The sequence below is a fragment of the Chiloscyllium punctatum genome, chromosome 7, assembly GCF_047496795.1.
Source record: "Chiloscyllium punctatum isolate Juve2018m chromosome 7, sChiPun1.3, whole genome shotgun sequence".
NCBI lineage: Eukaryota > Metazoa > Chordata > Chondrichthyes > Orectolobiformes > Hemiscylliidae > Chiloscyllium > Chiloscyllium punctatum.
In genome coordinates, this window is record NC_092745.1 from 117,499,621 (window position 1) to 117,643,799 (window position 144,179).

Below are 144,179 nucleotides of genomic sequence, written 5' to 3' on the forward strand. Positions count from 1 at the left end.
GTTTCACTAACTTGATTATGTTTTTTGAAGACAAAGAAAATTGGTGAATACAGAGCAGTAGACATTGTTTATATGGACTTCAGCAAAGTGTTCGACAGTGTTCCGCATGGTAGACGCGTTAGTAAGGTTAGATCACAGGGGATCCAGGGGCAGCTAGCCAATTGGATATAAAATTGTCTTGAAGGCAGGAGACAGAGGCCAGTGGTAGAAGGTTGCTCTTTAGATTGGAGGCCTCTGACCAGGAGTGTGCCACAAGGATCAGTGCTGGGTCCACTGCTTTTTATCATTTATATAAGTGAATTCGGTGTGAATATAGGAAGCATGGCTAGTCAGTTTGCAGACAACACCAAACTAGGTAGTGAAATGAATAGTGAAGAAAGTTATCTTAGTGAACAATGGGACCTTGATCAGGTGGGCCAATTGGCCGAGGATGGACAGATGGAATTTAATTTAGATAAAGTTGCATTTTGATCAGACAAACCAGGGCAAACATCGATTCTCCTGCTTCTTAGATGCTGCCTGACCTGCTGTGCTTTCTCAGCAACACATTCTCGACTCTGATCTCCAGCATCTGCAGTCATCACTTTCTCCTAAGTAGTTAATGAGACAAGTTTGTAAGCTCCAATGACAGACCTTGCCAAGCCTTGTAGCAAAAACACCCTCCAAATAAATCAGCAGAACTCAGACATTGCCAAAAAACAAGTTAGATTTTGCCCTTGGAGACTGTATATACATTGAAAAATGACAAACTTTATTCGAAAGTCACAAAGAGGTACCTGGATGGCTATGTGAAGTTATTTTAAAAGAGATGTACCAGTTGCTAAAAGTCTCAAGGAGCTTCTTTTAAGGTGAGCTGTCAGCTTGCATAGACAAAGAACCTTCATGCAATCACACAAAATGTGATTTTTCTTGGTGTAACTGTGGTGACATCACTTTAAGAGAATATATAAATGATCAAAGATGTGAAGCAGCATGTGACTAGTAGTCAGTTAGTCATGTGGGAGTTACGACTATTGGTGAATCTGAGGGTAGATGTGTCTGCTTGAGCCTGTGACTGTAATGCATATATCCCGATTGCTTATAGATTAGATTAGATTAGATTCCCTACAATATGTTACAGGCCATTTGACCCAACAAATCCTAGATGTATGCATATTAATTGGAGCCTTCAAATAGCTCAGGCTTCAGAGTTTCCTGGTACTGTGTGTGAGATTGGTGAGTTTGTGTAAGGGACCAGAAAAGTAACAGCAGTTGATATAGTTAAGATAATGTTCAGGACTGTTATCCTCTCAGACCAAAGCAAAGCAAAGCAGTTTTATCTGCATATATTCAAGTGTTAAAATTGGGTCATATTGGAAAATCCTTGCTATAAATTGTGTGGTTCACATCATGGGTATAACCCTTTGCTGGATCAAAGTAATAGTGTTGCTGGCGGTAAGAGTTGATGTTGTAGATCCTGTGTTTTGTAGCAGTGCAATCTCTCTGCCTTTCAGAGTTATCACCATCTTCACCAAATATTCACTTCTTTTCAACATTGCCAATGGATTTTGGAATCTCAGCTATAGGGAATGTGATTAACTGCTGCAAATGTGTCAAGCAAAATCTAAAATAGTGGCAACATATTTTAATAAATCTTCAAGACTTCAATTGTTATTCAGATTTGTGGCAGATGGTCCTGCAGAAACCAAGAACAGGGATGTATTGCTGAGGCCAGTATAAGGTTCTGGTCAGACCACGTTTGGAATATTAAGAGCAATGTTGAACCCCGTATCTAAGGAAGAATGTGCTGACCTTGTAAAGGGTCCAGTGGAGGTTTACAATAATGATCCTGAGGATAAAGAGCTTGTCATAAGAGCAGTGGTTGTGGACTCTGGGTCTCTAATCAATGGAGTTTAGAAGGATGGGATGGGATGGGATATCTGATTGAAACTTAAAGGATATGGAAAAGCCTAGATGGAGTGGATGTGGAGAAGATGCTTTCATGCGTAATAGAGACTAGGACCTGAGGGTACAGTCTCAGAGTGAAGAGATGACCCTTTAGAATGTAGATGAGGAAGAATTTCATCAGCCAGTGGGTAACAAATCTGTGGAACTCATTGCTGCAGAAGGTTGTGGAGGTCAAGTCATTGAGTGTATTTAAGACAGAGATAGATTGGGTTTTGATTAATAAGGGCACCAAGGGTTATGGGGGGGATGCAGGAGAATGGGGTTGAGAAACATATTAGCCGTGATCGATGGCAGAGTAGACTCGATGGGCTGAATGGTCTAATTCTGCTCCTGTATGTTACGGCCTTGTACTCACCTCAGTTGGAAATAAAGAACTTAGTTTTAGACCATAGCAACCTTTTGGAAAATGTCATTTATCTTTTGTGCAGTAAGGAAGATGAGCAATGTGAAACAATTTCCCTTTTCCTTGCTCTTTCTGGGCAATGTCTTAAAATGGATGCTTCCATCAATGACCCTTTGCATGTTCCTCGATGAATAGCAGCTTAATGTTGGCATCTTGTCCCGTAGTTTACCCAGGATCATAATTACGTCCATGTATAAAACCAGGGCTTCTTTACAATGTCAGCACCGGCAATTTGTGGCAGGCAAGCCAATTCTTATCAGTGTCAGTCCCCAGCCAAGATAAATGGAGAGGGTTAGTGACAGGAAAAACATAGGGCTGTAAGATTCTTTGCCAAATCTGAAAGAAAATAATTATCCAGAATTGTGTGACACCATGTAAGTGTGTGAGAAGTGAAGGGAAGCAGGTATCCATGACAATGGGACACATCTGAGACTGGCCAGACTATTCATGAAAGCAATAAAAACTTAAAACGCTGGAGAAGCTCAGCAGGTCTGGCAGCATCTCGTGGAGAGAGAAACAGACTTAATACTCAGGTCTGATATATTGGGAGAGATAGAATAGGCTGAGGCTTTTTCCCCTGAAGCATTGGAGGCTGAGGGGTGACCTTACAGAGGTTTATAAAATCATGAGGGGCGTGGATAGGGTGAATAGCCAAAGTCTTTTTCCCAGGGTAGGGGAGTCCAAAACTATAAGGCATATATGTAATGTGAAGGGAGAGGTACAAAAGGGACCAATTTTGCAAACAGAGGGTGGTGCATGGATGGAATGAGCTGCCAGTGGAGGCTGGCAACATTTAAAAAATATCTGAATGGGTAAATGAATAAGAAAGTTTTAGAGGGATATGGGCCAAATGTTGGCAAATGGGACTAGATTAATTTAGAATACCTGGTCAGCGCGAATGAGTTGTTTCCATGCTGTATAACTCTATGACTCTGGAACTGCTCTTCAAAACGGATTCAAGAGTGTAGTCAGAAAACATTACTTTGCGCAAAGTGTAGGAGAAACGTGGAATTCTCCTTCTCACAATGGATGCTGACTCAATTAATATTTTTAAATTGGAGATTAGTAGATTTTCACAAGATGGGATATTAAGATATGTAAAGCCAAGGCTGGTGGGGGAAATAGGATAAAGACTATCTGTGATTTGATTGGTGGAGCAAACTTGGGAATGAATGGTCTTCTCTGGTTCCAATGTTTTTTTGCTTTAGAGAAGATGGGTTAAAATCACAATTAGGTTCAGTTAGATTCAACATACAGTAGTTAGAAAGATAACTAATGCCTCAGGCAAGCAAGAAGTTATGCAGTGCCTGTTAACATAGTGAAACGGGCATACACAAGAATCTCAGGACAATCCGACAAGTAATTATTTAAAGGAAGCTGCTATCAAAACGGGCTCCTCCTTGCTCCACAGTGTTGCTGAACAAAGAGACCTTGGAGTGCAGGTCCATAGCTCCTTGAAAGTGGAGTCTCAGGTAGATAGGATCGTGAAGAAGGTGTTTAGTGTGTTTTCCTTTATTGGTCAGTGCATTGGGTATAGGACCTGGGAGGTCATCTTATGGATAGATAGGACATTAGTTAGGCCACTTTTGGAATAGCGTGTGTAATTATGGTCGCCCTACTACAGGAAGGATGTTATGAAACTTGAAAGGGTTCAGATGTTTACAAGGATGTTGTCAGGGTTGGAGGGTTTGAGCTACAGGGAGAGGCTGATCAGGCTGGGGCTGTTTTCCCTGGAGCTTCAGAGGCTGAGGGGTGACCATATAGAGATTTATATAATCATGGGGTCATGGATAGGGTAAATAGACAAGGAGTTTTCCATGGGTTGGGTGAGTCCAGACTAGAGAACTTTTTGGGTGAGAGGGGAAAGATTTAAAAGGGACCTAAGGAGCAACCTTTTCACACAGAGGGTGGTACCTGTGTGGAATGAGCTGCCAGCGGAAGTGGTGGAGGCTGATACAATTACCGCATTTAAAAGGCACCTGGATGGGTATATGAATTGGAAGAGTTTAGAGGGATATGGTCCTAGTGCTGGCAAATGGGGCTGGATTAGTTTAGAATATCTGGTCAGCATGGACGAGTTGGACTGAAAGGTCTGTTTCCGTGCAGAATATCTCTATGAGTCTATGATTCAAAACTTTTAGTGTCCTCCCATTTTCCCTATATCTCCCGAATCATCCCCTTCCTCTGCCACCACGCTTCTCCCTCCCACCATACATCAAAAGCATGGAGCCGGAGAGGCGATAATCCCCACTCTGTCCTTGTAGCATTGCATATGAGGCCTAAGGCCAATTGTGGGCTAACCTCAGATCTACAGGGTTTGCCTATTCAATGCCTAAAAATGGTCCAAAGCTAATTTTCACCTTGAATTATTTTTGATGTATGTGTCTTGCATTTTCACTATAATCTCACATGTCTCCATTGTATAATATAATATTTTGATTTATAATTTCAATAGCATGTATACAATTGCGATACATATACTCAAAGATCACAGATGATATGTAATGCAAATATTTAGATGTTACCTAGGGATGTTGCCTAAGGATGTGTCAATGAACTCAGTTTTAAGCACAACATTAGTTTACCAAGCAAACTCCTAATGAAAAATGTACATGGAACTGAATCGGACTAAGGAGAAATTAGGAATTTTGATGAATCAGTTGCATGGATACTGTTGTATGCTGTCAATATTTAATCCTGTTGAATTTACCAATATATTTTTAAAATGATAAACAATGAGATATATTATTAATCACTCACAAGTCATCTGCAATCAAAGATGCTCCCGAGACAATTGAAAATTTAATTTCTGTGAAGCATACATAGCAAATAATTGGCCAGAGCATATTTTAATCACATATACTTTGAAGGTTAACCATCGCTTTTGCCATTTCATCACTTCATTTTCACATTTTATGTGCACAGTTTGCAACACAAATGATTTACCGTCTATTCAGTTTATGGATATATTCTATGGAACAGTGAAAGAAATACAAGTTAATAAATCAGTCAATGGATGCCAAGCAAAGATTTTTGGAAACTCAATTCGATATCAGTTGGTACTGGCATGATGTTTAAGATATTGACAATGATCTTAAAATTAACTTTGCCATGTTGGAGGGGGATTTTTAACTTGTCTGTTTCGGACTCCCATCTCAGCTTTTGGATGGCCATTCATTGCAGCTCTCTGTGTTTTATCTACCATACCATTGTGTGGCATAAAGCGTGACCAGCTGACCAACTACAGGAAGGATCTGATCTGGGAATAAGATGGCAGAGTGAGAGAAGCTGGAAAAGCTATGGCCTCATAACTCTTGTGGAGCAAACTGCTCCAAATACATTTTCAGGTCTTCTTATCTGAGGAGGGCTCTCCTGGCTATGGAGGGAGTGCAACAAAAGTTTACCAGACTGATCACTATGATGACATGATTGACGTATGAAGAGAGATTTGGCTTAGGAGTTTATTTACTGGATTTGACAAGAATGAGGGAAGATCTCCTCGAAACCTATAAAATTCTAATAGGATAAGACAAGGCAAACAATAATTTCAAGAAAGAATTATATTCATTTGGTTCAAGGGATCAAAGGGTATGGGGTGAAAATGGGAATAGGGTAGTGAGTTGGATGATTAGCCATGGTCATATTGAATGGCAGAACAAACTTCTGCTTCTATTTTCTATGTTTTCATGTATCGTCCTCTCTCCTGTCATCTTATATTGAGAAAGCACATGTTCCCTCTCCTAAAGTTGCAGTTCTACCTGTGATCTGCATAGCCTTGGTTCTGAGTTTCTACCAGGCCTGTCTATGCAGACTCTGGAGGCAATACAGCAGATGGGAAGTGAGTGGGAACAAAATGCTAAGTAAGGAAATAAATAACTTGCAATTCTATAGAGTTGTTGACATTGTCAGGACACCCAAAACATTTCACAGCCACTGACATACTTTCTAAGTCTAGTCACTGTTGTGATATGGGGAAAGCAGCAATCAATATGCAAATGGTGTGCTCCCACAAATATGTGATAATAAACAGATAATCTGTTTTGGCGCTATTGGCTTAATGACAAATGTTGGCTGCACATCAAAGGAGACCTTCAAGATTGTACTCTCAGCTCGTAAATGCCCACTTGAGACCTAAGATACTTGACCTATAAGACAGCTCCCCTGACAGTGCAGTAGTCCCTCAACATTGTACTGGTTTGATTTTTCAAGTGTCTGGAGTGGGATTTGAACTAACCAACAACTTTTGTTACAAAGTCAAAAGCATATATGTTCACTTTAAAATCGAAAATGTTTTCTGAATATTGAAGTAAACTTAAAGTGCAGGCTCAACTGTCCGAATGGAAAGACTGGGAAATGGGCTGTTTCAAAATAGTTACATGTAACATTTGGCTGTTAAATGGATACCTGAGCTTTGGTTGCTGTTTTGGCAACAATTTACATTTAACCAATTAGTTTTAATTATGGCCAGGATACAAAAATCCAATCAACTTTAAATTTATTGTTTTGGTAACATTGAACAAATGACAGGGAACAATGTTGGGCAAAACCAGGGCATTTTGAAAATTTGGAAAGAGAGCAACTGCTGTTGAGCTAAATGCCATCTAACGTCTTGTTTTCAAAGAGTTTATCAAGATGTACCTTTTCATGCAAAATATACTTGCAGTAAAAAGAAAGAAGATGCCACAGGGAGATAAAGATGGAAGATTGAAGACAGTGGAGAAGACAGGGAGTGTGTGGACTTGATATTAAGTTAATGTAATGTTTAATATGTGTTTTATTGGAACTGTATTTTTATAGATTTGGGGTCAGATATTAAGTAATTAAGAAAAGGGGGCTTGGATTTGTGAATAGTTTTTGTTTCGTGCTCATGATTAGAGTAGCGAAAATAAAATGTTGTTTTTCTTTCAATCGTGGAAATTAAGAGTTCTGTCACTCACATTTTAACAGATTACGAGTTGAGCTTTGCTGGGAATTTGGTTTTAATTAATGGAAGGGTTTGACCTCAGCATCATAACATGGACCCTGAAGTGAGCACGTTACAACTGGAGCAGGTTTAACTCTGGTACCTTCCTGTTTCCTCCAAGCAGAGAGAATTCCACACATCCAAACGAATTATTCTCTGAACATATTATTTTTGCTTAGTGTACCCAGACTATAATCAGCTTTTCTTAATAAACAATAGTAAAAACAGACAGTGCTGACAAAACTCAACAGGTCTGGCAGCATCTGCAGAGAGAAACAGAGCTAATGTTTTGAGTCTGATATGACTTCAGAAAACATCCTCTCTTTGCATAATGTAGGAATTAATTACATATCTATCTTTTGTGTTTCGGCAAACAGCATTTTAAATTAGACAATGATATAATGGAAATTGCTCATCCAATTACAAGAAACTAAAACGTCGTTCTTTGAGTTATAGAGGAGCTCTATTTTGTAATTAACCAGTTTTGAATTAAGTATATTTAGCAACTTATTAATGTATTACAGCTTTTAACATAATGAATGTACTTTTCAGTTTCATAAACATAGGAGTTACAGCTCAAGTAATTAAGGGGCATTTATTTTGTAGTTGATCTAATTTAAATATGGTAATTGGTTCTAATTTATTAACATCTCTTATAGAAACATGTGAATTGTCTCTGTAAACCTAGGACTTAAGGGTTTTGAGCTATCTGCAAAAGTCTTTTTCTACAGTTGGGTATTTATAGTTTAGTGTTGTTTGTACTGTTAACAAGGATTTGAGTTTTGTGAAGTTAGAAATTATTCTCTATATTCTGGATACATCTGTGTTTGTTTAGAGCAAATGTTGAAGAGAAAGAAAAACAATGTTGACCTCACAGTAAGAATTCAAATTGCTTTGAACTGTGAGGCCCTCTATACTTACTTAATTCAAGATAGTTGCCAAGCCCAATGAAAATGTATTTAAAAAAAAGATTAACTTAAAAATACTCATCTGATGCAAGGAACTACATTATAATAGATTTTTAAAAGTCAATTGGCTTATAAAATTAGGGAATATGTATTAACTACATTCTTCATTATCTAGATACATACTGATTACTTTCCCCAAATGTCACATAGTTCAAAACAATTTAGTATCGATCTGGTACATTTAGACTGGAACTCAATTTGTCCAATGTAAGTGCATCCAAATTGAATTTTTTAAAACAAGTCTTAGTCACCTTTACTTATCCTGCTAATTGTATAGCCCCGAATAAAACTACTTAGTAATTTGCCGAACAATATACAGCTTTCGACAGAGAATTAATTACAATGAAGATAACTAATTATAACTAAACCTCTATCCAATTCAAGGTTAGTTAATTTAAATTATCTGATTGTTTAATTTGTTAGCACTAAGTTCAGACTTAAGTTGCTTAATTCAAAAAACTGGATAGTCCCCTTTTTGAGTAATAATGACTGATTGATTGATTTATTAAGTTATTGATTTTGCATAATGATTGCCCCATTCACACTTTATTACATGTTACTCAAAGTTACAGACTGTATGCTAACACAATAGCCACCTTACCACTGCTTTTGTGTCTGTGACATGTAAATTTCTCAAGTTGTGAATTTGCTTTAGCCGTAGGCTGTAGTTGTTTTATTACCATAATTCAAAACAGAAAAATACTTGCAAACCTCTATGGCCTTTCAAGTCCATCTTATTTTCATAGACAGACTGACTAATTTGTCTTCATTTCACAAAGTTCTTGGGAACAAACAGTCAGATTCAGTAAGTGACTTTCCGAATTAGGACTGCATGGGCTGTCAATGTGAGTTCCTTTATTCTCCTGCTGGGTTCAATCTGCTTGTATGCATTTATGGTAGTCTTAAGTGGACAGAATACACAATACAATTCTCAGTATATTACATTCCTCCTTTTCCTATTTAAATGAGAGACACGGTATGTTTCAGTGGTTTGTTTTCAGAAACAGTAAATGTAAACATAACGTGAACATTCAACTTACCCAGTAATAGAACATAGAACAAAGAACATCAAACAATACAGCGCAGACCAGGCCCTTCGGCCCTCGATGTTGTGCCGACCTCTGAACTATTCTCAGATCGTTCCCCTACACTATCCCAACCTCATCATATGCTTATCTAAGGATTGTTTAAATCTCCCTAGTGTGGCTGAGTTGACTACATTAGCAGGTAGGGCATTCCATGCCCTTACCACTCTCTGCATAAAGAACCCGTCTCTGACATTGATCTTAACTCTATCACCCCTCAATTTATAATTATTCCCCCTCGTACACGCTGACGTCATCATCCTAGGAAAAAGACTTTCACTGTCTACCCTATCTAGTCCTCTGATCATCTTGTATGTCTCTATCAAATCCCCTCTTAGCCTTCTTCTTGCCAATGAGAACAGGTTCAAGTCTCTCAGCCTTTCCTCATAAGGCATTCCCTCCAGATCAGGCAATATCCTGGTAAATATCCACTGCACCTTTTCCAATGCTTCCACATCCTTCCCGAAATATGGGGACCAGAACTGTACACAATGTTCCAAGTGTGGCCGCACCAACGTTTTGTATAGTTGCAGCATGACATTGCAGCTCTGGAACTCAATCCCTCTACCAATGAAACCTAACACACTGTATGCCTTCTTAACAGCACTATCCACCTGGGTGGCAACTTTCACGGATCTATGTACGTGGACTCCAAAATCCCTCTGCACAGCCACACTGCCAAGAATCTTTCCAATAACCCAGTACTCTGCCTTCCTGTTATTCTTCTCAAAGTACATCACCTCACATTTAGCTGCATTGAACTCTGTTTGCCACCTCTCAGCCCAATTCTGCAGTTTATCCAAGTCCCTCTGTAACCTGTAACATTCTTCTACACTGTCCACTACTGCACCGACTTTAGTATCATCTGCATATTTATTAATCCATCCACCTAAGCCTGCGTCTAAATCATTTATAAAAATGACAAACAGCAGTGGTCCCAAAACAGATCCTTGTGGCACACCACTAGTAACCGGACTCCAGGCTGAATATTTTCCATCAACCACCACTCACTGCCTTCTTTCAGAAAGCAGTTTCTAATCCAAACTGCTAAATCACCCTCAATTCCATGCCTCTGCATTTTCTCCAACAGCCTACCATGTGGAACCTTATCAAAGGCTTTACTGAAGTCCATGTATACCACATCAACTGCCCTACCCTCATCTACATGCTTGGTCACCCTCTCAAAAAACTCAATGAGGTTTGTGAGACACGACCTGCCCTTGACAAAACCAAGTTGACTATCTGAAATCAAATTGTTGCTTACTGGATGATTAGAAATCTTATTTATCTCTTATAATCCTTTCCAAAACTTTTCCTACAACAGAAGTAAGGCTCACTGGTCTATAATTACCTAGATCATCCCTACTGCCCTTCTTGAACAAGGGAACAACATTTGCAATCCTCCAGTCCTCTTGTACTAAACCTGTAGACAATGACGACTCAAATATCAAAGCCAAAGGCTTTGCTATCTCCTCCCTAGCTTCCCAGAGAATCCTCGATTAAATCCCATCCAGCCCAGGGGATTTGTCTACTTTCACTCCTTCTAGAATTGATAACACCTGTTTGTAACTAACCTCGATCCTTTCTAGTCTAATATCTTGCACCTCATTCTTCTCCTCAACAATATTCTCCTTTTCCTGAGTGAAAACCGATGAGAAATGTTCGTTTAGCACCTCTCCAATCTCCACAAGATCTTCACTCAACTTCCCACTTCTGTCTTTGATTGGCCCTATTCCTACCCTAATCATCCTTTTATTCCTCACAATCACATACAATCCATACAATCACATATTCAAATTTTTGTATTAATTTGACATTTTACTCAGTCCTATACAATGTGATGTTAAAAATTGTTCACCAACTAGAAGTAATATGTAACAAAAAATAAATTGCTAAGTAGCATGTGCAAGTGACCATCCAATCAATGCCTTCCAGCTGGGTGCACTTAGCTTAAATTTGTAATAAAAATGAGGTTCATAAGATTGTGGTTGAGAGGCCATGCATTGATTGAAAATATTGAAGTAATAAAAAGTTAAAATGAGACTGAAAGATTTGCCTAGCCTGTGGCAGAGGGAGAATCTTTAGGAGAAAATAAACCTCACTGTAAAAGACAGTTCTGCGATTATGAAGCTCCCTGGATGATTAAGGTAAAGAACTGAAGTTAACCCTTGGGAGTGAAGAACCATGGTCCCTGGAGAATTAGTTGTCTATTTAATAATCAGTGCAATGTGTGTTTTTGCTTGTATTAAAAGAGAATGTTTATTTGTGATTGCAAGTATATGTTGCTGACAAAGATAATGTTTACTCAATTATTACAGTAAAAATCTTAACTTAAAATATTGTTGTCCTCTTTTCCACTATTAACTAGTAATTGCAATTTTTTTAAAGTTAAGGAGATTATAATACATTGATTCAATAAACAACAATCCCCAGCAATCAGCAGTTGGAAAGATTCGTGATCAGAAGGGCTGTGGCAAGAGAGACCTGATTGGAAAAAGAGAGGGAGAGTTTCTGATTGGTAGGAGATAGAGCCCAAGATTTCCTTGATGGGCTGGGGAAAGAGTGCCCTGATGTGGTCGGTGGTTTTCTATCTGTTACGCAGAATAACGAATACCACAGAGAACTGAATTCTTATTGAGACAGGTGCCTTGAAGTTTATTAACAATACTAATTATGTATACTGCTACAATATTGCAAGTTTAAACACAATCTGGGTTTTGTGTTTAATGATATGCCACCATACATTACAAACACATAGCTGACTGATTTCATTGCATAGAGGCAGGGTCTGGCAGTGAGGCGGATACTTTAACACCAAAGCATGATGTGATATGTAATTGTCTGATCAGGAGTCAATGCAATGATACAACACACTTCTGCTCTTCCTGACTGGCAAGAAATGCTGTAAAAGACAACTTATGGATCTGGGTAATCCCTTTCAGGATTTCTGATCCTGAGAAACCTGAGCAGTAGTACTGCATTTTAAATTGGGTTCCTGATTATACAGTTGGTAGCCAATTTAGTTAAGTGGTGACAATAGACAAAAGCAGTGGAATGTCAAAAAGTGTACTGAGAGCATACTTAACATTCCCTTTTGATGTGTCTCATGGGAAGAGGGGTGGTAGATTCTGTGGTTGATATTGGGATAAAAGAATAGAAAAGCAAGGAAGTTAAGCTAAGACTTTATGCATCACTGCTGAGACCTCTGATGGGGGATTGAGAACAATTCTGAGTGTTACATTAAGGCAGGATGTTAAAGCCTTGGAGATGGATTACGGCAGATTGAACAGAATGGTGTCATGTATGATAGAGTTCAGCTATATGGGCAGAATAGAGAACCTGGGACATTAGTCAAGATTAAAGTGGTGCTGGAAAAGCACAGAAGGTCAGGCAGCATCCGAGGAGCAGGAAAATTTATGTTTCGGGCAGGACCCCTGCATCAGGACATTAGTCTAGGTCTAAAGGAAGGTTTAAAATGTGTTTAAAAAAATAATGGGTGTTCCTCAAGGTAGATGAGACAGCTTTAACCCAGGTGGCAACCTCAGACCAGACAGGCATGGTCTGGGTCTTGTCTCCTCTGTTGGCTCTGGGAGATGAGAATGTCCTGCCTCTGCAACACTCCACCCTGCAGGACTTGGTTAGAGTAAGATGAGCTGCTTCTGAAACTCCAGTTCTACATCTGTGGAACCAAGGTTTGCTGAGGTTTGCTGTGTTAACATGTTGCTGAGGAACAGTGGTGATAGTCCATCTGATCCTTTGGGGAATTATGTTGCTCAATGAGCTCCTCATGCTCCCAGTGAAGGCTCAAACCTATGCTTACTAGTTGTCCTCCTGTGGTTTGGGGAAAGGTTATCTGTGTCCTTTTGAGATGGCTCCAAATGAACACTTCATAGTGCCAGCTGCTTATCAGTGTCTAAGCATTTAGACGGAGTCAGGTGGCTCATTCTCTACAGTTGTGGTGGGCATTTTTATCAAACAAGTAATCATTTTGCAAGAAATTTGTTGGTGTCATAAATTGGGAAATGTTAAACAGAGTATAGTAATGGGTTTCTGCATTACAAATGCCTGGCTAATAAAAATGAAGCCTTCAGAAGCAATTTAAGGAACCAAATTGGTTGATTCTGAGTGAGCTCCTGAATTTTGTTTGATTTTCATGTCTGCATTTATTGAAGTGAAGTAACATCTTTCATTTTACAAACCATTGTTATTTGAGCCAATTAGTAAAGTTTAGTGCTCAAATTTTCATTCCAACAATTGCTATAATCGATAGGATGCAAAGCACAGACTTCTATAAAAGATTGTTCCGATGTATGCTGGCTCCTGTATATAACAGGTTATCAGTTGCTCTTTTTTTTTTTGCTGGCATCCATTCCATTTGGATGGAATGGAATGGAATATGTGTGTAATTGTGGGCCTAACTATAATCTGAAGTGAAAGGGCATTAGAGAGCTCGAGATTGAAACAGTCAATGTTGGCTGACGCTGTTTTCCCTGGTGCATCAGAGGCTGAGGGGTGACCTTATAAAGGTTTATAAACATGAAGAGCATCGATAGGGTAAATGCCCAAGATACTTTCCTTGGGATGGAGGAGTCCAGAACTATAGGGCATACGTTTAAGGTGAGAGGGGAAAGGTATAAAAGAGACCTAAGGGGCAACTTTTTCATGCAGAAGGTGGTGTGTGTATGGAATGAACTGCCAGAGGAAGTGGTGGAGTCATGTACAATTGCAACATTTAAAAGGCATCGGGATGGGTATATGAATAAGAAGGGTTTGGAGGGATATGGGCCAGGTGCTGGCAGGTGGGACTAGATTGGGTTGGGATATCTGGTTGGCATGGATGAGTTGGGCCGAAGGGTCTGTTTCCATGCTGTACATCTCTATGACTCTATGACTCTATAGTTTGTGGTTTGGAAGGTATGTTAAAATCTGAATTCACCAACAATGTACATGATGCTATACAATATGCATTGTAAAGAGCTCAACCTAATGACCAGATTTATATCATTTACCTGCAAGCTATGCTTGTGTAAATATACTGAGAACATATTTTGCGTTTTAACATTAGATCGTCACTTTCTGCTTCTCCACTCCACCCCACCCCAATATGTCTAAAGCACAATAGATGAACCTCAAATTAATGCTGACGTTTTGTCCCCTGAATAATTAAGCACTCAGTATTTTTATGTCCAGAATCACCACTAAAACCCACACACACACAATGATTCCATAACCTTTACATTGCACCAGCCTGTTTGCTAATGTAGATAGTTCTAACCTTGTGCTATTAATTTCTTAAATCAAATTTTCTCTATGATTAGCTAGTGATCTTTTCTGTTCCCTTTAGAGAGTCTCAATTATACTACTTCTTTTAACGAGCCTGGTGCAGTTTTCTGTAATCTGTAATTTTTTTGGACGTACAATTGTGCAGAAGGACCATTACTGGTGGCATAGGCAATTAATGCCTCCACCAGAGAGCTCACCATTATTGAGCTTACTAAACACTGTTGGGAATGCTAATTGGGCCTGACACTTGTTTAACTTTGACATCTATTCAACTCCTACTACAAATACTATTAAAAGCTGTAATGTTATTTTTTAAACCACCTGAATGACTCCAAAGGCAGAAATTGTGTTGAAAAGTATATTTTTTGTATACCTTTTTTATTCTGTGTGAAAATAGTTATTCTGATATCACCAGGCTGCAGGCACAGCCACAGGAGCAAGATTAATTCTGAAGGTTAAGACTTCCAGATTGCAAATGATGATATTGTGACCTTTGATCTCATGTACATTACCTTTTTTAACTTGATTGTCCAGCAATAGCAATGCGTAGGATCTGAGGTGAGACTGTAACTTTATGGGTTTATAGAGAGCTGGCCATGCTGACCTTAAACTTACGCCAATGATCTGACTAAAAATGTTTTCATATTAAAGCCATTTTATTGAAATAATTTATGCTTGTTATCAAACTGAAATCAATTTACATCTCAAGGTTGCAATACATTATTTATTTAATTCTTTCTTTAAGTTTTTTTGTCCAGTTCTTCATATTTTTGCTTAGCATTTTTCTCTCTTTCTAATTTTTACTTCTATAAATACAAGGCAAAGTTCTTCTCTTAAGGATGTTAATGTTTGGAACTAGGTACTTCAAAGCAATGAGGTGTAATAAAAAAGTTGTGACTTAATATATATTATGATTTTTAGCATTTTGGTTTTCAAACTAGTGGCATATGGGTGTTGGTTACTTCTGTGAAGTTCAAAAAAAATTTTGAGCATCCTTCCTAGAACAATAGCCTAAACCAGTATGTGCCAAACAGCAGATCTCTTGGAGTGTTAATGGAAGATTGTTAGTTCATTCTGTGAAGTTTACGTCCTAGAATAAAAATGGAAATACATTAGTTTACTTTTGGTTTTGAATAATTGAAAATTCATTTTTAGTTTAGCAAGCCCAGAGACTGAAAATGTTTTGAACAGTTTTAGAGTTCTGAAGGAGGGTCATTGGACCTGAAAAGTTACATCTGATTTTTCTCCACAGATGATGCTAGAGCTGCTGAGTTTTTCCAGCATTTTCTGTTTCAGAGCAAACCTGACTGCTATAGATTTTCCCCTAGAAAGGAGTATAAAACAGTGAATGGAAAACTCAGTTACCTATTAGTAAAAGGCTAGTGCTTGAAATGTTCAGAGCAGTGGTGTTTGATTAGAAATCAAAAGATTATTAAATTACTGAAGTCTGTTTCCTTTAATCTAGCCAAACCTTGATATGATTGTATTTCCTTGGGTAAGTCTACCTTGTTTTAAAAGAATTGAACAAACTTTTCCATCGCCATTTTTACAGTGATATTGCCTAATTGCATTGCTTTAGGAAATCTTGATGAAACACCCAAAATTGTTAAAAGATAACGATACTCATTTCTGGTTTTAGGTATAGGCCCTATACAATCTATTCAGGTGCTGCTAAATGTTACTTCAAAAGCAGGTATTGAGATTAAAGACACCCGTTTATGTGATGGCTTGGATTTTCCCACTACCTGATCTGTATGGCACATCTGGTTAAAATTTGATCACAGCTTTGTGTGTTTACTTTATTCCTCGGTGACCTGCTATTGGAATTTCATGAGCTACTCATCGAATCTATTTGTGGTACTTGAATGGAACTACCACCTCATGACCAACTGCTCAATCCTCATTGGATGGTATTTGAAATAGTCTCTATTTCCTCATTTGTCTTTCCAGTGATGGCAACGTCTATGTCAAGTAGGGTGTCTCTGACGGGTCCTCCGATTTCCTCAATCAAGGATACCTCCCATCATAGACAGGGAGGTGATAGCTGTGTCCATCCCATTTCCTGTATTTCTGCCCTCACCCCTTTCCTGCCCTCCCAGAACAAGGATAGGGGTTTCCTTGCCCTCACTTTAACTTGTGAAACTTCCAGATCAGGAAAGTTTGATTAGAAATCAGCAGATTATTAGAAGACTGAGTAAAGTCTAAGTTTTTTCATTTATTGGGTGCACTATTATAAGAAGATTTCACAGTTCACAGGACAGAACTAGAAAGAAGCAGTTAAATGAAACCTAAATATAGAAGGATAATTTCCCTGCATTGAGATGCTGTAAAGCGATGGTGTTGAGAAATATGTAAGACTTCATTCTGTTGTGTGTTTTTTAAGGTCTTTTAGAATGTATTCTATATTTAAAACCAAAGTACGGCAGATGTTGGAAATCTGAAATAAACATAAAAAGGGCTGCAGAAACCCAGCAGGTGTGGCAGCAGCTCTGGAGAGAGAAACGCAGTTAATATTTTGATTCTCCTCTTCCTGTGTTTTTTCTATATGTAAATAGCTTGTTTTGTTTATTTTTATTCCTTTTACAAAATTTCTGTATTGTTTCAAAAAAAAAGACTGCAGCCTTCTATCTGGGATCATAACAGAAAGTTGTTTATTGAATGTATGCAAAGTTCTGATTTGCAAGAGAGTTGAGGGTAGCGGGAGTGTAGTGCTGAAAGCATGAAAGTGGCTGTGAAGTCATGATCTGATCAACCACTATCTTAAATGGTCGAACAAAATCAAGGGGCCACTCCTGCTCCAATTGTATTTGTGTTTGCATCAATATTGCTATGAATCCAAGAAAATGATTTGCATACCACATACCTGAGCTTCAATGGGCAGAAAATAAACAAGCTAATTCCTGCAAATAAATTAGCATATTAAGCATTTCAATGTGAACTTTGTCACTTTGAGGTTTTATCAAAAATAGAGTAAGCAAAATGAAAACAGATCAGTGCTCATATGTTTTTAGAAATGTTCTTTTATGTTTTGAAAGGATAATGCCAAAAAAAAACAATATCTGGAAATAACTGGCTTTTAAAATTAGACATGTTTGAGACAGAGAGAGGTTCCATGATTTGGGTAGGTATGATTAAATTCTGTGGCTCTACCTGGTAAATTGTGCATACTGCATATGTTCAGTTGGCTTAACCATCCTTGAGATTGCAGGGTCATGATCTGTGTTTTCTCAAGTGTCAGTTGGTCAGAAGTGGGGCTAGGAGCAAACATAGAGAAGTGTGCGAGGTAAAAACAATGACTGCAGATGCTGGAAACCAGATTCTGGATTAGTGGTGCTGGAAGAGCACAGCAGTTCACTGCCTGAACTGCTGTGCTCTTCCAGCACTACTAATCCAGAATAGAGAAGTGTGTATTGAGTCACTTGCTTATCATGTTCCTACCTCGGTAACCTTGTAGGAGGTTTACAAAGTAATGCCATTGTAAGTGTTTAAATAAGAAATTTCTAATATGAATGTTGATGGAAGAAGTGTCCCTGTTTGTGACCGGTTTGTAAAATATTGTCACTAGACTGATAAACCAGAGACACGGGTAATGTTCTGGCATCCAGGTTTAAACCCTGCCATGGCTGATGGTGAAAATTGAATTCAATAAAAATCATAGAATCTGTGCAGTGTGTAAACAGGCCTTTTGGCCCAACAAGTCCACACCAAGCCTCAGAATCCCACCCAGACCCACACCCCTACCTTATTACCCTACATTTCCGATGACTAATGACTAATCTGGATATAAGATTCTAATGAGTATCGTGATTCCCTTGCTGATTGTTGAGAGTTCCACATCTGGTTCACTAATGTCCTTTAGGCAAGGAAACTGCCATCCTTATCCATGGTGTGGCCTACATGTGACCACAGACCCACAGCAGTATGGTTGATTCTTAACTGCCCTCTGGATAATTAGGGATGGGCAATAATCATAGAATCCCAACAATGTGGAAATCGGCCATTTGGCCCAACAAGTCCACCTGACCCTTCGAAGAGCATCTCACCCAGGTCCATCCCCCTACCCTATCCTGCTAACCTTGTATTTTTACATGACTAATCCACCTAACTTGCACATCTTTGGACAGTGGGAATAAACCAGAGCATTCATGTAGCCACTGGGAGAATGTGTAAAATCCACACAGACAGTCAGCCAAGGTTGAAATCGAACCTTGGTCCCTGGTGCAATAAGACAGCAGTGCTACCCATTGAGACCATGCCACCCCTAACAAAAATACTGTCCTAGCCAGTCACACCCTCAACCTGCGAATGAATTAAAAAAAAACAGTGCATGGTTTTTAATGAGATAAGAAGTGCATTTGTATAGCATCTTTCATAATCTCCGGCTATTTCATTGTGCTTAATAGTCAATTAAGTATGCCTGACTAATAGTCACTCCTGTAATATAGAAAACTGTTGCTAGACGATGAAGAAAATTCAATATGCACTTAATGTTTGATTAAGGTTCCCCAAGAAAGTTTGTATTGGCTGGCAACACTCTGTAAATAATTAACAGTTACATTTGAACGGTCACTCATTGTCTATTAATCCTTACTGTTCTCTGATCAAAAATCTGCATTGTTTTACAGTAATAAATAATAATATGCTTTGGTCATTCCGTTTAATTGACAAGATATTTTTGACTAGGAGAAAGTGAGGTCTACGAATGCTGGAGATCAGAGTCGAGAGTGTCTTGCTGGAAAAGCACAGCAGGTCAGGCAGCATCCGAGGAGCAGGAGAATCGACGTTTCGGGCAGGAGCCCTTCATCAGGAATTTTTGACTGCTGTTTATCTACCTAATGTTTGTCATTTGAACTCAGACCTTGGAAAAACCTGGTGAAAATTTGCAAAAGGTACTCTCCCCAAGTGTTGTCAAAACAGTTTTGAGAAGGAATTGTGTTTTCAGTGCATTATGTTTATTCTTACAGTCAGGCTGGTTTTCAATTCAGCAAATTCACGTCTGTTTGCTACCTCATGGATTTTATGAAATGCCTTTTATGAAAACCAAAATGTGTCATGTTTGCTAACGTCTTCATTTCAAGAATTTGCAGATGAATGCATCTTTTAACCATTTGTGATGAGAATTGACAGCACTTTGGATATACCATTGAACATTTTCTCCACTACTGCTGCTATTAGACCTGGGTTTCAAACAAATTAGATGGTTAGGCTAAGATGGTGGTGGATCCTGTGCCTCTGATAAAAGTTTGATGGATTAAAAGCTGCTACTGTGAGTTATTTCTGTTCAGAGTGAAGAAGATGACAAAGGGGCTTAACAACTTGAATGACAAATTTGCTTCCACATGTCACAGAGCTGTAGAATTTGAGCTGTGAATTTGACATCAGAATGCCATTAACATTGATTGAAAGGAGGTTTTTTATTTGGAAAAAGTAGAAGCCGCTGTCTGTGAAAAATACTCCAGTAGGTACATTAACTGCAACACAACGTCTTGGATATTCATGTCGTCTTCTTTGTCAATTGATCCAGACTGATGGAATAAAATGGCAGAGATATGTGATTTGGGTCGGCTATGTCCGGGGATGGCACGGTGGCTCAGTGGTTAGCTCTGCTGCCTCACAGCGCCAGGGACCCGGTTTGATTCCAGCCTTGCATGATGGTCTATGTGGAGTTTGCATATTGTCCCCCTGCCTGCGTGGGTTTCCTCTAGGTGTTCCAGCTTCCTCCCACTGCCCCAAAATGTGCAGTTTAGTTGAATTGGCCAAGCTAAATTGTCCTGGAGTGTGCAGGCTACGTGGGTTAGCCATGGTAAATATGGGCTATAGGGACCTGGTGGAGGGCTGGGTCAGGGTGGGATGCTCTTAGGAGGTTTGGTGCTGACTCGATGGGTTGAGTGGCCTCTTTCCACACTGCAGGGCCTCAATGATTCTCTGCATCAGTTTCAACTCACAGAAATGGTGTCAGAGGTGACTCATACATCTGCCTGCTTCTCAGCTTGTTTCAGGTTCCACAGAGTCTTTAGGATTTGGCAGGTCCATCTTTACCACAAGCCCAAGGCATGGAACCAGGTTAGGCCAGTATCTCCTCCACAATAGGTTTGGGATCAGGAATCGGATGGCACAGTATAATGTTGCCGGGCTAATAGTCTAAAGTCCCTGGCTAATACTGTGGGGAATACAGGTTCAAATCCCACTATAGCCTCTGGTGGCATTCGAATAAATCTGAAATTAAAAGATGCTTTTAGTAATGGCGACCAGGCAACTATCATAGATTATTGTAAAAGCCCATTTTATTCACTCAAGCCCTTTTGAGGAAGGAAAGCTTCCAGTCTTGACCCCAGTTTGGGTTGCTGCACAGAATGTGACTGACTTTGAAATGCCTGGCAAGCTATTCACCTCAAGAGCAGTTAGGGATGGGTAATACATGCTGGCCTTGCTAATACCCAATGAAATAATTTTTTAAAAAGTTACCCGTCTCTGTAGCGCAAACCCAACCCAATGTCAGCACTTTAAAGGTAATCCGAATAAACACTTTTGCTTTTATAATTCTGCAATTATAAGAAATTTAACCTGATAAATGCTCCAGCTTGTTACTAAACTGCTACAGTATTCAGGGTAGAACCTCAACCAGATGCAGCATGTTTTCTGTGAGACAGTTGTGGAAAGTAGGCAAAAGTGAGGACTGCGGATGCTGGAAACCAGAGTTTAGATCAAGTAGTTACTTAATACTACCTGTAGAAAAGGCAATATTATTTGGAAGAACAGGCTTTTTAAAAAGTGTGGTATTGCTAACATCTAGCAGTAATAGAGGCAGTCAAGAAATAGTATTATGTATGTGCAGCTATTTTGTGCATGTTGGTAATTTTGACACTGACTTATGGCTAATCTGAATATAGCAGTGTTGGCTTAATAGGTGTTTTCTGTACTTTATTTCTGAATCAGCATTAAATGATCACTGCCAGTGGGCTGAAAATTCCAATGGAATGCATTCCTTGGCAGAAAAGCTAATCAATTGAAATAATGAGCTGGTTTCAAGTGTAGCAGGATGCAAATGTATCTCTGCAATGAATCAGGTTTGGGTCAGAGTTTATTGCTGATGAAGTGAATGTACTTGACTGACTTGATAAAATGGATAATGTGGCAATGAGAACGGGCATCGTCCCTTCGAGGAAAGCAGAAAGTGCCCTTTCCAATGCACCGACTGGCACTAAGCAAAGATTAACTCTAAACTGGAAAACAAAGCAAGTGGAAACTCTAACTTAATGCAAAATAAAGACTCTGGAAATAAAAAAAATGAGTCTCAAACTAATCAGAGGAAGTTTATGAAGTTTTTGGCAATTGAGAACGACAAAAATCTCAAATTCAAAGTTAAAGAATTCTGAATGAATAATTGACCCCATGGAGGTTTTTTTTGGATTAGTCCCTGTTTCCTCTTGAGAATGGATGCCATTCACAGTATGTGTAAGGCCTTCATGAACAAATAGTTGGCTTGCCACTATTGTGGTTGAACTCCAATATGAGACATAATGACATAAATGTTTGGATTGCTGTTGGTTGAAACTGGACAAAGGATCGAATTGGATTGGCCTACTTTAGTTTAGAACCAGAGGTCACAGTTCAAGGATACTCACTTGGAATGTATCTTAGGAAGATACATTGTCCTCGGAAAGAGTACGACATGTGCTTCCAAGAATGCACCTGGATTTCAGATGTTAGGTTATGAGGAGAGATTATACAAACTAAACCTGATTTCTCTACAATTTAGAAAGTTAAGGGTTGTTTTAATTTGAAGTCTTCCAGATTTGAAGTGTCCTGCTCCTCGGATGCTGCCTGACTGGCTGTGCTTTTCCTGCACCACACTTTTTGACTCTGATCCCCGGTATCTGCAGTCTTCACTTTCTCCTCGTCTTCAAGATATTAAGACTAGATAAAGAAACTATTTCTACTGGCTTGAGATTCTAGATCCAGGAGAGCGTAGTCTGAGAATTAGAGCTAGGCTGTTCAGGAGAGATGTTAGGAAGCATTTCTACATATAAAGGGTAGTAAATAGGGATGGCTCAGTGGCTAGCACTGCTGCCTCAGGTCCTGGATATGATTCCAGCCTCTGGCAACTGTCTGTCTGTATGGAGTTTGCGTATTGTCCCCATGTCTGTATGGGTTTCCTCTGGGTGCTCCGGCTTCCTCCCACAGTCCAAAGGTGTGATGTTTAGATGATTATACATGCTGAATTGCCTATAGTGGTCCAGGGGTATGCAGGCTAGGTGGATTACCCAAGGGAAATACAGAGATGGGTCTGAGTGGGATTCTCTTTCGAGGGTCAGTGTGGACTCGATGGACCAAATGGCCTGGTTCCCAACCATAGGGATTCCATATTTGGAACTCTCCTCCACCGATGGCAATGGAATGCTGGATCAGTTGTCAATTTTAAATTTGAGATTACTTAACAAAACATTATCTAAGGTAAGGAGTGATATGGGCCAAAGGCAGGTATATAGAATTAGGTACAGATCAGCCATAGTCTCATTGAATGGTAGAACTGGCTTGAGGAGCTGAATGACCTAGACCCGTTCCTATGATGCCGGGTAGACCATTTAGGTTTGAGATGAGGAGAAATTTCTTCACCCAGAGAGTGGTGTGCCAGCTTAGATATAATTCTTAAGGCTAAAGGGATGAAGGAGAAAGTGGGCCCGGGGCACTGAATGGGAAGATTAGCCTTGATCAACGTGAGTGTTGAAGCAGGCTTGATGGGTCGAATGGCCTACTCCTGTTCCTATTTCTATGTTTCTCCCTGATTTCTAGGAGAATGGTTTAATTAACGCTGTGTGTCCTTTTGCTGACTTTGCTAATACGCTGTGTACCTCTCTGTCCCTGAATATATTTGCTCTTCACTGCTGTAGCGCTTTGCTTATGTGATATTTTATGTCAGTCTTTGGAAGCAGTCAAAATTGATCAAGAGCTGTGCCACTCATGCGATATTATTGCATAATTATTCCTTCATGTTTTTTGCCGCCTTTCCAATTACTTCCTTTGGAGCCTCATGTGATTTTTGAACTGAACTTTATTTTCCTCAAATGCAGCTTTGAAGATATTAATTGTGCTGATCATAATGTTATTGTCTATATGTCAGGATCATCTTGAAAAGAAACTTTCTCCCTTTCACAATTTCTTGTGTTGCTAAGTGTCACTTTCTTAATGCATTATGACACAAAAAAGCTGAATCTTGCATCCTTTATTCTATTTGTTTCTGCTTATTGAAAAGGGGAGGAATTTCTGCACCCCTCACTCAGTAACTGGCTGACATCTCTCAGGACTCAAAAAGCAACTTGACCCCCGACATTGTAGTAAAGTTGCAATAGTATTACCAGACCATAGAACTGCTCCCTCATTAGAGAGAGATGACTGGTGGCGGTTTAACACACCTCAGGCAAGGTGAGACATTGAGAAGCAGATTCCCTCATGGTATCCCCAGCTGGTGTAGAAACTGAACCCATGCTGTCGCTCATGTACTGACTTACCAGCTATCCAGCTAACTGAGGTAGACCAACTCCTTACATTTTCAGCACCTATTAAGAGATATAAAATAATTAAATATAACTGCACAGCTCTGATATCATAACCTATACGGCATTCAGTTGTATAAAAATAATAATGAGGTAGAATTTCTGCTTTAGGTGCACATAAAATGCTCCAGTTTTGAGGATAGTGGTTTTTTTTCTCTCAAGCCTATTTGCATCTGAGCAAATATAGGAATTGAATTGATCAACATTGTCAGATTGAATATAATTTGAAAAAATTTTAGTTTTTTAAAAATGTTATTCTTATCACATAAACAATTACCTTGGTGCAGTTTGACCAGTACAGAAAATGAGTCCATCAGAGAAAATATGTAGTTTAGTCCAGCCACAAACTGATTAATCTGATTTTAAATAACTAACAGAATAACTTTAAAACTTACACAGATCCTTTTGTTACTGTGCTTGGTGTACAATAGTTGGTTTGAAAATTAGTAATACTTTCAGCAAATCAAGATAGTAGGTTATATTTAACAGTTTTTAAAAAAATGTACCTATTCTGCCCTTGTGCTTAAAAAATAAATTCAATATTTCAAGTATCCATAAAGACCTGCAGAAAAATGCAATCATGATGCTTGTAGTGATGATTAATTCAAACTAAGGGCCTGACTAGTTTTTTTGGCTAGGAGCAGCTTCCATTGCACTGTTGAGCTTAGTTGCTGGCAGTATTGAATAAGTTAGATCCCAGAGTGAAGCCTGGTGTAAAATATCATAAGCTTAATTTTTGCAGTTATTTGCTGTGGTGGTTAGTTATTGAACATATTCACATAGGATTACTGAAGTTTATTAACAACAGAACACAAGGTTACTGCTCTAAAAAATTCATATGTTTTGTCAGAACGATCTTTACAAAAGCATCCACTGTGGTTCATCTTTATTCCCAGCACTTTTGGATACTCATTCCAGTGAAGGGTGATGCCTGTTTTAACTTTTTTTTTCTTAACTAACTCCTTCCAGGTTTGATGGCAGGTGTTTTTCCAGTTCTGACAGCCTAAATGTCTTTTCATTCCTGATGAACAGCTTATGCTCCTTGGATGCTGCCTCACCTGCTGTGCTTTTCCAGCACCACACTTCAGCTCTAAAAGTGCATGCAGCTGACTTGAAAATTTCTGTACACACTGTCACAGCTTAGAGATTTTCACCATTAGCTGTCCCTCTGTTAGTGGGCAACAATTTTTTTTCTGAACTGGACTTGATTCTTCTGAACAGAACTCAAGCCACTATTGGTTCTTGATCTATTTTTCCTTTCCTGCATGTTCTAAATACTTCACCAATTAACAGCACAGGTATAGCACAGAACTGGTTATATGCTTATTTGAAAATGATGTTTTAGTTCACTGTTCCAAATGACTTTCTGACCTCTTGAAGAAAATCCATTTACCTTCACAGAATTGAAACCACATATCTATTTTATCTCTGCTTTAAACTACAGCTTCCGAAATGATAATATTGTATACCTTGATCAGATTACTAACAAATATTTGAGATTCATCTCTGAAACAACTAAAGCTTAAGGGAGTTTGAATAGCAGTGATTGGCATCAGATATAAAAGAGAATGGTGGCATATGAGATGTTGGCTTCATCCTCTGCTTTGCAGTTTCACTTAGAGTCATAGAGATGCACAGCACGGAAACAACCTGTCCATGCCGACCAGATATCCCAACGCAATCTAGTCCCACCTGCCAGTGCCCGGCCCATATCCCTCTAAACCCTTCCTATTCATATACTCATCCAGATGCCTTTTAAATGTAACAATTGTACCAACCTCCACCACTTCCTCTTGCAGCTCATTCCATACACGTACCACTCTCTGAGTGAAAATGTTGCCCCTTAGGTTTCTTTTATATCTTTCCCCTCTCACCCTAAACCTATGCCTTCTAGTTCTGGACTTCCCCACCCCAGGGAAAACACTTTGTCTATTTAACCTATCCACGCCCCTCATGATTTTATAAACCTCTACAAGGTCGCCCCTCAGCCTCTGAGGCTTCAGGGAAAACAGCCCTAGCCTACTCAACCTCTCCCTATAGCTCAAATCCTCCAACCCTGGCAACATCCTTGTAAATCTTTTCTGAACCCTTTCAAGTTTCACAACATCTTTCCGATAGGAAGGAGACCAGGATTGGATGCAATTTTCCAACAGTGGCCTAACCAATGTCCTGTACAGTCGCAACATGACCACCCAACTCCTGTACTCAATATTCTGACCAATAAGGGAAAGCAAACCAAATGCCTTCGTCACTATCCTACCTACCTGTGACTCCATTTTCAAGGAGCTATGAACCTGCACTCCAAGGTCTCTTTGTTCAGCAACTCTTCTGAGGACCTTAACATTAAGTGTATAAGTCCTGCTAAGATTTGCCTTCCCAAAATGCAGCCCCTCACATTTTCATGAGGTATTTTTTCAAAAATGAAAATTGAAGATAGCCCATCTTGAATTGCCCAAAATCAAAAAATAGCATGACTACGTTTCATAGCTGATCTGATTCAATAGATGAAATTCCAATAATTTTGCTACTGGGCTTGCATTTGTACTCATCACTGTCACATAACTTAGACCCTACATTAGCAAGTAGCAGCTATTTCATGAATCTGCATTGCATATTGCTGTCAAATCAACTTTTAGGAGAAGCTGATTGAAGACAAATCACTGCAAAAATTCTGACATCCACAGGATGTGCTTCTGTCCAAAAGACTTGAAATATTGCAATACTTTGCAGGTTTGATAGTAGTTTGAAGGTTTTCACTGTAATTTGAAAAGAGCAGCAATGACATTTTTGGTGTGAAAGATACTCAATGAAAGCTTTCTAACTGGCCCAGCTCTTCACCTATTCTCCTCTTGCACTGGTTAAAACCTGCAGGTTAAAAATGACATATAAAGTCACAGGTCAGTTGGATGCACCTTCTGTAAACTACAAAAGTGCACACGCCAAGTGTTTTCAAGCCCAGAGGATGATTTGGTGCCTTGATTTCCAAATGATTGCAGCTTTCCGATTACACGGCAGTTGCACTACAATCACAGCTGATCAGACCACATCTTTACCCCAAATAGTCATAAAATAAAAAGCAAATGCATAAACTCTGGGAAAATAAAGACCCCAGTGCCATTTAATTCCAAAACGCAATTAACATCAGCACTTCTGTCTTGACACTGCGTTAATACAGAGTGAACAGATGTTCACATGAATTTTAACAAGTAGCATTTTATTGCTTGCTTATAAATATTGCCTAGTTGTGAGTATGTTTTCATAACTTAATAGATCAGAGTTTAGTGTAGCTGGAGAGTGCACAATGTGCACTATTTGTTAGACCTGCATAGGCCAATTTGATTTGCATGAAACTTTGAACTGAAAGCTGCTTTAAGTGGGAAAACCAAGTAGCATCATGTCCACTGCGGGGTATCTGGGATCTGTGTAAACAGGGCAAGAAATTGCATGTGACCTTCTCTAATTGTTCTTGAGAAATGCAGAGTCTGAAACAGGAAGTGCAAGGAATAGCAATGAATTCAATGCTACATGAGTGACAGAGGGGAAAAGAGAGATGGATAGTTTTAAGAAAGAGCAAAAAAATACAGATCAGGAATATGTTACATAATTACTAGAAGAGGAGTAGACCAAATGCCATTCAACCCTTCTTTACTTTTCAGAACGATCATGGCTTAACTGTAACATCTACTCCAAATTGTTCCCTGCCCATTACGAATTTCCTGAGTGCCTGAATATCTGTCAATCTCAGCCTTGAGCATATTCTATGACTTAGCATTCACAGCTCTCCAGAGCAGAGAATTCCCAAAGATTCACGAGCTTGTAACTGAAGAAATTTCTCCTTGTCTTCATTCCAAACGACAGCCTCCTCTTCTGAGACTCACCCTTAGTTCCAAGCTCCCCAGCCACTGGAAATTTCTACCCAGCATCAATCCTGTCAAATCCCTTAAGAATTTGGAGTTTCCATGCGATCAACATTCTAGGGGATATAGGCTGGCTGTACTCAATCTTTGCTCCCAGACATTGTGTTTATTCCAAGACTCAGCCTCCCATCTAGTAGGGAAGTATTTGTTATGATCTCTATGGGGATCAGAAATATTTTCAGTGTTTCTTGTTTGGAAATCCCAAATCCCAAGTCTTTATGAAAAGAACAAAGCCGTAGACCACTGTTCAAAACAAAATGTTCTTTGATATATTTATAGAAAAATCATGTATGCTATTAACTATAATGTTCCATTTTAAATAGTCATTATCTACAAGATAATAAAAGTGCAAAAAAACCTACTTAAAGTGACTCTGGTTTCCTTCTACACCCATTTGACGTCCCTTAAGTCAGAACTAGGCAAATTAACCACTTGGCTTGATTTGTTTTGATTTATCACTGTCACGTGTACTGAGATACAGTGAAAAGTGTTGTCTTATGTGCTTTAGAGGCAGATCATACAATACAAAGTGCATTAGGGTAACAGAACAGAGTGCAGGATACAGTGTTGAAGGTGCAGAGGGAGAGAGATCAGAATTAACATTTAAGAGTTCTGTTCAAAAGTCTAATTACAGTGGGGAAGAAGCTGTTCTTGAATCTGTTTGTACATGTATATGTCTGATGAAAGAGAGCATTATCATGATGGGAGTGTTCTTTGATTATGTTGGTTTCCTGAGGCAAAGGGAAGTACTGTGTTGATGAAGTCAATAGAAGGAAGATTGGTATGTGTGATGGACTGGATCCTGTGCACATCTCTCTTGTAGTTTCTTTCAGTCTTGGAAAGAGAAGTTGCCATATCGCCAGATAGGATGTCTTCAATAATGCATCTATAAAAAATTGTAACACTGTTCACAGACATGCAAATTTCATTAGCCTCCTGAAGGTGTTACTATGCCTTCTTGACCGTACTGTCAAAATGGATAGACCAGGACAGATCGTGGATGATCGTCAATCCCAGGAATTTGATGCTTTTGACTATCTCTCCCTCAGCAGCATTGATGCTGACAGGAGTGTGCCCTGTACACTGCTTCCTGATGTCAATGACGAGCTCCTTTGTTTTGCTGACATTGGTGGAGAGATTGTTGTCTTTACACCATGCCGTTACGCACTCTATCATCATCTTGTACTACATATTGTCATTGTCTGAGATCTGACCTAAAACTGTGGTGTCATCAGGAACCTTGTAAATGGATTGGTGTGGAATTTGGCCACACAGTCATGTGTATATGAGGAGTGTAGTTGTGGTTCTGGGAATAACTTCAATGATTCACATAAAGGTTGAGATTTCTAGGGCATTACACTTAAATCTGAGACTGTCCCTTCAAATCCTTTCTACCTATCCCATGGTTGTATACTAACACTACAACACCAGTGTCACTCTACAACTTTGCATCATCACCAAACTTTAATACAGTATATGTAACTAAGCCATTGATATAGATTACAAATAGCTGAGGGAAAAGCATTGATCATTATGGCACCCTGCTATTTTCTAGTCTGCTTGCTGTGCATTAATCAAACTTTAATCCTTACTAATATTTTGTGCTAATATGCTGTTGACCTCTGCAGCTTTTTGCTGCAACAAGTCATTATCCTAGAGCTAAAGAAAGTCTTCCTCATCTCAGTGATGAGGTGTCATCTCTTCACTCTGACGCTATGCCCTCAGGCCCTAGTCTCTTCTACTTGTGGAAACGTTTCTTATCCAGGTCTCTCAGTATTCTAAGTTTCAATCAGATCCCCCTCACATCCTTCTAAAATGCATTGAATGCATACCCAGAGTTGTCAACTGCTCCTCATCTGTCAAGACCTTCATCCCCAGGACCCCCTCCAATGCCAGCACATCCTTCCTTAGATACACTGCCCAAATATTCCAAATGCGGTCTGACCAGAACCTTACACCGCCTCAGTAGATCATTTCTGCTCTTGCATTCTAGCCTTCTTGAAATGAATGCCAACATTGTATTTACCTTCCTAACCGCCAACTGAACCTTCCTGAAGAAGGCCTTATGCCTGAAACGTCGATTCTCCTGCTCCTCGGATGCTGCCTGGCCTGCTGTGTTTTTCCAGCATCACATTTTTCAACGTTGGCCAACTGAACCTGCATGGTAACCTTAAGAGAATCCTGAACTAAGACTAGATTTCTGAAGCCTTTCTCCATTTAGGAAATAGGAGGAGAAAGTGAGGACTGCAGATGCTGGAGATCAGAGCTGAAAATGTGTTGCTGGAAAAGCGCAGCAGGTCAGGCAGCATCCAAGGAACAGGAGAATCGACGTTTTGGGCATAAGCCCTTCTTCAGGAATCCATTTAAGAAATAGCCTATACCTGTATTCTTCCAATCAGCTGAATAATCTTTCCCACTTGCAGTCTGCAGGCACCATTGTAGAATTAATAAAACTCTGAAAGATGATCGCTAATGCATCCAATATCTCTATAGCCATCTTGTTCACCATTCTAATGTGAAGGTCACTAGTTCCTGGGATTTGTCACCTTTCTATCCCATTAATTTCGCTAATATTTTTACTAATACTAGTTTGTTTCAGTTCCACACTAGATCCTAATTTATTTGAGGAAGACTTCTTGTGACTTTCTCTGTGAAAGCAGAAATATATTTAATTAGCTTCTCTGCTGTTTCTTTTAGTTCCAATTATAAACTCTTCTGTCTCCCAGCTGTAAAGGATGCCCATTTGTCTTTGCCAATCTTTTCCTTTATACTTATTGATAGATGTTTTTACAATTCATTTTTATGTTTCTTGCTATTGTATGTTCATATTCTATTCTATTTCTTCATCAATTTCCTTATTCTGCACTGCTGAATTCTAAAATTGTTCTAATCTTTCTAAGCTTACAATTGTTTTTTCAGAATTTTATATGTCTCCTCCTTGATCTAATGCAATCATTAACATTCCTTGTTACCCATGGCCTTTTTGTTTGTCCTGTTGAGTACTTTTTGTTTTCCAGAACTGTTTAGTTTATTGAAACCCAAATATGATTGTTTTTAATATCAGTTATTGCCTATATACTGCCAAACTCCTACATGTACTGGTTCTAGTTCACCACTGTCAACTTCCTCCTCACACCTTCAACATATTGTCCAGCTCTCACCATTGTTAACAGCTAACCCGAGAACGCAACTTTTAAAAAAAAGGGTTTTGTGATTTACACATGAAAGAAGTGAAACTATCACCGTATTCTAACGGATGAAAGGCTTAACAGACAATCAATTCTTCAATGTATAATTTCAGTTACATCACACTGCAAATTTTTGCTCTAAATTCTGTGTTAGGATTGAGCCCTCCACAATCACCTGATGAAGGAGCGTCGCTCCGAAAGCTAGTGTGCTTCCAATTAAACCTGTTGGTCTATAACCTGGTGTTGTGTGATTTTTAACTTTGTCCACCCAAGTCCAACACCGACATCTCCAAATCATGTCAACTTCCTCCTCATTCTTTCATAATTACACTCGTTTAGATTTAAGAGACTAGATTCAAACTGAACTTTATCTTTTTCAAATTTAACAGACTATTTCTATCATACTATTGTCACTATTTTCTAAAGGTTTTTTTTGAGCTACAATTTAAACCATAGCTGACTCCATGTTTGCAGGATAACACTTCTGTCAGTTGCCATCATGGTCTGTAAGGCTAATTGAGCAAGACGTGCTCTTGCAGCTTTCCCTTGTGTAGAAAGTTGAGGGGTGACCTTACAGAGGTTTATAAAATTCAGAGGGGTAGAGATGTCATGAATAGCAGGCATCTTTTCCCTAAGGTGTGGGGATTTGAAGACCAGGGGGCATATTTTTATGTGAGAGGAGAAAGATTTCAAAAAAGACATGAGGAGCAACTTTTTTTTACAGAGTTGCTCATGTGTGGAATGAATGTCCAGAGGAAGTGGTGGATGTGGGTACAGTCACAACATTTAAAAGACATTTGGATTACTATGTGAATGAGAAATGTTTGGAGGATATGGGCCAAACCCAGGCAGGTGGGACTGGTTTAGTTTAGGATTATGGTCGGCATGGAATAGTTGGGCCAAAGGGTTTCTTTCCATGCTGTGTCACTCTAATTGACCCCTTTTTCAATGGATATTTTGATTTGGTGATCTGATGCTTGATTGGATGAGCAGAAATGGCAGGGTCAGGACAGAGTGAACCACTCAATTTCCATTCCATCTCCCTCACCCACCAAGAAAAATAAATCCCACCTCCAGTGTTTTAGAAGATCAAAAGAATTTACAGTCTGGGTAGAAATAAACTAGTTTCTGTGGAGTAAAAACAAGAACAAGGGACAAACATTATCGTAAAATTAGAACCAGAGCATCCAAGAGTGTCAGGATGCAACTTCTCTCATGAAAGATAGTGGGATAGCGGATATCTGGAACTCCTTCCCCCAAAAGAAATGTTAAAGCCAAAGTTGAATTTCAAATCTTAAAACTGAGATTGCCTCTGTGTGATTTTTGCTACATATTAGTTACAGAACCATGTTGTGCAGATGAAGCTAATGGCATTTAGGGATAGACAGTAAGCATTGGCTTTGACACCAATGTCCATATATCAAGGATAAATAAAACCCTTAGACGATCTACATATCAACCTTGATGTAATTAAATGGTAGAACAGGTTTTAAGGGGCTGAATGGCCTACGTCACTTGCAATGTTCTTCCAAATGCACTCACAGTTAACTTTTAGTTTCCCAATCCAATCACTCAATTCACGCGACATCTTGAAAGCTTATTTGTTCTAATTTCTTCTTCTATTTTATTCCTACACACAGACCCATGTTATATAGATCAGAGATCGATTTAAACTGTGATATGTCGAAACCTGCCTGCAACATTTATGGTCTATCTTCCAGTGGATTTATTATATTTTCCTCCTTGCCCCTTTATTTTCAGCTCTGACCATATTTTGGGCATCAGAAGAGTTATTTTGTAAATCTTAGAAGAAATGCAAGCTTTCTTACCCAATTTTGAATTTATTGTATTTTCTGTAACTGTGAAATATCTTGAAGCACGAATTGCTAGTGGATACACTGTCACTTGAGCAAAGGAAAAGCACAAAATGGTCACATTGTTGCGATTTTTGTGACCCTTTATACAAGACCAGTTTAGATGTTAGAAGAGAAACCACTAAAATAAATTATCTTTATTTGTGGATCATGGCTGAGCTTTAAAGAAGCTTTTAGAAAAGAGTTGTGAGCATTTATTCTGTAACAGCAATGATGCTGCTGCATTTCCTGAACAAAGGCCTAATTAGAAATAATTTGGACTAAAAGCCTACTATTGCCTCAATCATAAAAGAAATGTACATCTTAAAGGCCCCTGTTTGTCTTCTGCTGACCCTTTTGAAAATGGCAATTTTGCAATAACTTGAGAGAAGCAAACCTCCTTCTCTTTAATCTAAGGGCTGGGTAAGTGCTGAAAGTAACTGTCTGTGATACCACTTTAATCAACTTAATGCAGCTCACCAGATTGCAGGCTTTGGGCTAGTACAAAGAGACATGCAGATGTGAACCCGTGAGAGGGTGCTTTCATAGGACATTGGACATTAAAAGCTATCTGAGATGAGAGGACTGCGCCAAAAAGGGACATGGCAAGCAAAAGATTGGGCACACTGCTGAAACGACGCAGTTGCGTTATGTCAGTAAGGGTGTGTTGGCAAAAGCAGCTGGTCCCTCTGTCTGGCACCATCTCTTCTATAAGGTACTTGTGAAATGAAGTACACAGTGATGGACCTTTGTTTAGTTCAAAGGTTTTTACCGCTTTATTCTGAAGCCCCATTGTGAATTCATGGGACTTAAAATATGTATCACTGTCCCTTTCATTTTTGTTCTTCTGAAACAAATCAAAGGGAAAAAGTTTCTGCAACAGTTAAAGCTAGTTTGAAATTTTAAAATGTTTGGCCCCATAGCACCTTGCGCGTCTGTCTGGATAAAGCCATCATAGCATTGCAAAACAAGGTGAGACTCACTTTTATGCTACTTTTCAAAAATAGAACTGCTAAAGCATTCCCCGTTTCACTTCAATGTATTTGTTTTAAGTGCAAACGACCCTTTATAAAGTGTTTGTAGGACTTTGTTCAGTTTGTTGCAACGTTATCCGATCTTAACTTTCTTATGTAGACTTTTGAAAGCGAAGCAGTCATGGAAATGAACCATTTGTTACTACACTAGCTTATATTGTCATTTAGTTAATAGAATATCACAACAATGTACAGTATTAGAAACTCAAACACGTAGCCCATCGACTTATAAGAAACATATGCAGAATAATTATTTCTATTTTGTTTCAGTTACCTCAGTTGACCAATGGTGCAATATTGAAAGTTCCCCCAGGCACTTTATGATGCGGCTTTTGGGTCAGTCAGCAGGAAAGCTAACAACCCTGAAGCTGGTATGAATGATACAAATCTTTTCTTTGTAAGTTGCTAAATTGTGGTTGTCAATTTAACACCATTGTGTTCCCTTTGTCCAGTAGCTTGTTGACAAATTACACACTCAACAGAGATCACTGGAGTGCAGTATCATACTGTCCAGCCTGATCAGACATTTAAACCAGAAGTGTAAAAATTCTTTGGAGTACTTACTTCATTTGATGCTAAGACACAGCACGCCACTGAAAGATTAATATGATCTGCTTACTGAATATTGAAGCAAAGTTCAAATGGTTTTAAATCTTTTAGTGAGTTCTTTGCTCAGACCTCCATCTGATTAACAGATGAATTTTAACAGAGGTAAATGTAAAGGAATAATCGAATAGTGAAAAGCCAACAACTGTGGAGGTAAAGAGATTTAAGATTCCATACACAGATCATTAAAATATCATAAGATGAAGAACGATCCTTGACCTAGAATTTTAACTTTCCATCTCTCCCTACAGATGCGAGCAGACCACACGCTATTTACAACATCCTTTAATAGGAGAAAGTGAGGACTGCAGATGCTGGAGTCCTCATTTCCCCTCCCCCCATCTTGTCTCAGCCCCAACCCTCGAACTCAGCACCACCTTCTTAACCTGCAATCTTCTTCCTGACCTCTCCGCCCCCACCCCCACTCCGGCCTATCACCTTCACCTTATCACCCTCACTTTAACCTTCTTCCACCTATCGCATTTCCAAATCCCCTTCCCTCAACTCCCTCCTCCCTACCTTTTATCTTAGCCTGCATGGCACACTTTCCTCATTCCTGAAGAAGGGCTCATGCCCGGAATGTCGATTCTCCTGCTCCTTGGATGCTGCCTGACCTGCTGTGCTTTTCCAGCAACACATTTTCAGCAACATCCTTTAATAGCCAAGTTAAAAAACTGAAAGGAAATTTGGGCCTTTTTTTTGAGTTTTCTGCCTAAAATGATTTTCAAGATGGTCATGGCAGCGGCAGGGTAGGAAGTGCTCAGACTCTGTGCCTGTATGCTCCTGCTCACCTGGCTGGCCGAATTCTTCTTTGTTCTTTTTTGTTTTGGTTTTGTTTCTTCATTTCTATATTGTATCCAAGTTGACCTTTTCTTCTTCTTTTCTCTGGCTGCGGTGGAGGAAGGTCGTAGTGAGGCCCTGCTGTGGCAGTGGCAGGGTGGTGGATGTCTGATTCTCATGGGCGTGGCTTTACCGAAGCCTTCACCATCAGTGGGTCTGGTCTGCCCCTCCTGACAGTGGTTTCACGGTGGCTGTAGTGCTGGCGGCATGTTGGTTCAGGTTTGTTCCTTGTTGCTATAGTGACAGTGTGGTGGCTTCGAGTGGCGACAGCTTCAAGCGTCGGTGACTTGCTGGGTCTGGTCAGTCCTTCCTTGCTATGGCGGTGATAGCAGCCTGATAGGTCCGGTCTGGAAATCCTTATCCAGGGGCAGCATTGGTGGTGGCATCCAGTAGTCACTCCATTAACCCAGAAGCCACTGTGGGAGCAGAAGATGAACTTGGCCCTAACTGTGTCCCGATTATTTCTTTTCATAATTTCTAATTAAAATGGTGTCAAATGGTAATGACTTATACACATCTCACAGTATTTTCATAAGGAGTTGAAAAGGGTAGTGCTGGAAAAGCACAGCAGGTCAAGCAACATTTGAGAAGCAGAAGGCTTTCATCAGAAATGCATCTACAATCCTCATTTCCTCCTGTATTTTCATAAGTACAAGTGCCAATAAATTTCTATATTCTATTCTAAAAACAGTTCCAACCTACAACACTACAAACTCCACCCTGGGCAGGGCAATAGGGAGAACCCAAATTCCTGCCAACTGAAAGGGATGAAATCCCACAATGTTGGCACAGTCTTGATCCGTGATGATTGGCTCAGTTGGTTGGACAATTGAATTCCCTGAAGGAGTCCAAATTGCTATAGACTTCCACAAAGCCTGGAGCCATAAAGAATGATTGCTAAGATGCCAACATTTTTTCCATTACTTGACTGATTGGGAATCTCTCCTGCCGGAAACAGGTTGATACACTATCTGTTTGGCCACATTATGAATGCATCTTCTGCGATGCACCAAGTCCAGAAGTGGGACTTGAACTGGGAGCTTCTAGCTAAAGGGTAGAGAGGCCATTCACTCTGCCACAAAACTTCCACAGTGTTAGCCTAGAGAACCAGAATATAAAGGACAGGATGTTTGGCGGCAAATAAAACCCCGGATTAAGCTCACAGATGAAGTACTTTAGAAGTGAAATACTGCAGATGCTGGAAATCTGAAACAGAATTGGAAAAAGTTCTGATGGAGAGCAATATTGTACTCAATGTGTTAACTCCTCACACTTGCTGACAGACCTGCTGGATTGTTTTTTAGCATTTTCTGTTTTTTTTAAGCTGATGCACTTTGAACAGTTTAAGGCACTGTATCTTGGGAAGAATATATTCTCAGATATTCCAATGGTTATTGGAGTAACATAGACTGCATTTGGACGTTGGGATTATGTGGAATCCGAGGCACAGCTGACACCAGGGGAATTGCCCAGGAATTGAAACTTTTGACAGACAATTCTTCTGCGTGTAGACCCCTCTTAAGCAAAAAAAAAGCCGCTTCAAAGTTTCTGATTTTAAAGGGTTCCAATTCCATTAAGCTTAATAGTTACCCAGGAAACGTTTGCCTCAATCCAGAACCCCCACCCTTTAATCTGACTGTTGATCCACCCTAAACACTTATTTTGCACTCGACCCACTTAACACCTGACCTCACCCACTTGGTGCCCTACTGACTTTATCTGGCAAATATCTCACCTTGGCACTGTGTTTCCTCAGCCATCCGGTACCTTAACGCCCATCATATATCTGATACTCTAACTCCCTTTATAACTGACATCGTAACTGCACACCTACATACATATCTCTTCATAGAAGCTTTCAAAGTGCTGCAGATTGAAATAACTAACTGCTGCAGAAGGTGCTGTGGTGTCTTTGAGGATCATCTCTGCTATTAGAATTGTGAATTGCTGGTCAGGTTTGTAACAAGACTCCCCTGACCAGGATTCTCCAGCACAGATGTCATCCAGGGATAACTACTCATCTGATCAAATTTGGAAATAGGAATTTTGATCCTGGTGGAAATATCTGAGCTACTATAATCTTAGAAGTGGGATGGATTCTCCAGATGTCATCAGGGCTCATACTACAAGGAGTTTCTATAATGGAATGTAAATGGCACATAGAAGGTTATGTGTTGATTAAAGATATTGAAAGGAAGTAATAGAGTAGATAGAGGAAACTATTTGGCATTAAAACATTTTATCTAACATTCATAGCTTCACTTTGTTCTGAAAACTGCAGCATTGTTGTAAGCTTTCCACTGCCATTACAGACTCTCATACACTTCACCAGCACATTATCCAAACAGGTCGCCCCCTAATCACTGACCCACCCTCTTTTGCAGTACAAGCTGCTCCAAAATGGAGGCTGCAGGGGATCACTGCCAGGGCAGAGGCACTGCTACATACTCTTACCCCAGTAGAAGGACCATGGTCAATATCATTGGTGGGGCCCGTGGCTAGCACCGGGCTTGAAACCAGAGAATATCATGGACATAAAAGACTTAATTCATTAGCATAGGTGATCGTAGAATTCCTACAATGTGGAATGATGTCATTGGCCCGTTGAGTCTGCACTGATCCTCAGAAGAGCATCCCAGCTACCCCCCACCCCCAGCCCTATAATCCTTATAGTCCTGCATTTTCCATGGTTAACCCACCCAGCCTGCACACAATGGGGACTTTAGCATGGCCAATCCACCTAAGCTATATATCTTTGGGCTGTGGGCGGAAATCGGAGGAACCCACACTGACATGGGGAGAAAGTGCCAGGGATTTAGGTTCAATTTCAGCCTATGAGCCACCACCCATCCCCTGCTAGAAAGGCTGCATGTAATTGAAAGTGCCTGAAAGGTTGGCACTAACTAGGCATGTGTATTTGTACAGACCTTGCAGCATATCCTTATCAGCGTGACAGTGGTGAACCACCTCCATCAGGACACTGTGGGCCCAATGATGAGGCAGTGTCTAATAGCCAATGTTGTCCATTGCAGCATAAGGCATCAACCACTAGGGGCACTCTAGTAGAAGCTGAAGTATGTCGTGCTGCCTGCTGTCACTCGTGCTATCATGGCTGCAGATTACAGTGTTCACAAGACCTTTTGAGGTTTTACTATGGTCCAACAATATGTCCATTAGAATCATTGAGGTGTCTCTCCAAGTGAGTGGCTGTGGCTCCAATAATCACAAACCTCCATTAAGCAGATTCTTTCCTTCAATGCTCTCGTCATTCTTTTCACTATGATAAGATTATGCCTTCTAGGCCCTGGATTGCTGAAACTCATCCTTCAGACTTGCTGTCTCCTTCCACCAGAAGCCATGCATTGGCCAGTCGGCAGCCACTAGGTGAAGCACTACAAAAGGAGCTCTCGGAAAAAGCAAAGGTTCCTGGCCAGTGCATGACAATCGCTAGCAATGTAAGAAGGTAGACAGATTGGCAATTAGTAATGTGTTGAATGGTTATAGAGAGTGGGCAAGAATGTAGAATTGAGACTGAGATGCGGTCAGCCATAATCATATCAAATATCAGGGCAGGCCAGAAGGGCTGAATTGTCTACTCCTGCTCCGAATACTCATGTTCTTGTGTTCCCAGAGGATAGGCACTAAGGGATACCATAAGGATGATCAATTGACTTCCGTATACAATATGGAATGATTTCATTTTATGAATTTAGTTCAGGGATGCATATTTGTTATGGCTTTTATTTTTGCATTGTTCATGCAGATGGAGCGATGACCAAAGGCAGAGAGAGGCAGGGTTTGAGAGTGTGGAATTGGGATTGTAGTGGCTGAGTCATAGAGTCATGAAATGGGTACTGCCTACCATGCCAGTGATGGCTCTCTGCAAAATCAATTCAGTTCATCCCATTGCCCTGCCATTTCCACTTTATGATGCATTTCTTTTCTGTTCCTATGATGCGATCCTTTTTGGAAAGAAGGATTGAATCCAACTCCTCTACACTGTCAGAGACAGCACCCTAACCACCGCTGCATTAAAAAACTATCCTGTTCTCCATGTTGCTTTTGGTTCATCTGCCATTCACCTTCGATCAGTACCCTCTTATGTACAACTCTTCCACCAAATGGGAACAACTTCACCACATTCATGCTTTTGAGACCCCTCATGATTTTTAACACCTCCAGTGTATCATCTTTCAACCTTTTCCTCTCAGCTTCCCAGCTTCTCCAAACTATTTATGTAATTAAAACCCCTTCTCCTGTGACCGTTTTTGTGAATCTTCTCCGCCTTCTCTCAAATGCCCTCACAACCTTCCTGAAGTGTGATGCCAAAATTGACACAATACTCTGCTGAGGCCAATAGAGTGATCTGTCAATGTTTACTATAACTTCATCCACTTTTATTCGGTGGCTCTATTTATGTTTCCAGGTTCCCTTTTGCCTGATCAACCATGTTCTCAATCTGTCCTGTTACCTTCAATTTGTGCACATATTTCCCCAAGTCTCTCTGTTCTCACACTCATATGGAATTGTATCCTTGATTATATATTAAGTCTCCTTATTCTTCCTACCAAGATGAATCACTTTATACTCCACTGTACTAAATTCAATCTGCCAGAAGCTTGTCGAGAAACCGTTGGTTTATTTTTACTCTTCACAACATTCACAATACTTCCAAATTTGTATCAATTTGAAATTGTGCCGTGTGCATCCAGTTCATGAATATAGTTCAAGAAAAGTAGGGTCTTCACAGATAAATGATCAGAAAGGACACACCTCTGTTAATTTTTAAAAAATCACTCAAGGGGGTCACTGGCTGGCAATATTTATTCCCCATCCCTCACTGCCCTTAAACCGATTGCTCCAGTAAACCATTTCAGAAGGTAGTTGAGAGTCAATCACATTGCAGTGGGTCTGGCATCACATGTGGGCCAGACCAGGGGAGGATGGCAGATTTCCTTCTCTGAAGGTGGGCCAGATGAGTTTTTCTATCAATCAGCAAGGGTTTCATGGGCATGAGTAGATTGTTTCTAATTCATTTCAAATTTTACCTTCTACTGTAGTGGGATTCAAATCTGGGTCCCCAGAACACTAGCTGAGTTTCTGGATTAATAGTTTAGCAGTAATCCCCTGCTCCTTCCTCCTGCTCCTAATGTGCAGCTCCTCATCATGTGACGAGAGAAAGGCCTGTCTCTCTGAACGATGAAGCTGGGCTGCATCCAGCAGGCTGAGAGTCTGGGTGCACCGACAAGGAAATGGTTCTCCAGAGTGAGTTAGGGCTTGGTGCGTTGTTTAAGCGTACTAATGATTAGCTCAGTTGGAGTTTGCTTGGCAGCATGGCTATCATTGCATGTTTGTCATTTACGTGCGCCAACATTGCGCACTAGTGTCATCAGCACATGGTCAGAGAATTATTTTTATTACGTGATAACTGTTTAGTTTGTCACAGTACCTGTAATGCAGCTGGCACAGAGGCCTGCAATGGAATGATGGTGCCTTGACTGATGCCAGGATACTGGGCATGATTCTCTGCCTGTGGTCACACACCAGCTGGATGTTGAGGTAGTGAATGCTTTTTGTTTCTGGGTGAGAGCGGACATGACGAACTGCCTGCAAAGTGATGTGTGTATCATCATTGGCGCTCGTCACCGTGGGAAGTCTAAAATGCTGGCTCAGCCCACTTGTTTCTGGCAGGAGGAACTTTTACTATATTTAATTTTTTGAGAACAACTAGCCTCAGTGATCTTCCTTTTGCAACAATGCATGGCAAACTGTGATGTTGCAAACATCTCCAGACATAGGCAGGAAGGAACCAAATGTACTTGTGGCTTGGATACCATTTTCATTTCCAAATGATATCCACTGCCGAAAAAAAACAGACACTTTTGAACCTAATTTTGTTCGGTTTTTAAATGATTTTAGATTTGTCGATCACTGTTGACTTACGGGAAGAACAAATGACAATTTAATATGCTCATCTCTTGGGGAAAGAAAGTCTTACCGTTTCCTAATAAATTTTGAAGAGACTGCAACTATTATTCTGAAGTAGCGTTAATGGTTTTCTCTCCACAGATGCTGCCAGACCTGCTGGGTTTTTCCAGCTATTTCTGTTTTTGTTTCTGATTTCTAGCATCTGCAGTCTTTTTGGTTTAACTAATATTTGTTCACAGCAATTAACTATCATTGATGCAAATAGTCTTTTTTTTGTTAAAATCAACCTTTTCAGGCATGGTAGTCATATGTCATACAGAACTTGAACCCAAGCCATCACACTCTGAGTGTGGTGAGGTCACTCTCTCTGTTCCACAAGAGTCACAATATCCTTGAATGAAGTCGAGAGTGTGGTGCTGGAAAAGTACAGCAGGTCAGGCAGCATCCGAGGAGCAGAAAAATCGACATTTCAGACAAAAGCCTTTCATCTGGAATGGTGCCCTTCCCAATGACCTTCCTGATGCCATCAGCCCTTCCTGATGAAGGGCTTTTGTCTGAAACATCAATTTTCCTGCTCCTCAGATGCTGCCTGACCTGCTGTGCTTTTCCAGCACCAAACTCTTGACTCTAATCTCCTCCAGCATCTGCAGTCCTCACCTTCACCTATTCTTGAATGAAGTACAACTGCAGATTGTCCAAGAGGTCTAGTTATATTTGAACTTTGAAAGTTCTATCACGATGTTTACTACAGGACAAGATTTTCCTCTATCTTGAAACTCTACAATTCTCAATGAGCTATATGATGATGTTTGACTAAGTATTACATGATTTTTATTCATCTGTAAAAACTGAAAGAACTGCAGATGTTGTAAATCAGAGACAAAAATAGCAATTGCTGGAAAAGCTCAGCAGGTTTGGCAGCATGTACTGAAGTTCTGCTGAGCTTTTCCAGCGATTGCTATTGTCTTTTGTTGTGTTTGACTGACCATATACTGATAGCAACGTCCCACTCTCATGAATTTCGTGGAACTTTAAGTTCAGCTGAGGTCGTTAGGCTAAATATAAGTATCAACTTATTCCTAAAAAATAAAGCATATGTAAAGCTTGAAAGTAATTTGTTAGATAACGGAACGGTGCAATGATCAAGTGATAATGTAATCAGCTGTATTCGGAAAAAAATAGTTTATCCCTTCCATTGAGCATTCCAGCAGCAATTGAGTGGATTCTTGAAAGTAATAGTCTCCAGGCAGACAAATTTAATCTGACTGCCACCTCTTTTATCCCTCCAGTTGTTACTTGGTTGTGAGATTTAATCTACATCGCACTCAGTTTTACTTTGCTGGGTATCTCCTTCTGGTTTCATTTCAGAATTAAGAATGACATAGACACTATTCCTGCTCAAAAGGAACCCGGCTTTTCAAAATCTGTTTGATATTAGGTGACCAACCAGCAGAATAGAAACAGAAAGATGTAATATGACCATTTGCAAGACACACAAGCACAGCAGCAATCTCATTTTCAAATCGGCAGATCAGCTCTATCTATAGATAGATGTTAGCAAGAGGCAAGTCCTTGCACCATTAAAATATTCATTTCTGTTTCCAGCCTTCGCTTAATGTTAAAGATGCTCAGACATATACAGCCACGAACCCCACTCGCGCTGAGAATGAAGGAAAAACATGTTGAATCTTGAAAGCTGCGGGCTCTAAGATCTAAAGTTCTGTGGGAAAAAATGTTTGCAGCAGTCAATACAGTTGCAAGGATGTGAACTAATTAGAATCAAAGCTGCAGTCACCTCTTCAGCCTAACCTTATTTTATTTGACATTATTGTAATGTAACAGTACTTGCATTTTCATAAAAGACAGGTCTGAATATCAAATGGTGAATTTGAGTCAGCTTAATAATGTCTTTTTTCATTAAAATTATACACTAAAAGTGCCTTTCATTAAATATCATTTTGTCCTTGAAATGAAGACGCCTTGCCCCAGCAACTTTTTTGTTGTCAGCTTCTCCTGGCTCAGAATAGCTTCTGGTGATAAATCAGTCACAGTAATAAACTGGAATTAAAGAGTCTAATGATGACTATGAATCCATGGTTGATTGTTGGAAAAACCTGTCTGCTTCACAAAGTAACTGCCATCCTTACCTGGTCTGGTCTCCTTGTGACTCCAGACTCACAGCAATGTGGCTGATTCCTAACTGCCCTCAGGGTTGGGCAATAAATGCTGGCCTAGTTAGCAATGACCTCATCCCATGAATGAATAAATAAAGAAAAACACCCTCAGTGTTGGAAGAATGTTGATTCTGAGATTTCCACTCTGATGTAAAATTGGCAATAGGCATATACATTTACAGCCTATCAATTACATTGAAGCTATAACTGCACTGAATGATGCATTGACTCAGGTGATTTTGAGTTGTCGAGGACATTTATCTGATGTAGGCCCTTAAATGCACCTCTTGGTGTTCAATGCAACTTGTTGGTCAGTGTCCAGAATCCAGGTTCAACTGGATGGATTTTGAGCTGTGTTTGCTTTACCTATTTGAACCAGGCATTCAGAAGCATTGCCAACCAACTTAAAGGTTTGGAGCTGCTCAGAAGCAAATGTTTCCATCCCAGATGCACATGGAGGGTAGATAAGATAGTGAAGAAGGTGTTTGGTATGTTTTCCTTTATTGGTCAGAGCATTTATTAAAGGAGTTGAGAGGTCATGATGCGGCTGTACGGGACGTTGGTTTGGCCACTTTTGGAATATTTTGTGCAATTCTGGTCTCCCTCCTAAATGAAGGACGTTGTAAAACTGGAAAGGGTTCAGAAAAGATTTACAAGGATGTTGCCAGGGTTTGAGCTATAAGGAGATGCTGAATAGGCTGGGGTTGTTTTTCATGGAGCATTGGAGGCTGAGGTTTATAAACCTTACAGAGGTTTATAAAATCATGAGGGGTATGGATAGGGTAAATTGACAAGGTATTTTCCCTGGATTGGGAGAGCCCAGAACTAAAGGTTTAGGGTGAAAGGGGAAAGATTTAAAAAGGACCTAAGGGGCAACTTTTTCACTCAAAGGGTGGTGTGTATATGGAATGAGCTGCAAGAGGAAGTGGTGGAAGCTGGTACAATTGCAATATTTAAAAGGCATCTGGATGGGTATATGAATAGGAAGGGTTCAGAATGATATGGGCCATTGCTGGCAAATGCGACTAAATTAGTTTAAAATATCTGGTCGGCATGGACGAGTTGGACTGAAGGGTCTGTTTCCATGCTGTACATCTTTATGAGTCAATGAACACTCTAGCCCATTGCTAGTTGTTTGATAGTCTACCTCTGGAATGATGACATTCCCTTCCCAGAGTCAATCTGCCATCCAACACAATGAAGGAGCCAAACAATTGCTTGCCCTCTTTAGCGAGCTGCAGTGGGGCACTGGTCTTGGTATGGCAGCTTATCGATGGTATCTAATTGAAGCCAATGGTCAAATGCTTATGTGAATTTCAGATTCTACGTAACAGCTCTCCAATTGTCTAATTAATTAACACTTTACATGATTAAGTAGTGACTAATGTAGGTAGCTTTGTTTGAGTGCAACTTTGTAAACTTCCCCTTACAAATTGAGTCTTGTGTTAGAGGAACATTAGGATAATGTTTCCCTCCAAAGGTGGAACACAAGAATCTAGATTGGTCCCATGTCGCACACCTGGAGAGGACCAATTCTTTGCAATTTACACAGAGGAATGGAGACTGGTTTGTGTCCATTCCAGGGTGGACAGCAGGCTTTTGAAACTTGGATGCCAGTTAGAGTCATTGAGTTGTGGAGATGTACAACATGGAAACAGACTCTTCAGTCCAACTCATCCATGTTGACCAGATTTCTTATATAAATCATTTGCCAGCATTTGGCTCATATCCCTCTAAACCCTTCCTATTCATATACCCATCCAGATGCCTTTTAAATATTGTAATCATACTAGCTTCTGCCACTTCTTCTGGCAGCTCATTTCATAGGTGCACCACCCTCAGCATGAAAAGTTTGCCCCTTAGGTACCTTTTAAATCTTTCCCCTCTCATCCTAAACATATGCCCTCTAGTTTTGGACTCCCCAATCCTGGAGAAAAGACCCTGCAAATGTCCATACCCCTCATGATTTTATAAACCCCTATAAGGTCACCCCTCAGCTTCTATAGAGCACCCTCTGGCTGCAGAACAACCCATGCTGTAAGGAGGGGTCTCTGGGACTGTCTGAAGCATTGACCTGCATTGCCTGTCGTGGGGTAGCCACATCATTTATTTTTCTTTTAGAAGGTCACCTCATTCAGAAATGTTATTACATGCCTCTGGTGTAAGTGGAACTTGAACCCACACCTCCTAATCCAAAGGTAAGGATACCACCACCGCACCAGAAGAGCTCATTATTAGATCCTTACCTCCAGTCATTTAAGTTCTTACACTTGGAGACTGGATGCTGACTGGAAAAATCACAATTTTCCCTTAACTATCATTGCTGGGAATGTTAACGAGCCTAGCTGACGACTCATAGTATGATGGCCAGGGGCCTCAAACCTGCCACAGCAAAAATGCCCTCCACTGGGAAGCAGTTCGAGAAACCATCTTTTGTGGTGGCATCGAGGCAATTTCCAGTGCAGTTGTAATCCAGAACATCAGGCAAACATTCTGTGGACCTGGGTTCAAATCCCACCATGGTGAAATTTGAATTCAACAATTTAAAAAAAAAATCTGAAATTTCAATTTTAATGACAATCACATGGCAACATTGATTGTTGGAAAAACCCATCTGATTCATTAATGTCCATTAGGGAAAGAAATTTGCTGTCCTTACCTGTGACTCCAGACCTACTGTAATGTGGTTGACATTTAACTGGGCAATTAGGAAATGGGAAATAAATGTTGGCATAGCCACCAATGCCCACATCCCCTACATTTTTAAAAAATCATATTGAGCTGATTTTTTCAGGCTCTGTTCCACTCCACGCGTTATACCTTGGCACGAATGTCATCACAAAATTTGCAGGGTGGTGGAATGATCCTTCCAGTTAGCTTATATCCCAAGGGCTGGGGTCATTACCAAATTAGTTTGATTATGGAGTGATACAAGAGAGATAGATACCTGAGCCAGCTGGATGTCAGAGAAACACTCTCTTGCTTTGATAGTGAATCCAAAAGTCAGGATTGTGTCATAGACAGAAGGGTCAGTAATGTGACATGCTTTCTGCACTAGTAATGGATCCCCCTGGGATTGATTGCTGTCATCTTTTGCTGATTCAGGCTTCATGTCTGACCCGAAATGGAGTGACGTCTGTTTTCTTGAACCTTTCTGACTTTTTATGTGGAAGATGCTGTAGATCTGGAACTCACTTCCTAAGATGGTGCTGGAGTCAGAAAACCTCATCAAACACTTGGATAATCACTTGAGGTGCTACAGTTGACAGGGCAACAGAACAAAAGCTGAGAGGTGGGATTGGAAGGAATAGCTCCTTCACTACTGTTGCAGACATGATGGGCAGAATGGCCTTATTGCCGTGCTGTAACTATTTCTATGTCTTTAATCTTATATGGATTTAAGTTCTATTAGGACTATTAGGGATGCTCCAGAGTGAATTATTGGATAACCTCTGGAGACCTCCACAGATGTGATGGATACTCTTACAGGTTGCCACAAATACACATCTTGAGAGTAACCATCCTTTCAGTGCCAGCCTGTCACGTCAGAATGATGTAAACCATAAGCAGTCAGCAGATAATAGCCACTTGATTGTGTATGTGTATTTCTGCCTGAGCATCAGTGACAGTTGCAATAAACGCACAAGAGAGGATTGACAATGATAAAGCTTTCCTGATGTTAACAGCCACAGAGACAGTGGGGAGTTTAATTCCCTCAGCCGAGTGAAAACTGGTAGAATGGGAGGAGTTAACATTCGAACAGTATTTCACCTGTTTGCTTACATGATGATTTCAGTGCGTTATCTTTCATAGGAAGTTGAATTTTTAAAAATTAATTCACAGGATGTGAGTGCCTCTGGCTAGGCCAGTATTTATTGCCCATCTGTAATTGCTCACCCCTAACTGCGCAGAGAGCAGTTAAGAATCAACTACAGTTCAGTGAGTCCAGTGTCACACATCAGCCAAACCAAGTGAGGATGACAGATTTCCATCCTTACAGGATAGGAGTGAACCAGGTGGGTTCTTACAACTTAAATAGAAGCTTCATTAATGTGCTACTAGGCTCCTATCTAGGGATATTTTAACTGCTTACTGGGCAAGGTATATGCTGCTGAGTAAAACATGTTGACGCCGAACAGAATTTCCTGTAAAGTAAGGGGAAAAAAACATAATTCTATGGGGTTTGGGTGTGCGAGGGTGTTTAGAATATTGCCAATTCAGGTTACCCCCACCCCCCCCCTTTCTCATCATCATCTTTCTGAATCTAACTGGTATGTTGGCTTTTGTTGTGAGAGGCTTTGACTGCAGGAACAGGGATGTGGTGTTGCAGTTGTGACAGGGCCTTAGTGAGGTCACACCTAGAACATTGTGTGCAGCTTTGGCCTCCTTTTTAAGGAAGGATGCTCTAGTTTTTGAGAGAGTGCAGCGAAGGTTTAGCAGGTTGATTCCGGGGATGTCGGGACTGATGTATGGAGATTAGAATGGTTTTCGCTGGAGTTCAGGTGAATGAGGGGGGATCTCATAGAGACTTATAAAATTCTAACAGGACTAGACAGGGTAGATGCAGGGAGGGTGTGTCCAGAGCCAGGGGTCACTGTGTGAGGATTCAAGGTGGACAATTTAGGACCAAGATGAGGAGACTTTGTTCACCCAAGAGTGGTAGGCTTGTAGAGTTCATTACCATAGGAAGCAGTTGATGCCAAACATTGAATATCTTCAAGAGGTAGCGAGATATAGCTCTTGGGGTGAATGGGATCAAAGGTTTGCAGGAATAGGCTATTGAGTTGGACAATCAGCCACCATTGTGATGAATGGCAGAACAGGCTCGAAGGGCCGAATGGCCACCTCCTGCTCCTTTCTTCTATGTTTCTATGAATCTCTTTGTAGGTGCCAAAGGCAGTGAGCTATTCAGGTGGCCAGCTAGCCAGCAGATGCTCAGGCAAGCTGTTAAAATGGACTGTGTCTCCTGGCTGCGCAACCTGTACATCTAACCGACATCCCTTATAGAAGCTAAAATTCTGTCTTGCCTCACATCATGTGAGAGACGAAAGTGGAAAAATTAGCCTGTTCTCAGAGAGTAATGTTGGATAAGGAATCAATCTACATTTCAAGCCTCACTGTGCTCAAAAATCAAGAATTATTAACGAACTAAACTTCAGATGTTGAGAATCAATTGTTGATTTATGTGACATACTGGATTCATAATTTACATTCCATTTGTTGGGATGCAGTCTTTGCTAAGTAATCTGTAAATGTATTTTTGTCTGTGTCCCTCAATGTTATCCGTCTCTACCTTGCTCTCTGCCCTCCCCATTCATCTGCCTTCATTTGCTTGAGAGACCTGCTCATTTACATTTTTTTGAAGATGAAATACAAGGTCTACATTCGAAAAAGAAAGTAATTGCACCATTGTAAGTTCTAATTTGGAGAGAGGTCTTCAAAGGTAGAGTCAGATGCATACCACAAGGCTATATGAACTGAGTGACCTTCTTTTCAGTACAATCACAACTACATCAGGACTTTTAGTAATTCATTGTTTTGCTTTGCTGTTCTGAATACATATCGGATAGCAGCTTTGAGATATGCTTGTCATATAAGTAGACTGTGTAAATAGGCTTCAACAGGACAATTATCTGGACACACTTACTCTCCTTATATCTCATGGAATAATTGAGTTATAATGAACCAATAACAGATCTCACTCGTCGATTGCAGTGATATTTAATTCTGACTGTAACCCTCAATAATGCTCTATTTTATCCTCTATAAATGAAATAAATATTTTAATAACATTTACTGCAATGATTGATGTCTTACAAAGTACGATAAGGAAGAGGTACAAATATTATGCTTTATTTCACAGCCAATGATGTTTTGAGTATGAGACACTACGGTGAGTAAATGTTGGATTGGAAAGCTGGTAAAATTAATGGTGAATTGATGTGTTTAGATTTTGTTTTAGCTCTTGCAATTAATCAGTATCATCAAATCCATACATTGTGGAAGCAGGCCATTCGATCCATCAAGTCACACTGACCCTCCAAAGAGGATCGCACCCAATAGCTGAATGCATATTGATTCAAAAGAAAAACAACTGCCATACACATAATTAAAACTTAGATATTGAAATTCTCTGCTCTTGTGAAAGTTGCACACCCCTAGTTTCTAAGACAGGAGAGCTTAGGATAAGGTGTTGTTGATTTAAAACACAGCTGAGGAGAAATTACTTTTTGCAGAGGGTTGTGAATATGTGGAATTCATTATCTACGAGTGTTCTGGTTTCCTCCCACAGTCCTTTGAGTAAATTCAAGGAGGACATCGACCGATTTTTGAATAGTAATGGATTAAAGGGTTATGGGGAGAGGGCAGGAAAGTGAAGTTAAGGCCATGATGAGATCAGTCATGATTATACTAAATGATGGAGCAGACGAAAGAGGGTGACTTTCCTACTCCTGGTGTTAGGTTCCTTTATTGTTTTAACCAGGAATGAGTGTCTGTAGCATTTGCACATTGTGAGATGGTGAGAGATCAATGATGATACAGATGCATCATTGAGGCAATCCAATTTTCAGACTGTTGGATGCCTGAGCAAACTCAGTTATAAATTCAGTTGTGTCATAATACTGCAGAGAAGCAGATAGGCTGCCTGAAACGTCGATTTCGCTGCTCGTTGGATGCTGCCTGAACTGCTGTGCTCTTCCAGCACCACTAATCTAGTATTTGGTTTTCAGCATCTGCAGTCATTGTTTTTACCTTCTGATGGAAAGTTATATTGTCACTTTTGCATTACTGCAAAATGGAAACCACATTTCAGTCATATAGAATTGCATTGTCATATCACCAAGGTTCCTTTGACAGCACCCCATGCTCTCTACAACTGAAGGGGTAGTAAACCAACACCTATGCAGGAGTTCCTTAGGTTAATGCCCTATGTTTAACCATCTTCAGCTGCTTCAGCAATGACCTTCCAGCCATCAAACGTTCAGAAATGGGAATGTTTGATGATGATGATTGCTCAATTGTCAGCATCATTCATGACTCTTCAGTCACTGAAGCAGCTCATATTCATATGGCCATATAGGAGCAGAATTTTGCCATTGGCCCATGAAGTCTGTTCTGCCATTTGATCATTACTGCTATGTTTGTCAATCACATTCTCCTGCCTTATCCACGTAACCTTTGATCCCTTTACTAGTCAACAATCTTCTATCCGTTTCTTAAATACACTGAATGACTTGGTCTCCACAGCTCTCTGTGGCAATGAGTTCACACATTCACTGCCCTCACACTGAAGAAATATCTCCTCATCTTAGTTCTGAAGGGTCATCTGTTCACTCTGATGCTGTACAGCAAACATAGACTTGGCTGATAAGCAGCAAGTAAGAGTAATGTCAGGAAATGACCAATTCCAACAAAAGAGAATCTAATCATTGCCTCGATGTTCAATGGCATAACCATCACTGAATCCCCTGCTGTCAGCATCTTGAGACTTACCTTGAACAGAAACTAACTGGACCTTCCCACTGTCCATGGGTTGAAATGCTGGCACTGCCTCCTGAACAGCACTGAGGCGCACCTAAACCTCAAGAATCACAACTCACTGCCATTTTCTCAAGGGGCCATTGGGATGGGCAACAAATTCTGACCTCGAGGCTGATGGCCACATCCTGTCCAAGGATAAAATCAAATACATGAGAACACCACCACCTTCAAAGTTCCACACTGAACCACACGATAGCGTGACTTGGAACTATAGCACTGCTTCTTCACCGACGCTAGATGAAACTCTGGAACTCCCTCCCTTCAGAGGGGTGAGAGTTCAGTCATGCAGAAATGGGCAGCATCCAAATGACACACAGTAAACTCTCAATGTTTTGACCACCTTTGCTGGGTTGATGGGAGGGGGACATAAAATTGAACATCGTGGGCACAATGCTTGTCACCCACTTGCTTGCCACTGTCACTGCTGCAATTTTCCTATTGGCGGAGAAGGTGCAAGTGAGACAGTTAATGTCCATTAATGGTCACCTAAAGGACCCCATATTTAGCCCTCCCCCTCTGCTGCCATCCTTATTCCCTCCAAAGCCTGAACCCAGTCTCAAAGCTTCTGAACCCCATCACCATGGTCTGATAGCCTGGACATGTTGGGCGCTGCATCCCTCCACCTCCACCTAACTTTAACTCCCACTCCATGGTTCCACACTGTCATGTGATCCCAGAGACAAAGTCTAGATTAGAGTGGCACTGGAAAAGCACAGCAGGTCAAGCAGCATCCGAGGAGCAGGAAAATTGATGTTTCGGGCAAAAGCCCTTCATCAGGAATGACCTGATGAAAGGCTTTTGCCCGAAACATTGATTTTCCTGCTCCTCAGATGCTGCCTGACCTGCTGTGCTTTTCCAGCGCCACTCTAATCTAGATTCTGATATCCAGCATCTGCAGTCCTCACTTTTACCTAGTTGATCCCAGAGACAGCAAAGACTACTGGTGATGTTGCTGGGGCCAGGGAACTGCCAACAATTTGATTAATTGGCAGTTTCTGACAGTGGCAATTTCTGTCCAGAATGGGATAGAAATATCACCTTAAACTAACAACTAGGATGGCTGTTTAAATGTTACAGGGAAACCTGCCAGAGGGCAGGGGTGGACTCTTTGCTGACTTTTCTACCTGGAGTGGGGTGCACAGGAACCCTGACATGCTCCAGCCTTAGTTTTCCACAAATAGCAGAGGGATGCTGTTCTGTCACATACACGTTGGTCAGGGCACCAGGTAGATTATTTCCACTGTTCTTTCATGGGGATGTCATGGGGACTTTTACATCTATCTGAGTGGACACTCAGGATCACAATTTAACTTGTCGTTGAAAAGAATGTGGATTAAGGGGTTAGTGATACCTTTACTCTGAGAATAGCTGCTGAGCCTATGTGTGAGGAGCGAAATGATTGTGATGTCAGATCACATGGAACTGAAGGTGTAGGGCTCCTTCTCTTACCAAGTACCTCTTACTCTTGTATGATGCTATCTTCAAAAAGCCTGTTAATGTTCATTCACCTGCACATGTTCCTGATCTTAGAATCATAGAATCTATACAGTGCAGATAGAGGCCATTTAGTTCATCAAGACTGCACCAATCCTCCAAAAGCAACCTGCCCCACCCCACCCCACTCCCCAGCATTTATCACTGTTAACCTACACAGCCAACAGGTCCCTTGCTGGAAACAATGGGGCAATTTAGAATTACTCATTCACCAAACCTGCACATCTTCAGACTATGGGAGAAAACTAAACCACTCATAGGGAACCAACGCAGAAATGAGGAGAATGTGCAAACTCCACACAGATCGACATCCAAGGCTGGAATCGAACCTGGGACCCTGGTGCTGTGAGGTAGCAGTGCTAACCACTGAGCCACCGTGCCACTCTAGGCTGGTCTGCCATCTGCTTTCTCTTCTAAAACCTGAAAATTTATCAAACTCTTTCTTGAATATACTCAATGACCTAGACTCCTGCCTTTTGTGGTAGGGAATTCCACAGACTCCCGACTGTTTCAGTGAAGAAATGTTTCCTCTTGTCAATCCTAAAAATGGTCCAGTTCATTTCCTGAGACTGTGAGTCCTGAATCTACACTCTCCAGCCAGCAGAAACATTCTGTCTCACACTGTTAGACTTTTACATGTTTCAATCACATCCATTCTCATTTTACTGAACTTGAGTGAACATAGGTTTCGACAAACCAATGTCAACTCACATTACTGTCCTGCCATCCCTTGTAATAGTCTAGTCAATCTTTTCTTTATTCATTCATGGGATGAGGGCATTGGTGGCTAGGCCAACATTTATGCCCAACACTAATTGCCCAGAGGCCGGTTAATAGTCAATCATACTGTTATGGGTTACATGTAGGCCAGACCAGTAAGGATGACAGTTTCCTTCCTTAAAGGACATTAGTGAACCAGATGGGCTTTTTCGACAATCAACAATTGTGCAGCACAGTGGCTAGCACTGGTGTCTCACAGCGCCAGGGACCTGGGTTTGAATCAAGCCTTTGGTGACTGTCTGTGTGGAGTTTACACATTCTCCCCGTGTCTGCGTTGGTTTCCTCCCACAGTCCAAAGATGTACAGGTTAGGTGAATTGGTCATGCTATTGCCCATGGTGTTCAGGGATGTGTAGATTAGGTGTATTAGTCACGGGAAATATGGAGTAGGGGTGTGGGGATGGGATGCTTTTTGGAGGGTTGATGTGGACTTGTTGGGCCAGTTTCCACGCCATAGGGATTCTATGAATTGAATGATTGATTCATTATACTAAATGTTTACTGAATTAAAATTCCATCTTCTGCCACGGCAGAATTCAAATTTGACTTCCCAAAACAAAACCTGAGTCTCTGGATCAACAGTCCAGCAATAATACCATGAGGCTAATGTCTTGAAATGTGCACACAGTACTCTAGCTGTGGTCTTGCCAATACTCTCTGTCACTGCAGTAAGCAAGTATCGCCCCACTCTCGAGACCTGAGCTCAGCAAGTCAATGCTGATAGTGCAGTGTTGTGAGCGTGCTGCACTGCTGAAGATATTGTGATGTGGATGACATTTTATTGCAAAGTCATAGAACATAGAACAATACAGCGCAGCACAGGCCCTTTGGCCCTCAATGTTGTGCCGATCCAAGCCCACCTAACCTACGCTAGCCCACTATCCTCCTTATGCCTATCCAATGCCCGTTTAAATGCCCATAAAGAGGGAGAGTCCACCACTGCTATTGGCAGCGCATTCCATGAACTCACGACTTGCTGAGTAAAGAATCTACCCCTAACATCTGTCCTATACCTACCACCCCTTAGTTTAAAGCTATGCCCCCTCATAATAGCTGACTCCATAGGTGGAAAAATGTTCTCATGGTCAACCCTATCAAAACCCCTAATCATCTTGTACACCTCTATCAAGTCACCCCTAAACCTTCTTTTCTCCAATGAAAACAGCCCCAAGTGCCTTAGCCTTTCCTCATACAATCTTTCTACCATACCAGGTAACATCCTGGTAAACCTCCTCTGCACCCGTTCCAGTGCCTCCACATCCTTCCTATAGTATGGCGACCAAAACTGCACACAATACTCCAGATGCGGCCACACCAGAGTCTTATACAACTGCAACATGACCTCAGGACTCCGGAACTCAATTCCTCTACCAATAAAAGCCAGTACGCCATATGCCTTCTTCACTGCACTATTTACCTGGGTGGCAACTTTCAGAGATCTGTGTACATGGACACCAAGGTCCCTCTGCTCATCCACACTACCAAGTAACTGACCATTAGCCCAGTACCCCATCTTTTTTGTTATTCATACCAAAGTGAATCACTTTACACTTACTCACATTGAACTCCATTTGCCACCTTTCTGCCCAGCTCTGCAGCTTATCTCTATCCCGCTGTAACCTGACACATCCTTCCTCACTGTCAACAACTCCACCGACTTTCGTATCATCCGTAAACTTGCACACCCAACCTTCTAGCCCTTCCTCCAGGTCATTTATAAAAATGACAAACAGCAATGGTCCCAAAACAGATCCTTGCGGAACACCGCTAGTAACTGCACTCCAAGATGAACCTTTACCATCAGCTACTACCCTCTGTCTTCTTCCAGCCTGCCAATTCCTAATCCAAACCTCCAACTCACCCTCAATGCCATACCTCCGTATTTTTTGCAGTAGCCTACCATATCTGCATTCTCGGGTGAATATAAAAGATTCGATGGCACTATTTTGAGAAAGAAGTGGGGAGTCACCTCCATTGTCCTGTTCAATATTTATTCCTCAATTAACATCACTTTGCTGGTTTTGAGAAATTGTTGTGCACAGATTGGGTGCTGCATTTCCTAAATTTCAACGACGATCAGTCTTTCAAAGATATTTTATTAGCTGCAAGTTGCTTTTTGTGATTGTGATAGATGTCGTGTAAATGCAAGTCTTTCTTTTTATAACTTCACCCTTAGAACCTTCAACTTACATCAGCACCTTCATGATTATGTGACATTTGAAATGCATCACTCTACGCAGATTGCAGCTGCTTTTCATTTCAACTGCAATTTCATCCCACAGGTTGCAGTAAGCTTGGGGTTCCTCAGCATCAGAGATGGGCAACAATTGACCCAATTCCCAAAAAAAGAAATTAAAAACTTTAAACAGCTGGCAATAAATCTACATTTTACACAATCAAAAATATTTACTTTTCTACGGGACAGGAAAACATTGTAGTATTATAATACTGCACGGTACACTGTAAGATTATAGAGTGCTATCATTATATTGTGAAAACATTCACACAGTAAACAGTTGCAGTTAAATTCTACGAGGCAGAGAAATCACCCACACTAGCAGATTTGCACAGAAAATATCCAAAATACATCCAACAAGTCAAACTAATAAGCACCAACAACAGATTTTCAGAATAAATATTTGCAAGCACATCTAAAGGCACATTACTCACTAATATCAACAGATTTGCACAATAAACATATGGGGGGAGAATTTCCATGTGGTGTGTTGCTCTGGTTTTACATCAGTGGAAATGTATTTGGCACCCACTGATGGTCTGGGGAGGTATTAACATGAGTTTCTTGGATTGGTTCATTTGCACATCAATTAATGATTTCCATGAATCCCCTATGAGACACTGTATGTACATTGTGGGAAAACTGAAGTTCAGCTTTTTAAAGAGATGACTTTGCCCCAGTGCTTCCACAGTGGACTAGAAGAACAACCAGGCAACGAAGGGGTGCTGTTTGATTCACTCACCTGACTCTCAAATAACTTTGCTGCACGATCCTTAAACCATTTATTACTTACCAAAACTATTTACAGCAGAACCCTCTGGAGAAAGCATTGCAGCCAGGCAAAACATCCAGACTGAAGGACCTGATGCTGACCTCCAGCTCCACAGAGAAAATTAGAGTGAGGAGGCACAGTCTCCTGGTGGTATTGCCAGCAAGCCAGCCAGGAATGTTCCTCATCCCATTTGGAGGGAGATGGTGCCTGAATGGCACCAAACATCATCTCTCACCTCAAGGCTTGCCTACCAGTCCTATAAGAGGTTCAACAGCCTCACCAGAGCAAGAAAGGTGACATTAACCCTTTTCTTCAGCAACCTAGTCATCAGCACAAGCCTTACCATCTTCAAGCAATAATATTTTGAGGAGATTTGAACTCAGAATCTTGTGTTTTGACTCTCAAACCTCCCCACAGAAACTACCTCTTCCTGTATTTCAACAGGTTAGTACCAGGTCTGATTTATTATTTTCTCGATAAGGTCTGGCAAAGCCAGGTTCTGTTGGTGAATGAATAATGGCACATACATCAATCACTGACATGGTGGATCCATGTCACATATAACCAATCAACTGTGGGAATGGGAGTCTTCCAGTCGGAGAAGCTTCAGGAAGTGTTTTGTAGGTAAGCAGCAACCTGATAAACTCTGGTGGCATTTTCTCTTGATCACCCTTCTCTGATCCCAAATTTCTCCTGCTAATTACTTCAGTGAATGAATGACTGAATGCTTTATTTATTGTCACATGTATCTAGGGAAATACAATGTTTTATTGTAAGAATCGAACACCATTTTGAGGGTACAAGAAGAATAAAAGAAAGTACTTAAACAGAGTCCTTTTTCATCGACTGGGGTCCCAAACATGGTTGCAGGATTTTTGCAAGGGGCCCACCCTGGGCCTACAGCAGCCATGAGTTCCTGCTCCAGGCACTGACATCATCACAGTTGACGGCCCACTGCTGTCAAGTGTCCTGCCACCACCAAGAGTCCATGCTCTGGGCACCAACACTGCCACAGTCTGTGCCCCCGCTGCCACCGTCCATGCTCTGGGCCTAGTGAGCTCAGGAATTCCTGCTCTGCCATTTCTGCAGCCCATGCTCAGCTGCCATTCCAGGAGTCCAAGCATTGGACCTACGAGGCCAGGAGTTCCCTGTGGCCAGCCTGGAGCAGAAAGGCTCAGCCCGAACACTTACACTGCAGCTTGACTTTTATTATGGGGACAGAACCATATAGGTAATGATAATCATCACGTATACAGAGTGAGCTGTGCATGCAGATAATCATTTTGTGATTTCTAACTAACCCCCCAGATAGGATCTGTATTGGATGCATCTTCTGCCGGTAGGGTTATCTCAGATCATGTGTGACCCTCTTAAATGAAATGTAAGAAATCCAGGAAAACTATTCGACATTTTCAGAAAAAACATCTGAATATGTCATTGTTATAAGCTGATTTGATTTATTGTAGTCATGTGTACCTCAATACAGTGAAAAGCTTTGTTTGTGAGCAGTACAGGCAGATTATAGCAAACAAGGGCAGACAGGTCATAGGGTGCTTAGACAGAGTGAGGCATACAGGTTGCACTGCACAGGTGGTGCACAGAGCAAGATCAACATCATTTGAAGTTTGACAGTCTATTCAACAGTCTAATAACGGCAGGAAAGAAGTTATTCTTGAACCTGTTAGTGTGTGTGTTCAAGCTTCTGTATCTTCTACCTGACTGAAGAGGTTTTAGGAGAGCATTACTGGATTGGATGGGATCTTTGATGATGTTGGCAGCCTTTGCTTGGCAACATTGATCTCTCTGCTTTACAGGTGTTTGGCACTTGTCACAACCCTCTTATTTTCCTTTTATCAACTGTCAAATCTTCTACCTCTGCTCCAGACATTAATCTCCATTGGATTATCCCACATTTACGCTCTGGGTCTCTTTTGCACATTCACTGCAGGGTCCAATGTGTCCATTGTCATGTCTTTGTGAGCAGCAGCTCCAAATGTATCACCTTCTCTTGCAATAACATTCCCACTGAATAAGTCTGCTAGTGGTTAATTATTCGATTCTTCTTCTCATGCTCTCCAGCCTGTCCAACTACCATCTTCTTGAGATCTATAATCAGGTTAATCCTCAACAATTTTCTTTGCATTTCCTTCCAAAGTATCCGCTCTGTCTTCAACAAGAGCATTCCTATTTGTGACATGATTACAGATTGAAATTCTGGCTTCAACTGAAGCAAAGTTATAGCAACCATTACAAAGTTGGAAAGATGCCGATGTATCGATATCTTTTATTGATTAAGGCACTGGACACTTGCCAAAATTGGGAGATATCTCACAGAGTACTGAACAACAGCGTGATAAAGTCATACTCATGGAATCATACTTTACAATGTCCTAGACAATACCATCCCTGGGTATGTCGTGTCCTACTGATAGAGCACAGCTAGCAGAGGTGGAGACATAGTGGTATACAATCATGAGGGATTTGTCCTGGGAGTCTTCAACATTGACCCCAGACCTGATGAAGTCTTATGGCTCCAGGCTAAACATGGGCAAAGAAATCTCCTGCTGCTTAACATGTATCACCCCATTGCAATTTGGCTGATAACTCAGTAATCCTTCACATTGAAGAGGCACTTAGAAGAGACACTAAAGTTGACTAGGATGAAGAATATTGAATAATACATGATGCACACTTATTCTTCATGAGTTTCAACTATAGTAACATCTACTTGTGTTATTATTTTGACTTAGGATCATAGAGTCATAGAGATGTACAGCACAGAAACAGACCCTTCGGTCCAAGTCATCCATGCCAATCAGATATCCCAACCCAATCTAGTCCCACCTGCCAACACCTGGCCCATATCCCTCCAAACCCTTCCTATTCATATAACAATCCAAATGAACTTCATTTAGCCATTTCTCTGGTCGCTACACACAATGGAAAAATACCTGGAGCCCATTCTTGCAAATGTTCTGACTATTTAACCCCAATTTGACTTTCTGTGACAATAGGCAAAGGTCTAATTTTCACTCCTGCTAGATCATTCCTCAGGAGTAACTCAACTGCATCCACAGGTAATTTCTACCCCAACTACCATTAGTCCTGACAACAGGTCACCCATCTATTGGAGTTTGCAAATTACAACTATTCCATTGAGCTAACCTTTTAACAACTCTTTGGCTTTCAGTGAACTGTCTGGAAGCAAAACTTAATCCTCTAGAAAGAGAGTTTAAGTAACTCCTGTATCCTTTATTATAGTAATGGGTTTGGATGCTTGATGCTTAGGGGTTCACCAAGGCAAAGCTCTTCATATCTCTCATTTATCACATAATTCTTCTGCACTCACATCTGTGCTTACCTGTGGTCTCTTAGTTGAAGTAAAAATTGCAGTCTGACCTATGGCTTTTTCCTTCTGAGTCTTCATTTCAGACTCATGCTGGCAAACTCCAAGAAGTCCCATGGGTTTTCCCTCACAACTTCCAGCATTCTGAATGAATGTGTCTAACTTTATTACAAAGGAAACAGTTTGGCTTCCCATTCTCTCCTCCACTCTCTGATCTGATGGAGGGAGTAAACCTCCAGTTATTCATTCTTTACCCTGGCTACTTACCTTCATTACACTCTCCCATTCCCTAAACGATACAAATTCATGAAGGTGACAAAGAAAACATTTAATGTTATGAATTAACTGATAATCGGCAGTCATTATTACTACTTGTCTAGCAGTTGCATGCCTTTAATTCTTAACATAGATTATTATCATCCTCAGTAGGGAGTTTTGGAATTTCTCTGAGGGAATAGCTTCTCTGAACTTCATATGAGGTCACAACTTACAGTACTCGGATCCACCTGTTAAAATCACTTCGTTTAACCCTTTCAAATTCAATACGGGTTTCCCTTCATTGTTTCCTTAAATTCTGGAACTTTTGCCCTTATGCCTCAGACACTAAATCTCATGCAGCTAATATAGTTTTATTCTTAACATCGTAATTCTGAGAAAGTTCCCCTGACAGTGAAACATACATTTCTTGTGTTTTACCTGCCAACTTTCTCTGCAATATTCACTCTTCTTTGCCAAATTTACTTGTCTGGCCATTTTCTCAGATGACATGAAGAATGTCTCTGCAATGCTTTCCTCAAATTTTGGAAGGGCCTCTGTCGAATTAAACATTTCCTTACCAGACTTCAATGATGAATAATTTTCTGCCTATCGAGTTATACGTTAGTGTCAGATGTTGCCCATTTCAACTGCATAGTTTCAAGATGCTATTCATATTCTGTCTTCTTCTGCCTCGTCTTTCTTTACTTGCCTTTGCAATTCTAATTTCAGTTTTCTCGTGTCCATTTCCTCACTTCTGATTTCCGCTTCTCCTTCCTTACCTTTCTTTGCTCTTTATTTCTCTTTTACTGCCATCTCCAATTTCTTTATGCTCTTTTCATGTTCAAGTTGCTTTAACTGTAGCTGAGTATCACTCGATTCTGACGTTTCATCAGCCAGAGCACTGTCTCACTTGTATTCCCTCGAAACTAGACCTGGGCATTTTACGGCCTGCCGGCCATATCCGGCCCTTTGGTCGTTCCTGTCCGGCCTGCAGGAGGTCAATCTTCAATTACAACATAAATGAAAAAGTACTTACGCCATGCACACAATACAACTGCATTGCTTTTGTTTTGAAAAGGATGCTTTTTTTATTTACGTATGGACGCACATGCACGTGTATGTGCGTACATGCGTGAATAGCTATAAGTGATGCCTGCTGGCTAGCCCTCAAAATGTCAGCTAATGCCAAAAAAAAGAAGGTTGATATGGAATGCCACGTTTTTAACAAGACATGGACTGCTAGATATTTATTTATAGAAATCAGAGGTAAAGCCATGTGCTTGGTTTGTGGTGCACAGGTCACTGTGTTCAAGGATTATAATTTGAATCACCACTACGTGACCAAACTCGCCGAGAAGTACAACAACTTGTCTGATCAAGAGCGGGCAAGAGAGTTGGATGCTTTGCTCGCTAAGCTGCATAACCAGCAAAGACGTTTTACTAAACTTCACATATCCAGAGATGCAGCTGTCAAGACAAGTTATGTCATAACTCACAAAATCGCCAGAAACAGTAAACCGTTTTCTGATGGAGAGTTTATTAAGGAACGCTTGTTGGACTCTGCAGAACTAATATGCCCGGAGAAAAAGGAGGCATTTGAGAATGTGTCCCTCTCCCGACCCACTGTAACAAGAAGGATTGGGGACATTGCGAGAAATCTGGAGCTTCAGCTGCAGCACAGAGCGGTCAACTTTGACTTTTTTTCCTTGGCTTTGGAAGAGAGCTGCGACGTACGTGACACAGCCCAGTTACTCATCTTCGTACGTGGGATAACTACGGACTTTAAAATCACGGAGGAGCTGGCAGCCATGAAGTCAATTAAAGGAACAACAACTGGTAATGATTTGTTCACGGAGGTAATTGCATGCTTGGACACGTTGGGACTAAAATGGGAAAAAATGTTGGACTCTTAAAGACAATGCAGGATAAAGTGACAGAAATTGACCTTGAACAGAAATTGGTATTTTTGCATTGTATTATACATCAGGAAGTGTTGTGTAAGTCAGTGTTAAAAATTAACCATGTGGTTGATGTTGTAACTAAAATAGTTAACTTCATGAAGGCAAGAGCTTTGAATCACAGGCAGTTTGCTGCACTTTTGGAGGAAAATGATACTGAACATCGTGACATAGGCTACCACACAGCTGTCAGGTGGCTCAGCCTGGGCAAAATGCTGGAAAGTGTATGGGACCTGAGAGAAGAGACTCAAGATTTCTGTGTGAAGAAAGGGAATGGCATTCCACAGCTTTCAGATGCAGACTGGATTGCAGACCTTGGTTTTGCTGTTGATGTGACTGCACTTATGAATGAACTAAACTTGAAACTGCAATGCAAGGGCCTTTTTGGGCATGAACTGTACAACTTGGTGAAGGCTTTTATGAGAAAGTTGCAGCTTCTCTCAAGCCAAATGGAGGTCAACATTCTCACCCACTTGCCAACACTGAAGGAGTACCTTCAGCTGGTACTCACAGGTACTCAGCTATGTTAGAAGCACTGCATAGTGAATTTTCAAGGTGGTTTTAAGACTTTAAAATGGTTGAGAATGAAATGCACATGATTTTTTTCCCCCATTTACATGCAATGTGGAGAATGCACCTAGTGATGTTCACCTTGAACTCATTGAGCTGCAGTCTGACACACTTCTGGTAGAATACTTTAGGTCAGTCTCACTGCTTGATTTTTACTCTTCTCTCAAAAGAGGAGAACTTCCCACACCTGAGGAGGCATGCTCAGAAGATTCTAGTCCTCTTTGGATCTACCTATATATGTGAACAGACATTCTCAGTGGTGAAGTTCAACAAATCCAAATACAGATCCTCTACCACTGATGATCACCTCTCAGGCATATCCACCTCAGACATTCAACCAGATTTCAGTGCACTTGTTCAAGCCCAAAACAGCCTGGATTTTTCTCACTAAACAAGTAAAATGAGCTGAAAAACATCAAAAGCACTTATTGCTTTTTGTATAGAGTTGTTTGTTGTTTGTAATACTGCTCAATAATGAAACAACATTTTGTTATTGGTTTGTGAGATTAACGTGTTAAAAATAAAAGGAAATATTGAAATTGTTGTTTTTACTGTTTATTTCTTCTATATTTGACCTACTCCACAATTTCATACCTTTATTGTAACAGAATATCCTTATTCTTTTGATTATAAGTTTCAGTGCAAAACTATATAATTTAGTACTTTTTACAATGGGAGAAAATTAATATTGAGCAGAATTATGTTCAACTTATTGTTGGTTTGGCCCTCCAACACAACTCAGGTTTCTCATGTGGCCCCCTGGAAGAATTAATTGCCTACCCCTGCTCTAAACCCAAGTGCTGTGTTAGCACCTTAATTATATCTGTCTTAGGAGCTCTGTCAGGCAATACCACTTCTAGTTTACCTGCCAATTGAATCAACTTGTTTTTTAAGAATACTCTTAGGACAATCGGAGACAACTCTGCCATCTTAGAGAGATTTTCTTTTGTTTCCAGTGCTTTGTTTTAAATGAGTAGCAAAAGCTGGTGTTTTCTGTCGCCTGTTCTCTTGATGATACTTTGCCCAAATCCTTGACGCTTTTGTTTCAAAGTTGATCCTGGACAAGCCCCCAAACTTTGTCACAGTTCACTGTGGTTCTGCACTGGAAATAAAGCCCTGTTAATCCCAGAGATGACACAAAAAACTAAAGACTTACATGTTGAAAATCTGGACCCATATGTAAGAAGACTGGATTTGCATGCTATAAGTCCCAGCCTGTATGCAACCAGTCTGAAGCTGCATGTTATATGTTTGGACCTGGATATTATAAGGCTGGACCTGCATGCTACAAGACTGAGCCTGTATGTTTTAAGCTGGACCTGATTGCTATAAGTCTGGTCCTGAATGTTATAAGACTGGACCTGTAAGATATAAACTGAACCTGCACACTATTAGTCTCAGCCTGCATGCAACAAGTCTAAACCTGCATGTTATGCATCTGGACTTGAATGTAATAACTTTGAACCAACATGTTATAAGTATGGACCTCCATGATATAAATCTGGACCTGGATATTATAAGACTATGCTATAAGACTGAACCTGCATGTTATAAGACTGGACCTCCATGCTGTAAGACTGGACGTACACATTACATGACTGGACCTGCAGATTAGACGTCTGGACCTAAATGTTATAAGGCTGACCCTGCATGTTAATGTAAATAGCAAGGATGTCAAAGCATAAGCTGGATCTTTAATTGCAGCTGTCAGATACTGGATGGTGTTGGCCTCGGCTCTTACAGAGGCTGAAATATCAGTAATTAGACATTGTATTAAGGCTGGGTTCAGCTGCTGTCATTCAGTTATTTACCATCCATTGACTGAACAAGGTGTACATTAAACTCTGTAAATCCCTAAAACTACTTGGAACTAGATGCCTCCATGCTCCTTGGAAGTTACAGAACTCTGTCACAGTGAAGTTGACTGGCCCGGATGGAGTCCCTGGTTGTGCACTCAGATTCTGTTTGGGTCAGCTAGCAGGAGTATTCACAGACATCTTTAATGTCTCTTTACTATGATCTGAATTCCTTACCCGCTTCAAGAAGGCCACCATCATTTCGATGCCAAAGAACAATCGAGTGTTCCTTAATGACTACTGCCTGGTGGCTCTGACCTCCATCATTATGAAGTGCTCGTCAAATTGCCTTGATTGTTTGCAATTTGCTTACCGGTGCAACAGATTCATAGTGGATCTCATTTCCCAGACCCTACACTCATCTCTTGAACATCTGGATAACAAGAATACCTACGTCAGGCTCCTACTTATTGACTACAGCTCTGCCTTCAACATCATAATTCCAAACAAACTGATCTCTAAACTCCAGACCTTGGTCTCAGCTCCTCTCTCCGTAACTTGCTCAACCTTCTGACCCAAAGACCAGAATTGGTAAGAATAGGTGACAATGCCTACTCCACTATAAACCTCAACAACGATGCTCCGCAAGGCTGTGTATTCTGTCCCTATTATATGCTTTATACCCTCATGACTGTGTGGCCAAATTCCATCCCAGCCTCATTTACAACTTTGCTGATGACACCACCATTATAGGTCGGATCTCAAACAATGTCCAGGCAGAATACAGGAAAGAGATAGAGTGCTTAGCAGCATGGTTGAAGACAACAATCTCTCCAACAATGACAGCAAAATGAAAAAGCTGGTCATTGACTTCACGAAGCGGAGAGAAGGGCACACCCCTGTTTGCATCATTGGTGCTGAGGTGGAGAGCGTCAAGTTCCTGGGAGTGATGATCACAAACAACCTCTCCTTGTCTACCTATTTCAACGAAATGGTCAAGCAAGTACAGCAATGTCTCTACTTCCTCAGGATGATAAGGAAATTTGGTATGTCCATAAGGACTCTGATCAATTTTTATAGATGCTCCATGGAGAGTATCCTATCTGGATGCATCACACTGTGGCATGGTGACTGCTGTTCCCAAGACTGCAAGAAAGAGCAGAGAGTTGTGAACAAAGCATCCGTTCATCATGGAGTCCATCTATGCTTCCTGCTGCCTTGGGAAAGCAACCAACATAATGAATGACCCTCCCACCCTGGATATACTCTCTTCCACCCTCTTCTGTTGGATAGAAAATATAAAAGTTGAATACACATATAAACAGATTCAAGACTAGCTTCTTCCCCACTGACCCCATATCCCTTGAGTGAACAACAAAAAAAGTGAGAGAATATGAGAATGGATGAACAGGATGAGTGAGGTATAAAGGGCAGACACATATAGTCATCCAGGATTGTTTCACTGATGGCTGTTGCAGGGGCCTCAGTCACAGCAATGTCAATAATTTGGAACGGTGTCCCCTCTGAGGGTCCTTGGAGATGTAACTTCTTTAAGTATGTAAGTCAACTTGCTGGATGATTTGTTTTCAGATGTTTCTTCATCATACTAGGTAACATCATTAGCGAGAGTCTCCGGTGAAGGACTGGTGGTATGTCCCACCTCTCTATTTATAGGTCTTGGTTTCTTCAGGTGGATGATGTCATTTCCGGTTCTTCTTTGTGGCTTCCCGTTGTTATGTGCTGCCCTGCCCTGCCAGGGAGAATGAGGAGTCACTGGGTTTATTGCAATTTGTCTGAGTGATGTGTCTGCCAGGAGGAAGTGAGGACAACAGGTGCTGGAGATCAGAGTTGAAGAGTGTGGTGCTGGAAAAGCACAGCAGGTCAGGCAGCATCCGAGGAGCAGGAAAGTCAACGTTTCAAGCATGAACTCTTTATCAGGAATCCTGATGAAGAGCTCATGTTCGAAACTTCGACTGTCTTCTCCTTGGATGCTGCTTGACCAGCTGTGCTTTTCCACCGCCACATTTTTTGACTCTGATGTGCCTGCCAGGGCTCTTTAGCTGAATGTAGGTGGAAGCAAAGGGGGTGTCAGGCTTACAGCAATGGTAAAAGTGTGAAAGCAAGGTAAACATTATGATGGCATTAAGCACTAGCCCTGATTATTGAAGGTTATTGAAAGGTGAATGATGGGGCTGTGGACCACTGAACAGTGTGTGAGGTTATTGAGTCATAGAGTCATACAGCACGGAAACAGGTCCTTTGGCCCAACCACTCCATGCTGACCAAGTTTCCTAAACTGAACTAGACCCATTTGCCTGAGCCACACATAAGGACATCATTCTATTCCAAGCTTTACTCACTTCTCACCTTTTAACAATATACTTCTACAAATATGAATAACTTCATACTTACCCACATTATATTATATACCATCAGCTGTGTTCTTGCTCTACCTAAAATCTGTTGCTGGAAGCAAAGGAAGACTTACATTAATATAATGCCTTAGTCTATTACTATTTTAACATAAGAACATAAGAACGAGAAGCAGGAGTAGGCCTCTGGCCCTTCGAGCCTGCTTCACCATTCAATAAGATCATGGCTGACCTTTCCATGGCCTCAGCTCCACTTGCCCTCCTGGTCACCATAACCCTTAATTCCTTCCGTGTTCAAAAAAACCGATCTATCTTAGCTTTAAAAATACTTACTGAGGAAGCCTCAACCACTTCACTGGGCAGGGAATTCCATAAATTTACAATCCTCTGGGTGAAGAAGTTCCTTCTCAATTCAGTCCTAAATTTGCTCCCCCTAATTTTTAGGCTATGTCCTTTCATCCTAGTTTCACCTGCCAGTGGAAACATCCTCTCTACTTCTATCTTATAAAATTCCCTTCGTAATTTTATATCTTTCTATAAGATCCCCCCTCATTCTTCTAAATTCCAATGAATATAATCCCAGTCTACTCAGCCTCTCCTCATTAGCCAACCTCCTCAACTCGGGATTCAACCTCATGAGCCTCCTCTGTACCCCATTTAGCGGTAGTGCATCCTTTCTCAATTAAGGAGACCAAAACTGCACAGTACTCCTGGTGTGGCCTCACCAGCATCTTATAAACTCCCTGCTTTTAAACTCAATCCCTTTAGCAATGAAGGGCAAATTTTCATTTGCTTTCTTAATTACCTGCTGCACCTGCAGACCAACCTTCTGTGATTCATGAACAAGGACACCCAGCTCCCTCTGCAAAGCAGCATGCTGCAATTCCTTACCATTCAAGTAATAATCCTTATATGTGTTATTCATACTGAAATGGATGCCTTCATATTTATTAACATTGTATTCCATCTGCCAGACCTTTGCCCTTTCACTTAAAGTTTCTATGTTCCTCTGCAACGTTTTACCGTCCTCTGCACACTTTGCTGTGCGACTCATCTTAGTGTCATCCACAAACGTTGACACCATACACGTGGTCCCCAACGCCAAATCATCAATATAAATTGTGAATAATTATGGTCCCAACACCGATCCCTGAGGCACACCACTAGTCACTGATTGCCAACCAGAATAACACTCATTTATTCCCACTGTTCACTTCCTGTTGGTTAACCAATCCTCTGTCCACACTAAAACATTGCCGATAATGCCTTGCATCTATTGCAGCAGCCTTTTGTGCGGCACCTTGTCAAGTGCCTTTTGGAAATCTCGTTACATCACATCTGCTGGGTCCCCGTTGTCCACCATGTTTGTGATGTCTTCATAGAATTCCAAAAGATTAATTAAGCATGCCCTGCCCTTCATGAACCCATGCTGTGTCTGCCCATCAAGGCAATTTCTATTGACATGCTTTGCTATTTCTTCCTTGATAATAGACTCAAGCATTTTCCCCACTGTAGAAGTTAAGCTAACTGGTCTATAATACCCCATCTTTTGTCTACCTCCCTTTTTTAAACAGTGGCATCACATTTGCTGTTTTCTGATCTGCTAGAATTGCCCCAGAGTCCAGTGAAATTTGGAAAATTGACCACAAGTGCACTTGCTATTTCTCCTGCCATCTCTTTTAGTACCCTGGGATGCATTCCATCAGGGCCAGGAGACCTATCTACCCTTAGCTCCATTAGCTTGCCTCTTTCATGATAATGATGGTTTCCAGGTCCTCACCTACCTTCATCTCTTCGTCAATTACTTGCATTTATTAGTGTCCTCCACTGTGAAGACAGACACAAAATACCTATTCAATGTCTCGGCCATTTCCTCATATCCCATTACTAAATCTCCCCTCTCATCCTCTAAAGGACTAATGTTTACTTTAGCCACTCTTTTTTGCTTTATATATATATATATATATATATGTAAACTTTTGCTATTTCTTTATATTCTGAGTTTGCTTTTTTCTCATAATCTATCTTACCTTTCTCTGTAGCTCTTCTTGTGCCTTTCTGTTGACCTTTAAAGTTTTCCCAATCTTCTAGTTTCCCACTGACCTTGGCCATTTTGTATGCCTTCTTTTTCAATTTGATAGTCTCCCTTATTTCCTGAGATACCCATGGCAGATTAGCCCTTTTCTTACAGTCCTTCCTTTTCACTGGAATATACTTTTGCTGAGCACTAAAATTTCTTTGAAGTCCTCCACTGTTCATCAACTGTCCCTCCATAAAGTCTTTGCTTCCAGTCTACTTTAGCCAACTCCTCCCTCATCCTATTGTAGTCTCTGTTGTTTAAGCACAGGACCCTCGTATTGGATTTTATCTTCACACTCTCCAACTGTATTCTAAATTCAACTATACTGTGATCGCTCCTTCCAAGAGGATCCCTAACTATGAGGTAATTAATTATTCCTGTCTCATTACACAGGACAAGATCTAGGATAGCTTGCTCCTTCATTGGTTCCATTACATATTGTTCACGGAAACTATTGCGGATCCATTCAATAAACTCCTCCTCAAGGCTACCCTGACCAACTTGGTTCGACCAATTGACATGTAGGTTAAAATCCCCCATGATAATTGATGTACCATTTTTACAGGCATTCATTGTTTCTTTGTTTATTGTCCGTTCCAAATTTGTATTATTATTTGGAGGCCTATAAACCACACCTGTCAGTAACTTTTTCTTCTTGGAATTTCTAATTTTCACCCAAATGGATTCAACCTTAGTCTCCATTGAACCTATGTCATCTCTCACCCCTGCCCTGATATCATCCTTAAATATCGGAGCTACACCACCTCCCTTACCTCCCAGTCTGTCCTTCTGAATAGTCTAATGCTTCTGGATATTTAACTCCCAGTCATGACTATCCTGTAATCATGTCTCCGCAATGTCTACTAAATAATATTCATTCGTGATGATTTGTGCTGTTACATCTACCTTGTTACAAATGCTATGAGCATTCAGGTAAAATGCCCTTATGCGAGTTTTGTACCATCTTTATGAATTCCAACATTTTAAATAATAATATCTCCTGAGTTATCCTTCCTTTTTACCAATTTTATAGTCTGCCATGCAGTTAAACCCTCCTGCACAGATGCTAACCTGCTACTTTTCTTTTTATTTATCACCACACTTCCTGTCATTTTCCCCTTCCCTTTCCCCTGACTCACTAGTTTAAAGTCCTAGTGACCACCCTATTTATCCTTTTTGCTAGAACACTGATTCCAGGTCGGTTCAAGTGGAGACTGTCCCATTGGTACAGATCCCTCTTGTCCAAAGCTGATGCCAATGCCCAGGAAATGGAATCCTTCTTTCCCACACCACTCCCTTAGCCATATGTTTACTTCCTTAATTTTTTTGTCCCTGAGCCAATTTGCATGTGGCTTAGGTGGTAATCTGGAGATTATGGCCCTTGAGGACCTGTTCCTTAATTTCGTTCCTGGTGCTTGATAATCCTCAAACACATCCTCCACCCTAGTCTTGCCGATGTTGTTAGTCCCAACATGGAACACAACAACTGGATCCTCCTCCTCCTGCTCCAATATCCTTTTAAGCCGATCAGAGATATCCTTCACCCTGGCACCTGGCAGGCAACACACCATGCGGGGCTCTCTATCCGGCTTGCAAAGGATGCTATCTATCTCCCTAATTATAGAATCCCCTATAACCATCACTTGTCTCTTTGCTCTCCCCTCTTGAATGGCCTCCTGCACCATGGTGCCGTGGTCAACTGGCTCATTCTCCCTACAGCCCTTTTCCTCATCCATACAGGGAGCAAGCACCTCATACATTTTGGACAAGGTCAAGAGCTGAGGTTCCTCTGTTCCTGAACTCAGGATCCCCCTATCTGTCTCACTTGCAGTCACACCATGCTGTCCCTGATCACTGATTGGATTTGAAGTGCTTAATCCACCACGTGTGACCGCCTCCTGACACAAAGCATCCAGGTTCTACTCTCCCTCCCGGATGTGCCACGGTGTTTGAAGCTCAGGTTCCAGATCATCAATTTTGAGCTGGAGTTCCCCTAGCAAACAACACATGCTGCAGATGTGGTAACAATTTTAACCAAGTAATGTTGAATACTGAGACACACCTTTGTGTTAAGCACCCATTATTAATATGCAACAACTACATTCACTAATTGGAAACATAATTGTTTTAAAAAAAAATTGTGGGATGTGGTGCTGCTGGTAAGACCAGTATTCGTTACCTATCCCCATTTAGCCTTGACAAGATGAACTGCCTGCTTGAACTACTGTAATCCATGTGACATAGGTATATCCAATGTGTTAATGTGTTAGGATGTGAGTTCCAGGATTTTGACCCAACCACAGTGAAGGAATAGTGATATAATTTCCAAGTCAAGTGGTGTCTGTAAACTTGAAGGTGGTAGTGTTCTCATCTATCTGTTGTCTTTGTCCTTTAGGTGGTAAAGGTCATGGGTTTGGAAGGTGCAGTCAGGAAAGTCTTGGTGAGTTACAGCTGTGCAGCTCATAATTCAGGATGATTTGAAAGTACTGATAAATTTTAAATATGTATTTCAACCTTGATAAATTTCTTTCAAGTGTCAGTTTGCCTGAGTTAGTCGCATTATTGCTTCTGAACCAAAGGTTGTAGGGTGAAGCTGTACTCGAACAGATAATCTAGACTGACATACCAGTCATTACTTGAAGAGTTGCTGCATTGTTGCCGGTTCTGTGCTTCAGATGAGACATTAAACCGAGGCTTTGTCTGTCGTGTTCTGGCATTTTACGTGTAGTTTTAAAGTGCCATTGAGAAAATAAAACAAAAAGAGTTCTCCCAGCATTGGCCCATTAAAAATTCCTCTTGTTAAAAATGCTATCAGAAAGATATTGTTTGATTGTTTTAAGGTGATTGACAAAAGGAGTGATGATGACAAGAGAAAAAATATTTTATTACCATGCGAGGTTAGGATCTGGAATGGAATTCCTGAGAGTGTGGTGGAGATGGATTCCATGGTGTCTTTGGATAATTAACTGTAGAAAAAGGATTCGGCGCTATATGGGAAAGGCATATTGGGCTGAGTAAGTTACTTTAGCACATGCACATTTGGAAGAATGGCTTCTCTGATGGACCAACTGTGAGTTATAAAGCTAACCTCTCTTCTTATTTTCACTACCTGTCCATAGTTGTGATTTACTTTATTTCCCTCTTGTTTTAATAATGGGCAATATTTCTCCAAAATGTGCTGTTTGTAGGCTTCCATTTTGTTAGGATTGTAAAATGGTAAAATTAAGAACCAGGAGTAGGGCCCATTTCACACACGCTTAGATATGGATGAGGAGGGAGGTGGTGGTGGTGATTTTTTACAGGATACTTGACGTGCTGTCTTATTAGGAATAGACAATTGGCGGTGGTTTAACCCGAGGGTTAGCCAAAGGGAGAGAGTTCTATCTTGATGCATCATGCTTGGTATGGCAATTTCTCTGCCCAGGACTGTTAGAAACTATACAGAGTTGTGCGCACAGCCCAGTCCATCCATTGTCTTGGTCTATACTTCTCGCTGCCTTGGAAAAGCAAGCAACACAATCAAAGACCCCTCTTACCCTGGTTAGACTGTCTTCTGACCTCACCCATTGGGCAGAAGATGCAAAAGCTTAAACATATGTGCCAACAGATTCAAGAGCAGCTTCTTCCCTGCTATTATTAGACTTCTAAACGAATCTCTCAAATTTCAAATTTAATGTTGATTTCACTCTTTGTGCACCTTCTCTACAGCCATAACATTGTATTCCTCGCTGTGTTCTGTCACCATAATGCACTTTGTATGGTATTATCCACCTGTACTGTACACAAAACAAAACTTTTCACTGTACCTAGGTACGTGTGTCAATGATAAATCAAATCAAACAAATTCACGGTAGCCTCAGCTGGTGTGGGATTTGAACTCACGCTGCTGGGGTTGCAAACCAGCTGCACAGCTGATTGAGCTATTATCTAAAGAAGCTAGCATTGAATGAAAACAGATATTTGCAGGAAAGAAATAAAATTGGGTGCCAACTGAAGAAGGAAGTTTAAAGTGAGAAATGGATGACTTGATACTGAACTTTGAGGATCTGTGAGATTGTTGTTTAAGGTAAAGAAGTTGAACCTTTATTTGTGATATACATAATCTGCCCATTTCACGCAGTTCTGATATAGCAAAAATGTACTTGTTTTTTCCTTTTTGTGCATAATAACCTTTGATGTTCCTTTGTTGGCAGCCACTTGAGAATATATTCAGTAACTGATCAAGAAGCTTAACAAAATTCAGCATGTCCGCAAGGACTCTTACCAATTTTTACAGTTTCACCATAGAAAGGATCTTATCTGGATGCATTACAGCGTGGTATGGCAACTGCTGTTCCCAAGACACTACAGAGAGTTGTGAACACAGCCCAGTCCATCATGCAAACCAGTCTTTCATCCATTGATTCCATCTATACTTTCCGTTGTCTCGGAAGAGCAACCAGCAGAATCAAAGACCACTCCCACCCCCCTTATACTCACCTCTAACCTCTTCCATTGGGCAGAAGATATAAAAATTTGAAAACACATATGAACAGATTCAACAATAGCTTCTTCCTCACTGTTATCAGACATTTGAACAGACCTCTCAAATGTTAATTCTGATCTTTCTGCACCTTCTGTAACACTGTAGCCTGCCCTCTGTTCTGCTGCCCTGATGCACTTTGTATGGTATGATCTGCTTTATAATGCAAAACACTTTACTCGGTACCTCAGTACATGTGACAGCAATCAATCAATCAATCAATGAAATTGCAAATGTAAACCGTATGGTCTAATCAAACCAGGTTCTCCATGGAATCTGACTTGTTCAGTGTTACCACCAGCTGGGATCAACACTACTCTTCAACTTGGTAACTATCAGTGACCTGTTTTGAGACATTTATGAGAGACATGACAAGCTATTTTACCTCTATCTGTGAAAACTCCAATATTAAAAAATGTTGAACATGGTAATGCGTTTCCATAGTCTTAGGGAAAAAAATATCTGTGGGACCACTGTATGTTATTAAAATGTTCTCTATGTGAATTTTCCACAAGAGTTTATACAGTACAAAAGTGGAACTTGGTTGGAAGTTAATGGGGGAATAGGAATTTGAGGAATTCTTTTTATTGTCAGTAAAACGTAAAGCCACCATAGTCCTACTGTCAAATAAAAGGAAGAGATGACTGAGAGTGGTTTAACCTAAGGGTCACCATGCCTCAGGCATGAGGAGAGTCCTTGATGTTGGCTCAGTTTGTTAAGGAATTTAAACCAAGCTGTTGGCATCACTCAGCACTGGCAGTCCAGCTGGCCAGCCAACCAAGCTAATCAACTCTCCATGTTGGCAAAAGGTTACTGCATGAGGTCGAAGAAACAGCTCCAGCATGGCCCCATCAACTTTAGATACCCATTTTATCTGTTATTTCTTCCACCTCCCCACTTTCAGCTGTATTATTTTTACAATATTTTCATCAACAGCTTGTTCCCATCCTGACTTTGCCCTCTGTGCAATCAAGGATGGATAACATACGCTGGCGTGGCCAGTCATACCCTCATCCTGTTAAAAACAAGTTATACTGCTCTTTATGATTCGACTCAACCACAATGTGAACTGTATTCCTGAATGGGACCAATAAGTAGTCTCACATAAATGTTGATGCCCAAATCAGTGTTGGATGCCCCGCTGCTGTATCTTGGCCTCGTACAGTCAGATGCAAGTTAGCAGTGCATTGAGAAGCCCAATTATTGCCTCTACCCAACTTGTCCCACTGAATGTTTTGATTTGCTTTGATTTATTATTGCACAGGTACAGTGAAAAGTTTTGTTTTGTGTGCAGTACAGGCAGATCATACCATACAAAGTGCATTAGGGTAATAGAACAGAGCAAAGAATGCACATACTTTCTGAGGAAGGGTCACCGCACCCAAAACATGAACTTTGATTTCTCTTCACGGATGCTAACAGACCTGCTGAGCTTTTCCAGTAACCTTTGTTTTTGTTTCTGAGGAATACAATGTTATGGCTGCAGAGAAGGTGTACAAAGAGCGAGATCAACATTAAATTTGGAACTTGAGAGGTGCATTCAGTTGTCTAATAACAGTGGGGAAGAAGCTGCTCTTGAATCTGTTGGGTCTGCATGTTTAAGATTTTGTATCTTCTGCCCAATGGAGGGCATTGGAAGAAATTATAACCGAGATGGGAGGGGTCTTCGATGATGTTGGCTGCCTTCCTGAGGCAGCGTGAAGTATAGATGGAGTCAATGGATGAAAGGTTGGGTTGGGCTGTGTTCACAACTCTCTGTAGTTTCTCATGGCCCTGGGCAAAGCAGTTCCATATCAAACTGTAATGCATCTGGGTAGAATGCTTTCTATGGTGCAGCTATAAAAATTGGTAAGAACCTTTATTGGATATCCAGTTCAGACCTCTTGATAAGGACTGAATAAGCTGGTGGCAGGGGGTGGGGGAGACATGGGGGGTATTGTGGGGGTTGGGATGGGGAAGTCTTTTCTGCAGAAAAGGCAGGGTTTTTCAGGGACATTAATACTACGAATGGATTTTAACAGGTAGCTGTAGAGAAGAGATCTCCACTCTCCTCATTTAGCGGCCGAATGGACCCATCTTTAAAGAAATAAGCAAACACTTTTCTTACTGAAATATCGCCGCATTTATCTTGCAGCCTAAGTGAGTGAGCACTTGTAGCTGTTTTACAGAAAATCACTGGCTGGGGAGAAGTTTCAGAGACATTTCTACTCATCTTTTCTGGAGGTCAGAAGGTCATCTATTTTAATGATATACATCTGGTACAGAGACTTGCTGCAGGGAAGTGGGAAGGCATTTTGATAAAAGAGCGTTACTGGGGTGTGAACTCTGATCATTTAAAACTCAACCGCATCTTCAAGATAGCAGTTACTCCTAATTTATGATTTTTGTTGCTCGAGTGATTTGAAAAGATTTATGACCACAATGTTCTTTCCATTTGCAACGGGCTAATAACCAATGTAATTTTGAACTGACATTTGTCAATGTTGGTGGATGGCAAAATGCATTTGGCATTAAAATTTAAGTACCTAACTATCTTCCCACTTTCCTTAAACAGTACCATTAAATATATTAGTATCTGAACCAGTGGCACGGTCTAAGTGAACAAATACCTGGGGATAAATAATGAGAAATCTGGGACTTTAGCAGAGTTCACCTGGGTAACTGAGTTTGGATATTATGGGATTAGACTGTATAAGCTTGCACTGCAAGAAATGCTTACTGGATTGAATATAAATATTGGAGATGATAACTGTTCATATCTGCACTGTAATTCAGTATATATTAAGTGAATAATATTCTGCTATCACAAATCTCTGCCTTTTTTTGAGCTTTGTCTGTTTGACATCATAATTAGATATTCTTGGAGCTGCTTCATTAGTGTTGTGGGCAAATTGCTACCTTTAGTTTGACTATTTATTAAGAAATCTCACAGACAGTCAAATACTGAAACAATTTTTAAAACTTTATTGCGTGTTACAACCAAAATAACACCCTCAAGTAAGCAAGTTAGACCTCACAACTCAACTTGGCTATTATCCAATTAAGGAGAAAGTGAGGACTGCAGATACTGGAGATCAAAGCTGAAAATGTGTTGCTGGAAATCACAGCAGGTCCTTCCTGAAGAAGGGCTCATGCCCGAAACGTCGATTCTCCTGCTCCTTGGATGCTGCCTGACCTGCTGCGCTTTTCCAGCAACACATTTTCAGCTATTATCCAATTAAGGGTGGAAGTTAGTTATGATTGTGACCAAGGGTTTGATCCTTATGCAATGTTGTTCTCTGAAGTTCTGCTCCTGAGGAATCTTGGAGTTGACTTCTCATGCAAATTCCCATCTTTCAAGTTTGTTATGTGAAATTGTTGATGATCCTTTAGGATCTTTCATCCACAGCATTGACTCCTCATCTGGAACCATCAAGTCTGCTACTTCTTTCCAGAAGTAACTTCTTTGTTTCTTGTTAGATTTGGCACTGGATTGTCTGTTTGAAGACACCGGTTCCCTGTCATTGACTCCTTGAATTTGTCCTTGTGGCACGATGCAGCCATTTATCAAGTATTTGTTGAAACAGTTTTGTTGGTTTCATCAGTGTTAGCTCACCAGAAATCTAGAGGAGACCCTATTCAATGGGCTGCTGCAGTAAGAGTATTTCTGAAGTTACACTTGTCCTATTTTTGTAGTATTCGTCATGTGCAAGTGAAGTGATCATATAAATCAAAAATCTTTACTGAGGTATTTCCACCTTCATTCTGACAGTATGTTGTCTGATGTTTGATAGAAAGGCACAGTGGCTCAATGGTTAGCATTGCTGCCTCACAACACCAGGGACCCAGGTTTGATTCCACCCTCAGTCGACTGTCTGTGTGGAGTTTGCACATTCTCCCCATGTGGGTTTTCTCCAGGGGCTCTGGTTTCCTCCCACAGGATATGCAGGTCAGATGGTTTGGCCATGCTGTAGTGTCCAGGGAGTGTGGATTAGCCATAAGAAATGCAGATTATGGGGTGGGTCTGGATGGGATGATCTCCACAGGGTCAGTGTCGACTTGATGGGTTGACTGACCTGTTTCCACCCTGTAGGGATTCTATGATGACCAAGCACTATGTCAACCAATGTTTCCACCACCCCCCCCCGCTCCCAAATTCTCATAAATATTTATGGAGGTCCCCAAGAGAGGCAAGAGCTAGATTTAAAAACAGAAGGGTTAAATCATTTTGCCATAAGAACAGAAATAGGCTATTTAACTTCTCAAATCTGATTTGCCATTCATAGCTGATCTGTGCCTTAACTCTGTGTTCCTCAAAGTCTATGCCTATATTCCTTAATAACTTTGGTTAGAAAGTACTATTACTAACAGAGTTAAAATTAACAAGTGACCCAGCATCATCTTCTGCCTATGAAGGAGAGCTCCAAACGTCAGCATGCAGAACTGATTCTTAACTTCTTTCCTAAAAACTTTGGCCTCAAAATCACCAAATCTGTTCACTTTATTGCAGATGAGGCCTTACCAGGGTTTGTACCTTTTACAAACTACTTTTTTCTTTAGAGAGAAACAAAGTTAACATTCTGAGTCTCTGAATTCTAAAGTAGGGTTATATTAGAATTGAAATGTTAACTCTGTTTCTCTCTCCACAGATGCTGCCAGACTTGCTGAGATTCGCCAGCAATTTCTGCCTTTTATTTCAGATCTCCAGCACCTTCAGGAATTTACTTCTTTTAAAGATGGTGAGATTTGGTTTTGTTGTGTTTGTGCTTTCTCTCCAACATATTGGCACATCCGAGAGCTGACGTGGGATGAACCCTAGATCCAGGACAGTAGACTTGTTGAGCGTGCAAATGTCCTGGAATGCTAATGTTATAGCATTTACAAAAAGTAGGTTGGCACATGGGAATTTAAGCTAGGAGGAGCTTACAACAACCAGCAGGTTCCAAAAGAGGGCAAGTTAAGTACCATTGTATTCCAATTTACCTTTTCCACAAAATTGTTGTGGGCCATATGAGTGAGTATGTTCACCTGGACCCTGCAAGATGTTCTTGAATCTCCCCAGAGTGGGACTTGTCCCTACTTCCAAGCACTGTGGATTCTACTTTTCCTTCATCACGAGCAAACAACACTTTGGGAGTGCTTTTGCCTGACAGTCTGCAATAGCTGAAGAAGGCAGCTCACTGTTCTATTCCAGATTACCAGGTAGTGAAGGATAGAGCCAGGGAAAATAAGAGCAGGAGGAGACCATTTGGCTGTTCAAGTCTTCTTTTCCAATCATTGTGTTCATACTTGATTATTCAACTCAATAGCCACTTCCTGCTTTCCCCCATATATTTTGATCCCTTTGGCCCAAAGTGCCACATCCAACTCTTTCTTAAAATCATACAATGTTTTAGCCTCGACTGTTTTCCATTGTGCCGATCTCCACAGGCTCACCAATCTCTGGGTCAAAACATTACTCATCATCTCAGTCCTAAATGGTTTGCCCATATCCTTAGATTGTGATTCCTGGACCAGTGAGCCTTACTTCAGTTGTAGGCAAAGTGATAAAGTCACAGAGACGTACACCACAGAAACAGACCCTTCAGTCCAACTCATCCATGCCAACCTTTATCCCAACCTAATCTAGTCCCATCTGCCATCACCTGGCCCATATACTTCCAAACCCTTCCTATTACTATACCCACCCAGATGTCTTTTAAATGTTACAATTGTACCAGCCTCCACCACTTCCTCTGGCAACTCATTCCATACGTGCAACATCTTCTGCATGAAAAAGCTGCCCCTTAAGTCACTTTAAATTTTTCCCTTCTCACCCTAAACCATGCTCTCTAGTTCTGGATTCCCCCACCCCAGGGAAAAGACCTTTTCTATTTACCCTTCATGATTTTATAAAGAGTTGGAAAGAATTATAAGAGATCGGATTCATGATCATCAAGAAAGGAATCATTTGATTAAGGATATTCAACACGGTTTTGGGAAGAGTAGGTCATGAGTTCTTTGAGAAGGTGACCAAACAGGTGGATGAGGATAAAGTGGTTAATGTGGTGTATATGGATTTTGTAAAGCGTTTAATAGGATTCCCCACAGTAGGCTATTGCACAAAATACAGAGGCCTGGGATTGAGAGTGATTTAGCGGCTTGGATCAGAAATTGGCTAGCTGAAAGAAGACAGAGAATGGTGGTTGATGGGAAATGTTCATCCTGGAGTTCAATTACTATTGTTGTACTGCAAGGATCTGTTTTGGGGTCACTGCTGTTTGCCATTTTTATAAATGATCTGGATGAGGGCGTAGATTAGTAATTTTCGGATGACTCTAAGGTCGGTAGAGTTGTGCTTCGTGCTGAAGGATGTTGCGGATTACAGAGGGACATAGATCAGAGCTGGGCTTACAGGTGGCAAATGGAGTTTAATGCAGAATAGTGTGAGGTGATTCACTTTGGAAGAGTAACAGGAATGCAGAGTACTGGGCTAATGGTAAGGTTCTTAGTAGTATGGATGAGCAAAGAGATCTTGGTGCCCATGTGCATAGATCCCTGAAAGTTGCCACCCAGGTTGATAGGGTTAATTAAAAGGCATATGGTGTGTTAGTTTTTATTGGTAAAGGGATTGAGTTTCAGAGTCATGAGGCCATGTTGCAGCTGTACAAAACTCTGGTGCGGCTGAACTTGGAATATTGCGTACATTTCTGGTTGCCGGGTTATAGGAAGGCCATGGAAGCATTGGAAAGGGTAGAAAGGAGATTTACCAGAAGGTTGTCTGGTATGGAGGGAAGGTCTTCTGAAGAAAGGCTGAGGGATTTGTTTTCATTACAGAGAAGAAGGTTGAGAGGTGACATAATACAGACATACAAATGATCAGAGGGTTAGATAGAACAGACAGTGAGAGCCTTTTTCCTTGGATGGTGAGGCTAGCATGAGGGGACATAGCTTTAAATTGAGGGGTGTTAGATATAGAACAGATGTTAGAGGTAGATTCTTCACTTAGAAAGTAGTAAGGGTGTAGAATGCCCTGCCTGTGACAGTAGTAGACTTACCAACTTTAAGGACATTTAAATGGTCATTGGATAAGTATATGGATGATAATGGAATAGTGTAGGTAAGATGGGCTGCAGATCAGTTTCACAGGTTGGTGCAACATCAAGGGCTGAAGGGCCTGTGCTGTGCTGTATTGTTCCATGTTTTACGTTCTATGGTCTGGACTCCCCTGCCATTGGGAACATGCTTCCTGCATTTACACTGTCTCGTCTGTTTAAATTTTATAGTTTTCTATGAGATCCTCCTCCTCGTTTCTCTGAACTCCAACAAACACAATACTAACTGATTCAATTTTACCTCATATGTCAGTCTCACCATCCCAGGAAGCAATTTGGTAAACCTTTGCAATGCAGCATTTATAGCAAGAAGATCTTTCCTCAGAAAACGAAACCAAAACTGTAATCAGTATTCCAAGTGTGGTCTAACCAAGGCCCTGATTCCTTGCAGTAAGACATCACCTACTCCTGTACTCAAATCCTTTTACAATGGAGGCCAACATACCATTTGCTGTCTTTACTGCTGCTCCACCTGCATACTTCCTTTCAGTGACTGGTGTACAAGGATACCTAGGTGTTGTTGCATATTGTTACCCCATCCCATCTCTCAGTTTGTAGATTAGAACTAGAGACTAATCATTGCACACTTATTAACATTTACGGAGGTATACAATGCAAACATTCCCCTCCAAACCCAACAACCACAAATTGACTCTCTTCTGTTTTTAAGAATAAAAGTGAATCCCCATTGTTGTCCACATCGGAATTCAGATAAACACTAAACACATAATTTGTACTCAAAACCATCTTCTTCGGAAATCTAGAGACGGACAATAAACACTGGCCTTGGGAATCAGCACCACTCGAATCGAAATTCTGGTTTCCAGCATCTGCAGTCCTCAATTTTGCCTGTTGATTTTAACCTAACTGTGAATCCTTTTGCAAGGATGCCTACCTTGAAGAAGTTCTCCTCTTCATCAGTTTCCTCATTTCCCCTCCCCCCACCCTACCCCTATTCCATCCTTCCAGCTCAGTACTGTCCTCATGGCCTGTCCTACCTGCCAATCTCCCTTCCCACCTATCTGCTCCACCCTCCCCTCTGACCTGTCACCTCTATCCCCACCCCGTTCACCTATTGTACTCTTTGCTACCTTCTCCCCAGCCACACCCCCCATTTATCTCTCCACCCTGGAGTTTCCCTGCCTCTATTCCTGATGAAACGTCGATTTTCCTGCTCATAAAATTCAAACAGGGCGAGACAGTGTAAATGCAGGAAGGATGTTCCCAATGGCACCACTCTAATCTAAACACTGGCCTTGGGAGTCAGACCTCCATCCTAGGAATGAACATTAACAAAGTTGGAAGAATTCTATTCCTGCCAGTGTGAAAGCATGCTAATTGCAATCCTCTATCATTTTCTTTACAAATGCAAGGAATCAGAACCTGGATCAAAACGTAATATTAAAAATGCAATCTCTCAAAGTGTTTTGGTTTCCACTACATTAGAAAAAATATGAGGGGTGCCATTTATTGCAGTGTTGGGTGAAAAAGCAACACTAGGAGACAGTTTAATCAAATCCCTGGAAAGAATGTAATTACAAACTGAATAATTTGTAGCAATGATGAGAAAGAAGCTAATTGAAATAACTCCACAGAGGTAGTATCCTGTTACCAAGTCACCCCTTATTTACACAGGAGAGAGCCATTGACACTGATCCAGCTCCCTCAGAGCCAGCTCTCAGAATGAACAGAACCTCTGACCTTCCTGTTTATATCTGTCAGCCAGGGTTCCCTGACTGGACCAGGTTAACAAGCCTGATCGGGGAACTCATATTCTATGATGTCCACCTGGCTGACCTCGTTACATTCATTGCACTCACCTGGGAACAAATACCATCCACATTGTAACTACCAATGAGTGGACATCCTGATGGTGTGCAACACTCAGATACTAGCTCTCCAGAGAGATGTGTAGGTGAACAACTCAGTCACAACTTGTTATATGCAGTCTAAAGTAATTTGAACATCCTCATTTGGATGTGAAATTGCAATTAGTTGGAAGATGAGCATTCCAATATTTTTATGAAGTAAGCAGTGAAGTTGGCACTACCATAGGAATGTCTATCTGTTTATCTTATTTAACATTTCTGTTTATTATGCACACATTTAGGAAGTTTGTAGGAAAAGCATCACATTTTGTAAGTTGCATTTGCTAATGGCTCAGATGATTTGAATATATTACCTCCAATTCTCAACTGCTAATGTAAATCAGTTTTAAAAAGTTAGGTACTACAGTAAACTCAATGGAATGTAAGTGATTGTCCAGTGCAAGCTTATCCAGGTAGTCCACGGATTATGAATAGGTTCTGTTCTCGAGTATGCTCGCGTATCAATCTTTATGCAAGTTGGAGCACAATACAGTACAATACTAAATAGCTGTTCATAAGTACGTGGAAATATTCACATGTTCGATCTTTAAAATTAATATTAATACATCCCTCTATGGGATCTCATTCATAAGTACAAGGACTCGTATGGCAGATATTTTTAAATCGAGTACTGCCTGACATATATTTGTAAATAATTGGCCTAAATGCTGACTTGAATGGATCAAGGGAGCTTTCATGAGATGGGAGACGATGTTGGTGAGAAACAAAACATTTGAAGAGGTTGTGCAAGTTAAAGGGGAGGGTCACAATATAAGGACAAACATTCTGCCACTTGTTGGATGCCAGTGAAGGCACCGGAACATGTGATCAACTGATGTCAAGCAGAAGGGACAGAAACCAGGATGAAGGAAAGGGGACATAAAGGCAAAGCAGTCTGTGGCCTGTAATGCTTTAGGCAATCACCATGACTTGCCCAATTTCATGTAATCCATCAGATGCGAGGATTAAAGCATGTTTGAGAACCACCCAACACATTGTCTGGCTACGTCTTTCCTTATCAGTGATTGTGTGGGGAACAAGTACTAGCACGGGGCGAGTGGAGCTGAATAAGGTGCAATTTAATAACGTCCTTCAGAGGCCCCTGAAATAACCCCACAGAGGCTGGTATCTTTCCAAAACCTTACTGACCGCACTTGTAAGACTGACTGGTCTGTAATTGCCAGGGATTTCCCTATTGCCCTTCTTGAAAAGAGGAACAGCATTCGCCTCCCTCCAATCAACCGGTACGACTCCCATGGAGAGTGAGGAGGCAAAGATCGTCGCCAGCGGCTTAGCGACCTCCTTTCTTGCTTCCTGGAGCAGCCTAGGGTAAATCTTGTCACCAAGTCACCCTTTATTTACACGTGGAGTGTCACTGACACTATTCAGCTTCCTCAAACAGAATGTCTGACATGCTGATTCTTATCTGTCAGCCAGGGACCAGATTGAAGGCCAGCTCATATTGCATGAGGTCCACCTGGCTGACCTTGTTACAATCACTGCAGCCCCCACTCTCAACTTGCAGCTTTAGACTTTTATCATCAGCAAAGGCCTTAGCTCGTTGTCAGCTTAGTCCTCAGTATGCTTACATACAAGAACATGGTGCCCCCAACACTGCCGTACAAAGTTCCAGCACTTGACATCTGATTGGCCTGGACTGAAAGCCTAAGCCATAGCAATCGTTTGTTTTTGCAGCTAGGAGCTTTCTGGTGATGCAGTCCACCATTGGCTGCACTCATCTCGTCCCATGCAGGTACCAGCTGAATGAATGAATACATGTAGGAGTCACCCTCCATTCATGTCTATGTCCAATGATGTGACTTGGATGTGTGACTAAAAATCACCAGGTCAAAAGTCATTTCACCTGAGGAAGGAGCAGCACTCCGAATGCTTGGGGTTTTAAATATACCTGTTTGACTATAACCTTGTGTCGGGAGACTTTTGACCTTGTCCACCCCCAGTCTAACACTGGGACCTCCACATTATAAGAATCACCAGATCGCCTATGTACACCACACGATTGGGTAATCCAGAAATGTCTTTATTGATTAGTCTTTGAAATTTAGCTGTTGCATTTTTCACACCAAGTGTCATAGCTTTAAACTTGTACAGTCCATTCGGTGCCACAAATTTTCATTCATTCTTTCAGATAAAGGTACCAGACAGTATCCTTTGAGCAAGTCCAGCTTTGAAATATAAGAACAGGTCCTCATGGGTCATAATCTCTGGATTACTGCCCGAGCCATGTGCTAATTGGCATAGGGATATGAAAATTAGGGAAGTAAACATGTGGCTAAGAGATTGCTGTGGGGAAGAGGGATTCCATTTCGTGGGACATTGGCATCACTTTTGGAATCAGCGGGGATCTGTACCAATGGGACGGTCTCCACCTGAACCGATCTGGAACCAGTGTTCTGGCGTAAAGGATAAATAGGGTGGTCACTGGGACTTTAAACTTGAGAGTCGACGGTGGGATGGGGAGAAGGGGAAGTGACAGGGAGTATGGAGTCAAGTAGAAAGATAAGCAGCAGGTTAGCAGGTGTGTAGGGTTTAAGTTCAAGGCAGACAAGGAATGAAGCAAAAAGGAAGGATAGCTTAGGACATATTACTAGAGATGTTGGAAATCATGAGGATAAGAAAATTAGCAATAAGGCACTTTACCTGAATGAATTAACAGCACAAATCATCATGAATGATTATGATGTGATAGGCATCACAGAGACGTGGTTGCAGGGGGTTCAGGACTGGCAGTTAAACATCCAAGGATTTACAACTTATTGAAAAGACAGGAAGATGGGCGGAGGGGCGGGGTTGCCTTGTTAGTTAAGAATGAAATTAAATCTATGCCACTGAATGACATAGAGTCAGATGATATGGAGTCTGTGTGGGTGGAGTTAAGGAACTGCAAAGGCATAAAAACCACAATGGGAGTTATGTACAGACCTCCAACAGTGGTCAGGGCCAAGAAAGTTTCTTTAAATACGTAAGAAACAAATGAGAGGCAAAAGTAGACATTGAGCTGCTCCAGATTGATGCTGGAGGGCTAGTGATGGGAGATAAGGAAATAGCTGAAGAACTTAATAAGTATTTTGCATCAGTCTTCACAGTGGAAGACATGAGTAATATCCCGACAATTAAAGGGAGTCAGGGGGCAGAGTTGAGTATGGTAGCCATTACAAAAGAGAAAGTGCTAGAAAAGCTAAAAGTTCTAAAAATTGATAAATCTCCTGTCCCCAGTGGACTACATCCTAGAGTTCTGAGAAAGGTGGCTGAGCAAATCGCAGAGGCATTGGTTGTGATCTTTCAAAAGTCACTGGTGTCAGGGAAAGTCCCAGATGATTGGAATATCGCTGTTGTAACCCCCTTGTTCAAGAAAGGATCAAGACAAAAGATGGAAAATTACATGCTGATTAGCCTAACCTTGGCTGTTGGTAAAGTTCTAGAATCCATCATTAAGGATAAGATTTCTAAATTCTTGGAAGTGCAGGGTTGGATTAGAACAAGTCAGCATGGATTTACTAAGGGGAGGTTGTGCCTTGGAAACATGTTAGAATTCTTTGAAGAAGTAACAAGTAGATTAGACAAGGGGAACCCAGTGGATGTTATCTATCTAGACTTCCAAAAGGTCTTTGATAAGATGCCTCACAAAGAAGCTGCTGAGGCCCATGGAGTTTGAGGTGAGCCACTGGCATGGATTGAGGATTGGCTGTCTGACAGAAGGCAGAGAGTTAGGATGAAAGGTTATTTTTCAAAATGTCAGCTGGTGACAAATGATGTCTGGCAGGGTTCAGTGTTGGGACTGCAGCTGTTCACTTTATATATTAATGATCTGGATGAAGGGACTGGGGGCATTCTGGCGAAGTTCGCTGATGATATGAAATTAGGTGGACAGGGAGGTAGTACTGAGGAGGCTGCAGAAAGATTTAGACAGTTTAGGGGAGTGGTCCATGAAATGACTGATGAATTTCAACATGAGCAAATGTGAGGTCTTGCACTTTGGAAAAAAGAATACAGGGATGGACTATTTTCTAAATGGTGAGAAAATTCATAATGCCAAAGTACAAATGAATCTGGGAGAGCTAGTCCAGGATTCTCAAAAGGTTGACTTGCAGATTGAATCTGTGATTAAGGAAGTGAATGTAATGTTGTCATTTATGTCAAGAGGGTTGGAATATAAAAGCAGCGATGTGCTTCTGAGACTTTATAAAGCTCGAGTTAGGTCCCATTTGGAATGCAGTGTTCAATTTTGGGCCCCACATCTCAGGAAGGACATACTGGCACTGGAGCGTGTCCAGTGGAGATTCACACAGATGATCCCTGGAATGGTAGGCCTAACATATGATGAACAGCTGACAATCCTGGGATTGTATTCATTGGAGTTTAGAAGGTTGAGGGGAGATCTAATAGAAACTTACAAGATAATGCATGGCTTAGGAAGTGTGGATGCTGGGAATTTGTTTCTGTTAGGCAGGGAGACTAGGACCCGTGGGCACAGGTCCTAGAATTAAAGGGGGTTCAATTTAGAACAGAAATGCGGAGACATTTCTTTAGCCAGAGAGTGGTGGGCCTGTGGAATTCATTGCCACAGAGCGCAGTGGAGGCCGGGACGTTAAATGCCTTCAAGGCAGAGATTGATAAATTCTTGACCTCACAGGGAATTAAGAGATAAGGGGAGAGTATGGATAAGTGGAGTTGAAATGTCCATCAGCCATGATTAAATGGCAGAGTGGACTCGATCGGCTCAATGACCTTACTTCCACTCATATGTCTTATGGTCTTATAAGTTGTTTATCCCAACTTCTCAATGCAATTAGGATATGAATCACATTTCATAAATGCATTGACTTTATGATAATCAACGCATAAATGTTGGGTACCATCTGGTTTTGTCACCATTACTATGGATGAGCTTCATTTACTGAATTCACTTCAATTATATTGTTTCAATCTCTTTTTGAACCTGTGCCAACTTTAGTGGGTTAAGTTTCTAAGGATGTTGCTTAATTGGAACAGCATTTCCTATAATTTCATCATGCGTGATCATGTTAGGCCTTCCCAGTTTATTCCCATATATCTTTCCATAAGAATGTAATAACTCTTCCTGCTCATTTCATTTGATTAAACATCGTTTCTGAGGATTGACTTTCTACTTCCTTATCTTTATTCTTTGATTTCTCTTCCTGTTTCACCCTGTGGCTTTGTGCCCTTGTTACCACACAGTCAAGAATAATCCCAGGGTATACTTCCTGTAACATCTCAGTTCTCTGATTTTCCATTGGCTTTTTAGCCACAGTAGACATCACTCACCTGTGATACAGCTGTATCATTCCCCAGGATAAACTGTATCCCTGGAACAGAGAATTTCCCTCATACTCCTACCACCACTTCACCACTTTTCATCAGACTCTCCAACCTCACTTTATACAACGGAACATTCTTACCACGAATTCCACATATTATCACCTTTTCTGGTAATACTCCTTCTAACGTGCATATGTCTTCATTTCTCACTTTCAAAGATTGACTTGATGTTGAATCTCTTAAAATTTTAATTTCTTTACTTACTTCTCCTGGTATAGATGAGTAAACCTTACATACAGGTAAATTCTTTAAAGAGATCTGGTACTCTCTTAATAATCAACCCCTGACCAGGCTATATATTCTTTTGCAGCTGTTTACTTTCCACTGGGATCTCCCTTACCCTTTAATAAACCCCATTGGCTTATCCTGTCTTCCTAGTACTTTTTCTAAACTACCCAAACTGTGAATTGATGTATCTTACTTTGTCACAGTGAAAATACCTCAGATTTTTTACTTTTCTTTCTCCCTCATAGGTTTCCCTTTTTACCCCTTTCTTTACTATCATTCCTGATGAAGAGCTTTTGATTGCAATGTTGATTCTCCTGCTCCTCGGATGCTGTCTGACTGGCTGTGCTTTTCCAGAACCACACTTTTTGACTATCATCAATGAGATCTTCTTTTTCTTTACTATCTGAGGTTTTCTCTTTTCCCCAATTTCTATCCCTCACAGATTGAAAGTGATGTCAGAAACCAAACTTTGATTTATGAACTAGCTCAGAATGACCTGCCATTTCTGCTGCTAATCTTGCACTTTTAACTCTCTGCTCTTCCAAGTAATTTCTCACTACTTTAAGAAGTGAATTTCTGAACTCCTCCAAAACAATAGTCTCTTTAAGATTATCACATGTCTCATCTAATTTCAATGCCCTTATCCAGCTATCAAAGTTATTTTGTTTGATTTCTTCAAACTCTGCTTGTGTTTGACCAGGTTCTCTTCTGAAACACCTAAAATGTTATTTGTACTTTTTCTGGCATTAGTTCGTACACACTCAAGATGGCTTTTTTCACCTCCTCATACTCCCGAGAAACCTCCTCTGATAATGATATAATACTTCACTAGCTCTACCTTCCCATTTTTCTTTGCATCAACAATGCCCACATGGTCACCAGCCATTTCATTTGTTTAGCCACTTTCTCAAATGAAGTGAAAAGGCCTTCTACATCCTTCTCATCAAACATTGGTAATGCTTGGACATATTTAAATAGATTCCCACTTGACGTTTGGCTAGGTTGGGCTTGCTCTTCATCAATGTCCTTGTCACGACTCCTACTTTCCACTTTTGCCATTTCTCTCTCATTTCTAACTTCTGAAGTTCAAAAGCTCTCATTTTTTTCCTTTCTTCTGTGAGGGCTTTCCTTTCCTTTACTGCCTGGGCTATTCATTTTTTCACATTTTCCTCTGCTTTTAATTGTAATTCAAACTGTTTCATTTCCTTTTCATGTTCAAGCTGTTTAATTTGGAATTGGATTTTAGTCATTTTCAATGATTCTGTTTGCATTCCTGGCAATCGTAAATGTAGAACAATTGCTGCAATTATTTCCTCTTTCCTCGCAGACACAGGCAGCTCCAGCTCCAGCTTATCTGCCAATTCCAAAAGCTTTGTCTTGTTCAGGTTCTGTAAAACTCCCAAAGTGACTTCTTATATCGAGGAAACTCTTAGTGACTGAAAGAGCTATGACTACACAAGGCACACTCTATTTAGGCTAACCGAATGCAACATCTGAAAACACATACACTCACCACCCACTGGTTTTGAGTCCTAAACCCAACTAGGAGTTAGAGATTTTGGTCCCAACAAGAACCTCCAATATGTATTTCTTACATACAGATGAGGAAGGACACCGCTTCAACTGGGACAACACATCCATCCTAGGACAAGACAAACAAGGACACGCACGAGAATTCCTAGAAGCATGACATTTCAACTGGAACTCTATCAACAAACATATCGAGTTAGACCCCATCTCCACTACCTGAGAAAAAAAACAGGAAGTGACTACACCACAGGAAATGACATCACCACAGGAAATGTCACCACCAACCGAAAGAAGCTCAAACTCATAAATAGAAAGCAGGAATTATCAGCAATGCTTCACCTGAGGCCCACTGAAGATGTTACCTAGAAGGATGACAGAATGTCTAGAAATGAACCTTACAGCTCAGCGAGCAAACCTACATCCAAAACCCCCAATATGTTATCGACTCAACCAAATCACTTTCAAATATATCGAGGAAATAGATGAAGCCCTAGGTTTTACTTATTTAAAGGCAAGTGTAAGGTGCTGTGTTCCAGATGTAATTTGATTGGCTACACTACTTGGCTTTAAGCAAAGCACACTTGAATCTTACCTATGGTTAAAATATAAACAGAAGAAAGAAGAATTGGAATAACTTCATTCTATTGGAAAACTTAACAGAGTCACAGATTATTTAATTACTAAACAGTAACTGTTCCAATACAATAACATCCCATAACCCCCCCCCCCCCCCCCCCGCCCCCCCCGCCTTGGCAAAGACGATGTCAGGAAAACAGATTGTCCCATACACTATTCTGGCAGCATGGAGAGAACCCAAGGCTTTAGCTGTAACAGGGAGAGAGGTGTAGCAGCTTCCACAACCAGCTTCAAAACCCTAACAACTACTGAAAGTTAAACGAAAACCCAGGTTCTGTGAGAGCCCAACTCCACCCATTCAGGCTGCTTCTATTGTTCCAAACTTAAAAGAAAACCTCAAGGCCTCACAAACAATTGACTCTATTGGCTTGGAACAGTCTGCTCTGTACCTCTGTCTCAACCTCTCTTCATAAAGAAGAGCAGAACAAAGTATACCTCTTAAAGCCCTAGTACTGTCACAGACTGCAGCCTGGTAAACTGTAACCTTAACCTTGTATTTGATAGTGGAGGCAGTTCTGTCATGGTAACATGTTTGGACTAATAATCCAGAAACCCAAACTAATCATCTGGGAACATTAGCTCAAAGCTGGTCTTAATGAATGGTTTTAAAAGAAGCGAATAAAACCAACTAGCTTAACAACAACCACTGTCGATTGTCATTAAGAACTCATAAGCTTTACCAGTGTTCTTCCCCGAAGGAAATGTACCATTTTTACTTTGGCTAATCCACTTGTACCTTCAAGGCGAAAGTGAGTACTGCAGATGTTGGAGATTAGAGGCAAGAGTGTGGTGCTGTAAAAGTACAGCAGGTCAGGCAACATCTGAGGAACAGGAAAATCGACGTTCCAGGCAAAAGTCCTTCATCAGGCCTTATTTTTGATTCATTCCTGATGAAGGGCTTTTGCCTGAAATGTTGGTTTTCCTGTTCCTTGGTTGCTGCCTGACCTGCTGTGCTTTTCCAGCACCATACTTTTGACACTTGTAACTTCAGTCCCACAACAATATGATTGACTCTTAAATGCATTCTGGGCAATAGATAGTGACTGAGCCAGAGAAGCCCATATCCCAGGAATAAATGAAACAAATCCCAGTACTTAAATAATCTCTTTTGCACTTGGCTGTAACAGTTTCTCAACATTTGCTTAAATGAAGGTGTTTCTCATTTGTCTGCAGGTGTGTGTGTGTCTGTGTGTGTCTGTGTGTGTACGTATGTATGTGTGTGTGTGTGTGTGTGTGTATACGTGTGTGTACGTGTGTGTACGTATGTGTGTGTGTGTGTGTGTGTGTGTGTATGTGTGTGTGCATGCGTGCGCCTGTGTATATGCATGCACCAATCTACGTTCCAGTTCCCTACATCTCTCTGTAGAGCCTCTTCCTTCTTCCAAACACAGTGGAAAACCCATTGCTGGTATTAATAATGTTGGGGGTAAGAAATGAATATTTCAGAGGACAGCAGTTCATGACAGCTTACATGCTGATTGCTAACATATAACCAAAGCAAGATTCTGGATAATGGGCCACAAGTAACATCAAGCCAGTTACTTGTGCAAGATCATATTTTGTATGAAAACATTTCTATCTTTACTCTCTGTCAACATTGATAAAACAGTTTCTTGGGTGTGCTTCATGTCCTACATGCTCTGAGAATATATCAGAAAATTGTGTGTGGACCATCCCGTTGCCTTTCACAAAGATTGATGAAGTTTTCACTCCTCAAATAGAATTCATTTTGGCTGCACATTGGAGACCAAATTTGGCTGCAATGTCTCGGTTCTGCATCTTTTGATAATCTGGATTCCAATTCATTGTAATTCCTTCATCTGGCGGGACTTCTACCTGTAACAAAACACACCTCGGAACCCTGCTCGATTTCCCAAACCTGGAGTATGGTACATGTTGCAAGCGAGTTCTTCCAGAGAATATAAAGTGCAGGACTTGAAGCCCGTACAGCTCCTGTAGCAGCAACCACGGCCAGCTAAAAACATAATAAAATTATAAGTTTTTTTTCAAATCCCTCCCGCTGACTTCCTCAATCAATTGGCCAGGCTTCTTGCCTTCCCTCTCCCTTCGTTGCCATAGTCACTCAGGGAACAAAATGTGTCACTGGCATCCAAAGTTGCTGCAATTATTCCAATTATTGGTTCATTGGATGTGGGAGTCCCTGGCAAGGCCAGCATTTGTTGCTCATCACCCTAATTGTCCCTGAGAGGGTGGTACTGAGCTGCCGTTTTGAATCGTTGCAGTCTATATGGCATAGGTGCACCCACAGGTCTGTTTGGGAAGGAGTTCCTGCATTGATGGAAAATACATTGAAGAGTGTATTTTTCTTATTTGGATAAGCCAAGCCAAATATAAAAAGGCTTTATTGTACCCTCATGACCTACAAAATGACATTGAGAGGGTATGGATTGGAATTGGAATAGGGTAGAGTGTGCAGATTGGGAACGGTATCCAAGCAAACGAAGAGAGACAGTCTGCCACAATATCAGGAGGTATCGAAGAATCATGTCAGCTGACTGTTTTTGTTCAAGGATGCATCAGGAAATGATTGATGTTTTAGATTATGAAACCATTGAATGTGTAAAATTCCATTCAGCTCATAGAACTGGTGCTATCTTTTTTATCACCTATTCAATCAATTCCACTTCAGGCCACATTTCTGTAGAACTTTGGTGCTCAGCATTCTAGTTTCATCAATGACATTTAGGAGATCTGCTATCCTTGCTTGTTCTGGTTTACACGTGGCTTTAGATTCGCAGCAATATGATTGACTCCTGGTTGCCCTTTGAAATAGAAACATAGAATCCCTAAAGTGCAGATATTGCCATTCGGACCATCGAGTCTGCGTCGACCCTTCGAAAAGCATTCCACCCAGGTCCAGCCCAGCCCTCCCCAGCTCTGTAATCCCACATTTACTGTGGCTAATTCACCTAGCCTGCACATCCCTGGGAACCACAAGGCAATCTCATGCAGTTCATCCACCTGATCTGCACATCATTGGACTGTGGAAGAAACTGGAGCACCTGAAGGAAGCTCATGCAGACACGGGGAGGACATGTAATCTGCACAGTCACCCAAGGTTGGAATTGAACTTGGCTACTAACCTGGTCTACTACCTTGCTAACTGCTGTGTCACCATGCTGCTCAAAATGGCCAAACAAGAAAGTGATTTACCATTGAATGCTCTCCACTCGCTGCCAAAATTGTTAGGCCATTTTTCAAGGACAATTAGTGATGGGTCATAAATGCTGGCCTTGGCAGTGCAACCCACATCCTATTAAAGAATAGATGAAAAGGTAGTTATTATTTTCTGCCATATGAGTAATTCCTTTTGAAGTTTTTATGGATATCCATGCTGTTTTGTGCTATCCATTTGCTTCATTTTCCATTTAATAAGTTTAGTTGTTCGATAGAGTAAAGCAAGGTCTTGTGTATTGTGACTCTGACCATCTTAGGAAGCATTTCCTATCTGGGTATGCTGCTGAATTTCTCCACATATCAGGGCAATTGTAACTGCATATGAGAATCATAGAAGGAGGATTAATTTATGAGAGTAATTGAAACAGGTTATTGTGAAATATCCAGACTCTAAACAGACCAAAAAATCTCCAGAAATGTACTGCTTCAATTTTTCAGGTCTATAAACATGATCTTTCAACCACAAGCATTTGACCTTCAAAGTTATTAACTCGTGCTATTTTTTCAGACTGAGACAATTAGAACCAATATTGTCAAATGTACATGCATTCTGCGCAGACAGTTCTATTTGACTAATCCTTTCTCCTTACAGACAAGTTTTTGTGATGTCACAGAATGTGAGGCCACGACAACTTCATGTCATTTGGAGTCATTTTACTTTTGGGCAATACTGCACAATGGTGATACCAGATCAAACTAAAAATCAGGTGAGATGTGTGACAGGGGGCTGATCTGTTTTTGTCCATTTATACCATAGTCCTGCAAAGAAAACTACTTCACTTTAATATTAGCCAGGGACTTGGAATGGCAATAGTCAGCAGAAAATGACAGTGGCGCCCAATAGTATGAACAAATGCTGTCTGCAGTAAGAAACCTGGACACTCACTGCTTCTTTCAATGCAGAGATATTGCTACTTTATAGAGACAGGCCGTGTTTTCAAAGACACAATGATAATCAAGCTTTTGAGATGTTAATCTCTAATTATATTTTAGGAGGTTAAAAAAATATGAATTCAAGGTATGTATGATGTTAAAGCCATCTGTCAAGATATATATTGCCAATTTGCTCACTAAATGTTCACACTGAAGCATGGACATAACTGGTAGCACTGGTGCTACACTTTGAGCATTTGTATTTTAATCCTTAATTCTAAAAAAAAACATGAAAAGAACAGTTTTTTTTGTCATGGAAGACTCATATTCTGAGTCAGATCAGAATGTATAACACGACGGCAAAGGAGGAAGCCAGGGAATAATAAAATTGCTAGAATCCTAAGGACATACTATATGACCAATTATGTAGTCACTTATTAAATGGATCCAATTATATGATGAAATGAGACTGGAAGTTATTCTGCACAGGGGGTTTATTATTCGGAAATAGTTGGCTCAGTGGTAGACATAATTAAATAGCAGCATCCAAAAAAAAAAGAAAAATGAAATACTTACATCTGAAAGTGTTTGAATTGGTATTTTAAATAAGTTACATGAAGGTAACAGTAAAATGGTATACTATTTTGCCCGTAAAAGCTGATTAAGTAGCTTGGCAATTTTACCCAGCTAAAGCTTCTGTCTGTGAATGCATCGTATTAATCTCCATCTCAAGATAATGAAGGAATGAGCATCTCTTCAGGCTTTTCTCCCTGTGACTCCTGCCACCAGAATCATAATCACATTACAGAAAGGAAATTAGTGATATCCTGAGAGAAATAATGCCTTTGTAAGCTGTACTCCATCATTAATTTAGCTTTTATTTCTCTCAAAGCTGAGGTTGTGGTTTAAAGAACCTGCGAGCACTGAGATGTTTAGCTCTCCCTTTATGTTCAAAGAAGGCAGATTGACTTTTAGAACAAATCTTTTTTTATTGGAAGCAAAGCAAAACTGAACGTTCAAGGCAAGATAAATTAATTGATGAGCTTCTAAATTACGCAAAAGCATCCGACTGTCTTGTGCTTTCAGTTATTCTGTTCATTATGTGACACTGAGGCTGCCTATCTATAAGAGTATTATTTGACTCATCATGCTAATGGTGCCATGTGTTGTGACTAATGATGGAGCAATTCATACGTTGTTCAAGATATTCAGGAGTACTGTAAATGAAAGAGAAAGGACATTGCAATTTGGAAGATGATACTATTTGGCTCAGACAGCAAAAAGGTACATTAATTTCCAGTGAAAGAGATCACAAATGCAGGATTAGTGTATGACTGCATTTGCCATCTGGAACTGCACCAGTGAAAGGCTTTTCAACACACAAGCCTTTCAGAGAGAAATTATTTTCACCCCGACAGAATTATTCAGCTCTCTGTAGTACAGTGCACATATATTTCTTATATGTTATGACTAATCTCTTAACTTTAAATGATTTTGAATGAAGTGTAACAACTTTAATTGACATGCGATGCCGAAGCCTATGATTATATTTTGCACTGACCACTACAGTCCACTGTTCTCGTATCTCAATTAAGAGGAAATTGTGTCACAATGGTCTTGATTTGGACATACTGTAGCCCTCTTGACAATGAAAGTGTTTAAAGTTCACATTTAATTTCTATAGATCTGGGGAAAAAAAATCCCATTTTTCTGAAATTATACTATTGATTTCTATTGAAAAATCACAGCATGAATTTTGTGTTGTTTATCTTGGGAGAAAGTAAGGGTATCCACAGATATCGTTACTTCTAGTCTCAAAATAGGTTTCTGTGTGGACAGATGCCCTTAATTGTACTTTCAGCAGCAATAAGACTCAAGATAATGATCCTTTTTGGAAAAGTGCACTGGCAGTTTAAGGCTAGGCTTGCAAACTGAAGAGGTATCATTGAATTGTTTGGGAGCACAGTCGATTAAATTGAAGTCTAGATTGCAGCAATTTCAAGATGAAATGAACGTTTAATATATTTGAACTTACACTAGCTTCCTTTGTTTAATCAAACTGGTTATCAGTCTGGCTCGATCACTCAATTTCTAATGAGGTGAATTTTGCTTTAATAGACAAGACACCATGTGCCCACCCAGAGTGTGTGCTCAAACCCTGATACAATGAGAGCCCAATGTACCATTTGCCTTCCAAACTGCACCTGCATTTTATTTTCAGTGTTTGCTGTACAAGGACATCCAGGTTCCTTTATATGTCGATGTTTCTCAAACTAACGTCACTTAAATAATACTCTCGTCTACTGTTCTTCCTACTAAAGTGGACAACTTCACAATTATCCATGTTAAATTACATCTGTCAAGCATTTGCCCAGGCACTCAACTTGTCTAAATCATTTTGAAGCCTCTTTACATCCTTCTCACCTCTCACAATCCTAACTAGTTCTGCGTCTTCAGTGAATGTCGAGGTATTACATTTGGAGATAATACGGTGAATGATGCAGAACTATGTACACATTTGGTCCTTTTTAATTATAAAGTAGCAGTATCATTTGCAATGGATTTGAATTTAAGTCTTTCATTCACATTTTACAAATGTATGTCTAGTGAATCACAAAAATGCAATTTATCTTCAGCTTTTGACACAACACAAAGCTGACTACTGGAACAGATCTTGATGTACTAGACTCTAATTAAAGAAATTCATTTCTGTTAAGTATTCAATAAATTATATTTTTCTAGTTTGCAGTATTTCATATACATTGCTGAGTGTATGACATTTCTCAATTTATCTCCAAACAGACATTGTTCTGCCAGATATTGTCCGGCCATTGGTTTAGGTAACTATTTCTGTTCAGAATTGTGTTCGTAAATGTTCAGTAATGCTGAAGCAATTGGCGATATTAATTTTCTTCCATATGGTGTGACACAAATTTTAAAAAAATTCATTTTTATCTGTCTGTCTGTGGCTCTCACTTGTTTGTGAAATTCAAACCAACTAATCTCTTTCTGGTTGCCTTGACATTTGGAGTTGACGTCATCTGAAATCTAGTGTAAAAGTGAAAAACTGTGGTACTGAAAACCTGAAATTAAAAAAAAGGTGGAAATGCTTGAGGCAGTCCAGAGAAGGTTGGTTAGGTTGATCCTGGGTGTGGTGGGGTTATCAGACGAGAAGAGGTTGAGTCGCTTGGGTATGTATTCATTGGAATTTGGAAGTATGAGAGCCGACCTTATTGGGGTACTTGAGTAGGTATGGAGATGCTGTTTTCCCTTGTGTGAGAGTCCAGGATCAGAGGGCATAATCTCAGGGCAAAAGGTCACCCCACTTAAAACAGAGATGAGGAAGGTTTTTTTCTTTCTCTCAGAGGCTGTGAATCTTATTTATTGAATTATGCATTGCAGAGGGCTGTTGAGGTTGGATTGTTAATATTAAAATATAAAATACTAAGATGAATTGTTCCTATTCTTGCCTTCAGTGTGGGTGGCCATTCATCTTTGACACATTGCTATGTCAATCTACAGTAAAGAGATGCACTTGTGATGCTTTGTTAAATGAAGGTGCTATAAAAGTCTAAGTTGCTGATTTATTGAATTCCTTTCCTTTTGAGGGAAAACTGGCATCTAAATGTTTGAAAGTTTCATTCATTTATGAAATATATCATGGCATTAAATAATTGTTATTGTTGCCACATTAGTAACATTGCTAACATCCACTATCACACTGAATTAAGAAATACCTTATTCATTTCTGTCAACACTGCAGGCTTTGAAGCTGAAGTGCTTCAATGAACTGTAGCTGCATTACCTTCAAGCAGAATAGATTTGAGATTTTTAGCTGTTGTTATTCATATCTGATGTTGCAAAAATTCTGCAATATATTCAATATCTACACTACAGATTGAAGATTTGGAAAAATATTAACGCCGGACCTTGCAATAACATCACTGGGCTAGTAATCCTATTAATTGTCATTTATTAATGGCTAATTGTCATTAAAAAATACATTTGGTTCACAAATGTCCTTAAAGAAAGGAAATCTGCCAAAATTATCTGGGTTGGTCTGTACATTGGTTAGGCCACTTTTAGAATATAGTGTTCAGTTCTGGTCTCCCCAGGCTAAAAAAAAATGTTGTTAACCTTGAAAGGGTTCAAAAAAGATTTACAAGTATAGTCCTGGATTGGAGGGTTTGAACTTTAGAGACAGGCTGAATAGGCTGGGGCTATTTTCCCTGGAGTGTCAGAGGCTGACTTTATAAAGATTTGTAAAATAATAAGAGGCTTGGATAGGATGAATAGCCAAGATCTTTATCCCAGGGTAAGGGAGTCTAGACTGGAGGGCATAGATTCAAGGTGAGGGGGAAAGGTATAAAAGAGACCAAAAGGAAAACTTTTGACGTAGAGCTTCCAGAGGAAGTAGTGAAAGCTGGTACAAGTACAACATTTAAAATGCATCTGGATGGGTACTGAATAGGAAGGGTTTAGAGGGATACTGGCCAAATACTGGCAATTGGGTCAAGATTCATTTAGGATACCTGTTTGGAATGGATGAGTTGGACTGAAGTGTCTGTTTCCGTGCTGAACAACTCTATGATTATGACTCGACTTGACATGTAATTCACAACAATGTGACTCCTTACTGTCCTCTGGGCAATTAGGGATGGCCAATAAATGCTGGCTCAGTTAGTGACATCCTCATCCTGTAAATGAGTGAAAAAGAAAACTCCAATGCTACTAAACCTTATATAATGTTGATTACAAGGGATAAGGGTCGACCGGGACAATGAGAGTCTACTATCAAGATAGAAATGTTTCTCCCTTGATCTGTCTACCAAAACCATATGAATGAGAAGGTGCAATAGATAAGGACATGGGAGCTGGAAAAATAAATGGGAATGCATTTTCAAAATGACCTCAGTATCTTTTTATTTATGTTGTATAGAATGTTCTAGAATTTCCATTATATTAAAACACAAAAAACACAATTGGAATTTCTTAAGCAAAATAATCCTACAAATTGCAATTGCTCATTTCACTGACATTTTGTGAATTTATTGGATATGCCAAAATAGGTTAGTACTTAAAGGAATCTTTCAATTCTATTTGCTTAAAAGGATAAATGTGCAAAAATATAAATGTCATTTTATTTTTTGATCAATGACTCCATCATTATATATTGTCTTAATAAAGGGAAAATCTGATTATTTTGAGTTGCTTTTGGAGTTGTCCATTGCAGTGGAGGGCTCAATACTTTGGAGGTGATTAGGATCTATTCAGGCAGAAAACCTGATCGAATTCAAACGCTTTGAATCTCTTGTTCACTCAATAGTCTGTCAAAAAAGAGCATTCAGTGGTTCATATAACAAAATTGGCGCCTGACTAAATTGTTCGCCTTTTTTTTTAAAACTTGCATATGGCGCACAAAAAAATTTCAGCGGTCTTTCTGCAGCACCATCACGCTTTGATATGGATAACATTACCATAACAGCCTGCATTAGCCAACTTAAATTTTATTCTTCTTTTCAGTGTACATAAAAATCCCAGATTAGGCCTATTCTCTTTTATTTCCTTTGAACTCTTTCAGGCTATTTCTTGAGACTTTTTGTGCTTTTGACTGCACAGCGCATTCACTGTAAAAGCAGTCAAGGCTGCTGTATGACCACAAGCAAAACTGTGAGTGTCTTAAGTAGGGACCACACAACTCTTCAGAGTATTTGCATACCTCAGTGATGTGGTTCGATCTGAATATACGTTCAGACAGGCCGATTGCCTCAGCCAGTTTCATTACTCTAGATACTCATAATTTCAGTTTTTGTTTCCAGTTGGTCATTCATCCAAAGCATCTACTTAGAAAATTGTAGGCCAATGTGCATTTTTTGAAGAGATGCAACGATTGCTGAATCAGAGGCCTGTCGACCAAAAGTAGACTCCCTGAAGTAACCATCTCTTTGGGCTCAAAGAGAGCAAGGCCAAAGCCGAGCTGCTCAGTTCATTTTCCAGTTCAGTAACTGTAGTAATCCAGCCCAGCCAGCTGCTAACAAGATTGAGTCTGAAGTTTACCTCCACAAAGAGATAATCAGATTACCAGCCACAAAGATCAAATAATGACCCAGCTTTAGAGCAAGTTCAGTAGGCCCTTGATAGCACTGTGTGGTCGATGAAGTTTGATTAAAAAATTTTTTTAAAAATGAGATGACTGAAAAATATTTCAATATTGGTGTGAAACAGATTTTTTCCCATCCATAACATGTACACTCACTTTTCCCATTAATGGAAAAGGAGAAAAGATGGAATGAGATGATATTTGTGCTGAGCAATTGTTCTTGAGCTTGGCTTTAAATGAACCATGCAGAATTTTTAATTTGATAGAGAGGGAAAGTTCAAATTAGTTGTTGGCTTTTGGATATTTTTGCGCGAAGCTGTTCATGACTTGGCACTTTTCTGTGGTAATTCTTTCGCCAACATGAGGCGAAAATATCTAATATTTTGCTGGTGACATGATATCTGGAAGTTTTTTTGTTTTGAGCACATTATGATAGCTTTTTTAGTAGTAACGGGATTATTCCAAGAGGCATACAAATGTGATTGTCTCACAGCAGATGGTGCGCACTGCTTCACCTTTGAGAAAAGTTAATTAAGCCAAGCATATTGTGCCCATAGAGGGGAAAATGTAGATGAATATTGAGCAATGAAACTTGGTGTCTGCTTTTCATGCCTTTGCAATGGGACACAGAACCCCATTGAAGGAGAATTATGTACAGAATCAAATTAATTCACATCCAACTTTACTCTCTTCCCACGTTTTAACAGGGGTGCACACCAGGCTCTTCAGATGTTTAGTCCACAATGAATGGACCACACTGCTGTGTCCACTAAATTAAATGAATCAGTGCAGAAAAATCTCTTGTGTGATATTAAAAGGGTGAAAGACTGTTTAATTCAAATCCTTCCGAGGAGGTTTTTTTCCCTTTCAGCCTCTTCAACAAAGTACAGTACAAACTTGTAACAAAACCCTTTCAAGACAGTTCACCAAAATGAAATTGAAAAGTATAGCCAGTCTAATGTGATTGTACAGAAAATATGATTTGTATCTTGATTTAATAAACAAAATACCTATAATTCAGTTCCGATAGAAAACCCAAACCTGATTAGAATATAAACTTCATTTTCTATCTTAAACATATAGACAGGTTTTAGCCATAACTCAGCAAAGCTAATCCCACATGTCCCAATCCTAAAATGTATCTTTTTGAACCATTTCTTGACTTATTTATCTTGATGCAGCATGTGAAAGAGCATTCTCATTAAGATGGCAGTTAATATATGTTTTTCTGTTAATTATTTTAAAATAGCCCAGATAAATAACTTTATATGTTTAAAGGTTAAACTCCACAGATGAAATAATACTCAACAAAAAATAGGGGAATCTTGCACTGCCTGGCATAGGATATGAGGCTAAGCTTATTGTAAACATATTCTATTACATTGGAAAGTTCTTGTGTTATGTTGAATTTTGTGGGCACCCAGTAAACCTCTTTTAGACTAGTAAAGGCAGACATTGCAGAATATGGTTGCAAATCAACTTATATACTAAAGTGTCATTAATTTTGTAATGAATAAATTTGTACACAGTTACTTGGTTTTAAGAATTGATGAATAAATTAAAACAAATCTCTAGTTTATGAGTCATATAATATATTGGAAATTGTGAGTGTAAATGCCAAGGCATGCAAGGTTATGGGCCAAGGATTAGAATGGTTAGGTGTTTGGTTTTGACTGTAGCATGGACACAATAGGCCGAGAGGCCTTTTTTTACACTGCCGATCTCCACAACTCTATGTCTGAATTTCAGTAGTGTACAATAAAGTTTTATTTATACACATGTGCTTTTACCTCATCTCTACTTCTGACCATTCTTTCTGGTTTTCCGTTTCTTAGAGAGAAATTCAAAATCCTGCTGACAATGAATAAGGAATTTCCAACAAAGGTCAATCAAAAGCCATAAAGGATTATTGCTTAGTGCCAGGATTGGCTTCTTGTTTATCATGCCAAGAAAAAAAACCTGTTATTCTCCCTGTACAAAGAAGATTCTGATTTACTATTAACAATTGGTACAATTTGTTGCTTATTTCTAATGTAATGTGGATGATATTTGATGGAGTGGGCAAATTATTCCACAGAAAAAGACCATTTGGTGCATTGTCTTTATACCCAATCTCTGAAGGGGCTATCCAGTTTGTTGCATTTCTCTTGTCTTTTGCTTTTCGTGTGTCAATTTTCTTCCCTTTTCAAACATTTATTTGATTCCCACCTGAAATCTACTACTGAATTTGCTTTCCAGGCATTGCAATTGTCGTCGGAACAATTCACTCATCTAAGAAAAAACTCTCTTCTAGTTCTTATGCCAATTATCTTAAATTTGTATGTTCTAATTACCTGCCAATGCTACATCCTGAGGGTTATTCCTATAGACCAACTTACTATCACTCTCCCATTTTTTTTCAGTTCGTCAGATGACTGAGCTATACTCCTGGATGAAACCTAAGAGGTTTTGGGCTGACAATTTAGTCTTTTCCTGGATCATTTTATTTCACTGATTGTTTTTCAGTTCTGGATTTTAGTCATGCTGTATTTAATACATTGAGCCAGGATTACAATTAACAAACTGTTTTTCTGAAGCGCACACATTTTAAAACCCCTCTTCTCAAAAAAAAACTCTGCCTTGTACAAGTTCTGAGTGTACAATTAAACTATTATTAACAGCCTCTATTCTACACTGAGGCAGGATATATGTCTCAAATAATGAGCAAATTCACAGCGTGCTGGACGGAGGCTCATATCCTACAAGGGTCAAAGGTTGACAGTTGAAGTAATTCATTGTTTCATTTGGCACCTGCAAGGATGCCTGTGATACGTATATTTTTAAGTTCTGTCTTATTAATAAAGTCTGAAGCATTCAAAGATGCTCCATAAATGTTATTCGATTTGCTGGGTTTTCCTTCACTCTTTGGAGTCTGTTGCAAAAAAGCCTTCAACAACAAAAGAACGGTTGAGACATTAAGTACAGTAGCTCCCAATACAACAAGATATTATTATAACTCAGTGGTTGCAGTTTTTAAGAACATCTGTATTTGGTGGGAAGATGAAGCCTCACAACCTTACAGGCAGAACAATGTAAATTCAGCAAGTTTGTCTGCTTCCAGCTTCCAAATTAAAATATGCATCAAGTTCCCAGAATTACACATGAAAGAGTAAATTTACTTCAATGAAAATAGTGTCAAATGCTAGTAGGGAATCAAATGGTCACACCTTTATAAATTTTGTATTTCTGAGGTAAACCATCTGTTTAAATTCATAAAATTCTAACAGGACCAGAGAGGCAAGATGTCTCCAATTACTGGGGAGTCCAAAACCAGGGGTCACAGACTAAGGGTGTGGGGTAGGCCATTTAGGACTGAGAGCTGTGAAACCTCTTCACCCAGGGAGTGATGAGCCTATGGTATTCGTGACCAGAAAAAACATGAGGCTAAAATGATGACCAGAATGAACGGCAGAGAAGACTCAAAGGGCTGAATGGTCCACTCAAACTCTTATTTTCTATGTTTCAATACAAATAAGAGCAGATGTATGGATGGGAGAGATGAACTGACCTGTGCATCTTTCAAATGTTTCATTACTGGGAAGGAAATGACTTGCATCTGCAGGCATAAGTCAGAGATAAAACTAGTTTAAAATCAAATCCTGTTTGACATGTTGAACTGCAAATAGTGTGAAGTTTTCCAGTGAAAATTAATTTCAAATAATAATTCACCCACTTCAGGTTCAAATACAGATAGTTCTAGCTGGTGGATAAGGAAAATTTCACACAGGAAATTTAAAGAGATGCAGATAAATGGATTGGAACAAGGAAAAACAAAGGGAAGAATTAGTAGCAACATAAAACTGGTGAAAGTGGACTTGGCGCTCTATCTTGCCTGACTTGTCTTTTTGTTTATCTTATTGTTAAATTTGAAATTTGCCCTCAAGCACTCTGAAAGTCCATAAAAGATGCCTTCATTGTGCAGCAGTTTTTATCAGAGCTGAACTGGGTATGAGATTTAAAAAGTAGCAACATAACTGAAGGGAAAGGGAGCAGTAGATGGAGACTATTAGCTGCAAGGAAATTATGAACCAAGCATTGGTCCAAATAGTGCGCAGCCAAATCCCTGCCTAAGTTCAAAGTAGATGTGCCAGGGTCATAGGGAATGGCTGGTGGCATTTTGGTGGGTGTGACTCATCAGACAACGCTGGTATTGCATTGCCGTGACACTGTTTCTTTCATTCAATGCCACGTTTCTTGGCATTTCTTTTTAGCAAAATGCAGCGAGTCCAGCAATCGTGCCTCGTGTTGAAGCCTTGAGGCAACAGCGTGATCCAAAAACAGCCTAATTTCTTTGTAGATGTAAGTGGCAGCAGAAGGACACGGGCCAACTCCCTTGGTCTTTAGGGTTAAGTAATGAGAAGAGGTTACACACATTAGGCCCTGTTTTCTCTAGTATTTACAAGATTAAGGGATGATTTGATTAAAGTCTTCAAGATATTAACAGGAAGAGGCAGGGAGATGAAGATAAACTATTTTCACTGGTTGGGATTCTAGAACTGGGGGTATACTGTAGTCTTAGATTTAGGGCTAGACCATTCAGGAGACATGTTAGAAAGTACTTCTACACACAAAGGGTAGAGGAGGTTTGAAATTCTGCAACTAAAACAGCAGAGGATGCAGGATTAACTTTAAATGTGAGATAGATTAGTTTTTGTTAAGCAAAGGTATTAAGGAATATGAACCAATGACAGGTATATGGAATTAAGTCACAGATCAGCCATGATCCCATTGAGTGATGGAACAGTTTTAAATGGCTTATTCCTGTTCCAATGTTCCTGAGCAGTCTGAGTTTTTTCGAATCCCTCTATCTTCGATCAGCTCCCATGATCCCTATTGGCAATCACAGGCTCCATTACCTATAAATTAACATACTGTCAAAGTGGAGGTCTCCTTAAATGCTTTCAGTGGCTGACCTTCCTTCTAAGACTGGATAGGCTGCTTACTTACTGACCCCCCATTAAATCGGAATGAGTGCATTTGAGATTTCAGATAGCATCCAATTAATTCCTACCCTCCCTCTGATCCACTCGCCCTCGTGTGTTGAAAATTCCTAACCCCCAGCAAGATTCTGTCATTCATAGCAGCCATTCAAACAACAACTTGAAGAGTGCAGGTCAAATAGCTCCTTAAACAGTGTAAATAGAAATCCATCCTCTAAGAGTGTGGTTACTGTGAGTAATGGAAGGAAACTGCAAGAGTCAAACATGATTTACCAAAGGATGCCGTCAAAGCACAATAAAGGACTCTTAGTAGATTGGTGGGGAAGGCCATGAAACAAGGGTCTGAAGCAAGTGTGTGATACAATAGCAAAGCTACACTCTCAAGGGGTTATAGAACTGGAGAATGGAAGGATATTCAGCAGACGATGTTAGTAAACCTCCAAGATGAAAAATGAGGATTAGTATGAATTAATGTAAGGAGAGTCCCGTTAGTGATGATTAGGTTATAGATAGGAAATGACTTTTTTGAGCATTTTGATATAATAAGCTGATGTGAATGCGAAATACAGGGAACCAAAGAGTGTTGTTGATAGTTGCCAGAATGGGACCCAAACAGATAATTTAAGACTCAGGCCAAAACTGAGCACTAACTTTATTCAGGGCTGAAAAATGTGTTGCTGGAAAAGCACAGCAGGTCAGGCAGCATCCAAGGAGCAGGAGAATCGACGTTTCGGGCATAAGCCCTTTTTCAGGAATGAGGAGGGTGTGCCAAGCAGGCTAAGATAAAAGGTAGGGAGGAGGGACTTGGGGGAGGGGTGTTGGGAATGCGATAGGTGGAAGGAGGTTAAGGTGAGGGTGATAGGCTGGAGAGGGGGTGGGGGTGGAGAGGTCAGGAAGAAGATTGCAGGTTATGAAGGTGGTGCTGAGTTCAAGGGTTGGGACTGAGATAAGGTGGGGGGAGGGGAGATGAGGAAGCTGGAGAAATCTGCATTCATCCCTTGTGGTTGGAGGGTTCCTAGGGGGAAGATGAGGCACTCTTCCTCCAGCCGTCATGTTGCTATGGCCTGGCGATGGAGGAGTCCAAGGACCTGCATGTCCTTGGTGGAGTGGGAGGGGGAGTTGAAGTGTTGAGCCACAGGGTGGTTGGGTTGGTTGGTCCGGGTGTTCTCTGAAACGTTCCGCAAGTAGGCGGCCTGTCTGCCCAATATAGAGGAGGCCACATCGGGTGCAGCGGATGCAGTAAATGATGTGTGTGGAGGTGCAGGTGAATTTGTGGCGGATATGGAAGGATCCCTTGGGGCCTTGGAGGGAAGTGAGGGGGGAGGTGTGGGCGCAAGTTTTGTATTTCTTGCAGTTGCAGGGGAAGGTGCCGGGAGTGGAGGTTGGGTTGGTGGGGGGTGTGGACCTGACAAGGGAGTCGCGGAGGGAGTGGTCTTTCTGGAATGCTTGATAGGAGAGGGGAGGGAAATATATCCCTGGTGGTGGGGTCCATTTGGAGGTGGTGGAAATGACGAAGGATGATACGATGTATCTGGAGGTTGGTGGGGTGATAAGTGAGGACCAGTGGGGTTCTGTCCTGGTGGCGATTGGAGGTTTGGGGTTCAAGGGCAGAGGAGCGGGAAGTGGAGGAGATGGAGAGCATCGTCAACCATGTCTGAGGGGAAATTGTGGTCTTTGAAGAAGGAGGCCATCTGGGTTCGGTATTGGAACTGGTCCTCTTGGGAGCAGATGCGGCAGAGGCAAAGGAATTGGGAATATGGGCTGGTGTTTTTACAGGGGGCAGGGTGGGAGGAGGTGTAATCTAGGTAGCTGTGCGAGTTGGTTGATTTATAGTAAATGTCCATGTTGCATTGGTCGCCCGAGAAAGAAATGGTGAGGTCTAGGAAGGGGAGGGAGGAGTCTGAGATGGTCCAGGTAAATTTGAGATCGGGGTGGAAGGTGTTAGTAAAGTGGATGAACTGTTCAACCTCCTCGTGGGAGCATGAGGTAGCGCCGAAACAGTCATCGATGTAGCGGAGGAAAAGGTGGGGGGTGGTGCCAGTGTAGCTGCGGAAGATGGACTGTTCCACATATCCTACGAAGAGGCAGGCATAGCTGGGGCCCATGCAGGTGCCCATGGCTACTCCTTTGGTTTGGAGGAAGTGGGAGGATTGGAAAGAGAAGTTGTTCAGAGTGAGGACCAGTTCTGTCAAACGAAGGAGGGTGTCAGTGGAAGGGTACTGTTGGGTCGGCGGTAAAGGAAGAAGCGGTCTTCCTTCTCACCAACCACTTCTTCTTTTCGTTTACCTGGACCTCTCAGACTCCTCCCTCCCCTTCCTAGACCTCTCCATTTCTATCTCGGGTGACCGACTCAACACGGACATTTACTATAAACCAACCGACTCCCACAGCTACCTAGATTACACCTCCTCCCACCCTGCCCCCTGTAAAAACGCCATCCCATATTCCCAATTCCTTCGCCTCTGCTGCATCTGCTCCCAGGAGGACCAATTCCAATACCGAACAACCCAGATGGCCTCCTTCTTCAAAGATCGCAATTTCCCGCCAGGCGCGATCGACCATGCCGTCCACCGCATCTCCTCCACTTCCTGCTCCTCTGCCCTTGAACCCCGTCCCTCCAATTGCCACCAGGACTGAACGTCACTGGTCCTCAACTTCCACCCCACCAACCTCTGGATACATCGTATCATCCTCCATCATTTCTGCTACCTCCAAACAGACCCCACCACCAAGGATATATTTCCCTCCCCTCCTCTATCAGTGTTCCGGAAAGACCACTCCCTCCGCGACTCCCTCGTCAGGTCCACATCTCCCACCAACCCAACCTCCATTCCTGGCACCTTCCCCTGCAACCGCAAGAAATGCAAAACTTGCGCCCACATTTTCCCCCTCACTTCCCTCCAAGGTCCCAAGGGATCCTTCCATATCCGTCACAAATTTGCCTGCATATCCACACACATCATTTACTGCATCCGCTGCACCCGATGTGGCCTCCTCTATATTGGGGAGACAGGCCGCTGACTTGTGGAACGTTTCAGAGAACACCTCTGGGACACCCGCACCAACCAACCCAACCACCCCGTGGTTCAACACTTTAACTCCCCCTCCCACTCTGCCAAGGACATGCAGGTCCTTGGACTCCTCCATCGCCAGACCATGGCAACACGACAGCTGGAGGAAGAGCGACTCATCTTCCGCCTTGGAACCCTCCAACCACAAGGGATGAATGCAGATTTCTCCTGCTTCCTCATCTCCCCTCCCCTCACCTTACTCTCGGACTCAGCACCGCCTTCTTGACCTGCAATCTTCTTCCCGACCTCTCTGCCCCCACCCCCTCTCCGGCCTATCACCCTCACCTTAACCTCCTTCCACCTATCGCATTCCCAACGCCCCTCCCCCAAGTCTCTCCTCCCTACCTTTTATCTTAGCCTGCTTGGCACACCCTCCTCATTCCTGAAGAAGGGCTTATGCCCAAAACGTCGATTTTCCTGTTCCTTGGATGCTGCCTGACCTGCTGGTCTTTTCCAGCAACAGATTTTCAGCTCTGATCTCCAATGCCCGCTTAAATACCCATAAAGAGGGAGAGTCCACTACGGCTACTGGCAGGGCATTCCATGAACTAACAACCCGCTGAGTGAAGAACCTACCCCTAACATCAGTCCTATATCTACCCCCCCTTAATTTAAAGCTATGCCCCCTTGTATCCAAGGAACAGGAAAATCGAGGGGAACTGCAGGATTTGTGGGGAGGGAGTGGTGGGGTGGACTCAATGGGCCGAATGGCCTGTTTCCACACTGTAGGGAATCTATGGATTCTACAAAATGTGCCACCTATATCACACACTCTGATATGGAGGCCTGAGGCAACCTACACACACACACACACACACACACACACACACACACACACACTAATGAGTTCTACCAGTTTAGAAGATGGTGCAAATGATGAGTCACTTTACCCTCTGCATGGAAAGAGGTTGAGATGGTGCCTGCAGATGGGCTAGCAGTTGACACATCTGACAACAAGTGAAGGAAGATGTGGCATTGTCAGAAGTACACTTGAGCCCAGCTGTGCAATGGAAGGCGATAGAAGCAATGAGGTTGGGGGGGGGGGGGGAGTGGTGATGCAACAGTGCACATAATTACTTGCTTTCATGGATAAAATGATGCCAACACTTGATACATGATTGGGCAATGTTATCTGCTCAACTGTTGCATCAACTGCTCCTCCAGAATAAACTGTAGACACTGAGGCAAGAGGTACAATTCTGTTTCACGCATCCTCACTGCTCTGATAAAAGTTGCAAAGGAGACACAAAGCAGGTTCAGTTTTTCAGTGCAGCTAATCCAAAGAAAGATTACGTGGAGTAGATTGACACTGAACCCAAGAACGAGGTACATGGCCCCATAATTAGTGGGGTCTGGACATCTGGCAAGAAATCAATTTTGTCACAAATCGAGTTGCTACTGAACAATCCTCTCTGTGTTTTTTACATCATACACTGGTGCCACTTCATGATAGAGTCATAGTTATGAGTATGCAGATCTTGTCAGAGCCGTCCATTTCTCAGCATGCTGTAAAACAACACACTGTTTGCCACTGAGTCTAACTCACATATTAAAGTGACTTTGGTTGTTGTGAAGTATCATCATAACTTTCGAAAAGGAAACATGTGCTCTCAGCCTCGAATGGGACATGTACAATGAAAAGTGTTGGGTGGTGGGAAGTGGTATTGTTTGTAAAACGTGTCTTGCTTGTTCTCCTTGTGATAGCCAGCTTCATGAAGAGCTGCAGTGGCAGTGCTTATTCATCCAGTGGCTTCAAAGACTTCTGACTCCAGACTTTTATCAAATCATTGATTTCTCATTCTGAATTAGACCCACAAACAGCCCTTTAAAGTTTGTTTATTAACATAGTCACCTCTTTAAGCTTCAATTGCATCGACAACATAAATGCATGGCAATACATTTATAGTAGATAATTCGTACGAGAAAACAATTTTTCTTTTTATGAAGTTTCAATTATAAAGAGCGATTGGATAAACTGGGGTTGTTTTCCTTCGAGCAGAGGAGATTGAGAGAGGGCATGATTGAAATGTATAAAATTATGAAGGGTAGAGATAAGGTAGACAAAAAAAAACCTTTTCCCTTTGATGAAGGAATCAATGACTGGGGGATGCAGAATTGTTGGAAGGGGCAAGAAGTTTAGAGGCAATGTAAGGAAAGGTTTTTCATCCAGGAGGTATTAAGAATTTAGAACTCCCTGCCTGCAAAATTGGCAGAAGCAGAAAGCTTCAAAATATTGAAGAAGTATTTAGATACACACTTGCAATTCCAAGGCATGCAAGTTTATAGGCCAAGTGCTGGAAAATGTGATTAGAATTGTTAGCTGCTTGCTTTTGACTGGTGCAGATATGATGGGTTGAATTGCCTGTTTCTGTGCTGTAGATCTCTATGACTCTATGAAATAAATTTGAAGGAGTATTTATTTCGGGGGAAGTTGCAGGGTCATATTCACCCTGCAATTCTTTTTTTCCCTGCGTATCTGCTGATGTAGTGCCTTCCAAGGAAAACTGTTCCTCATTGTCTCAGAAACTGGATCTAGCTGAAAGACACTGCACAGCCTACAAAAAAAGACATCTTAGCAGTTAGTCTGGAATGTAAGAACTCTGCACAAAAACATGGCTAAGTTGTAGACGTTCACTTTAGTAAAGGGCAAGCTACTTAAAGAGAAAGCTAATCAGCAGGAAATCACTTCAAAGAAACCAACTGGATAATAGTTTTTTTAATATAAGCTCAAGGGAAGTCATATCAAATCAAGAATGTTTTGCAGAATGCTTTATTAATGGTTCTTTTAAGTCTACTAAAGCCAGTGTTGTTATCTTATTTAAAGCTTTTGTACAATTTAAGTGAAACAGCACAACGGAATTTCTTTAAAAGAAACAATTATCAAGATTTATATTTTTCTAAATATTTAATCTTCTGCCATTTTATATCAGAAACAAATATACGTCAGGTACTATTTTTAAAGTCATGGTTCCATATTAGAGCTTTGCTTACTTTCTGTGAAATTTAGAAGTAAGGCTATAATGATATAAGACTGACTCTTTGAAGTGCACTTCCATCTAATGGTCCATTTTGCTTCATGAAATTACTTTGGAGTCAGGCCACATGTCTACTTTCCTCTGCCTTCCTCTAGTGAGGACCCCAAGCTGTTGGGATGGTGGGATAATGTGATGACTCTGTTTGAGAAATTGTTCTCAAAGCAAGTGAGAAGGAACAAGAGCTCAAAGTTTCAATTACTTGATTGGATAGAGCCACTTTCCGATGGACAATGGAAAGAAATCTGGAGGATGAGAGAAATAGCACGAGACGTTAAAAAAAAAACAGATTGCAAGGCCAGTCTCCACTCCGGCAATAATACCCCAAACCTTTAAGCATCAAAGGGAGCAGTACAGTCTGTATACCTCCCTCATGTCATTGTGAACTATTAGTCCAATTTGAAGTCACCATCAGAACTTTTCTTTTCTTGGTGGACTGCAGCTTTTTAAGAGCCCAGCGAATTTACTTTTGGGAGGAATGAAGATGGTAATCCTTCCACCCATTTGCACCCACTTGGTGTTTTCTGGGCAGGGATAGGCTGCATCTAGTTCATATTCAGAGTAGGGATAGCCTTTAAATCCCAGCCAGGCCTAACATCATGTTTTATTTTCTCCTTTATCTCATTCTCCTTATCTCACCATATGGGGGAAGCAATGATCTAATAATATTATTGTGAGACTATTCGTTCAGAGATCCTTGATGTTCTGGGGACCTAGATTCGAATCTCACCAAGGCTGATAGTGGAATTTGAATTGGATAAAAATCTACATTTACGAGTCCTTGAAGCCAATGTCAATTGCTGAGGAAAGCCCCATCTAGTTCACTAATGTCTTTGAGGGCATCTGAAATAACTATACCAAGTCACCCTTTACTTAAATGTGCACAGTACATGGGCTATGACCATCCAGTTCAAAATGAGTCCCTGGATTGTCTCCTTTCATGTATATTTTTTCTTTTTTTCTCCTTTTATTTATTTTTATGTACCCGTACACTATTGCCATAGAGCAGTAGTGCTTATTTTCCCCAGCCCCCATGTTATGTGTGTGTGTCTGTGCAAGACACAGTGAAGACACCAGGTGTAAATAACTTCATTAATATTCCACCACCAGGAAAAACACTCAAGTGGCCAAAGAACCAGAGCCCATAGGGGCTGTTTCTTTTTACATCTGTCAGTCAGTGCTCCCTTGATTGGCTCAGGTTAACAACCCCAATTAAGGATCTCATAACCAATGAGATCTACTTGGCCATGGTTCAATCACTACAGAATCAAACTGCTGCCCTTACCTGGTCTGGTGTACATGTGATTCTGGACCCACTGCAATTAGAGATGAACAATAAATGCCAGCCTATTCACAGTCACATCCTGGGAATGAAAAGCAAAGACCCTGCTTCACCATATCTACATCTCCAGCTCACAGCATTCTCACTCGTCTTTGATTGGGATAGTTTACAGGAACACACGGAGATGATCTTGAAAATCGTGAATGTACTGTTGAATTTCAACTCTCCAATTGGCTCCAGGAACAAAACCATTGCTTCAGCATTCCATGGCATACTAAGCAATGGTAGCACGGCTCTTGGCATTTGTACTCTGCCGATGTGTGACTTTCTAACTGGGGTCATGGTCCATGACTGCAAAGAATAGCCTTGGTCTCCCAATCACTCAGTCCCTCCAGATCTTGAGATAATGTGAGCACTGCAGTCTGTTGCAATATCAGAGAATCCTGGAAGCTTCCTAATTGGGCTAAAGTGTAAGATCATATTTCTGAAATCATCTCACATACACAGGTATACCTCACTATCCACCTCTGTTCTAAAATTGATGCACCAAACTCTAATTGTCACATGGGGCCAGTATGTCATGTTCTGGGCTCTTGGGAAGCTTATCATATCAGTGCCATTTCTATACTGTTTCCAACCAGTGTTCCAATTTGCTCCAGTGAAGTGATAAATGTATTTCTGTTGGCAAATATGGCAACAGTCACCTGGTTTACACAGTTGGGAACTGAAGAGCAACCAGGAACGTAATGCCACTTTATGATCACCACAGCCACAGAGATGAGTCATTCAGTGCTTGAACATTTGTTCACCATCTACTCCAATAATAAGCATATTACTTGAAGAATTTTGCAAAACTAGGTGATTGAATATGGGCAACGTGCCCATAGACCTGGTCAAAAGCTGTCAAAGTCGAGCAAATGATCCTTAAAACAGATTACCAGAATTCACTTTCACTGCTGAAAATACAACCTCATCTTTGCCAGTAATGATACACCTCTCATAATTTGGCCTGCTGCAGATTCACAGCTTATACTCAGCAACAGTGAAGCACCAGGCCAGGGGCAGCATCTTTTCAGAATCCACCTTCTGGTGCTAAAAAAACAGGAGGGAGAAAGCTATTGAAATAAGATCTTTACTGGATCTGATGGATAGCAGGGATAGTAAACCCAGAGAAAGAATTGAATGTCTTTTAAAGCATGAAAATCCAGAGGAAGGCTTCGGGCACTTGTAAAAAATATTGGTCTGAAAGTCACACAGTATAAAACTAACTGAATCTTATTCAAAAGAACAGAAAGTGGAAACTACAGATGAGAATGCATTAACCATCTTCATTCCTTTTCGGAGTGAGTTCCCTGGTGAAATGTGAAAGAAGAAGCCAAAATGTCGGATAAAGAATGGTGAGGTGTTGTTTCCCCAGTGATTCATGGATTTTATGCAATACCAGAAATAGAATAGTTCCAAAAAGCACAGAGAGATAACACAGATAGTTGGTCGTGCCATTTATCTCAGGGTTTTCAACCATTTTGGTTGACGTTACAGTGGTAGATCAGACTGCTCTGCCCAAGACATGAAGAAATTATAGTGATTATAGAGAAATTATAGAAGTTATACTGTGAAGGCAGCCCAGTCCATCATGACAACCAGCCTTCCATCCATTGACTCTGTCTACACTTCCTGCTGCCTCGGGAAAGCAGCCAACACTATCAAAGACCCTTCCCACCACAATTATACTCTCTTCCACCCTCTTCCATCAGCCAGAAGACATAAGTGTGTTGTATCTGATTCCCAGATTCAAGAACAGCTTCTTCCCTGCTGTTACCAGATTTGTGAACAAACCTCTCAGACATTTAAGTTGATTGTTCTCCTTCACTGTAACACTATATTCTGCACCCCATTCTATTACCCTGATGCACTTATGTAAGGTATGATTTGTCTGGTTAGTACACAAAGCGATACTTTTCACTGTATCTCGATACATTGACAATAATAAATCAAATCAATATCAAATCAAATTGAATTTCAGCAAAATGTGTTTTTGTTAAGAGGTACAACTTCTTAATATATTATTTATAAAAAAAACTGACTGTGGGGTTTGGTTCATTTTACACTCAGTATTATGTTCAATTTAATTGTTTTCAATGTGATGCTGATTAGTTTAGGTGTGTGAAACTTTCTTTCTGTACTGTCCCATGTTTTACGTCCAGAAAATGTTAATTCTTGGGTGATTGCCAAACATATGCTGGTATGTGACTTAGTATTCAGACAAAGCCAAGAACTGATCAAGCAACCAGCGAACACTGTCACTCTGACAACTGCAACAGTTTATATCTTATTTCATTTTACTGGGTTAGACAGCTTGAAGTTAATCCTTTTAAAAATTCAGGCATCTCCATCCAAAAGGATACCTTTGTTTGTTTTGGTTCCAAATTAACCTCAATAAGTCAGTTCAGTGACATGACTAAAAGTAGAGTATTTCCTGCTGGGACAGTTTTGTCCACCTTCTCACAGTTCAATCAAAAACAGCTTAGTGAAATAATGGCGCTTAAGCGTGATCATGTAATTTCCCTTCTGCACATTAGGAAGAACGAGCAAAACCATGTCATTTCAGCTCCGATTTATCTGACCTTTGCCTCTGGAATATGCATATCTCCCTGATCTGAAGAAAGTGGTAGCTGGGGGGTTGGGGAGGGTAGGGGGTGGTGAAGGGGGGAGATGTGTGGGGTGGGGACTCGCTTGCACAATGGCTTCAATCTTACTTTTAAACCCAACACCCACGATACAAATGGGGCTGTAGGGCAAGTGTATAATTCTGTATAGTTGACAGCAACAGTAAAATCAGTAAACATGTTTGTCATTTTTATTAATGATTTGGACGAGGATATAGAAGGCATGATTAGTAAATTTACAGACAACACCAAAATTGGTTACATGGCAGACAGTGAGGAAGCTTTTCTAAGATTACAAAGGGATCTTGATCAAATGGGTCAATGAACTGATGGAGTTCAATCTGGATAAATGTAAGGTATTGCATTTTGGTACAACAAGCAAGGGTAGGGCTTATACAATAAATGGTCGGGCCTTGGTGGTGTTGTAGAACAGAGGGACCTAGGGGTAGAGGTACATAATTCTTTGAGGTTTGCACAGGATGGCGAGAAAGGCATTTGGCACACTTGCCTTCATTGCTCAGCCCTTTGAGCATGGGATATGGGATGTTATGTTGAGCTTGTGCAAGACATTGACGAGGGGTCTTCTGGAATACTGTGTCCAGTTCTGATTGCCCATTTATCGGAAGGATGTTACAGTCGGTTCTAAATAACGAGATAATTCCGTCCTTGTGTGATTCCACATTAGAAGAAAATTATGCAATTGCTGCCCCATTTAAACTAACAGGGCTGGAATTGTGCTATAGCCAACTTCATGTTCTACGAATAACAGTTTAAATTCTTCAATCATATTAAAGCTAATTCGTGATGAAGGAATGCGCATTATAGCACAACTGACTGTATTAAGCTGGAGGTGAAAATGTGTTGCTGGAAAAGCGCAGCAGGTCAGGCAGCATCCAAGGAGCAGGGGAATCAACATTTCGGGCATGAGCCCTTCTTCAGGAATGAGGAAAGTGTGCCCAGCAGGATAAGATAAAATGTAGGGAGGAGGGACTTGGGGGAGGGGCGTTGGGAATACGATAGGTGGAAGGAGGGCAAGGTGAGGGTGATAGGCCGGAGTGGGGGTGGGGGCGGAAAGGTCAGGAAGAAGATTGCAGGTTAGGAAGGCAGTGCTCAGTTCGAGGGTTGGGACAGGGACAAGGTGGGGGGAGGGGAAATGAGGAAACTGGAGAAATCTGAGTTCATCCCTTGTGGTTGGGGGAGGGTTCCTAGGCGGAAGATGAGGCGCTCTTCCTCCAGCCGTCGTGTTGCTATGGTCTGGCGATGGAGGAGTCCAAGGACCTGCATGTCCTTGGTGGAGTGGGAGGGGGTGTTGAAGTGTTGAGCCACGGGGTGGTTGGGTGGTTGGTCCGGGTGTCCCAGAGGTGTTTTTTGAAATGTTCCGCAAGTAGGTGGCCTGTCTCCTCAATATAGAAGAGGCCACATCGGGTGCAGCGGATGCAATAGATGATGTGTGTGGAGGTGCAGGTGAATTTGTGGCAGATATGGAAGGATCCCTTGGGGCCTTGGAGGGAAGTAAGGGGGGAGGTGTGGGCGCAAGTTTTGTATTTCTTGTGGTTGCAGGGGAAGGTGCCGGAAATGGAGGTTGGGTTGGTGGGGGGTGTGGACCTAACGAGGGAGTCACGGAGGGTGTGGTCTTTTCGGAACGCTGATAGGAGAGGGGACGGAAATATATCCCTGGTGGTGGGTCTGTTTGGAGGTGGCGGAAATGAAGACGGATGATACGATGTATCAAGCTGGAGACGGTTCGGAAGAGGTTTACCAGGATGTTGTTGAGTCTGGAAGGTTTGAGTTATAAAGAAAGGCTGGATAGGCTGGGACTTTTTGCACTGGAGCGTAGGAGGTTGAGAGGCGGTCTGAAAGAAGTTTATAAAATAATGAGCAGTATAGATAGAGTTCACGGTAATTGTCTTTTCCCTAGGATGGGGGATTTCAAGACCGGGGGCACATTTTTAAAGTGTGAGGACAGAGATTTAAAAAAGACATGAGAGGCAATTTTTTTTTACACAGAAGGTTGTTCATGTGTGGAATGAACTTCCTGACAAAGTGATGCATGTAGGTTCAATTACAACATTGAAAAGATATTTGGACAGATACATGAATAGGAATGTGGCCCAGGAGCCGGATTCGTTTAGTTTGGGATTATATTTGGCATGGACTGATTGGACCAGAGTGTCTGTTTCTGTGCTCTACAGCTCCATGACTTTCTGACTATGATTCCATGTGAAATATTACTTACAGTAGTCTTGTTTGGATGGTACAGTGTCAACTGTAGCTAAATGGGAGTATTTTGAGTCCTGGACTGGAATGTTAGCAGAGCCCTAAGTGGCAGGGACAGAGATGGAAGTGCCCAACAGATAATCGACGTTGGCATTAAGACAGCTTCTGCTGCCAAGAGATTTTCGGATGATGGGTTTGAGGTGGACAATGGTGTGAATTGGCTTTCTGTTCCAAAGAGACCAAATTAGTTTTCCAAATTGAGGCCTGCATTCAGAGGGTGCAGAAGAGATTTACGAGGATGTTGTCAAGGTTGGAGGGTTTGAGCTTTAGGGAGAAGCTGAATAGGCTGGGGCTATTTTCCCTGTAGTGTTGGAGACTGAGGGGTGCCCTATTAGAGTTTCATAAAATCATGAAGGGCATGGATAGGGTAAATAGCCAAAGTTCTTTTTTTCCAGGGTAGGGGAGTCTAAAACTAGAAGGCAAAACTTTACACTGAGAGGGGTGAAATTTAAAAGGGACCTTAGGGGCAAGTTTTTCACGCATAGGGTGGTGCACGTATGAAATCCAGAGGAAGTGATGGATGATGGTGCAGTTGCAGCATTTAAAAGATGTCTGGATGGGTATATGAATAGGAAGGGTTTCCGGAGATATGGGCCAAGTGTTAGTAAATGGAACTAGATCAGATTGGGATGTTTGGTCGGCATGGAGAGTTGGACCGAAGGGTCTGTTTCCGTGCTGTACAACTCTATGACTCTAAGTGGAAGGAGCAGAAATCTTGTTTGTGATTTTGTTCTCTTGCAGCGTGACAACTAAAGATTTTGTGGTGCATTGGTAGTTCCTCTGTCTCTGAGACAGAAGGTCCGGCTTCAAGTCTCCACCTCAAGACACGATGGCGATTGAGGTATCCAAACAGATTAATTTAAATAAAAAAAAGGGGTGACACCATTGGATCAGGTATTGTGAATATAATATACATCAGATGAGTATAGAATTGGATTTGGGGCTGTGATATAACTGGACTGTATGGTTCTGATCTTGACTGAGGCAAGTCTTTTTATGCATAAGGAGACTTGGGGTGGATGGGCAGGGGGGAGGTTGCGGTGGGGGGTGGGGGGTACATATAATTTGTGCATGCTGTGTCATTTTAACATCACAGCATGTGTCTATTCTTTGCTGCTGGGTACCTCTCCACTCCTCTCTAAATGCTGTCTAACTGACCAGTCGGATCCAAGTCGAGCAGGGAATGTTCATCAAGAAACTGCAGGATAGTAGAAACTGGTGGGAAAGCCACAGTTAAGTAGGTAGAAATGTGACTGAGTGGTGTTTCTGTCTGTCCCTGAGGGCTGGTGTCCAAACCCATGCGGGAAACAGGGGGCTATTGGGTTGGTTGGTGGTTGCTTTGCTTAGGGGTTGCAATGGGTGGGGGCCAGTGGAGATGGTGATGAAGGATTTAATTCCAATGGGACCACTCAGCTACAGACTTCATTAGAAGCTCAGGCAAAAGAGCTGAATTCAACAGGGGAGGTGAGAATGTATCGACACCGAGGTTTACTTGTTGCTAATGTTGTTTAGCTTTTGCCTGAATGTTGATTTTCCTGCTCCTCAAATGCTGCCTGACCTGCTGTGCTTTTCCAGCACCACTCTAATCTTGACTCTAATCTCCAGCATCTGCAGTACCCACTTCTGCCCTGTGTTGTAGGTTCTCATTGTAGTTATGCCTGGACCCATATAGAAGTCAGAGGGAATCAGACACAATTCCTCCACTGAAGTCAGAATTAGAATTAGAATTCATTGTCACATGTACTGAAGTACAGAGTACATGAGTACATTGAAAAGTGTACAATGTCACCATACCCAATGTCACCTTAAGTACAAAAGGTACAAAATCTTACGTACAAAGTAGAAAACTAAAGAAATAAAATTAAGAATTAAACATTGCAGTTCTTCTTAGTACCACGTAGAAAAATGAAGAAATAAAGTTAAAAGTTCAACAGTGCTTAGCCACGCTGAGCTCACACTCCCTATAAGGACTCAATCTCCCCTGCTTTGGACCTGATCTCCAGGAGACTCGGGCTGACTGATCTCACTGCTGCCACGGACACCAAAGGGCCTCCCTCACTATCAATGCTTGCTCTTCCTGCATTGGCCTCGATCATCGCCCGTCACAATGCTGAACCAAGACCCCAGCTGCTCCTAGGCTCTACATCTGATGAAACTGCAGTGCTATTGCAACACACCTTCCATGAGTGAGCTCTCTCCAGACGGTAAGTACGTAGAAAAGAAAACAAACTGAGAAACTAAACAGGTCAGCACAGATATGCTGGACCCAAGGGCCTGTTCCTATGTTGTATGAATATATGACATGTGCAATGAACTTCTAAAAAGAAGTTCAAACTTCTATTTGTTACCATGAAGAATTACACCAAAGGTTTCATGATTTAAAAAAAAACATTTTACTGTACAAGAATCAGACAAAACAAAGCCTTGGACCATCAGCAGCTTTGTATTCCAACATTGCATCTTCATGGCCTGGCGTATCCCCACTCGACAATCACCATCAAGACAGAGGATCAAACCTGGTTCAATGGAATAGGCAGGAGGGCATGTGAGGAGCAGTAAAACAGGACTACTTGTATACCAAGCAGCAAGAGATAGACAGAGGTAAGAGATTCCGCAACCAACAGACCAGACCCAAGCTCTGCAGGCCTACCACATTCACTCAGGAGTGGTGGTGGGCATTTACCTTGCTGAAGCAAGAGCTCCACTAATATCCTCATCCTCAAAAATGAGGCAGCAAAGCACATTGGAGTGAAAGGTAAGGCTGAAGCATTTGCAACAATCTTGAGTTTATTTCATGTGATATGTTCCAGGATACAGATGCATCAGACAGGACAGGGAGGGAAGTAAAAGTGGGGGAGGAGTTGCATTGCTCCAGAGGCTCCTGCCTTATTCCTGATGAAGGCCTTTTGCACGAAACGTCGATTTTCCTGCTCCTCGGATGTTGCCTGACCTGCTGTGCTTTTCCAGCACCACTCTAATCCAGACTAGGGATGGTATCATGGCTGTGCTAAAGGAAGACACAATGGAGGGCTTGAGCAGTGAGGCGTTATGGGTGGAGCTGAGAAATAAGAAGGGTGCAGTTACATTGTTGGGGCTGTATTACAGGCCTCCCAACAGTGAGCATAAGGTGGAAGAACAAATAGGTAAACAGATTATGGAAAGATGTAGAGGCAACAAGGTAGTGGTGATGGGAGATTTAAATTTTCCCAACATTGACTGGGATACACTTAGTGACAGAGGTCTGGATGGGGCAGAATTTGTAAGGAACGTCCAGGAAAAATTTCTAGTGCAGTGTGTCGATAGTCCAAAAAGGGAAGTGGCCATATTGGACCTGGTATTGGGGAATGAGCCAGGCCAGGTGGTAGAAGTTGTGGTGGGGAATTTCTTTGGGAACAGTGACCACAATTCTGTGAGTTTTAGAATATTCACAGACAAAGATAAGGAAGGTCCTAAGGGAAGAGTACTAAACTGGGCCAAGGCCAATTATATCAAAATTAGGCAGGAGCTGGGAAATTTGGATTGGACACAGCTATTTGAAGGGAAGTCCAGATTTGAAATGTGGGAGGCATTCAAAGATAGGTTGAAGATGGTGCAGGATAGACATGTCCCTTTAAAAACAAGGGATAGGAAAGGCAAGATTCGTGAACCGTGGATGACAGGAGAAATCGTGCGACCAGCCAAGAGGTAGTACTTTACACAGAGGGTGGTAGGTGCCTGAAACATGTTGCCAGCAGAGGTAGTAGAGGCAGGCACGGTAGATTCATTTCAGGTGTATCTGGACAGATGCATGAGTAGGTGGGGAACAGAGGGATACAGATGCTTGGGAATTGGGCGATAGGTTTAAACAGTGGATTTGGATCGGCTCAGGCTTGGAGGGCCAAAGAGCATGTAACTGGACTGTAAATTTTCTTTCTTCTTTGTTCTTTGATATCAAGAAATATTTGGAGGCACTGGATACTATGAAGTTTATTGACCCTGACAATACTCTGGCAATAATGCTGAAGACTTATGCTCCAGAATTTGTCACACCCTTACGTAAGCTGTTCTGGTACAGCTACAATACTAGCATCAACCCAACAATGTGGAAAATTGCCCAGATATGTCCTGAACACAAAAAAAACAGGTCAAATCCAACCCGTCCAATTACCACCCCATCAATCTACTCTTGATCATCAATAAAATGAAAGAAGGTGTCATCAATAGTGTTATCCAGCAGCACTTGCTCAGCAATAACCTGCTCACTGATGCCCAATTTGGGTTCTGCCAGAGCCACTCAGCTCCTGACCTCATTACAGCTTTGGTTCAAACATGGACTAAAGAGCTGAATTCCAGAGGGGAGGTGAGAGTGGCAGCCCTTGACATCAAGGTCACATTTGGCTGGACTGGAGTCATTCCTGGGACGTAGGAAGATGTTCATGATTGTCGGAGGTCAGTCATCTCAGCACCAGGATATCTCTGCAGGAGTTCCTCAGGATAGCATCCAAGGCCCAAGCATATTCAGCTACTTCTTCGATGACCTGCCCTCCATCATAAGGTCAGAGGTAGGGATACTCACTGACTGCACAATGTTCAGCACGATTCGTGACTCCTTGGATATGGTAACAGTCCATGTCCAAATGTGGCAAGAACACACCAATGTTCAGCTTTGGCCTGACATGTGACAAAGTTACATTTGCTTCACATAAAATGCCAAACATTGACAATCTGCAAAAGGAGAGAATCTAACCATCACTCAATCCCTTACTATCAACATGCTCAGGGTCATCCTTGACACGAAACTTAACCGGGCTAGCCAAATAAATAAGAGAAAGTGAGGACTGCAGTTTCAAGATCTCCCCTCCCCCCCCCACCTCATCCCAGATCCAACCCTCCAATTCGGTGCTGCCTTCTTGACCTGTCCAACCTGTCCATCTTCCTTCCCACCTATCCACTCCACCCTACCCACTGACCTATCGCAATTACCTGCACCTACATTCACCTATCGCCTTCCCAGCTACCCTCCACCCCAGCCTCACTCCCATCCTCTTATTTATTTGTCAGACCCCTTACCCCCCAACATTCCTGATGAAAGCCAAATGCCTGAAATTTTGACTCTCCTGCTCCTTGGATGCTGCCCGACAGGCTGTGCTTTTCCAGCAACATACTTTTCAACTCTAACCAAACAAATACAGTGGCTACAAGAATGTGCCAGAGGCTTGGAATCCTTGAGTGGTTAACTTTGACTTCTCCAAGGCACAAGTCAGGAGTGTGGTGGAATACTCGGCAGTTGCCTAGATGGGTGCAGCTCCAACAACACTCAAGAAGCTTGACACCATCCAGGACAAAGCAGTCGCTTGATTGGTACCACGTCCACAGACATCCACTCCCTCCACCACTGACGCTCAGTAGCAACAATGTGCACTATTTACAAGATGCCCTGCAGAAATTTACAAAGGCTCCTTAGACAGCACCTTGCAAACTCATGGCCACTTCCACTTAGAAGGACAGGGGCAACAGATACATGGGAGCACCACCATCTGCAGTTCCCTTCCAAGCTATCATCATCCTGACTTGGAAATATACTGCCATTCCATCAGTGTCGCTGGGTCAGAATTCTAAAAATCCTTCTCCCAGGGCATTGTAGGTCTACCTCCAGTACATGGACTGCAGTGGTCCACGAAGGTAACTCACCATCACCTTCTCAATTTATTTGTCACCTAGAGATAGGAAATAAATATCTAGCCAGCTACTCCTACATCCCCTTTGTGAATGTTTAAAAGATGTACTATTGAATTAACACAATCTTTTGTAAATGCTTTTTCTTTAATCCCAAAATGCCCCAGGGGTCTCTCCCCATTCTAGTTTAAGTTCCATTCAAAGGTGCTCCAATCATTTCTAGATTCATGCAGGATCCTTCTCCTGGAAGCAAATCAATCTGTGCCACAGCCCTGAGGAGTTCACTTTAATTTTTCTCAGTGTTCCTGCTATTCTCCAAGGAATGCTACCTCCTGCACACGTCCCACCAGCGTCCAGAGAGATGACCCTCGACTCCACCTTAAGCATCCCACTGACGTGGACACCTTCACTCAGGCATGGTCTTCTTGCTTCATCCTTCACTCATCCTGGAAGCCTTCTCCCTTTGCCAGTTTCTCAGTGGTTCCAGGTCTAGAATTAACTACTTGTGTCTGTGAGAGAAAATACAGATTAGTCAAGGATTAATGGCCTCCCTCAGGCATCCCAGATTGAGATATTAACTAATGAATTTCATGTTGCTAAACAGTCTTGATGAAAGTTTCCGACCTGAAAGATCAACTCCCCTGCCTCTTTGATGCTGCTTGATCTGCTGTGTTTTTCCCAGATCCACACTTTATCGACCTGTATCCTTTGACCTGAAAAGTGTACGAATGCTTTAAAACCTTTTCCATGCTTACCAGCTAACTTCCAACCTTTCTCTTACGTGAGAAATTATATGAATAATTAAATCTCTTTCTGAGGCAACTGTAAGTATGTTGTCTCCACCAACTAACTCAGAAAGGGGTCAAATACTGCTTGATGTCTCTCCATGTCTAACTCTGACTTTATTGAAGAAATACAAGCCACCCTTTGAATGACGTTTACTTCAGGTCTATTTACCATCTTCTCCACCATTATCTTCTGTTTTAAAACTTCAATCCCGAACCTAGAAGTTATATTCCAATGAATCATATGACATTAGACTTTGTCATGCCACTAGTATAAAGGAAGGTGCCTGTGGATTTCAAAGTAAGGTATTATAGTGAACATCATACAGACTGGAAATGCTTCAATAGTTTAAAGTATGAGCTCGTGAATACAGTCCAGAATTACTATTAGATCTGACATGTCAGGGATGCCATGAGGTGTAACTCATATTTCCAGCTGATAATGTTAAGTGATCCAGATGGTACAGAGATAGTGACACCTATACAAGAACAATCAGAGCGTGATTAAATGTGACATTATTTGGGATAGGTCAGCATTGCAAAAGTAATTCTGAGATGTATAACTTTAAAGAGTCAACTTTAAGGCAGTGAAGGACAAGTTTAAGTAGATTAATTGGTGTTGTCAGCACTCTGGAGATTTTCAGTTGACAACAGATAGAAGAGCTTTAAGGACATTCATGTGCAGCATGTAACATAAATGTGTATTAAGGATTAGGAATCACAGATTAAAACAAAAGGAATATTATGGAGTCATACAGCATAGAAACAGGCCCACCATGTCTGCGCTGACCAACAAACGCCAAGCTACACTAATCTCGGTTACCTGCACTGCATCCGATTACTATGTACAATGTCCAATGTACTGGGTACTGTGCCCTGATATCTTAAGTGCTCACACAGACGCTTCTTCAATGTTGTAAGAGTACCTGCCTCCACCATCCTCTCAGGCAGCACATTCAATATTTCTACCACCTTCTGGGTGAAATTTTTTTCATAGGATCCCCCAAATGTGGGCGGCACGGTGGCACAGTGGTTAGCACTGCTGCCTCACAGCGGTAGAGACCCGGTTCAATTCCCGCCTCAGGCGACTGGCTGTGTGGAGTTTGCACATTCTCCCCGTGTCTGCGTGGGTTTCCTCCGGGTGCTCCGGTTTCCTCCCATAGTCCAAAATGTGCAGGTTAGGTGAATTGGCCATGCGAAATTGCCCATAGTGTTAGGGGAATGGGTATGGATAGGTTGATATTCTGAGGGTCGGTGTGTACTTATTGGGCCGAAGGGCCTGTTTCCACACTGTAAGTAATCTAATCTAAACCACTTACTCCTCAAATTATATTTACGCCTTCTGGCCTTACACAGATCTCCCCTGGGGAAAATATTCTCATGTCCGTGTCTCGTAATTTTCGATACCACAATCAGATTCCCCTTTCCCACTCCTTTCCAATTTCAGTGTTAAGATCTGCACAGTTTTTGCAGGTCTTCAGTGGCCGAACCAAAGGACGTTAAAGCTGAAGGAAAGTTTTTTTTTAATGTTATGATCCTTAACGAGGTGTCAGGAGAAACAGGAAGCTGCACACAGTCATTTCCCTCCTGTGGTGTTTCCCACCCTGAACATCTCAAGGCGTAGGTGTTGATCCCAGCTGCCATTTCTAGGGCAAGCTGAAGCAGACGGCCTGACTGCTGTCCAGATGATGTCCAAATGAGCCTTCCATTTTGTGTATGCATTGCATCGTCACCATCATCGGCGGTCACTCACGGGTGAGGATGACTCTTCCACTCTCACGGTAAGTCCATAGGTGGCTGTACAGAATGATGCAGCGACCACAGGTTCTGTTACACTGGGGTCAGAAGGTGCTCCACAAAGACAGTTGCCTGAGGTGGGAATTGAACCCGGGTATCTGACGCTGCGAGGCAGCAGTGGTGCTCGAGGTGCTCAACACCTTCCCGGGTGCTCTTCCTCCACTACGGACAGTCTCATGCCTGTGATTCCCAGATGTCAGTGGGAATGCCGCAGTTCTCCACTGAGGCCTTGAGGGTATCATCGAAGTGCTTCCTCTGCCCTCCTGGGGCTCTCCTGCCATTTCGAAGCTGGGAGTAGAGCACCTGCTCATGGAGTCTCATGTCGGTCATGGGGACAATGTGCCCAGCCCATCACAGCCGATCGAGGAGGGGGGGGGTATCAGTGCCTCGATGTTGGCCTAGTCGAGGATGCTGGTGTTGGTGTTTCTGTCTTCCCAGCGAATTGGCAAGATCTTGCGCAGGCAGCGTTGGTGGGACTGCTCGAGCACCTTGAGGTGTCTGGCATAGACAGTTCACCTCTCAGAGCCTTATAGGTGGGAACCACTACAGCTCTGTATGCATTGCAGATGTGGCAGCAAAAGCAGGTCTGGTGCTGTATTAACTTATCTGGAAAGTTTCATGTATCTTGTAGGATGTGAACTCGGACAGATTGTAGGTTCCTCAGGACGGTTGAGTCCAGTTGACCAAATGGTCTCCTACATTTGTATAACTCTTTGCGATTCCTGTAAAAGAGATAATCAAAACCAGAGGCCCTCTTCTCCTGCCTCTTGAAGTTTGATATTGTTCTTTTCCTTCCTGAGCTACCTATATTCTTGATAATAACAGACTTACCATTTCTTTTTGTTGATAAACATCTTCAGCCTACACCCCTTGTCTTCCTATTGAGATTTGAAATCTATGTCACATTTTATTAGGTTTTTACTCGATATTTTGGTGCTTTTTGTGCCATATGGAGTACATTTTCTTTTAGCAGACTTTTCACAAAGATATGAACCTACTGAGCAATATTGCGGAAGCCTCAATGTTTTATTTCAATTACTGCAAGTGGAAACTAAATTGCACTCATTAAAGAAGGTCAAGTGGATCATCTACAGTCATTAAAATGTTTTTCTGCGCTATTTCAATTTACTATCTGCAGTCAGATTGTCACAGAGTAGAGTAGAGATTTGCATGTTAATGCTTGGGTTGCCAGAACATCCAGATAGAATCATTTCATGTTTTATGTTCCCGATTTGACAATCACATTAGGTGCACTCTGCAATGTTATATTTAGCATGCAAAAAGCATACTATATGATTAGGCTGTGGGCCTAATTTTGTATAGGTAGGATTTCTTAACCACATTACGACCAGGTACTATATTTGCTTGCTTCCAATCTTGTAAAGCCTCAAAATCACTCAGTGATTCTTCCACTTATCAAATAGTCTTCTTTACAACTCCTCAGATATACATCATCTGACCCAGAGTAACTTGTTAATCTAAAGTCCCTTAAGCTAATCGTGTATCTCGGTTTCACTGATTTAAAAACCTTGCGAGATTCCGGTCAACTTTTGGAATAAAATCTTCATAATATCCTTCACAGCAAATGTTTTCACTTTTCTTCACTGTTTAATTGTTTTATGTTTTGCTTCGTCCAATAATTCCATGGTTTGCAGTTAAAGTGTATCATTTGCCCATGACATAGAAAAGCAGATTCAGAGGCCTGACTCCTCCTAAACCTGTCAACTCAAAAGAAGCTGCGTTCTCATGAGGTGGCTGATCAGCTTGTGGATGGGGAGAGTCCCAAACACTACCCCAGCTGTGCTGTGCCCTATTTGAATGGGACACTGTTGCCCAAATATGAAGTGGAATATTCAGTTTTGACCGACTGGTACCAGAGTGCATCTGCCCCTTTGGTCTTTGCCCTGACATTTCCCATTTGGTCACTGGTCTCCCTATCTGCTTGTTGCTGCCCTCAGCCTGGGAAAGAGCTTGGACTATAACAGGCAGCCAGTAGGCTGACTCTAACTGCTGACAAAACAACAATGAGGTCCCGGAGTTCTTGGTAAAACCTGAAAGAACACATCATAAAATTCTGTAAAGGGCTGGTTTGTCATTTGAGGCTACATTTCAGTTTCTTTAGACCAAATCTTTTTTTTTTGGCTAACTGCAAGTTCTGTCAAGTTTTTGGAGGGGTTCTGACCTCAAGGTCCAGCAAGATTTCTCGTCATATCTTACCGACCACTTCTCTTTAACTTCCTGTTCTGCACCTATGGTGTCCCTCATACCCGATTCTGTCCCTAGCTTAGCATGTACCATTTCCAGAGCAACGTGATGCTCAGCAAATATCTGCTGAAAGACCAGTGCACCTTGCACTTGCACCATCGTTGTGAGATCGCTGTGCACCCAGCGAGGCATTGGCCATCTGACATTACTGCCCCTCACTTGGCAACAATGCCATACTGATTACGGCAGATAGCTGGCATGGCTGACACTATCTTGTCCATGTGAGCATATTATCTCACCCCGTCACTATTTAATGACCAGGACACACAGTTTGATGAAGAGACACCGGAAATGAAGCATCAACTCTCCAGAACTGCTGCTTTTTCAGCAATTTCTGCTTTAGTTTCAGGCCACACACTTTGCCTGCCCTTTGTTACCCCTTGTTTAAACACCTTCTCTGAGTCCCTGATGCCCAGTGATCACACACATTGTCCATGGGGGAATATCACATATAGGCCAACATTCTAATAAGTCTAAACATTTATTGACAGGCAGCAAAAGGGAACACAATAGAAATGAATGCAGACTGCAGTTTGCACACACAATGCCAACCAAGTGCTGACACCTTGACCTTGCCTGTCCACAAGGTGGGCTTCTACACCCAGCTACTGGAGCCAGGTGTCAGTCAAATCCTGTCTGCCTCATAATGCCTCATGCAGCTGAGCTCTGCCATCTACAGGGAACTCTTCCTCCAGCTCCATGTCCTCATCCTTCTCTTTGGACAACCGTTCTCTCATCTCTCCAGCATTTATCACATTGCCTTGTCCCTGCTCCAACTGAAGAGAGGACAGCACGTTAGGATGGTGTGGTGCACACTGTTCTGACTGTACTGGAACTCCCCCAAGACTGCTCCAAACTGCAGAACTGTTGTCTGCTCCAGCACAGCTCTGTCTATAGCATGCGCTCCAACTTGGTGAAGGATTTGCATGGATTGAGTTACCGACATATAACATCCAAAAAGGAATTCCTGCTGCAGTCTAACGTTCTGCAACTGTTCTACGTTCCATTGCATTTATTAGATTCCATTGTTATACTTAAATGACATATGGCTCTGCAATGTTTCCCGAGTCCCATGGACTCTGGGGTGCTTTCGGTCACTACTCACTTCCTTGAAGTTATTGCTACTGACTTCTGCATGACTGAGGTATCAGTGCTAGTTTAGGTAATCCCAAGGAATAGTGCAATCTACCTTTGATCAACATCTGACAGATAAGCATGTTCACCCTCCATGCACAGTATGTGTGCAAAGAAATATTTGCAGATGAAATATGCTTGGGGAGCTTGCAAGCCAAAGTTCCATGTATTTGCGCCTTCAATGTCCTAATGTCAGTAGACATGTATCCCACACTATCGCCCATCAAAGCCCAGATGGGACATTGTCTGAGACATTGTCCAGTTGCATTTTGAATCCAGGTAATGAGAAGTGATGTCAGGAACGCAGGTCATGGTGGACACCATCAACACTGGGCCACACTTGGTTATCAGATGCTCCTCCCACCCCAGAGCCTCCATTTCCCCTTTACTTTGCACTCCCTTGACAGTTATCCCCATCTCTTTGTGTGGAGACTCACCACATTGAGCCCCTCCTCCAATTGCCTTACCTGTCACCAGATATTGACATTATACCTTAATGATGCTTACCGTGCTCCTCTATTCTCCCCCCATAGAGGCCAAGGTAATGGCCACTGCCACTAACATCCTCTCCTGGAATTTTCCACAGTTCCACATAGCCTCCTAATGTACCTTTAGCTTCCCCCTATCAGTGTCCGTGTTCCCATTTCTACAAGTGCCTGTTTTCTGCACAAAGTCTTGAAATTTCTGCCCATTCTGGCAGTGATCCTGTCCCTGTCGCCCCCTATACGCCAAAGTAACATTAGTTTGAAAGCACCTTGAACAATACGGTACTCCCTTACTGCACTGGACAGTCAGCCTAGATTTAGTGCTTAAGTCTCTGATGTACTAGTTTTCAGACTCTCTAAAGGAAACAATTTTTTTTTGCAAGTAAAATGCCCAGTGTCTATTATATCAAATATCATTTATTGAATACCCATTGCAGGCCATTTGACCAAGTCCCAATATATTTATCTGTTGACATTTGAAGCAGACCATAAACCTTTAAATTGTAAATGCAAATAATATTGTCAAATGAGCCAGAACATGTCGACAGTGCAGTTTTTTTTTACATTGTAAAATGCATAAAATATATTTCATCTGTGCTTCTGAGACTAAAGATGTTTAAAAAGCATTTTTGCAAAGTCATGATATTTGAAAGTGCTCATTATTTTCTACTTTAAGTAATAAAATCGTGATGAAGCATATAATTACTTCCGTGCTTAAAAACAGTATGTCGCATCAAACAGATAAGCTTTTCTGCTTCATCAAAATCTTTTGTAGCAGTGAGGAGCCGTTTTATAACAGGGCATGAAACTATCAAATAATAATAATAATCAAGGAAGTTTTCCAATTTGCAACATGATGCTGTAAATTATAAATAACTATTGGTTGCGGCCATCCTCTGGCTTTATGGCTCTGTATAAAGTACAGTGTGAATCACAGAAATTCTTATTTAAGAACTGATGGGATCATGACCTTTGTGTAAAAGGGCCAGTTTATCCTGTGCAAGTGGGGTCTTACTTTAGTGCTATATTTGGTTACACTGAGTTGGCGTCCTGATTTGCCCCTTCTGGGAATGTTGACTTGGGGGGGTGGGGGGAGGTGAAGAATACTCCACTGATTGAGTAGATGAAGGAACTATGAATGTGAGGAGCACCTCTCTGTCTTTAATACTCGATGTTTGGATAGTGTGGATACCAGAGACATTTCCTCTGGTGGGAGAGAGTCAATCTAGGGGACATAATAAAAGTTAATACAGAGTTGAGGAAATTTATTTTTGCAGAACATGCCATTGGAGTACGGAATTCTCTTCCCACAAGAGGTCATAGCTTTAGGATAAGGGATAACACAGATGAGGAGAAATTCCTTCTCCCTAAGGGTCATGAAATCTTTGGAATTTACTACCCCACAGTGCAGTAGATGCTCAGACATTGAGTAAATTTAGGGAGGGGATGGACAGGTTTTTAATAAGTAATTAGAATTAAAGGATAGCCAACACATACAAAAATGATTGTATTTTTCTCCTATTTGTACAGGTGTGAAATAACTGCACAGAGGCTAATATCCACTCACGAAGTCACCCTTTATTTACATGTACACTGCATGCTGGTATGGCCAGACAGCTCAGAATCAGTCCCTGAATCAAGAAGATTCTGAATTCCCTGCTTATACTACGATATGCCATTGTGAGCTTTGAACCATGGCCCCCAGAAAATGAGTTGAATTTCTGGATTAACAGTCCTGCAATAATACCACCAAACGATCACCTGTCCCTCCCTTTTTTTATATAACCCCCATACTATCGCCTAACAACAGTAGCGATTACATTTTCCCCGGCACCCATGTTGTGTGTGTGCAGGTGTAAGACACAGTGAAAGACAGCAGGTGTACAAATCTTCATTCAAATTCCACCATCAGGAAGAAAGGAAACACCTGAGTGGCCAGTGACAAGCAGTGCCCTTCACATCAGAGGGCAATAGTGAAGGGGAGGGCAGGGATTAAATCAAAATAGATTTGGAGGAGGAAATAATGCATTCCACTCCTTGTGGTGCCCAACACTCCCTGAACAGCTTGAGGGAGTTGATTGACACCACGTGCTCCTTCTCCAGAGACATCCGGGCATGGACATTGCCGTGGAAGAGGGGCAGGTTATCGGCTGTGACACTTCCTGATTTTTTAAAACTTTTTTCTCCCTCCGCACTACCTCCTAACTGTGGTAGCCTCCCCTGGTTGTATTTTTTTTAAGAGACGTAAGTCCCCTGTTTATTTTTTTTCTCTCAGAGTCAGTTCCATAGACTGAGGCCATTCTAAGTTTCCTGGTTATATTTTTCTTTTTTTCTTTTTCCTTACCCCCACAGTACCGCCTAAGTGAGGTAGTGCGTATATTTTCCCCAGCACCCATGCTGTGTGTGTGCAGGTGTGAGACACAGTGAGAGACACAAGGTGCACAAATCTGTATTCGATTCCAACCACCAGGAAGAAACGAAACACCCGAGTGGCCAGTGACAAGCAGTGCCCTTCACATCAGAGGGCAATACTGCATGATCAAACAGTGAAGGGGAGGGTAGTGATTAAATCGAAATAGAGTTGGAGGGGGAAATAAAGCACTCCCACTCCCCCCACACTACTTCCTGAATGCAGCAGCCTCCCCTGGTCAGCCAGGGCTTTACTGATTGGCCCAGGTTAACAACCCCAATCAAGGACCTCGTCAATGAGATCCACCCTGGTTCCAATCTCTAAAGATATTCCTGCTTTTATTCAGGACTCAGTAGACACCATGGTACTCACTGATTTGGTGAACATGGTGAAAGATGTTATTACGCAACAAACAATTAGGATCTGGGATGTACTGTCTGAGAATGTGATAGAAGCTGCTTCATTCTTAAAGGATTATTATTAAAGCAAAAACATTTGCAGGTTTAGGTGAAAAAGGCAGGGCACTGTGACTGGGTGCGTCACTCTTACAGAGAGCTGGTGTAGACATGATGGGCCTTCTGCTCTGTAACAAATGATAATCAAATATCACTGGACTATTAATCCAGAGACCCAGGAAATGTTCTCGGGACCTTGGCTCAAATCCCATCATGGCAGAATACCTGAGGCAGGGCACTGGGCAAAAGTTGCACTGAAAAGCTGAGCTATAAATAAAGTATGGAGTTGCAAGATACTTATTACTGATTGGGAACTTTGCTAGATGTGAGTGAAGTGAGATAATGCAAAAAAACATTATAACCCTGGATTTCCTACCCTGGTAACAGAGCTTTGCGTTGGCAGCAGAACCATTCAAAATCATTCCTTTATATCTAGGCTGCAAATGATTAATCAGTCTCTTGCAGTTTCTGACAGTCTATATCCTTTACAATAAGACTGGAGGTCAAGTGTTACCATTTATCTAATCAACTATGTAATTTCAGCAGCCAAAGGATGGTTAGCAGAAAAATTCAACTTGGACTCGAGTAGGTGTTAGATGGGCCATGAGAAAATTCATGTGTGTTGGAACTTTTCAGGGAAAAAGTTGCGATCTTTCATTGGCAAAGGTGTTGTGCTATACAGTGTCACCATTTGCAGAAGCATGAATGTTTAAATCCAGTGCTGTTTGCTCAATGCTGAGTGCTGACGGCGTGCCAGTATCAGCGGCAAGGCCTACATTTGATGCACATTCCAAATTGTCTTTGAGTGCAGCCAACCATGTGCTGTGGGTCTGGAGTCACGTGTAGGGCCAGGTAAAGAGGGTGGAAAAATCCTTGTTTAGCTCTTGGGTAACCGGACAACCGATTCCCCAGTCACTCACACAGAGCTCCACTCCCATCCAACTCATCCCTCAAACCCCTGGCTACCCTCCTGTGCCCCCAGCTAAACTCCTGATTAACCCCCGACAAACCCTTCCTGCCCTCTCCAGTCTCCTGACTACCTCACCAGACCCAGCTAAATAATTCAACTATTTGACTGATCACCCTCCCACAACCAATGGGGGAGGTGACAGCTTAGTAGTATTATCGCTGGGCTATTAATCTAGAGACCCATTTAATAACCTGGGGTCAGATTCAAATCCTGCCATGGCAGATGGTGGAATTTGAATTCAGTACAATTAATAATGTAATGATGACTATGAATGAGGGAAAAAAAAACATTTGGTTCACTTTCAGGAAGGAAATCTGCTATCCTTCCATGATCTGGCCTACCTGTGACTTCAGACCCACAGCAATGTGGTTGACTCTGAACAATTAGGGATGGGCAATAAATGTTGGCCCAGGCAACAATGTCCTCATCCCATGAATGAATTAATAAACCCCCCATCCTAATAGTCCCATCTATCAACTCACCCTGCAATCCTATCCACTTTCTATCCTCAGTGCCACCAACCTATTACCTTCCCCACTCTACATATCTACCACCCTACTACCTTACCCAGTCACTTTGCCCACCTCCCCATCCTATTCATTCACCCACTTGTCCAATCACCATGGCCAGGCAGATGGAGCTCTTGCCATGTAGCTGCGCTCCATATTTCGGAAAAGGCTGGGTAAGTAGACCCAGAGAGAAATGTGGGGCAGTATCGGGGTGGCTAAGGCGAAGTCCACAGGGAGCAGAGTTGCAATCTGACAATGATTGTTACTCTGTGGAAGATCCTGACTTTGATTAGACAGCAAAACATACGCAAATGATAATTTGGTAATGTCATCGCTAGATAATTTTGTTGTGTCAAACAAATGTGATTCTGTCTTTGTGTTGCAGTGGAAGTTATGACCTGGAACCTGGAATTAAGTTAACAATGCTGAGTTATACTCCCACTCACTGCCTTTTGTACTCGAAGCAGGGTTCTGCTTACTTACCGATGGATGGTCTGCTTTCAAGGTGCCTTCCAGAATGAGATCAAGTAAAAGCTTCCACAAGGCAGGTGAAAAATACAGGGGACCCTAAGGCTCCCCCACAATACACACTAGCCTTTGTCTCAGAAGGTGCTGATCAATGATTTTCATCCTCCAACGCTTCTGCACATTCTTTGCTGCAAACAGAAGGACAGAATGCAGAATTTGACATTCACACTTAACTAAAATACCCTGGAACTTTCTGTTATGCTTGGCGTTGCTCTTGTACAAAACAATCTAGATTGTAATTTACTGATTTAGCAGACGAACGTGTTGGAAAATGAACTTACGAGTAACATTTTAATAGCATCTACCCACAACCTCAGGATATCCTGAAGGGTTTTGTTTTTGGAGCTAATGAAGTGCCGTTACCCTTGTGATGTGACAAATGCAGAAGAGATAATGATTGGCTGCTTGACGGATAAATGCAGCCAGAAAATCATGGAAAGCTCCACTGCTTTTAGACCATAAAAGACCGAGGATCGAGAAACAAAGCAGGCCATTCTGTCCATTGAATCTGCTATACTATTCAATGAGGCGGAAGTGGGTACTGCAGATGCTGGAGATTGGAGTCATGATTAGAGTTGTGCTGGAAAAGCACAGCAGGTCAGCCAGCATCCGAGGAGCAGGAAAATCCACATTTTGGGCAAGAGCCCTTCATCAGGAATCCTGATGAAGTGATTTTGCCCGAAACGTCGATTCTCCTGCTCCTCGGATGCTACCTGACCTGCTGTGCTTTTCCAGCACAACTCTAATCCATCATATTCGATGAGTTCAAATTAATTCTCCATTTCACTTTCCTGCCTTTTCCTCATAATCCATAATCCTTAATCCTTTTACGGATTAGAAATCTGTCTACCTCAGCACTGAATGCATTTAATGAGCCAACAATCCTCTGAAGTAAAGAATTCTCAAGACTCACTACTCCCGAGAAAAGAAATTCCTCCTCATCTCTGTCTGAAATGGGTGCCCATTTACTCTGAGATTTGCACTTTCAAAATAATGTGACAGCTTTTGGACATACATTCTATTCATTTGAAACCCGTCATATCAGCCAATGTTTTCACCATAAATAAAGTAAGTACTCGTTGCAAACATTTTGATGGAAAGTAAGCCCATGGAGGTATATTGCCATACGAAACTCATGCTTCATGATACAGTGATCTTTCATTTTTTTCTCCACCTTTGTTGTATTTTTCTTCTCCTTGTACTTATTTACTGGATGAACATCAAGGCATCAACCATGAATTGCTCACACTAAATATATGGTTTCATGAATTAAGTAGTTGATAGGGTGGTAGCAGTATTATGAAGTTGGAGAACATGTCTGATCTTTTAGCTTCCTTAGAACAAACTAGAAGTCTGAATTATACGGGACATTGCATTGTTTCCTCTCTAGTGATAAACAGAGAAAACAAAACCACAGCTATTTAAATGTGCACCACAACATCCACTTTCCTTCTAATAAATAACGTACCTGCTCAAATCATCCTAACCTGTTTAAAAATACATGAAAATACATAACTGTATACCACAGATCTATGGGTTAAGAAGCTTATATATCCCTCATTTATTTTTTTTTATTCTTTATTGGGATACATGGGATAAGCCAACAATTAACTCCAAATTGCCCTTGAACTGAATGACTTGCTAGGCCATTACAGAGAGCATTTGAGAGTCAACCACATATGCTGCCACACTACACCCATCTTCTGCTGCCTTAGTTGAGACTTCTGAGGGCCCACTTGAACACTGTTGACTTCCTGTAGCTGCACGTTGCTGAGCCAGGTCATCCTGCCTAGATTGAACAATGGGATCTGCATGCTGGACTGTAATCTGTGAGTCAGTTGGTTCTTTTCAACTCATGGCGTATGGGCATTGCAGTCGAGGCCAGTATTTATTGACCATCTCTAATTGCCTTCGATAAGATGGTGGTGAGTTGCCTTATGGAACGGTGCTGACAAGAAGAGGGTTCCAGCATTTTGACCCACCAATGATGAAAGTACAGTGTCATAGTTCCCTGTTCCTCTAGATGGATTTCAAAGGTGTTGCCACAGAAGACTTGGTGAGTCAGTGAAGTCAGTTTTGTCGATGGGCCACACTGCTATTATTAAATGTCAGTGGGGGACAGAGTTAATGTTTAAGGTGGTGGATGGGGACCTAGTTCATAGAACTGCTTTGTCCTGGATGGAATATTTTTGGAGCTGGCACTCTAAGCCAGTGGGGAGTATTCCATCACATTCCTGACTTGTGACTTGTGGACAGATTATGGGGAAGTCAGGAGATGAATTACTTGCTGCTGAAATTTCAGCCTCTAACCTGCCCTTGTAGTTCCAGCACTTATACGACTAATTCAGTTATGTTCCTGGTGACCCCTATGAATATTGATAGTGGTGCATTCAGCATTAATTGTATTGAATGTCAGGAGGAGGAGACTTAAATCTCTCCTTCCCAAGTGTTGGATCTTGGCAAGCCGGTGTTGGTGATTCAGAGTTGCACACTTGTTCCTGTGTTACTGCATACAAACTGTTGCTGCAATTTGTGAGTTCAAGTCACAATGTCGAATTCAGATGACTAGAGGCTGGAGGTGAGTATGGTTAAGAGAATGCTGCATTGTCAAAAAACGCTATTCTTCAAAGAAATGTTAAACTGAGCTCTTGGCTGTCTGAGCAAATGGCTGTTAAACGTTTTGAGAATAAGTGAAGAAGGACAAGACTCCTCCCAACCCTCGCCCACTACCCCCCAACCCAACGATAAGGTGATGCATTTGAAATATTTGAGAAGACCTGAGAATTTAAATAGGATCTGTGCAATGACAATTTTTTTTTTGTTTAAATCAACTGCAGCCAGATTTCCATACGTAGAGCATGTTACAATGTTCTCTAGTATTAAAGTACACATGACATTATTATATATTTATTTTTTAAATTGTGCTTGGAGTAGGGTGTCATTAGCTGAGCCAGCATTTATTGTCCATCTCAAATTGCCCTTGGGAAGGTAATTGTGAGCTGCCTTCTTGAACCACTGCAGCCTATTTCCTGTAGCTGTATCCATAATGCTATTCAGCCAAGATTTCCAGAATTTTCACATAAAGGAATGGAGAAATATTTCCAAGTCAGGATGGTGATAGTCTTTGTGGGAACCCAACAAGTAATGTATCAGTTTCTTTGTTCTTCTGGATGATAATGTTTGGGGATCAGAAGGTCAACAGAGCTTTGGTGAATCTAAGCTGATAAAGATAATTTTTGACACGTGTTAGATGTCAATGTTTTAACATCACAAACTAGAGAGAGGATCCAAATTTTGTTTGTAGCCTGTATGCCTGCAACTGATCCTGAAATTTTCCGACTGTTTTGGTCGAACTGACAGCCATAGCCATATTTCGCATATATCTGTAAGTGTAAAGAGCCAGGTGATATACTCAATATTTTATACTCTTGAAAAGTTCTTCATTTCATTGATGAAAAGACATTCTGATGCACTTGTGCCAAACTAGTATCTTTCCTTCTTCAACCACCACTCCTCCCGTTCCTCACCAGTGCTCAAAAACTTGGCCTTTGTTGCCAAGTGAACCCTCTCGTGCCCTTAGCAGGTTAGCTGCCTGATTTGATGCCAGCTTCAACTGAGTGATATAACATGCTGGTCCGAGTAAGGTATGCCCAGCTTTTTCCTCATGACACTCTATATACATTAGCATTGGCTGTCTTTCTGTACAGTAATCTTTCAATTATAGAATATGCTTCAAGACAGGACTGCTTTCGATGTGATGAAAATGAAATTGGTTGCCATAGTGAGCCTGGGCAATTATCTGTATCATTGCACAAACCACCATTGTTGCCTCCACAGGCTCTGTACTCTTCTCTCAGGTTATGACAACCATAATGGCCTGCTTGAGTTTCTGTACTGTTATGTGCTACCATCAACCTCACCTTGATGCTGTCTATTAAAAGTTCTCTGCCAAGAAGATCTACTTCAGATTTAATTTAGTAGTGAGCAGCAACGGTTGCATTCGACATGAGATAACATGTTAGCTGGAAAGGAAATAAAAAGCAGTGTGAGTAATTGTGTGCAGTCAGTTCTATTTGTGCATAACATTAGTTAATGGAGAATATTTCTTAGTTAGCAGGTATACCTTTTCTTGAGCACTCCAATGCTGGCTAAATTAATGCAATGGTACTAATCAGGCCATTTGAAGCACAGGCACTTTTTTTATCAATGTTAAGTAATCTGAACTCGTGTACACAGCATTGTTAAAGTTTATAGTTTATTCAAGGTATTAAAGACTGAAAGCTGAATTAATGGGACTTAATCACTTTTTAATTCTCTAAATCATATCTCAATCTTTATATCCAAATCAATATTTTCATAAAAGCAGTTCTGAGAATACTGGGTACTTGAAGTGTTAAGTTTCTTTGTTTCTCTCCACACACACGCTGTCCGACCTGTTGAGTTTCTCCAGCTCTTTTCTCTGATATGTGAGAGGATGTGATGGTATGATATATTGGCCATCTTCTTCATAGCATGCTTTTTCCTGGCATCCAAAACATCATCAGCAAATCAGCTAATATAATACACCATCACTGTGAGCTCTTACCTTGTGCCCCCTATCGAAGGCTTTTGGAATTCCAAGTACAGTACACAACAATTACTGGCGCACCTTTTTCCAATCTGGTCACTATGTCCTGAAAGAATTTGAATAACCTTGACAACACAATTTCATGTTGCTCATACTATCATTTTCTAAATGTCCCAGCGCGGTTATAGTGTAATGAGATAGTAATGACTCTGTTTCTTGCTTATGCTATAACCAATCCTCTAGTTACTGGAAAAACTTTCATAAAACAAGGCTAGATATTGGCCTGGATTTTCTGATGACCTGACAGTCAAAACTCCAATATAGATGGGAGTTGCACATGAGGCGCCTTAAGAATCCACATTGTAATACACAACAGGCATGGAGGTTTTAGTTACATAGATCTTTGAAATGTCATGGACGGCTGTTGAAAATAATGAAGAAGACTAATGGAATACTGGCCTTTATATCTGGAGGGCTGGAGTTCAATGATATAGAGGTTTTGCTGCTGTTATACAAAACTCTAACTAGATCCCTCTTGGAGTACTGTGAGCAGATCTAGGCACCACACCTTAGAAAAAATACATTGACTTTGGAGGGAATACAGTGGAGCTCTACAACAATGACTTTTGAACTTCAGGGATTAACTTATGAGGAGAGTTTGCGAAAATTAAGCCAATTTTTTCTAGAATTTAGAAAGTTAATGGGTGATCTGACTGAAGTCTTCAAGATATTAACAGGAAAATATCGGTAGATAAACTATATCCACCGATTGAGGATTTTAGAACTAGGAGACACGGTCTAAAACTAGAGCTAGACCGTTCAGAAGAGATGATTGGAAGAATGTTACACACAAATGGTGAAAGAGGTTTTCAACTCACTTTTACAAATGGTGAAAGAGGTTTTCAACTCACTTTTACAAATGGCAGTTGTTACTTTCAGTTGTTAATTTTAAATCTACGATGTCATGGTTGTGGGTATTTCGCTGAGCTGGGAAGTTGATTTGCAGACATTTCATCCCGTGTCTAGACAACATCTTCAGTGCTTTGGAGTCTCCTGTGAAGCCTTCACACAAACCTTAAATCTACAATAGAAACATTTCTGTAGAAAGGTTTTTAGGAATGTGAGCCAAAGACAGGTATATGGAGTTAGGTCACAGATCAGTCATGATCACATTGACTGCTGAAACAGGCTTGAAGGGCTGAATGGCCCACTCTTACTCTTATGTTTCTATAGTGAAGTAACAGTAACATTAGCAGTTGCATGAAGAGTGTGTAATTTCTGTACACTAACATTATTTGTGCAGTTTGGATTGCAAAGTAGAAGTAGGATAGATGAGGGAGTGCGAGTGGTTGTGGTGTATTTGGATTTTTAGAATGTTTTGGTGAAGTCTCCATCAGATATAGCACATGGGATTGGCAGTAATGTGAATAAGGGAAAGGAATGAGTCTGCTTCACCATTCAATAATATCCTGCCATCCTGAATAAGACCCATTTATTCTTGCTCCCTGTTAGCCCGTCAAACTTTGACCCAGACAATAAGTTACCCCCTACACCATGATCTTTTATTTTTCACAATTAACTTTAAGGTGTGCTTTATCAAATATCTTCTGGAAATCTAAGTACAATACATCAACTGGTCCCCCTTTATCCACAGCACAAATTACTTCTTCAAAGAACTCCAATTAAACATGATTTCCTTTTGATAAAACCATGTTGACTCTGCTTAATTACCTTGAAATTATCTAAGTGCCTTGTTATATATCTTTAATAATAGCTGCTAACATTTTCCTTATGACAAATATTAAGCTAACTGGCCTATAATTCCCTGCTTTTGGCCACTCTCCCTTTTTGAATGAAAGAGTTACATTAACTATTTTCCAATCTAAAGAGCCTTCCCCAAATCTTTTGAAATTTGATAAATTAAAACCAAAGTATCAACAACCTTACCAGCTATTACTTGAAGACCTTAGAATGAATTGCATCAGAACTCAGGGACTCAGTACTACTTTCCTGGTAATTGTAATTTTTTTACATAACTCCCTTCTTTACAATGCCTTATTCGCAGCTATTTCCACGATGTTATGTGCACCCTCTCTCGAGAAGACTGATGTCAAATATCCGCTTAACTCCTCTGCCATCTCTTTATCCTCAACTACTAATTTCTCAGACTCATTTCTGTACGTGTACTTAGGAACACGTGTTTTGTTAATTTTCTTTTCTTACATATCTGCAGAAATGTTCCTATCTATATTTGCGCACCTTCGGCTAACTTTCTCTTGTACTCTAATTTTTCCATCCTTATTAACCTTTCAGTAATTCTTTACAGCTTTTTGTATTCTGTCCAGTTCTGACTTGTCACCTATATTTACACAATGAAATGTTTTGTTTTCATTGAGATTACTATTATCTTTGATTTTCTTAGTTAAATACAGATGGCAGAGCCACTTCTTAGAATTTTTCTTATTTGTTGAACTGGATCTAATCTGAGTTTCCCATTAAATGCTTGTCACTGCGTTTCTGATAACCTGTCCTTTATCTGGAATTGCCAGTTCACATTCGCTAGCTCTGCTATTATGCCCTTACAATTGTTCTTGTTTAAATTCAAAACGGTAGTCTTGGAACCACACTTCCCTCCCTTAAATTGTTTGTAAAATTTATTATATTATGGTTGTTGCTATCCAGGGACACTTTCACTGTGTGATCATTAGTCAAAACCAGGTCTGTTGCCTGGTTGGTGGCATGACATACTGATCCAAGAAATTGTCCCACCAACATACAGTGAATTCCTCCTTGAGATTGCTTCTTCTCACGATACAATTCTCACTAATACAATGCCTTCCATTTTATCCTTTTATCATTTTTATAACCTTTCTCAAACTCCAACTTCTCTCTCGTTGTTATCTTTACCTGTCAGTATTGTCACTGGATTTAATCGAGGAAAACATGGTAATGTGAGCTCAGTAAGATTTCATCAACAGCAACGAGATAATGATGGGATCATTTTCGTTGGCTGGGGGTTAACTAAACTACAGGCTGCACACACATTGGAAAGAGATCACCTTTCTTTTTGTGAATATGACCAGGGATCTTTCACATACAACAGATTGGCACCATAACTAAATGAGGAGAAAGTGAGGACTGCAGATGCTGGAGATCAGAGCTTAAAAATGTGTTGCTGGAAAAGCGCAGCAGGTCAGGCAGCATCAAAGGAACAGGAGAATCGATGTTTCGGGCATAAGCCCTTCTTCAGGAAGGGCTTAACTTAATGCCTCTAGGATCCATCCCTTTACGTACCTGGTCTTTAACTGTGAAATTTCCTCCTAAAACCTCACCACATGTTTTTTGGGAAAACATTGGGTTAAAAATCTGAAATGTTTCCTGAGGCTGAGTCCAGATGACTGAAAGGAGCTCACATTCCATTCCAAGTGAAGAGTGAAGAATGGTTAATTTAAATGCATTTAAAAATTTAAATGGATCTCTTGCATTTTATGTATGACTGCAATTCAGGCTTGCCTAGATGGCTGGTTTGGACATCCTACTTATGGACGTCCATATATGATAGCAATCGAATGAGGTGGATCTCCCTCAATGTTACCAATTCCTCCATTCTGATACCAAAAACCACCAAGACTAGAAATTAGCTGAAATGTTTCTCTTTATGTGTCTATCACTTAAACGGAACCTTCCGTGCGTATCTCACTCTAGTTTTACTATTGTAAATCTAATGGAAACCCATTTACTCATGTGAATGAGGTTGCTACTCTGAATGGCCATTGGAGGGGATTAAGAGGCAATTCACCCCCTCCCTTCCACCCCCTGTCACTACAAATAAACAGTTCTTTATATTAACCAGACTATATACGCATGCACGAGGGATAATGGGCTGACTTCCCATCGGTTATCCTTAATCTAGAAATCATTAATTCAGTGTAACAAAAAAGGTTCCGGGAGCAGCTGAATGATGGACCAAACCTCCTTCAGTACAAAATATTGAAATTATTCTACAGCAGGGGAGCTGGCAAATATATTAGAGTAAATTATTGTGAATCAAAAAGCAGGGCTACAGAAATGTAACACATGCAAAACCAGTGCTGCCTTTTCCTGTGATCTGAAGGTTACAGTAATTTGACCTAATTAAGATGATGATATAAACATTATTACATTTACTCAGTAAAGGTTAATGTAAGTTGAAAACTAATACTTAACACACATAGGGCACAATTCCCATATTTAACAGTGCATTGGTATGGGTGTCAACGATTTGTGGTTTATGATGCCTCGAGGTACTGTTTATGTTAGTCAGATTGACACTGCAGAATAAATATTAATGAAATTGTTTGCATTGATTTCCTCTGCATTTTTACATTGGCACGCTCAAGTTCTAGAGGGCTGCCAGAGAGGAAATGGCCTAGTATCGCATTGTATCAATCCTGAGGCACTTTGTGAACAACATAAGAAAGGACAGGGCACACTGAAAATCAAGTTTTGGATATCTACCCCTCACAGTTGCTATTTTTACACACAATTCACAGTGCATAATATTCCATTGTTGACTGTCTGCATGTGCCTGCGCAGAATAAATGTGTAGTAACTTTGTATAATAAAGATATACATTAAGAAAAATAATTCAAGTCCATACTCACAGATTGGTGTTTGCAGCAGGACACTACCTACATTTGAGCTTTTCTTATCCGGCTCCTGCACCAATTCTGTCTTTGCCCTTTTGCTTTGAAATGATTCACAAACAAATGCTTCCTGGCAAATAGAATGGCATAATAAGGGCATTTATATACATCTGCAAAAAAATGTGTTTTTACAGCAAAATGCAATGCAAATGAATTGCACCCATACCATTTGAGATAAAATGCAGTGAATTATGAGGCAATACTTCAAACTATCAAGTGTCATGAACATCGAGGACAAATTTGGGGTGGTTATAAAGTCCAGGAAAGCTATAAGGGCGAAGGACTGTGTTCA